Source organism: Cyclospora cayetanensis, unplaced genomic scaffold (assembly GCF_002999335.1).
Source record: "Cyclospora cayetanensis isolate NF1_C8 unplaced genomic scaffold, CcayRef3 CcayRef3_contig_35, whole genome shotgun sequence".
NCBI lineage: Eukaryota > Apicomplexa > Conoidasida > Eucoccidiorida > Eimeriidae > Cyclospora > Cyclospora cayetanensis.
In genome coordinates, this window is record NW_020312314.1 from 1 (window position 1) to 132171 (window position 132171).

A 132171-nucleotide genomic window follows, 5' to 3' on the forward strand; every position below is an offset into this window, starting at 1 on the left:
TTATTGTGCTTGGGCTCTACAATTCTTCCGAGCTTGCCGAGCTGACCCCGGCATAAACCAATGCGTCAGGGCCCATATGAAGGCTTGAACTGTGGTAATCCGTGCAGGCAGACGAATTTCTATTCATGAATAGAGCCGGCAGTGAAGGCTGTCCGTTGATTAGTGTGCCGCAAGGAGCACTCGTTTCTCCTCGTCTGCGGGTACGAAGCGAGGTACAACTCCAACGGGCTCATGAAATCTTCGAGCACTTGCCCAGGCGTACGGCCATCACATCTTTCTAATCGGCATACCCTCACCGACGCATTCATAATCATTTTATCGGCTGACAAATCATGCCTCTGTAGCAGGTGTGTAGTGATTGCGGTGACGTAAGCTTGCTGTTTTGCAATCCTGGCTCAGCAGGTCGTGTTCTACCGTCGACTTGTGTAGCGAGGGAGTTTCTTTTTTCCATTATGTTGTCAAATGAGATGCTAGCTCTATTTTGAATCACCAAATAACTTGATAGAAACCATGCAGTTTGTGTCCGGTAAGCTAATCTCCCACTGCATCCACATCTAGCGGATGAGCGGGGTATAGCCGCATGGAGCCATGCAGTACTACCCACTGTACCACTTCATGTAAGCTTCGCGTAGGAACCGCCTAAGTCCAGATTCAGTACAAAGTCAAACGAGAGCTAGTCAGTGTTTCCCAGAAGAACTGTCACCATCCGTTGCATATGACCCCCACCGTTACCGACATAAGGAAAGCAGGGCAGTAAGAATTCGCAAAACTTCATTGTCTATGCACCCCAAATATTCCCAGCTAGCTGCACATACCATCTAGCCCACATGCACACAACATGCCGTCGTGTTGAAGAGCACCGTTAGGTCGGTGCAGGGGAGTAAGATATACGAACGGACAGACTAAGTATTGAAGGCTCTTTCAATTTCTGATTAATACAACCAATGCAGTAAAAATTGTCCAGCTGTGGGTCCGTCCACTGCCCTAAGAGTGATTAGAGGTTGCACCAACGCTGACCCCAGCTTCTCGCCTCGCAGGCTCTGAAGAACGCAAGCAGGGGAAGGCGGGAGTTCTTTTGAGAAGCACCCAGAAGCTTTCCAGTGCGTTATGAATGAGTCCGGTGTTAAATGTTGCCTTTAGAGGCCTCAGATGAAACGTTTCAGTGCCTCCGTAGCAGACGAAGTTTGGAGCTCTGAAGGCTATGAAGTGACACTATTTTACTTTCAGGCTTGCCCCTGTGGGGCGTGCAGACAGCTCTTTATTGTCTTGGAAGCTCGGTGGCCTTAAGAGGCATCTGCATGAGGAATCCAATCAATGGGGTGTTAAATGCTGGAAGGACTGGTGCAGGGTGCCCACCTGGAGAACATACGCTGGAGTTCCTGCATTCTCCGCAGTCTCCGTCGTGATTTGCCTAACAGAAGACGCTACGCGCTGGATTTCGAGCCATAGCATTGCCTATTGCCCGTAACTGGTGCGCTCCAAGCGCCTACAGGTGGAGGCATGGCCGTTTGGTGGTGGTTTCTGGAGGGGCTGCTGCTGGTGCTGCCGCTGCTGCTGCTGCCTCTTAACGCCAGTCTCCCCGCTCGAGCGGTTGTAATGCTTTTTAAAAGGATAATAGAGCGCGTGGAGAGAAATGGGACAGCAAGAGGCAGGAGAGGGGCGTGCAAGAGGCAAGACACAGTGAGCAGAAGCACAACCGCGCAGTCGAGCCCGCCGGATGTGCGCGTCCCATTCTTCCGTTCCCTGGAGCTGCAACTCGTGCTGTTTTTGCGATTCGTCTCGCTCTATTTCTAAAGTTGAGGCAGACGAATCGGTGTGTGCGAGCGTAGAGAGAGGGACTCGGCCGTGCTGGCGCAACTGAGCTACTGGCGCAGGCACTGGGAGAACAGCCGTCACTGCCGCCGCCCTTTGCTAGGGGTGCCTTGTTTCTTCCCTCTTCAGCGCACCGCAACGGGCAGCCAGTCACCTGCACAATTTCCAGCCGGTCTTTTTCTTTTTGCGGGAGCGATGCGGAGCAGCGGCGGCACTGGCACCGACTACAAGAGCAGCAGCCGCCAGCTCTTAGTAGAGCAGAACCGGGGGAAGCGATAGAGCACGATCTCTGTTGCACCTGCTACTGCTGAAGCAGCTGTGCCAGGAAGCCTGTCAACGGTATCCGTCCGACTCGCTAAACGCAAGGCGCTGCTGTGTACCGTGAGGAACCCCCCCCCTCACACATCTCCTTAGGGTGGGGCGTCCAAAAGTCGCGTGAAACGGCTCGAAAGTATTGGCAGAACCTGAATGCGCGAGAAAATCGCCGTCTTTAGCAGCGACAGGGGCAGCAACACCAGCGAACGCACCGAAAGGCGCACGCAGACGACCCTGAATCCCCCCTTGCTGTCCTCATACGCGTTGTGCATGCAGATTCGAAATACTTCAGCAGCTCTTTCCGTAGCACCTCTACTTGGCAGTTGATTCGTCTTTGGTCCCTGTGAGGGGCGTGGGATTGTTGCAGGAGAAGCCTCCGTGCGTGGCGGGAGAAGACATGCCCCTTGGAGTGCCTGGCGAATTCTACCCTTGAGAAGGCAGTCACAGCAAGAAGAAGAAGGATAGCAGCACGAATATGAGCGACTGCAGCAGGCCAAGTCACTGTTCTACGCATCATCTGAAGCTGCAAAGCAGCAACAGGAGCTGCGCCTGGTGCTTCAGCGCGGATCTCATCTCTTGATAGAAATGGCGGCGATGAAGAACACACATACACTAGAGGATGAGCTGCGACTCCTTACCGAAGGGCTGGATCGGCAGAGGCAGCAGCACCACCCGCAGCTGGAAGATCAGCTGCAGCCGAACAGTCAGCTTCACCCCTCCCTGCACGAAGACAAGCTGCAGGAAGCAGAGGAGCTGCATCATGAAGAGCAACGCCCCCAACGGGATGTGCATCAGCAACACCAGGAGCAGCAAGAGCAGCAAGGGGATGGCTTGGGGGCACTAGGAGAGCTCGAACGGCGGCTTCGTTCACTTGGCCTTTTCGCTGGACAGCAGCTGCGGGCGATCCAGCAGCAACACCAACACCAACAACATCAACACCAACAACACCAACAACATCAACACCAACAACACCAACAACACCAACACCAACAACACCAACAACATCAACACCAACAACATCAACACCAACGACAACACCAACAACAACAACATCAACACCAACACCAACAACATCAACATCAACACCAACAACATCAACATCAACAACAACAACAGCAGCAGCTGCAGCAAGAGGACGGCAACCCAGTTTCTGGCGCCTTGATGCCGCATAGAGCTGAGGAGACACTGGAAGTCTATGGCACGGCCAGGATTCCCCAGCAACCTCAGCATCAAGAAGACGCGAGGCTCATGCTGCCCAACCAAAACACCTTCCGACAGAAGCCAGAGCTCCAGCAGGAGCAGCAGCGCCAGCAACAGCACTGGACAAGAGAGGAGCGTGTGCTGCAGCACTACTTGCAGCAGCAGCAGCAATCCCAGGACGAGGAGCAGGAAAGTGTACAGGAGCAGTATCTGCAGCAGCAGCAGCAGTACCTACGGCAGCAACAGCAGCGCGTTCCTCCTTCAGCACTTAGGGAGTCACTGGCGGCTGGAGGACAGGGGAACTTCTTGCAGCCACACAATCGGAAGCCAGAGCGATTCATGCAACAGCAGCGGCAGTCGCAGCACGTGGTGCAAAACGGAGTGGCTATGGAGGGCTGCGCTCTGAACCCGGATGCTGCCGAGTTTGTGCCTTCCTGTTTGTTGCAACGGCAGCTGCAGCAGAACCGTGGCAGCAATGCAGGAGCGAAGGGAGCAGATGCAGCGGCAGAGGCAGCAGCGGCAGTGGCAGCCAAGAGCAGCTTCGAGCCACACCGCCGTTCTTCCATGGACGCTGCGTGGGAAGAGTTTGTTTTGCTGAACGAGGAGTGCAACGGCATTAGGAACGGAGTTGGCAACAGCAGCTCCCAATATGCAGCCTGTGGATGCGGCACCCTATTCAAAGTGCAGTGGCATGACAACGCCTGTACAGTCTTCAGGTTGGCGATCAGTATGTAGTTGCTGCTCTTGCTGCTTTGTCTCATGCGGTCCCTTCCTGCCAAATTTCTCTTCTCGAACCCCCCCTCTGCAACTATGCAGCAGGAGCTGCTATGGTGGCTGCCGATTTTCTGATTTGGCATGCTAGAAGAAAGTACAGCTGACGTGGATGCCTTAAAGCCACGCATGTGCTATCGTTCCATGGCTTTCGCCTTGCTCTTTTTTTGTCCCTTCCAGTTTTGTTGCGCATGCATGCCGCCGTGGCCGCCCAAAGTTCTGATGCACCGTCTTTGAAGCTGTGTTGCCTCTGCTGCTGTTGAACATGCCGAGTACTTCATATATATATACGTCTAAACACTAGATATATACATATATATATGTGTATACCTGGTGGGGCGTGTATTGCGCAACACAATACACTATTTGAACATGTTTTGGTATCTGCATAAATCTACAGACCAGGCATACGTAGATATTGATATCAAGCTTATATGTACCGAAGCCTTTGCCTCTGTTTTGCTTGTTGCTGCTGCAGTGCTTCCATCGGAGTCTCGCTGGGTGGCTGTGGCTGTCAAGGGCGGAGAGGCTCCTTCCGCGCCGAATATACTTTTTGTAGCTGCATGCAATGAAATTGGAGAAGCACCTACAGTGGCCGCAGACAGGGCAGCGGCTTCTAGCGGCACAGCTACCGTAGCAAGCCTTGGGGAAGGTAACTCTAGTGGTAGCATAACAACCAGCATTTCAGATCTCAGCGATGGCTCTGCAGTGGCAGCAGTGGCCACAGCCACGACAACAGCGAATGCTGCTGCACCTGCAACTACTGCCACTGCGGCGAAAGCTGCATCCATGAGAGACGCGCCGGTGAATGCAGCCGCAAAAAAGGCGAGCCAAAAGCAGCAGCAGCAGCACCAATCCGAAGAGCAGCGGCAATCCGAAGAGCAGATGCAAAAGCGTCTAGAAGACACCGCTTTCAGCGGCAGCGGAAGCAGCAAGGTGCATCCTCACGGCTGCCGCTTAATTGCGGTCGAAGGAGTTGACGCTAAGGGCGGCACGTTTTGCAAAGCAACCTACTTTTTTCACGTTGGTGAGTTTCCTACACCAGGTGATGCTGCTGCTGCCAGCCGTGCCCTTGCCCTTTTCCGCGCTTCAAGAGGTCACTCGGCCTTCTTTTCAGCCTTGCACTATGAGGTGCATGAGCACGTGAGCGCTCGTGCTGCGTCTTTGCTGGCTCTTGCAGAGAAGGGGCTGTGGGAAAGGAGGCAGGTGCGATGGACAAGTCCTTCGGAGGCACAGCGAGACGAGGAGGAGCAGCAGCAGGCTGTGCTGAGCGAAGCGTGGACTTATCAGCCATCATCTGACGTGTTGTACGGCTTCAGCAGTGTCTCTTTGAGGAACCGAAGTAAGCTTTGGCAGCAGTAGCGGCAGTTTTGTGCGCCTTCTGCTCTCACTGCCGCAGAACAGGTTCGTCATGTGATGCGAGTTATGGGATGTTTGATTGCACACAGACTCCACGCGGGTAGAGAATCGCCTAATGCAGATACACCTGCGGTCCGCCACTGCAGAGCTCCTCTACGTGTTCTCCACAGCAGAGGTGACTGACAGCACGCAGCAGAAGGAGCAGCAGCCAGCACAGCCGCCCATCCGAATCAATACTGCCATCGCTGCAGCAGCGGATAGAAATGTGCTCTATCTTTTTGGTGGCCAAGCCTGTGAAGACTCGAGTGCTCTTTTCGATCTCTGGATGTTTTCGACATCCGACAAAAAGTGGAGGGCGATGCAACCGTCCAGCCTCTGCGGCGACAGGCCACACGGCGACACGTAAGCCCTATTTAACGCATGCCTCCCATGCGCTTGCACCCTTTACTTAGTGCCTTTTTGTCTACCGTCGCATTGAGCGCCCCGAGCTTATGGCTCTGGCGGTGTATCCCTATGTGCGCATGAAGGCCGTTGTCGTGGTCTTCTATTCGAAATCCTTTCCGTCTTTCTTGCGGCCATTATGCGTGGCTTCCTCCGCGTCTGCGCCTTGTTCTGCCGCTTCTCCTGCCGGATCGTTGATTAGCCTGCCTCACGCAGACGCGAGAAAGACGGCGATAACGGCACACCCTGCTAACTCGAAGCTGTAGCTGCCGTCTGTGCTTTTCTGCTCGGCGTGTTTTCGCAGCGGCTCCCTCTTCTCAGTCGGGAATGCCGTGCTCCTCCATTGCCCGCCACCTGCCGCAAGTCTCGATAAAAGTAGTCAGAGCACAACACAAACACAGAGAGAGAGGCACCCAGAACCCATCGTGCTCTCATGCAGCGAGACTCGCACAGAGGATTTTCGTGCAGCAAGGCATTACATGCGGAAACGCGCACTTTCAGGCCTAGCCTCTCATCTGAAGGACGCTGCCACTGCCCTACTGTGTGACGCATGCCTTCAGGCCTGGCTTACCTCTCGTTGTGGAAGCTTCAGTGGTCTCGGATTGCCCTCCCAGGGGCTCTTTCTGCTGCAGCAAACACAGCAGCAGGTCCTGCTGCTGTGTTTGCTGCATGCAACCAAGATTACCTCTTCCTCCTTTGCGGGGAGCAGCAGCTTCAGGAGGCGCACCAGCAGCAAGGGGCACACACTACTGACGAGGTCCACGCAGCCGCAGCAGCCGCTGCAGGAGACGCTGCTACGGCTGCTGAAGAGAGACACGAAAAGGCCTCAAGGAATGCAAACGGCAACACGCAGAAGCCCGGGAGATGCCCTAAGGCATCTCCCGCAGCAGGACGTGTCTTCCGTCTGCCGCTTGCATCCCTGAAGCAGCAGTCTCTTGCACTGCGTGCAGCTTCGGCTGCTGTCCAGACCCCAGCCAGCGCAGCAGCAGCAGCCTCACCACCCCCACTAGCACCTCCAGCACCAGCAGTTACCCTTGGAACTGAAGAAGAGGCAAGGGGCTCAGGAGAGGAGTCCGCCATCCAACCGCAACACCAGCAGCAGCAGCAAGAACAGCAGCAGCAGGTGCTCTGGCAAATACTGCAGCAGCAAGCACGAAAAGCGCCGGGCCCTCAAATGGCCATCGCCGCCGCTGAAGAACACGCTGCTGCCGATCAGCAGAAGATGCAGCAGCAGCGGCTGCTGTTTCTGCTGCTGCAGCGGGATCTCGAGGACGCCAAGAGAGAAAAGGCGCTGTTGCGGCAGCAGTTGCAGCACCGAGATGAGGTTCTGTCGGTGCTCTCTATGAAGGTATGTGCGTCTGAGGAGCCAATCAGTGTCTTGTGCAATCCCTATTTGCCGTCTTGCGGTGACTTATTTGCCGCCTTCTTTTGAATGAGTGCCGTTGTGCACATTCCCGCATAATAAGGGCTTTGCCATCGGTATGAGCTGGCATCCCCCGAAGATTCTTTGCTCTGCCTTTCTCCGAGGTCTCAGTGGCCTTTTTGGAGTGTCTTTGCTGTGGATGCACCGCCTCAGGCAACGGCTGTGCTGCAGCAGCTGCGAGAGGAACGCCGTGCTCGCGAGTTGCAGCAGCAGCAGCATGAGCAGGAGCAGCAACTGTTGCTGCAGCAGTTGCGCGCGAGAGACACTTTGCTGCAGCAACAAAAGGAAAAAGTCGAGGCCTTTGCTGCCACCGTAAGAACTGCTGGAACTGCGTCTCAGGGGCAGCAGGTCTGGGGATAGAGAGCTGTGGCTGGGGGGCTAACAAATAGTAATGACGCTGTAGCGGGGGTGTTGTCGATATGCGCTGCCGCTAATGCTTCAGGCACAGCAAGTGCGGCAGTGTTTACCGCTGCTACTGAGGCAGAAGGAAGGCCAAGCGGCTCAGCCTTCCTGCAACGATGGCGATGAGAGAGGCAAAGTGCGCAGCCATGATCGGCCACTCCAGCAACTTCTGCAATACCAGCAGTGGCAGCAGCAAGAGGAGCAACACCCACAGCCTATGGATCTGTTGCAACAGCTCGCCAGTGACCTGCTTCATCAGCAGTGGCAGCAGCAAGAGCAGCAGAACAATCAGCCTATGGACCTGTTGCAACAGCACTCCACTGACTCCGTTCGCCAGCAACAACAGCAGCAAAGGCTGCAGCAGCAAGAGCAGCAGCAACAACAGCTGCAGCAGCAACAGCTGCAGCTCCAAAGGCTGCAGCAGAAGGAGCAACAGCAGCAGCTGCAACAACAACAGCTGCAGCAACAGCAGATGCAACAGCAGCAGATGCAACAGCAGCAGCTGCAGCAACAACAGCTACAGTTACAGCAACAAAGGCAGCAGCAACAACAGCATTTACAGCAACAAAGGCTCCAGCAGCAGCAGCAGCAGCAGTTGCAGCAGCAAAGATTGCAGCAGCAGGAGCACCAGCAACAGCGGTTGCAGCAGCAGCAACTACTTCAGCAACTGCAGCAGCTAGCGGGTCAAACGCCATCGCAGCAGACGAGAACACCACCTGCCTGGCCGCAGTTTTCTCCGGCCGTGGCTAGTACGCCTCCGCGTCAGCGACGCAGGCCTACAGCGCACGCAGCAGTTCGTACCGTTGTTACTGCTCACCAGCAGCAGCACGAACAACAACTACAGCAGCAACAAAATCGACGCCAACGAAATCCTCTAGTGTAGACAGCCGTGCCACCATAGTAACTGTGGAACCGGCCGAAGCAGTTCTTGTCTGCAGCGTGGCCGCTGCCAGCAGAGCATGGCAGTGGCAGATGCCGCCTTCAAGAAAGAAGCACGGCCGAACTCAAGTGAGGTGCCGCGGACGTGAGAGCACAGCCAGTTCTCGTCCTCAGGGCAGCACAGCAGCAACGGGAGGGCGGTGATGAGCCATGGCTCTCGGGTGTCAAAAAAAAGTTTTAGTAGTGGCTAGTGTGTTTGGTGCTAGCGCACGGCTGCTGCATTCGAGTAGAGAGGTGAGGAGGGAATAGGCCTGCTGCCTTTCGTGTATCGTTTCGAGGTTGAAAGCCACAGCAGCAGCAGCTGGAAGAGCTTGCTGCTAAATTCCGTTTGAAAAAGCCCCTTCGGGCCGGCCTAGGGAAAAGCTCTCGCCATCGCGGCAGAGACGCCCATCTAGATAGGAGACGCGCTCGCCTCCTCGTGTACAGCGTGTTTCATTTGTTAGGTGCAGCCGTGGTAGAAAGTTAGTTAGGTCTAGCACCAGCGAGCCTGGATTAGTGCAGCAACAGCAGTAGAGGCCCCCATGGTCGCAAGCAGGCGACTGGCGAGTCGGCGCTGCATAACAGATCCCCCACTTCTGCTCTCATATTGTAACTGGGAGCTCTCCTGCGGCTGCTGGCAGCCCTTATTGGTGCCTTGGTGACCCTCGCACGAAAAGCAGCACCACCGGCAGCTGCTCCACGGCACACATGCTCCGTGTTGCGCTATGTAAACAAGCGTCTCCGGGTCGAAGTATGCATGCTAGCTAGGACACGGGCCCGAGCGGCGACTCCCTTGCAGCAACAACAGCAGCTGAACCTTTCAATGCAGCCAATTCTTGCTGCAGGTGTGCGGGGGAGGAGTGTGCGGCGTACGATAGATATACAGCCCAAACGAAATCCAGAAGGGAATCCCATGCTGGGCGCAATGCCAGCGGAACAAAACTGTCAAGACAGCGGCAGGCGCACACGCATGGACTCGCACCGGCTGTTTTCAGAAAAGCCGTTACTGCCCCTTTGGCCCGGCTTACGGGGAATAAGAGGAGGGAACGGCGGGAAAGAAACAGGGTCGGTGCGTGGAGAGAGGCTGCCCGTTCGTCTGCTCGCCGCTCAGTGCGGTCGAAAACTTACCGGAAATTTATGAGATCCGAAAGCGGCCACACCACGAGGCTTGCGACGTAAATCCCCTTGAAGTGCAGAGAGACGGCCGACGTCCCTTCGGATATGGCAGCAGACAAACTCTGCGGAGGAGGAGTCCGCACCCAACACCTCTGCTGCTGCTGCTGCTCTGTGACTTGCTGCTGAACGACTTTTGGTCCAGGCTCAGACTCAGCCTCCTTCCCCGCACAGCGCCCCTCGCTAACTGCGGGGAGAGCTGCCAGCGGCTGCGGCTGTGGCTGCTGCTGTGGTCGGTGTGCTCCTAGCGAGTCATCTTCTTCGCCCTCCTGCTGAGGCTCCAGGAGCCGCGCGAAGGCGAATCTGAGAATGGGCGTCAAAAAGAGGAAAGAGAAGGAGCTAAACGGCATCGCCACGATCTGCACTGCCAGTACCTGATAGAGACTCATGAGCCACAGCATCCTGCTGCTGTTGCGCTGCTGTTGCACCGTTGCTGTGGCTGCTGCTGCCGCAACCTTAACAGCAGCACCAACATTGCGTTGTGCTAACGCAGCGCCCGATCGGCCGGCACCGGCCGGGTTGCTGCTGCTGCTCCTCTTCAGCGATGGCTTGTTATGGGCCAGCATCGCCTCGAGCTTGTGATACATTGGCGTCAGCAGAAGGGCTGCGGCATGCACGCACATAAACATACGAATTCACACCAGCGTGAAACCCAAAGCGTAAACTGGAGCCTTGCAACCTCTGGCTGGCACGCTTGAGGCGCACTCGAAAGGCCCCTATAGAGGCGCAGACGCCGAATCAAGAAATAGTAAGGACGGGCAGATGTCCACCATGCAAAATTATAAGGTGTCCATATATATGTCGTGGTATACATTCATACTAACATACATATATATATATATATATAAACAACATATGTATGCAATATCCATACATATACATATATATATATATATGTATGTCAGTATGAATGTATACCAAGACATATATATAGCCAATGAGTTTTTTTAGAAGACAGGCACTGAAAGATGCGGAGAAGAGTGCAAAGAGGGGAGGTGTCGTCTGACGCGACCTGATCTCTTCTTTTATTTGCTTGGCAGCATACCATTGACAAAAACGCCTTCACAGCCGACAGCTAGCGTGCGGCCCCCATCGAGTTGCATCAAGGTGCTGCGAAGCCTTGGAGGCACTTGTTCTGCGGCGCAGGCCTCTTGTTGCTGCGTCTGTTGCTGCGCATGCGCTTGCGTGTGCTGCAGGTGCTGAGCCATCACGTCGCTAGCGGAAAAGAGCAGCAGAGCGGCCACCGTGTTGAGCAGGACGTCCCTTTTCAGCCTGCTGCTGCTGGGAATTGGCGCCCATAGAGCTACAGACACCCCGAGGGGCAGTCGCACTATGCGTTCCTTCCGACGCTCCTTTTGGAGCACCTTCTGTCTCTGGCGACCACGGCATTTCACGAAGGACTGAATGGCGCGTGTGAGCCAACTGCCGCTCTCCGCTGCGGGGTGCCCCGTCGGGCCAGACGAAGCTGCTGCTGAGGAAGACGAGGAACGAGCTGGCGCCGTGGGTAGACGCGTAGATCCTCGTGCACGTGACGCTGAAGCTCCCGTAGGGCCTGCTGCAGACGCCGCTCGGGGGCCCTTGGGTGTTCTCGCACTGGAAGCCGCAGGGGAGGCGAGAGACGTTCCGAAAGCGGCCGCTTTCGCTGAGCCGAGAGACCGGCTGGGGACGGCTTGAGGCAGCAGCTGCAGCACTTGCTGCTGCTGCTGTGAGAGCCTCGGAAGCTCCCGGTGGAACCTTCTGCACAAGCCGAGGGGCGGAAAATCGCGCCGCAGAGGTCCCCGTCCTCTAGCGGCAGTCAAGGCAGCTCTTGCCACGGCTGCTGCTGTGGCTGCTGCTGTGGCTGGACTGCCAGCCGCCAGTGAGCGTTGGACGGCAGAGGCGTTTGCTGGCGCAGCTGCAGCGAGGGTGGCTGCAGCCCTTCCTGCGACGTTTCCCTCGGTGAGAGGCCGCAAGCGGCTCCGCATTTGCTACCGCAGTGCCTCTAGAGAAGGCGCATGGGTTGGCAGCTGCTGCTGGAGATGCGGGCACACGCGCAAGCGTTGTTATGGAGAATGCACAGGGTCTAGCCGCGGACGGCCGCTGTTGCGGGGTTTCTTTGGGGGAGCATCTCCTAAAGCCCAAAGGCTGCTGCAGATGCTTGTTGTAAAGGCCGTGTCACTGCGGCTAGGCAGTATCTGCTCTTCGAGAGTCGGCGGGATCCGAGGAGGCAACAGCGGCGGCAGCGCCGGCAGTCGGAGAGTCTCTGCTGGCCACCACAGGGGCTTTGCGAGGGTTGCGAGTGCTTCGTGATACGTTGTAGCCTGCGCAGTGGCTGCTGGCGAGCCGAGGGGTGATGCCGTCGAGTGCGGAGTCGCTGCCTGCTGCTGCTAACGCTCCCTGGGCTGCTGCTGCTGCAGCCGCTGCTGCAGCCGCTGCTGCGTTGGCGACGGTGCTGTCGGTTCGCGGAAGAGGAAGGCAATTGCCAGAGGTTTCATCGGCACGAGTGGCAGCGCCACCACAGGAGCGCTAGTGGAGGGAGGCCAGGGAGTTGAGAGGCTGGAGGGGGGAGGGCAATGTACCTTGGCGGCCCCGCCCGCGCCGGGTTTGTGCTTGTCAACAAGAGAAATATTGGTGAAAAGAGATGAATTCCACAGTTTTCAGTGCAGCCTGCCACCCACCTTTGTGTGCGGCCTTCTGCCTTGTGCGCGCTGCCGCCGCAGCCAGAGAGGGCCCTCTCTGGCTGCGGCGGCAGCGCGCACAAGGCAGAAGGCCGCACACAAAGGCGGTTGCGCCTTGTTGTGTTGCGAATTGCGGCGTTTGCGCATGCGTATGCGTGTAGGCACAAGGCGCGAGATGGTCGCATATAGGCAGCTGTGGGCGTTGCATCGAGATCCGGCCGGGGACGGCGGCGGGGGGTGAAGAGCTCCCGATGCTCGCCACTGCGGAGAGTGCCTGGATGCCCTCAAGGCTTTTTCGGGTAGAGGCCTGGCGATAATGCCCAGAAGTTGTGGCTGCACTCTCTGAGTGTGGCAGCGAGGTTCCGGCTGCTTGGGGTGAGCAGCGCAAGCCACACCACCCCAGGCGGCAGCTGCTCCTGCGGTCGAAGTGTGACTGCAGAGGCCCCCCCTGAACCGGCGACTGCTTCGAAAGCAGCGCCAGCAGCAGCATACTACGCTCTGTGGCGATTCCACACAGTGCGGAAAATGCGTGCAACATGGCCGCTGTCGCTTTCGCGGTTTCTGTTGAGAAGCGCAGCCCCTTGGACGCCGCAGCTAAGGAGCGGCGCTCACGCAGAAAAGGCTCAGCAGGTTCCCCCCTTGGGCTTCGCCTTCCTCCCGCGAACGCAGCAGCAGCAGCAGCACCTCAAGGCGGAGGCTTTGCGACTGCTGCGGCAGCATCTGCAGGGGAGGCTGCTGCCTCACCCCCCCTCGGCGCTCCAGGCTTTCTTCTCCCGGACCGCTGAACGGGAGGACGGATTGCGCTTTGCGATTGCAACTGCAGCCGAACTGGCACCCGTGGCTGCTTCGCCAGTCAGCAGCGTCGAGGCTGTCAGCCCTTTCGCAGGCGTAGGGGCAGCGGCAGCGACGGCGGAGGCCATACGCTTGGCTTATAGAAAGAGCGACTGGTGCGCACTCACCGCTGTCACAGAGAAGCTCCTTCGCGAGGCGCAGCAGCAGCAACACGAGGGGCAGCCGCATCTTGTGGAGGACAAAGCGAGACTGCTAACCCCCGCACTGCTGCTGCTTTCTCTGCTACAACCACCGCAACGAGATGGCCGTGTTCAACGTCTGCTGGCGGCAGTCAAGGAGATCGTGCAGCAACAACCCCATACACGACACCCTCTACCATTATCGCCTGGAGAAGCCGCGACGCTCCTTGCGGCGCTTGGCAACTTACGTGCGCTCTTCTTGTTGCTTCCCCCTGGCCTCTTGCTGCAGTCTTCGTGACCTCGCCTCTCGCTCTTCTTGAGGGTGTTGCTACTAATACGGATGATGCTAGAGGCTATCCTTGCTGCGGCGTAGCTTGCACATATACACACACACACACACTGAGAGACACAGACATGCACCGACACACAGATACAGACACACAGATACAGACACACAGACACAGACACACAGATACAGATACATACGTACATACATATGCATACATCCATATACACACTGTGAGTCTGACTGGCTGGAGTCGCTCCCATCTATGATTCTAGCAGAGATTGGTTCGGTGGCGAAGTGTCGTATGGTATCCCTTATCGCCCGCCATATCACACACAGACAAACAGATACGCAGATACAGACTTGCATGAATGCTCACACACTCAAAGGCATACACGCGCTTTGAGTGCCAGTGGTGTGCAAGATATTTTCCGAATATTTGTGTGTACACCGCATTCTAAACGACCGCTGATCGCCGCTGCGCTTCTTCTCCGTGCTTTCAAAGACTCTCAAAAAAAACTCACCTCCTGGGAATAAATGACTCATCCTAATTTTCCCCCCTCGCCCCCCCTCCCCGCTGCTATAGATCGGATGTCTGTTTGCGTCATCTGTTCTTGTATACCCCACACCCGAATCTTCCAGTGCAGCTGCCGCCGTTTTGCCCCGCACTTTCCACACGCGTGCTCCCCATCCACAATGTGACCTTTGTTCTTTTCATTCCGTCACGCACGCATCCAGTTTCTGGACCTTAATGCGTCTCCCCACCTGCGCCTGGGTGCTGTCATGTGGGCTGCAGGCATACCGGCTGTCTCCGCTGGCCTCTTCCCGTTTCTCGCGGATAGCCCCTTTGATGGCGAGGCCTCTGCAGCACTGGCGTGCATCCTTGTGGCTACAGCAAGGTTCGCCTGCTTCTGTAAAACATTGTGCCTCTCTCGCACGATGAGCGAGCGCCTCTTCTGCCGCTTGCCTACTTTGGCGTACCCTCGCTTCCGTTGCTTCCTTTCTCCACGTCCTCATAGCTCCTGGCTGAGACGATAGCCGCATCTGCGCCTCCTCACCATCGCTGCTGCTCCTCTGCTGCATGTGCACGCGCTGTTACAGCCAGCAGGGAGAGAAACGGCAAATCTAAGAGCGGCGCTGGCGCCTTGAAAGTGAAGGCCTTCTCGCCCTTCTGCGCTGATTGTGCTGTGGTGACGGTGCAGAGAGCAACGGCTGCTTCAAGATGGTGGAAAAGCACCTGCAGAGACATCCCAAACTTGGGTGGATGCAGCTTTTCCCCTGCTGCGTCGCCTGCTCAAAGGGCGTGGCCTCTCCCCAGAAGTAATCGCAGCGCATTTTATTCCTGCTCCTCCCTTTGCTGGTGTAATCCCCTATAAACGGAAAGCTTGAGCACGGCCTCTGTTGCGTTGTGCAAGCGCTTCTTCTACCGCCAACCCTTCTTACGTCGGGCATCCCACCACCTGCCCTGTTGCGATATACGCGTTTCTGCCCCCCTCTCTCTTGCTGCATCACTACCCCAACACAAGCCTTGCAGCCACTGATGACGAACAAAATGAAACGGGCTCCAACACGCTGCCTTTTATAATTTAGTGTCTCATGCATTTTTGATGTGCCTTCTGCATGGCCCCCCGTCAACATAGCACCCAGCGCGCTCGCTGTGCTCTGCTTGCTGCCTTGTGTACTTGTGCGCCTGCCCATCTGCCTACATGGCGTGTATCTTCGCTTCTGTGCCGATACAACTAGGCAGAAGCTTTGATACGCCGCAGTATCGCTAGCTGCATCTGCGAATTGCTGTCTCCTTGTGGGTTGGCTCGCTTGCACGCCAAATTCGGCGGCCACACCTCCGTTCCGAGGGTCGGAAGTCTTGTCCTACCGCTCGACTGCTGCGTCCTTGGTGGTGTCTGTACTGCAGCAAGCGTGCTCCGTGTTACAGGCGGCGGCATACCATGCGTTTTTCCCCCAGCGCCTCGCGCTGCTGCTGCCACATACCTTCCCGGCAGCGCCCTGGTCACTTGCAAGCAAAGCAACAACAATTCCGCCAGGAATAGCAGCAGGGGCCAGCAGAGGGCCATGTTCTCCTGCTCCCCTCTACATCGAGGCGCTGTCTGCATGCGCGGAGGCTTCGGATACGCCGGAAGCCTTGGGACTGGCCGCTACTGTTACAGAGGCCATCAACCGCATCACTGTAGCACTTCAGAGCAGCAGGAACGGCGAGGAGGTGCTCTCAGTAGAAGCCATCCTTCGGCTGACCGAGGCTTTGGTGCTGCGTGACTTCTCCTTTACCTCTCAATTGACGACCCTCGCAGCCCACCCGCAAAGCGCGCATGAAGAACAAGTTCAGCAGACGCAGCAGCTCTGGCAGGCGTACAAGAAGGACTTGGACGAACTCCTGGAATTGTTGCTGGACTCCTTCCTGCGGCAGCGGCAGCAGTGGGGGCCCTATACAGTGCAGGAGCTGCTGCTCTTCTTGCTAGGAATTCTGCGTCTCTTTGGGCTAGGCAACCTAGAGCGACTATCCCTTACTGCCATGCTGAGCAGCAGCACACACCAGCAGCCGCAATGGCAGCACTTATCGGAGTGCGAAACGGTGGAATTACTTACTGGAAAGGCGCACTCAAGGCTTAGTGAGTAGCCAGGAGAGCCGCTGGGACTGCTCAGTTGCGCCTGCCGCTGCTGGTACAACTGCGCTGCCGTGCGGTCTTTATGGTTTGCGGTGTCTTCAGGGGAGTTGTGGCTGAACCTTGCGAAAGCCAGCAGCATTAACAGCACAACGGATGCCGCGCTCTTACTGCGCGCTCTCTCCCTGCTGTGCAGCAGCGGCACGACCTTAAACCTGGCATCCTGTGATGTTACTCCCTGTGGTGCACTCGCAGCGGCTGCAGCAGCTGCCGCTCCGCCAACCTCTTTTGGGGAGGATCTCGAGCGATGGGGGCAGCAGCTGCTGCTTCAATGGCAGCTTGTGGAGGCGGCAGACTTTGTACCGCGTCCTGCAGCTGCGTTGCAGCAGCAGCAGCTCGCCGAGGTGGATGTACACCTGAAGCAGCAAAAGCAGCGTGCAGCACAGCTTCAGGCAAAGACAGCAGCTCAGATTCTCCAGCCGAGTACAGGCTCTACGAATCTGGTTCCTGGCACGGACGCAGCACCTGCCGTACCAAACCCATCCGCAGTGAAATCAACATCCAGGACTGCAACACCTCTGGTGCAGCCTGCGGCAGAAGCAGGCCCTAGCGTCCCTCTGCTGCTCAAAGCTGCAACAGAATCGATCTTTCACTCCTCAGCAACCGTCTCTCCGCCCGCTGCCCTGCTGCTGCTGAGGAGTTTTGTCGCACTGAATAGGTAATTTTTCGGATGCTGCTCGACTGCCCTAACTTCCAGGCTTGGTCTCGCAGAGCCGCGCAGTCACAAGAAACGCAGCACAATGGGGGCGTCGCGGGCAGCAACATGGGCTGGGGGTTCTGCTTCGTGACAAACTGCTACCTGCATGTGTGTGCAAGCCCTGTGCTTCTTATCAGCCTACAGCAGCACCAGCATAGCTCTCTTTCCACGCAGCAGCAGGTGCAGCAGCAGCAGCTGCATGCGGAGGTGTGGGAACTTCTGCTCGGATGCAGCTGTGGAGACTTCCTGGCTCCCTCGGAGGCAGGAGCAGCAGGCTTAGCGGCAATGGCATTTCGCTCTGCTGCCCTCCTCCAACTGTATAGAAGCTTACAGAGGCAGTACCTCGCTCTGATGCAACATCGGCAGAAGCAGCTGAGCCGGGAGCAACCGCGTCAGTTAGAGCGCGACCAGCAGCCCGAACGAGACTCACAGCAGCACGGCAGCCAGCGGCAACACGAAGAGACGCAGTCTCGATTGCGGCAGCTGCGCCAGTCTTTGCGCTTCGTTCAACAGCAGCAACTGCGCCTCTTGGATATGCTGTGTCGACATGACCGCCAACATACGCATGCACGGGAAACCGCTGCAGGACTTATTCCGCTAGCCGCTGTGAGTTCCTGGATCGGCCGCAACCCATACAGCCTGTCGCAGCTTCCAGAAACGCGTATGACTCTACACCCTGCGTGAATGCGTGCCTATCTGCGGACCTGTGTCTGCGGCATTCGCTCTGTATCGGTCTCACCCGTTTTCGTCCTGCTGGGGGTGTAGTTTCTGTGAACTGGGATTTTGTTCCTTTATGGGCGTGCCGCCGCGCTCACAGCTACCTGGGGACTCTTGCTCTGCTCTCTTTGCTGCCGCCAGGCGTCTCTCCTGCGTCCAGCGCACCTCAAGCTGGTCACGCCATCCCTTCTAGAAGACCTGCATGCCTACCTTCAGCAGCCTGAGCGGCAGCAGGATGCAGCCGCAGCAGTTGTCTCGTTATTGACGCTGAAATGCCTCCTCCCACCTGGCGCGTTCCCGGAGGAACTACTGCTCCAGCTGTTGCAAGTTGCAAAGGCCACTGTAGAGGCACTGCAGCCGCGTGCACTCGCCGTGTGCTTGTACAGCTTGCAGCCGCAGGAGCGACACAGCCAACAAGTATCCCTCTTGCAACAAGACCTGAGAGGGTGTTTACTGCATCGTGCGACCTTGCTGCTGCCATTTTTTCCTCCAGAAGAGCTCCTTCTGCTTGTCGCTGCGCTTGTTGGTATCTCCCAGAACCCGCTCTTGCAGCGAGCGTTCGGGTGTATGTACACGGCGATTCCGTTTTATACGCCGCAGCAGCTGGCCACAGTGAGCACCCTAGGTTGCAGCTCTGTATACCATACTCCCTGGGCCTTTGTGTTGCTGCTGTCTCTGCTGCTGCCAAAACTGATACGGCGAAGGTTGCTCGTGCACCTGTTTACTTTGCCGCTGATGCCGGTGCTATGCTGCTCTGCAACTGTGCCGTCTCAGGCCTTTGTACTGTATGCCGAAAGTGGCATGAGTGACGCGCCTTTGCGCCTTCGACTCCTGCTGCAGCTCCTCGTTTGCGTGGATCTGCTCCCCCTGAGGGTAAGCCTTTAGAGGTGCTGGGCTCGAGGCGAGGCCACACGGCTGCAACTTGTCTACGGCGAGGTGTGAGTTAGAGTTGTGCTAGGCAGTGGGCCAGTACCGGGTGTGCTCTAGGGGCAAAGCTGATGGACTGTGATGTCAATGGCGCGTGGCTTGCGGTTTCGGCTATGACGGGTCTAGGCTTTTTGTGGGTTTTCTGTGTGTGAGTGCGTGTGTATATCTTGTGTGTGTTCATTTCTTCGTGTAGCCGCTGTGCGGACTCGCAAAAGCCCTTGCAGCCAACCCCGATATTTGTCTTGGGGCCCCCTTGGCTTTGCCACCTGACGGCGAAGTGGCGGGTGAACAGGAGCTCGCAGATAGGGGGGGAAAAGCAGCGGCTTCGTCCCTCAAAGCGTCCGAAGACACGGCGGCAGCTCCACACGAGGCAGCGGAGAACTGCGATTGGCTGCTGCAAAAGCAGTGGGCCGAACGGCTCGTGGCCTCTCTTTTTGCTCGATCTGTCAATCTACTTACTGTCTCAGAGTGGGAAGAGGGCCCTGCAGCAGCAGCAGCAGCCACGTCTGCTGCAGAGCTCCTCTGCTGCGCCTCCTCATTGCCAGTTACCATCGCGCATCAGCAGCGCCTGAGCCAAGTTCTTTTGGAGCATGTCAAGGAGCGGCAAGTTCGGCAGTCACGACAGCAAAAACGGCAAAACGTGGTATCACGAACTGCACAGAAAATGCAGTGCCCGCGTCGCGTCCGTCTGCTACAGCTGCTGGAGCCGCCGGCGCTGCTGCAGCTTCTCGTGCTTCAGCTGGAGCGGCAGCAGCACAGCCACTGCATGCAGCAATTGGACTTGGCCCTAATCAGAGCTGCATGCAAGGCACTGAGACCCCATCTTCAGGAGCTGGGAAGTATGTTTATTTTTACTTCCACCCGGGTGTCTTATTCCCTCTGGTTGGCGCGGCATCTTCGTTTTTTCTCTGCCTCCTCTAGCTTCACTGCTTGGTTGCGCATGTTGTCTGCCCGGCTGCCTGCAGCGTCTGCTGCACGCTGCCACACCGCTGCTTGGCGCTATAGGTAGTGCATCGATACTTCGCTGCTGCCTTCGATGTTTCTGACGCTGTTGCTCGTCATCGGCGCATTTCAGTGGCTCTCTAATGCCGGTGCCCTTCCTTACCCCCACAGGCAAAGATCTGCTAGAACTGGTTGCTGCGCTGCACAAGGCCCAGCTGTCAGGCCCCCCGAAGGAGAAGAGTGCAACAGGCAAGAATTTAAACCCTTAGGCTGCTCTGGGGGCGCCTGCAGCTTCTCCAGAAACAGCAAGTGACAAAACTTCAATTTTGATGTTTTAGGCAGCTGTTCACCTTGAGGTTGATTCTGTCAGTGCTCTGCTTTTTCCTCTACTGACTGTTGCTTCTGTAGATGTGCCAGCGCGTGCTGCTACTACTGCTTTTGGTTCCTCTCGTGCAGAATACAGCGGCTCCAAAAGCAAATTCATACCCAGCCGGTTTTTCTGGAAGATTGGGAGTCTTTTGAAGAAGGATATCGGGTCCTACAGTATTCCAATGCATGTGTTGGCTCAGCATGCCCTTGCCCTCGTAGGTCTTCGGCTATCTGTTTCCAGTTGCATGTCCTCCCCATGGGTGTACGACTCTGCTGCACTATTTTTCTTTTCTTCGTCGCTCGGCTGGCTGTCCTTGTTGGAGCCTCCCCTCGGCATGGCAGACTCTTTGCGCTCTTTTTAAGGTCCGCATGGTGGCGTTGGCTGCCTCTCGAGATGAGCGCTTCGAAATTCGCTTTTAAGCGTACTGCCTTTCCTTTCCTGGCGCAGCACTATCTGGGGGTTTGGTCTCGCCTGAGCTCGAAGGCCCAAGCGGCCATTTTAGGCCGCCTAGAGGAGCACGACCGAATGAGACTCCCCTTGCCCTCAGCAACGGAGAGGAAGGTACTACTTCGGGAGCCCCTGAAGCAACGGCTGGTGTGCCTAGTGGCTGAATTGCTGCAGCTGGCTGCAGAGACTCACCTGGAACTATGCAACTACATCTGCGGGCGTGTTTCTTTGGCTGCATTGTAGGTCGCACCGGAGCCACAACTGCGCGTAAAGAACCTCGCCCTGCTCAAGCCGATGGAAAAGACACCTGGGGCCCCTTTGTTGCTTCTGGTGCTGCGGACACTGTTAGGGTGTTATTATTACTGTAATGGTGTTGTTAATAGTGAACTTGAGGTTGCTCTGGCAGGTGGGCCCCCTCTTGCTGTTTTCCGGGATGCACAGCATGGAGGAGTTTGTAACTTTCGCACTGTGTGCGCTTTGATGCGGAAACTCTCAGGTGCCTGCTGAAGAAGAGACACTGAAAGCTTCCGCCACATCGCGCCCCACAAAAACAGCTATAGAACTTTTTAAGGAGGTAGTCAGTCGGTCGTAACGCGGCGGAAGCATCAGCTGCACCAGACTTGTCCACATGAATGCAAGTCGCATTCGCAGCAGCGAACTCGCCCGTTTATGACTTGCCGCACGGGCACAGTATTGGGGGCATGTGCATTCAGTTCCAATAGCAACATACTTTCGCGGCCGGTGCTCAAGAGTTTCCCTGGTGTAACTGCTCGAGGGGCCCCTGGCCGTTTGGCGTTGGGCAAAGGAACAACAGCTTCTGCATGCCACATGCCTTAGAGGCAGCGTGCGGTGTGGTCGAGCGGGAAGCAAGTCACAAGCGCTTCCATCGTATCAGGCTCTAGATGCACCACAAGGAACCGGTGCCATCGTTGGGCTGACTGTGTAGTGAAAGGTACCCTATCTGCTACTTGGTTGCTATAGCAGGTGGCCCTGGCTTTTGCCTTCTGTTTGAGTAAGCTGCGAATCTACAAGGTCTTTAATTGCCTGCCTCTGGCAGTTGTACAGTTCCCTTGTTTCAGTGGTAAACGCATTGAACCACGAAGGGGTTGCATCCACCAAAGCATTTCTAAAGTCAGAAGGAGCGAATTATAGACAGGCATCAGCCTCTAGGTATACTTGAGTGGGTGTGGTAAGCCTCTTGTTTTTCCTCTAAGTAGATCCTCCTAGCTCCAAAACCACATAGCGAAGCGCAGATACTAGCTAGGAAGTGCCTATTGTGAAGGGGGTCCGTCCCGACTTACCTTGCCTTCCCACTTTACCAAGTTTCGGCATGCGGGCGGACACCTCGCTGAGAAGCGCGTTGCCGCACCCTCCACTAGTCGCCTTCCTATTTTGCAATGCATCTCACGCACGTTGAGTCCATCCTCACAATAGGAAACTATCCCTATGCTTCAACAGATAGATAGCACAAGCAGCCTAACTCTCCGGGCAATTCTCAGCTAGATCTATATCCTACAGCACGAACTCTTGGTTACGTGTTTCCATGCAGGTTTGCGTGCCGAACCAGACATATTTCAGGGCCAGACACCTCATCACTCTCTATAGGCAGCATAGATTTTGTCGCGCGCGCCTGGCGTGATAAAGAAGTTAGCTCTGACAACTCTCTTTGGTGAGCTTAGCTACACCTCAATATTTTAAAATACACTAGGTACATTTAACCTAGATATTTAAAATGAGCTAATTGGTTTGTCTGTCGTATAATTTATTTGATGTAGATCTTGACAGCTTGATACATGTAGTCGCAATGCTGTGGCATGTGCGCTGGCTGCGATTGCAAGTTAGTGTTGATGGACAGAGCATTTAGGGAATGCAGCCAGGAGCACATTGGCTGTTTGTTTCCCCTCATGGCGAAAGCTCTGAGAAGTGTGGGTAGGCTGGGGGACCCATCTTTATGAGATACACGCTTCGCGCTCTTCCATCTGTTGGAGAACAAGCTGTGTCGGCACTGACTCTGATAGGCTTCTTGCACGCGCACCCAGTTGCTCACAACATCAAATAAATAGGCACGGAGCGTTCATGCCGCTAGTATGGATCTAACACCACTCTGCAGGCAACTCGCAGATATACTTACAGCTAAACCAACTGGCCACCTCTGAATTACCTTCGAATTTAACAAGCAGGGTAATGGGTATCTAGGAGTTAGCCTGCCTCATAAGAATGTACGTAGGCCAACTAGGCTGGACGCAAGCTGCTGTTTCAGGATAAGGAGAAGGCAAACGCTTGAAATAATTTTCAAGCGACGCACAATTCATTATAACGTATATACAGAGTCTGGAGACGAATTTGCCTCTCTTTAGCAGAGTGTAGCTAAGCGCGGAGGCTACTTCGCATATGCGGTGGAGACTAAAAGGAATTTGACCTAAAAGATAAATAATTATCGCCAAGCCCTTGGTGGGAGGGTACTCTCATAGTGTGCAGGGGGACTGGAATTAGAGTATGACAGACGGAAGCCAGTAACTTTGTAGAGGCTCGATATCGCTGGATGAAAGAAAGAAGCAGTACCTATTTCCATGGCTGCCCCTCCCGTTCAGACACCATGTCTGATACAGCAATGTACTCTGGACGTCTGTCTTCGTGGTTGGTCTGTGGTCTCTGCTCTGTCCACTTTGCTTTTATGGCTCCTCAAGGGTCACCTCGTTGGACTGCCGCCTACGCTGATCCGAATAGGGTATTTGCTGCGTTTGACCTAAAGCAGTACTCCTGTCTACCCATTTGAACCCCAATTCTTTAAGTCAAAAGACAACAGCGGTGAAACGTCACCGGTTCCATCATCACTATGTTAAGCTGCGCATGAGCATGATGCTCATGATACCCTCACATAGGGCCCCCAGCTTGTGTCTGCCGCTTCTTGTACTTTTGTTTCACACCAACCAGGAAATTCGTTCTCTGTATTCTTGTTCTTTATTTTTTTTACGCTGAGCCCCTTTGTAAACGCGGCGCTAATAGACACATGACCTCGCACGACACCGCGTAAGTCCCTGAAGGACGCCTCCCCTGTTGCCTCTCGGCCTCGCCACTCTGAGTGTTACCGTCTTGAACTTCGTTTTCAGGCAGCGCCATCCTATAAAACTACTCATCCCGTACCGCTGCGGTGCATCAACGCCTCAGGGATCCCCGCCTCTGAGGTCTTCCCAGGGCAGTTGAATGTGCTGCTGAGACGGGCAGCAGCAGCCGATGCTGTTGCCTCTCGCCCTCGCCTTTCGTACCGTCCTATTTGATCGGGAGCAATGACGTCGGAAGAGTCTGCTTCTTCGTGCTGCTGTAGCTGCACGTGTGGCGCGTCCTCGTGTAGGCGGGCATCCTCTAGAGCTCCCATGGACACTAGCGTAAGGCAGCGCATTATTGCTGCTTGCAGCACCACGAAGAAGATTCCTTTGCTGACCGAGGCTGTAGAATCGGCGGTAAAGAAGTGCAGCAGCTGTTCATGCTGGACCCGTGCGGCCGTTCCGCCGGAGCAGCGCACATTTTACTGCTGCCTCTGCATGCAAACGCGACAGCGTCGCGACTGCACTTTCTGGGCGTCCCCGTGGAATAATAGCTACCGGACATTTGCGGCCTTCAGTGACCCCGCGAATGCGTCTGCTGCCGCTGCTGCAGAGTACGCAGACAGCGCCGGCAGGGGTATTGGCGGCAGCAACACTACAGCAGAAGCGGCTTTGGCGAAGTTCGCACAAGCCGAAGCTCTCATGCTGAAGTCCATATTTCGTGGAAAGCTGCTGAGAATACTGCGGGCCGCCCTTCCGATTATTTTGGTCTGTAGCACAGTCTACTCGGTAAGTTCAGCCGTCTTTTTGTTGCTTGGCGTGTTGCGAATGCTTCGTAGGAGGTCCATTGAAGCCCACAGCGCACTCACCGCGCGTTGTAGGCGCTACTGATGCACCGCTGCTAGTCCAGTGGCCTTTCTTGGTGTTTGCTGCAGTGTTCATCGCTGACAGGTCCTCTGCCGCAAGTCCTCTTCCTTATTGGCGCCTTCTTCAGTTGTATCCCACTCGCCAACATGCTTGCTGCAATCGTCCGCGTCCGCGAAGGCAAGTCCTGAAGAAGGGCAGTCATGCGTTGCGAGCTTCCTGCGTTTTAGGGGTTGTGTCATGTGCATAGGCTGTATTGGCACTTTTAGAGTTTTCGTTTGCAGAGCAGCTGACGATCATTGGCGACTTTGGTGTCCAGCTGAGCTGTCGAAGGCTGCTGGGCTCTAGCAAGCGCTTTTTGCCCATGAGCCAGGTTAGAGACGTCTTGATTTGCGAGGTGCGCGCGCATGTGTGCCTAGTTTGGGCATGAGGGTTAGAGGGATTTCCTTTTCTTCCCATTCACCGTGCCGTCATCGGCAGTGGCTGGTTGGGCACTAGCAGGATAGGGAGAGGCTTGGAGGCGGCAGAGCCTGGATGGGTGTTATCGGGTGCTTCTGAGGCCATCACTACTGCCTACTTTGTTGCTGCAGTGTTGCGTCTACAGGAAGTAAATGTGTATCGCGTAGCGTACCATGTGGCGCTCATTGTCGGCGATGAACAGGAAATCATTGTGCCTTTCCAGGTGAAGCAGGCATCCATCTCTCGTATTCTAACGCCTCTAGTGTCCACTCATTCACTACGACGCCCGCCTAAGGAGCCGTTGGTCTGTAGCCTAATCATGTAGCGGCTGCGGCCGTCGGTTACGGCTCCTGTGCGCTGCATGTGCTCACCAGGGACCGTTTATTCTTTTCCAACTTCCCTATTCGCGCTGTGGGGTGCTAGATACATACTCTTGGGCGTATGTCCAAATGCTGCGTGAGGTTCAGGACTTTGATCTGCGGCTGGAGGATTGCTTGGCAGCGTATGAGGCACTGCACTGTTTGTTGAAGCCATGCGTTCGCGGCAAACACTTTAAGGGAGAATGCGAAGTACAAACGCCTGCATCTGCCTTCCCAGGGGCCTCTGAAACTGCCTAGAGGCTTGCGGGGAACGGGGACGTGCTGCGCACTCACCCACTATCTTGCCATTCACTTCATGTCAACACATGTGCGAAGCTCCAGCAGCGCGTTTACACTTGTTGCAGGGTTCATAGCTTCGGGGGAAAGGGATTCTTGGCGCGAAAGGAGCAGCAGGCAGGTTGCAGACGTTGGGCGATTGCGCAGCAACTGCTGTACGGTGAAAATGCCACTCTGTAGATAGCCCCTCAAATGCTTCTTCACACTTGTCTGTCTGAGCCCTCGAACGGAAAAACTGACGTTTTAAAAGGCGCTTGCACGCCAAGGGATAGCTCTCGAAGCGACAGCTCAAATAGGCTTTTTTCAGTTTTACCAGCAGGTTGGTATACGTGTACAGTTGTCAGGCGGAGGCCGTGGGAAGGCCTGCCTGCCTCTCAGCTGAGTTGTGCTGTTGTTTGCATCGGCGCAACATCTGCTGGCAACGTTTTTCTCTACCTTTCAATCCTGCAATCCCGTTAGAGAGTTTGTGTACTATTGGGCTGAGTACTGCTTTTACAAAAGGTAAGCGGGCTCGTTTCCGTATTTGAGGCATCGCCCGCTGGCCGGATGAAACAAGCTGCGCCTTTTAGACATCCTCTCAGCGCATGCAGCAATGAAGGGTTTTTGTTAAGCACAGGGGTGTCTTTGTGCAACGGAATAGAGCAGTGGGGAGGTGGGAAGCGAGCGAGTCGTAGCTCTCGATTGCCGCACCGTCGGAACAGCCGCATCACAGTGGCTAAACAAGGCAACACTCCAGTTCGAGTGCACTTGCTGGCTTCCCTGGAACAAACAACCTCAAGAATAGGGGAGGAACGGCTTGCCCCCCAGGACTAGGTATCTCTACCGAGGTTACAACTTCATAGCTGTAGACTCTATAACGCAGCATGCGTAGTCTACATCCAGCGAAAGTAAGGAAGACGAGCACATTAGTAAGCACGAGCACTTAACACGCAAACGCGTAGAGTAGCGAATTCCGAGCCTGTGTAGTGGTGTTACAGACGCGCACCCCTTATCGTCTGGAAAAGCGACATGTACTGGCTGCAGCAGCAGCCCAACTTAAGCCATCGCGGAGTGCCAATAACTGGCTAAAGCGCATTTCAGGCGATCGCTGTGTGCTTGCGTCCCGAGAGAGACACCCACCCCCCTCCTTCCCTGCGGCAGTGCCCCGTTCCCCACACCGTTCGCGGTTTCAGCATTACACGATTAGACCACCAGCAGGCAGCACATTTTATGCGCCTAGTGCATGTCAGCATGCGACCTTCCATGGTCTTTTTGGCGTATGTGGTTAGTCCTATGTGGCTGAGACCCTTCGTCTGTCGAAACGAAGACGCTTAATCTAATGGCGCGAATTATCCGTGTAAGGCGAGGGGAGCGCTTTCTACTTCCTCCCTCTGTCATCAATGCACTGAGCCGATCGACAAAGGTAGAGTCAGAACTGTTTTATCAGATTTAGGAGGGGTGCACATCACTCTCCAACAATTCTCAGGAACAGGCCTGCTCGTCTCCGCTGGCCTATATTCGTTTCGCTCGCGCTCTCACGCGTACTCGCGTTCGCTGCGTGTATCTGTCTTGCCCTACTAAGAAGCGGTCGAACCATCCCCAGCATGCTGGGCCGTTTCGTCTTCCGCTTCTTCAGGAGAATCTTCAGCCGCTTCCAAGTCCTGAGCGACTTCCACGGCGTACGGGTTTGGCGAGAAAGGATCTGTGTGCGCACCAAGAATGACAGACAGAGACACGTGCGTGCATGAAGAAAAACGCGCGCTAAATGCCAGAAGGAGCACTGCCCTCCCGCTGTTTCAGAGACAAGCATCTAGCTCGAATGCCGCTTAAATCGAGAAGCTGCATGCGCGAGCGGCCACGACACATCAGCCATTGCCATTGCGAACAGGACAGCGCAGCGCATAGCACGCATGCGCACAACACGCCACAGCGCGTGAACGCAGGCATTCTAACAAGACGGCGAGACACAAGAAGAGCAACTACAGAGCCCGAAGGAAACAGCCATCCCGCAAAGGCCTCACCAGTTGGCTCATATGCTGGCGACGTGGGCGAGTATTCCTGCGCAGCTTCCTCATACGAAGGCGACATGACTCCCTGAACCGGTGAAGTTGGCGAGTATGCGACTGGGGACGTTGGCGAATAACGCGGAGATTGCACGGAATACGCTGCACACAGACAGCAAAGCCACGGAGACTGCGACAGGCGACCTAAGTCGGTGCGGAGCAACGCGTAATGAAAAGTTGAGTCTACGAGAAGAGAGCTACCAAGCCATTGCCCCCCACCGATAAAGGCGCCATGCATGTCGTATACAGAAAACATATATATATATATATATATGTACTACTGCTCTGTGCTGTCTCAAGAAGGTGTGCTGCAAACAGCGGTAAAGCAGTCAGCCTATCGAGCAAGACGAGAGCCAACAAGCGAGACAGGAAAGCTAGCACGAGCAAGACGGCCAGCCGGTTCCCCCCCCCTCCGGCAAGGGCAGCGCGTGAAGGCGTTTGGGGTTTTGGCTTACCAGGTGACGCCACGTTTCCGTAGCCTTCCGACTGGGGAGAGTATACGGGAGAGGTTGGGGAGTATCGTGGAGAGGTTGGGGAGTATCGTGGGGAGGTTGGGGAGTAAGCGGGCGAGGCAGGAGATGCCGGATCTGCAACTGGCGAAGTTGGCGAGTAGGAGGGCGAAGTTGGCGAGTAGGCGGGCGAAGTTGGCGAGTAGGAGGGGGAGGCGACATTCTGGTTGGGGGAGAAGGGCGCTAGAGGAGCACCTGCGATGGGGGAGGACGGATTCATGCCTAAGGCCGAGTAGACGGGGGAAGTTGGGGAGTACGAGGCGAGGGAGGACGGCGAGTAGGCGGGGGAGAAGGTGGGCGAGGTTGGAGAATAGGACGCGCTGTAGGACGGGGAGGCGACGTTGATAGCCGCCGCTGCGCCATCGGCATCCCTGGTAGTGGCATTCGCTTGGTAGTAAGGGCTTTGCAGGGGAGACGACGGCGAATACGACGGGGAGAAGGTAGCGTCGGCAATCGGCGAAGCGGGCGAAAAGTAACCCTGTCCGACGCCAACTGGAGAGAGGGGGCTTTGTGCTTCTCGGGGGGAGAAGCACGACAGCGGAGACATGGGGGAAGTCGGGGAGCGCGGTGTTTGCTGGGGGGGCGAAAACTTGCCGCCTAAGGCTTGCGTGTCGATTGCTCGCTGGTCGGAGCCAGTCGTAGGAGACGTGGGCGACAGCGGATTCGAAGGCGACTGCGCGAAGGACGAGTAAACGGTCGAAAACGGCATGGGGGAAAAGACGGAAGACACCATGTGCGGCGAAGGCGTGCCTGACCCGTCAGGAGAAAAGCCGTCAGCTCCTCCTGGCGATACAAGGCCTTCCAGCGTCAGATCTTGTTGCGCATCTGCCGCACGATGCGCGTCTTTCAGTTTCTCTTCGTCGATTAAAAGATCCACGTCTCCCGTCCCGAGAGGACATAGCTGGCCGACCATGATGTTTTCAGTCACGCCCCTTAGGTGATCCGTCTCCGCGAACACTGCAGCCTCCATGAGAATTTCCACCGTTTCCTCGAAGGAGCACTTCTTCAGCGGACCCTTCTCTACCCTGTTGATCCCGTGGCGCGTAATGCTCATCAAATAGCCCTTCTGCGTCATCGTGTCGCACAAAACAGCGAGGTGTCTGTAATTCACGTAACTCCCGTCGAAGGAAATGACCGCACGCAGTTCCCGCAAGAGGGCGCGCCGGACCGCCTCGATCCCTAAAACATCGAATATTTCCGTAATGTCGTTGCTCGTCGTTCGAGTTGAATCCACACGCGGGCACGTCAACACCTCCTCAAGGTTGCAGCCGTCGGTATCCAACACCCAGTTATTCACGCGCTCGAACTTCCCCTGTGAAATAGGCATACACAAAGCGCAACGGGCAGCATGCACAAGATCACATCGCGTTCAAAAAAGACGATGGGAAAGAACTAGGAATAGAAGAAAGAGCAACTGTCGAGGTGACGCGAGTAGCATACCTACTTTTAGTGCAACACCAAGCAAATAGTGGGAAGGGGGGCTGCACTCATGAGAAAGATATGGATACACTCTCCAAGCGAGACACCGCACACCGCAAACCCGATTCACACAGCATGGCATAAAAGATGTGTGTGTGCACGACGGCGGTGTTCCTTACCGTTGTTGGATTATACAACGTCCGAGCCTCCTCCCTCATGTACACCTTGGTGATCCGGCTGACGCCTCGAAGGGTAATTCCGACAAGACAATGAAGCATGAGCTTCTGAAGAAACCTATTCTCAATTTCTGAAGCTTGGTCATCGGCTCCATTCTCCTGCTCTACGCCATGTTTCTTGATCCGGATCCTCAGCACAAGCTCGTCCGAGTTGTCGTCGGTCCAAATGCAATCAAGTTCGTCATTATCAAACTCCCTATAAATCGTTTCGCCGATTTCCTTCATTGTTAGCTTCTTGTCGATCATCACCTTCGAGTCCAGCTGCACTCGCAGGAGCCACCGCCCAAGGCTCTCCGGCAGCTCCTCGTCATCAGGAAACTCGTAGTAGTCGGACACCCACTGCTTGTCCTGAGGAACTATTGTCTTCGTTGGATCCGGATCATAAATTACTTGCGCCATTGTGCACACTCTCTCCAAGGTGGTGTGTTCAAGTCGTGTCTGCAAAAGTGCAAAACCAGATGTACATACATGCATCATGCACACACATCCATAATACACCCACACAGTTTATATTTCCTAAGCGGAATCTGCCGCAGCTGCTGTTCCTCTCGTGGCTGGCCCCTCGAAACCCCACCAGCAAACTTGCACCGCCCTTCGTAAAGCAACGATGCCTAAAAGGCGATATATTCACGCATGTAACAGGAACATTAAATGAATAGTCGACGCACACAAACCCCCATACACAAAAAATAGCGCAGGCCCGCTGCACTGTACCTGCACATCCTTCGCCCTTTCCTGATCGTAGGCTCCTTCATCGAGCAGGTACACCGTGAGACTTGGCGTCTTGACCGTCTTCGCGACGTTGATGAGTTCCTTGAGCCTAGGAACACCAAGAGTGACATTTTTCGATCCTACACCCGCAAAGTGAAACGTGTTTAAGGTCATTTGAGTCGCCGGCTCCCCGATGGACTGCGCCGCTATCGCTCCTACGCATTCTCCTGCATGCGCTAGGGACCGGTGAAACTGCCGTTCTACTTCTCCCAGTAACCACTGAAGCGCACACAAAAGACACGCGGCCAGACAGCATGAGTCAGAAGAACTCGGGCGTCAATCTCTTACACACGCAGGAAGGCTACAGCTGAGGGGGGCAGCGGGGGGAAGCAAAGACCGCAAAATGCTCTTTAAAGGCGAATCGATTGCGTCTGAAAAGGAAGAGCTTTCGCATTCAGCCAATAAGCAAGCCTACGCCGACTTTCCTAGAAGGCGGTTCAAGACGCAAACCAATCGCGCTATGCTCAGAAAGACGAAGTGATAAACATGCGAAGTGACCGCCTGCCTCTCGAATCAGATTTGACCGCAGACGCAAGCCCAAGACTTACGTGGACTGCCTTGGTGCCAAGTTGCTCCCTCTCCATCAGCCTCCTCGAATTGAGGACTGTCCTGAGATGCGCCTTCATGAAAATGGTTGCGTTTTCCTGCACCTCCGCCGAGATCGTGTCTGCTTTGCAGGTCTGCTTGACGACCACCAGCTTCTCGTTCAACAATTCTTGCACGCTTGTTGCAATGCTGACGGGGTCCTGATTCTTTATCTGCTCGGCAGATGCAGGGAACTGCGCCTTGGCAAACTCGACGAGGCGGGTGATGTTGATGGGAATGTGCTGCTTTACCTCCCCATCGGGGAAGATAGACTTGCACAGCCTTAGCTTATCCTCTTTTATCGCTTCAAACTCATCCTCTAGAATTTGTTGCGCCGCAAAGTCGACAAACAGTCGAGTCCTGAGCTCTTCGTCTAAGATCCAGCCCTTCCCATAGCTTTCCTGATCGAAATCGTGTCGATAGACCCTGCGCATCTTTTCTGAATCCATCTGCATAAGCTCGATCACCTGGTCCTCCACATACTCCCCGCTCATGCCGTCCTCTCCATAGAGGAATTGCAAAACCTCTTGTGCACTGTTGCGCACTGTTCGGTCATAGCTGACCTTCACATCTTCCATGGCTTTCATGAGCCGGCGCTGGATGTACCTTGAGAAAACACATGGGAGTAAGCAAAGCACAGCGTAAAACAGTGCTTGAAAAAATTCTGACATCCCTAGACAACGAACCCCATCCACGAATCGATATGCAGCATACAACCTAGGCGCCAGCTTGAGAAAAAACAAGCAACAAGTAGGCATAGGGGGAGGAACGAAAACACCAATGAAGACCTGCAACTGTTTACGATCTTCTACAGGACAAAGCGCTGTCCCCCCCTATCCCGCACCTCCCGCCTCCCCACCCACCCACCTCTTTCCCCCATGAAAAAGAATCACATTGAAGCCCGCTGCTTCGCACTGCTTCAGGCTATGTTCTTACCCAGTTTCCGAAGTCTTGCAAGCTGTATCGATGATACCTTCCCTCCCTCCCATGGCGTGGAAGAATAATTCCTGAGGCAGCAGCCCCGTGAGGTAGCTGTGTTCAACAAACCCTCTGCTTTCTGGAGAGTAGTCGAATTTGCTGAAATGTGGCAAAGACCGATTGTTGAACCCAAAGGGAATCCGTTTCCCTTCAACGTTCTGCTGGCCCACGCAGGCCATAATCTGAGAAATGTTAATTGTGCTCCCTTTAGAGCCAGCCAACACCTGGAAAACGCACAGCGGCAAGCGGCAAGCAGCAGGCACAAACAACAAAGCAGCATCCCCATGAGCCTCTGCACCCGCATCAGGGAGAGCAGCCGCCTGCCTCTCCGCATCCGCTGACGTAACTGCCACTCTCGAGAGCAAGCCAAGCGTTCACTGGGTGGGTGTGATATCATACAGTAGGCACAGGCACGCAAGAAATAGTCCTCAGGGAGAGCGAAGAGAAGCAAATAAGAATAAACGGAAACTTGTGTGCTGCACGTACCATGGCCATGATGTTGTTCGACTCATCAAGCTGCTCCGATGCGATTTTCCCCGATTTTTCTCTTGCCGCGTTCAGTTCCTTGTTGACCCGCGCTTCGAAACTTTCCCTTAAACTCTTTCCTGGCTGCGCCTCGAGTCTTCCCTGATGCGCTAAACGCGTCAGATGTGCCACTTCGTCCTTTGCTTCCTTGAGGATTTCCTGCACTTTCTTGCAGGTTTCTTCGGATGTGATGATGTCACTGCAGCCTACAGTAAATCCCTGATGTAGCAGCCAAAAGTTGACAAGTTTCTGCAGCGCTCCTAGAAAATCCTTGGTGCGTTCGGGGCCTGCTTCATTCCAGAGAAGATGAATTAGAGAGCCGCTGGAGGAACCGACGGTTTTCTTGCAGATCTTTCCCGCCAAAAGCTCGCCCTGCCGGATAATCACCCTTTCGTCTCGCTCCGAGACAAACAAGTTTTCTTTCTTTCTATCAACGAGCCCGCCGACATCGCGCATCATGTTGATGCGCATGCGGGTGTTGGCGCCCCCCCCGGAACTCGTGTTGAAACAGAGAAGAAGGGAAAACAGCTGTTTTCCTGTCCATAAAGGCTCAGGACAGAGAATCGCCGGGGGCGGCACGACTCCGTCCCAGTAAGGAATTTGCAGCAACAAATCAAATACCATGGGCCGCGTCAGAAACGTGTCTCGTCGCGTGAACTTGCTGACCGCAAGAAGAGAATCCTGAGAGGAAAGATACACGCAGAAAATGCATGAAAGAAAATGCATATGGCCGAATCCGACGCAGAAACCAAGGCCTCTTTTGGCCCTCACATCAAAGCAGTGCGGTTATCCTCCACCGCTGACTGCACACTCTACGCAACACGCGCCTGAACGACTTGCAGTAATATTCCGCCTCCTGCTGCTGCTGCTGCCACCGCTACCCCTGCTAAGAATTTTAAATGTTCACAGAGAGAGGACGCCGCTGGTGTCCCCGTGACATGCCTTGCAAGAACCTCTCATCCGTCAGCGAAATAGGAAGAAAGAGATAGAGGAAAAAAAGAAACGAGCTTACTTGCACAATTCCCATGACGGGCTTGTTCCCTTGTGGAGAGACGATCTGCTTAGGCACGAGCATGAGGTGTTTAATCTCCGCCCGCGTTTCTTCGCTCTGCGCGAGATGGAGATTCATTTCATCCCCGTCAAAGTCTGCGTTGTAGGGCGAAGTGACGGACAGATTTAGACGGAAAGTCGAGTATGGGAGCACCCGAACCCTGTGGCCCATGATGGACATTTTGTGCAGCGAAGGCTGCCGATTGAACAGCACATAGTCTCCGTCTTGCATGTGTCGCTCCACCCTGTAGCCAACCTCTAATGCCACTTCCCCGCCCTTCTTCGCGTGACGCAGGTCGAACCTGCACGACAACGACAGCGCAGTTCGAACGACACCCCCACTGCTGCTTCAACACGCGCATGCGGGAGCCGCCGCTGCGTCAGCGCCTCGGCCGATTAACCGTCGGCGGGCTGCTCAGGCCCCCTGCTGCTAAGGGGAGTCTTCGGCAGCAGTGCAGCATCCGGCAAGCGCAAGAAATAGCGCGCGAACGAGTGGCAACGCCCTTGCCCGCAGCGCTTTTTGTCCCTCACAAAGAGACGTGCGAGGCTGCCCGCCACGCGACATGCAAGCCGCCTATTTCTCCGTTCTGTTATTTGCTCATAAGCGAGCATCCGACGCGGCGCAGTCTCAAAAAAACAACATCTGGGGGTGTGCAATCGCCAGTCACTGAAATTGTACCCGATTGTGTAAGTGCACGCACCTCGTCCCGTCCTCCCGAATCACATACTTCGCCCCTGGCCATTCAAGTGGCCCTCTTTTCACGAGCTCCTTCATCTTGCTCAAGTTCAAGTGCGTGACACACTCTGGATACGTGAGGGTCATGGCGATGCTCTTCGGGACGCCAACTACATCGATTGGCAGGTTAGGATCACCTGCGAAACGCACACAGATATATATACGTAAACATACACACATACGTACACAAATATACACATACATACACAGACAGCGTCACAGCGCGCGTCTCTGGCCATCTGAGCTTTGAACGAAGCTTCAAGCCCAGAAGCCGCCGAAACACGCCTGTGCCGAAAGTGCACGAAGCCTACACACCTGTGATGACGGTTCTTGCGGAAAAGTCCACTCTCTTCCCCATCAGGTTACCCCGGAGCCGCCCCTCCTTCCCCTTGAGACGAGAACGCAGCGCCTGCAGGAAAGCCGCACACACACCCACACCCACGCCTCTCCAATCCCTCAAGCCGTGCATTCTTGAGAATGAAGATTCAGCTTCAGCGGACTCTTGCCTCGCCGAGAAAAGAGGCCCTGGTCATCAGAGGCAACACCTCTAGCGGCGGGAGGGGGAGGGGGAAACTTAGCGCTGTCAGTACAGGGGGAGGTGTCTGTGTGCACAACTTGGTAGCAGGACACCTCGCGCACCTTGATGGGTTTCTTAGATCGCGTTGTCGCGACGGGAACTCCTGGAATATCATTGTCAAAGAACGTCGTGACGTGATACTGGAGTAAGAGGTTCATCTCCTGCAGGACTGCGGAAGGGACCGAGTCGCCCTGCCTTTTAAGGGAAGCATTGGTTTTGACAATGTCAACGAGCTTGAGGGTCAAATCGTCTTCGCTCCTCGTGTTTCCGTTCTGCACGCTTGGCCTCACGGCAGGGGGCGGAATGGGGAGAGTGCTAAGGATGAAGGAAGCGGGATGTGCCCTCTCTGGATCGAACCCCAGCAGCCGAATATCCTGCTCCGGCACTCTCTTGATGATGGCGAGCGCCTCCTCCGGTACGAGGACTCTCCTTAGGTCCTCAGGCGCCTCTTCATCGCCATCGACTCCCCCCTTCTGCTCGGGGAAAGCCACCATCAGGTTTGGCCCCTCCTTGAAGTACCGCGGCTGTACGCAGCCGCAGCCTCCCCCCACGCCTGCCGTGTCCTCCCCTCCCTCGTCATCCATCTCGCACCGCTTTTTGCCAGCGCACAAATCTACCAGCCGTCGTAGCCTCTTGGCAGGAGCTCGCACTGCTGCCGCAGCCTGGAGCCGAGGATCGTTGCGGGAAACAAGGAGGCGCCCGCAAGAGCAACACACGCAACGGAGAACGCGCAGAACAGCGCCAATAAAGCCATAATGATACACCGGTTTAACGAGATTGAGGTGACCAAAGTGACCCGGGCAATTTTTGACGTCCATCAAGCAAGTTTGGCACTTGAGGCGATAATCCAAAGTTCCCAGGCGCAAGTCGTTGAGGCCATTGGCTTTGGGAAGGCCTTGTTCGTAGAGCTCCGTGCTTGTGATTTCGCAGACTGACATCCGCTGGATTTGCTCGGCACTCAGTACGCCGAACTGAATTGCACCTACCCGCTTGTACGGGCAGGGAGAGTAGGGCGTAGCGAGGGAGAGGGTCGTCATCGTGACGCCGTTCCTCCTTCCGCTGCTGCTGCTGCTGGTGCGCTGCGCGCGTCTCCACCTGGCTGGCCCTGACGGACCCCTCGGCGTTCAGACACCGAGGGGTCCGAGACAACGGGAAGCAAACGATGGGGTATTTATGGGGTTCCCCTCGGCAGCGATTCGAGGCCTCTCTGTTTCTCTCCGCAGGAGGCCCTACGGAACAACACAGGGAGCCTACCAAACGATCTTCAAACAGAAACAAACCTTCGGGCTCAAGCAAGCAGGAATGCGGGGGTGCAGGCAGCACGGAAAACTAGAGATTCTGGCGAACGGCGTATTTTGTACAGCTCGCAGCGCGCGCAGTGGCGCTGCGAGCTGCGGAAGGTGAGGCCTCCGTCTCTGTTGGTTCCCCCTGATAGCAAAAGAAAATACCGTTTCCCTTAGAAAAAAGGGGTTGGAAAAGGGGGCAACAGCAAAGCAGCCTGCGGCCGCTTTCGGGAGACCAAGGCAGCGGAAGACATAGGACTAATTACACACCAGGCGACCTCTTGAGGGCATGGGGGAGTGCAGAGAGCAAATATGCAGGCGGAACAGAATCACTATGCACCTCTTTGAACCCTAAACCCCACAAAGGGCTCTCCCTTTCACGGGCTGATCTCCTCGGTGCATGCACCAGCAGTACTTGCTTGCAGCCCCTCGCTTCCTTGAGCCTTCGCTCTCTCTTGTTCATGCCCCCTCTTCACGAATTTTCCCTTCTGCACCTTAAAAACTGCCTGAGTAGTTCTTTTGGAGGCCCATTCAACATCTCTCTTTTCTTTCTCTCCGCTGCAGCAACGACGCTGCCTCTGTCACCCTCCCTAGCCGATCTGCATCATCGGCGGCAGCGGCCTTTTGGTTCAACTCCTGTATTTTCCCTTGTATTACCTCTGTTTCGCCGAAATTCGGCGAAGGGAACTTCTGCATCTCAGGCTTTGTGAGGTAGACCCTAAGGTTTGTCCGCCTCTCACCTCCACACCGAACAGTCGGGAAATCCTCAAGACCCTACACTCTTTCAAAGATGCCGTCTGTCATTGGAAAAGCCGGCCCCCCCGCGGATCTCCGCCGTTTTATGGAGAAGCGTCTCGACGGTAAGCTGATTTAATCCATGAAAGCCCCTGCTGCATTGCTGGCGCCGTTGCTAGGGGGTAGATCGGTGTTATGCTTTTGCTTTGCCTTCTGTTGGGCAAGAATCACGTCGATCCTCTCAGCCCGCTGTACCGTAGACTGAGTGCAAGATTTCTTCCTCACCCGGTGTATCGCCAGCTGCCTGCCGCGCATCCTTTGCCGCCTGCTTGCTTCCTCGGGGCGCAGAAGCTGCCCGAGCGGGGAAATAAGGAGCTGTTTTGTTTGCTGTCTGTTTGCGGTGGCTGCAGTACACCTGAGTGGTGGCCGCCGCGTTGTTGGTGTTATGCGGGGCTATGATACGTTCATGAATGTCGTTCTAGACAACGCCCTGGAGCTGAGGGGCCGTCCCGGATCCAAGCAAGTCGAGAGGAATGAACTCGGGATGGTTGTTATTAGGGGGAATTCTATTTTAGACTGGGAGTGCCTGGACAAGGTCCGCCCATGAGCAAGCCTTTAAGTGTACAAAAGGCGTCTCGCGGAGACAGTGAAAGTTTGATTCCCAGTGGATAAACCGCACTTAAACCCTTGTCATTTTCGCTTAAGACGTGAGAGGCTCTTCTCAGCACGTGCGCTGAACGGAGGAAGCAACGAAAGAAGCCTTAGGGGAAGGAAGCCCTCCTAGGGCTTTGAAAGATCCATTACAGGGGTGCGGAGGGGGAACTATTTCACGGCCCTTTGAAAGGGGTTTCCAGTGATGGGTGCCCTTTTGTTCCCTCCCAGAAAGAGGCGGTGTGTATGGAAGGGGGAAAACTCGGGGGGTTCAATTTTGTTGTTGCTTCAGTCTTGGAATGTGCTGGTTACTGAACATCTTACGACGTTGAATGATTCGCGCGGCAGAGCACCGAGCAGGCAGCGGGGGTAGCAACATGGAGGAGGGAGGCAGAGGGCACTTAGTTTCTTTTTTGTCGTAGAAACAGTTAGACGGTCTCGAGAGATTTGTTTGCTTCGTTCTGCTGCTGCTAAGTGTCTCTCGTACCACCCTCTCCTTTGTGTTCTTGTATGGATTCTTCCTCGGTCCCTCGGCTGTTGCTATTTGCCTCTTCATGTGAGTAACAGTAGAAGCAACCAGAGACAGGCAAATCAGGGAGGGGGGAAGGGAGAAAATTGTCTGCGCTCCCGCGGGGCACAGGTTCTGTCAATGGCGACGGGCAGCACCAAGAGCTTGTCCAAAGCTCAGAACACTCGCAGCTAAAGATCGGCCTGTGAAATGGCAAACACGCCGGCGGGAGGGAGGGGAGGGCACTCGAGCGGGTTATTATGTCCCTCTGACTGCTATGAAAACGCCCTCGATGTTGCCGTTTTCGAGTTGACAAACATGTTAGAAGTGCCTCCAGAGCTAGCCAGCTGGCTGTAACCCGCGGAGCTCAGCCATGACACGTTTATTACGCTAGTTATATTTAGCTATGAACTATTGAGGCACACTCTAACTGGCTCGCCTTGATACAGAGGATGCAATTTTGTCTCCATGTAGGGTATAGGGAATGCGCAAGTAGCTGCGAATGCTCTGAGTGCGAGAGGTGCAGCTTCGCGCACCGTAGCTCTGTCTCCCCCTCACGTCGAAAGCCCTAAGAGGAGTGGGCAGGGCAAGGCAAGCGCTATTTGGGAAGCATTTAATAATTCACGTCAAGTTTGTAGTGAGTCTAGAGTTAAATGCCTCAGGCCCCTTCAACAATTGCCCGGGTTGGATCAAGTTGTTTAGCCATCTGACCACTTATTTTCGTTGGCAACCGTGCTAAAAACAACCCTCTAGCAATACAAGTTGATGGCGAGACAATCCCTGTTTGGGGACGGACAGACCGGTCTGCAAGTTGATGGGAAAGCAGTAGCTCCACAGCTGGCCTGGCACACAAGCATGACTGGTCAGTCGATAAACTAGTTGTAGATCCATCGATGACGCTATTTCGACCAGAAAAGTGTGATGGCCCTAAAGATGGTCAAGTCATCGAAAGTCCGATCAGCCGGTGGAAAACGTTGCTAGCTTTGTGAACCCCATATGCAGAGAAACTGGTGCTCCTTGCAAAGTATTGATTGGTGGGAGAAGCACTTTGAGGGCGGCGCTACTCACGTGAACAAAGGGCGCTCACGTGGAAGCGTTACTACAGTTCAAGCCTTTATAATAAGCACTGACGCATTCATTTATTCCTAGCTCAGTTCAACAGCAAACGTTGGGGAGAATTGAGGCAGCTGATTAGGGGTCTCTATCAGTTGATTGGTGTATGAAGGAATATAAAGCTTATTTCCCCCAAAGCAACGATGGTAACTGCATTTATGGCGGCTTGTTACAGGTCAGCCCGAAGTGTTACATCAGGTGTACGTACGGGGGACAGCAACTCAGCGAATAAACAACCAGCCGGTGGGGTCACCGCACATGATTGACTACTTGAAATTTCAGGAACGGGGAAGCACAAATCCTGCGACCTGCATGAAAACTAAAAGCCAGCTCGGGATCCAGAGCCTATAGGTGCTGAGGCTACGTTAACTGGCCCTGCCCAGCAGTTCAAGGTGAGGGAGGATGCGCTCCTCAGCAGTTCCATACCACCCCGGGACGAAGCATCCGCTTCTCTTGTGGGCATTTGGATCATATGAACCAAAGAGGCAAGCGTATTCAAAGAATGAAAGAACTTAAGTACATTGGAAATAGCTCAGTGAAAGCAAGCTGCTGGGTGAGCACTGGATACACATCACTGCCAGGCAGGCTGTCCTGCAGCGAAGGGGCTACAAAGGATAAGAGCCCAAATTGAAGACCCATTTAGGGTCCATTCTGCACTGTTGCAAGCTCGTATCAATGCTCAAGGATTGCTAGCATTACTTGGCTTTCAATGTGAAACGGATTTTTGATCTGCGGAGACGGCGCGGAGGTGCAGTCTGCTGTTCCTCAGTCAGGGCAGGGAGTAAGACATGCGTGGGGTGAGGGGTGGCAGAGCACAAGGATTGGCAAGGCCACCGCAATTAAAACTGCTTCAAAGAGTAATCGTGCCTAAATTATAATATTTAATAACTTCTATGGTGGAGCCGTGCACCACGACGTCATCCAAGATATGCATGGGTGAGCCAACGCACGACATAAATGTGGCCAGTGCAATGCACTGTAGACATTAAGGAAGCACTATAAAAATGAAGCACGCGGTCTCCAACAGCGCTCATGTCACCCATGGTAATACTGGTAGGCTTAGTACTTTTAACAGGTGGGGCAGAGTTGTCATGAAGCGGCTCAGCCGAGTAGTAAGAGAGGACGTAGGTAGGGTAGACTGCAATAGGATTAGGCTCTTCATGTCCTGCTCTGCGGATGCCGTCGTTCATACTGCGTCGAATGCACCGGATCCCATCTGAACTCCGAAGTTAAGCGGCGCAAGGCCCGGTTAGTACTGCGGTGGGGGACTCCGCGGGAATCCCTTTGGGTGATGACGGCCTTTTTGCTCAGAGACTACACCAAACTCTAACAGTACCTCCCACCAAGCCCAACGCTCCATTTCACGTTGATAAATGGAGGCGAAGAACATTACGACTCGGAAAATATCGAGGAAGAGTTGGGGGAAGTGCTAAGCACTGATGAGCTACTAGCAGGCTGGCCAACTGCTGGTTTTCAAACGCACCGTGTAAGCTAATTCCTGGGTCAGCACCAAGCTGGGCTCCGCGTTACTGGAAACCGCCCACATGATGAAGAGCACAGCAAACGGCAGATGCATTGATTGTTGAGGCAAGGCAAAAAGCAGGAATCGACCATCGCTTTTGGGCATAGCCTGGTGTTGGTGCCAAAAAAGAAAGGGAGGTGGCAAACGTGCGTGTAGTGTGCCTGAGAAGGTGGGGTGGATGGCTATCTACGGTAACGCCTCAGTCTTCATGCGTAAAGATTAAGCACAGCTACAGCACCTACGGCGTGCGCTTCAGCTGTTGCGGGGCAAGCATTGGTACACGAAGGCACGCAAGTATTCCTTTTTTGTCAGAACAATTGTATTTCTCAAATTCCGTCGTTCGGCTGCAGGAATCGAGCCAGATCAGGCAAAATTAGAAGCAGTTAAGGCGCGGCCTTTACCTGAGTTTCCACAAGGACGTTTCAAAGTTTTCGGACTTGCATCTTGTTACCGAAACTTCATTCCTAAAATTGATCTACACGCCGCTGCTTTGACTGATCTATGTGTGGATACGCAGTTTAAAGCCTAAATTCAGGAGGCTCAGGCCCCAGCAAGGACGCCTAACAGGCCCTTATAAGTCTCTGCAGTCTTCGCATTGTCCAACTATGAGCTTCATTAATTTCTTACTCACTAATGCTAGTGTTGTAGTACGAAATGTTTTTGTGCCCCCACAGGCTATGAGATCTCTAGCAACGGATTATTGCTGGTTATTCTCATCGATTTTCCAAAAACGAAGCAGCGCTATCCGGCTCGGGTAAACAAAATGCCATGCGGTGTGCTGGGGTGCCAAAAAAGCCGGCACCATTTGCATGCGAGTCATTTTACTGCCTAGGCTAAACAACACAAAGAGTTTTGAGGACTTTGATAGCCCAAGAGTTGTCCGTTGTCACGGACACCTCCTGCAATATAGCTTTCTATCAGAGTATATTGACGGCATCACAACGAGGTCACCAGTATACTGCCCTGACGTCCTGGCAATTCAGTTATGTGCATTGCGACCAATCTAGTTTTGTTTCACGATTTCTATTGAATTTGTGTGAGTCTTATGCAATCAATATCCATGCCTGAGAGACGCACTGCACTATAAAAAAGCGGCCACCAGGTGTGTGTGTGTGTGTGTGTGTGTGGAGCCTGAAGAATTATTCCTGGAGGATCGGCAGGCTTTACGGGGTGCGCCAAGAGGTAACACGACTAAGAAATGCTCGGGCAGGTGGCCAGGACCATTAGCGATTCTCTCACTAATCAATGCTCTATCTTAGGATACCCATTTTTTCAAGAGTTGAAGGTGTCACATAGCTTCCTCTTTAAGCTTCAAAACTCTTTGAATCATAAGCAGACTTTTTCTGCTCAAGCTAGTGAGACGCTTGAGGCGGATGATTAACGGGAGCTGTGAAAGTGCTGGGCTCTAAGACAATAAAAGAGAGCTAAAGACTTATGGACGGGAGTTTCAAAATAAATGAGGTAGCGAATGCCAGCCTGAGTGGTTAATGGAGGAGCATTGCCGGCCACGTGCCTGCTGAAGAATTTGTGACTCGTTTTTACAAGCAACGGTGGTGCCCAAGGACAATATTCCTCGTGCTTGCTGATAATCGTCCTCCCTCTTGGTCGCGTGCTGTGCCTCAAATAGCGGCCTTAATTTATGTGTACTGCTGAAAACATCCCCGATCATTGTTGTTCTGGCACCTTTTGCCTACGATTTATGCACAGGCACTTTTATGTACGCCCTGTATGTTCCCCCTGTGCGTATTTAGGGGCTTTGAAGCCTGCTATGATGCGTGTACTAGCTATATTTGGATGCAGAGCCTATTTCATGAAGTGAGGAATCAGGGCCCAACTAGTGGGTTGTTTGATTCCCTTTACACAATTTACATGTGTTCTGTTGTCTTGTAGCAGGAGGCTCCTACATTGTGGGATCCGAAGGCAGCGAGCCATCGCGGTATAAAGGTTTTGGTAGTTTGGACCCTTGATTTTTCTTTGGCTACTTTGCCTTTTGTTCTTCCTTTGAATTTTACTTAAGCGGTTGAAGCACACATTGTTTCTCTCTTTGGAATTGTTTTCGCGTCTCTGCCTGCCAGGGGAATGGCGCTAGTCCCCGAACTCTTCCGCTGTCCCGCACCCAGATAGCCTTGACCTAGGGGAACAAAACACGAAGATATGCGTACTGAAATGGGAAGGAAGATGTAGGGGGATATGCTATACTTTAACACTTTCTGAGACACCAGTTATATATTTATCTGAGAACTAGTAACGAGTTTGACAAATGGGTTTGTATGTTCGCATGTATCTTATTAGTTGCAGAGTGCTGCCAGCTCGACATATAAGACGCAGCGCTGTGTGTGTGCGCACTAGATGCTATCTGCAACTAGGTGTGATTGCTCGGAGTCCTTAGAAGGTGCAGCTACGTGCACCCTAGCGGTCCCTCTCCCACCCTGTGAGAAACCCTGAGGGGTGAGGTTTGAGCAAGGCGGTAGTTTCTTGGGAACATATTCGATAACGGTTTAATGAGTGTGAGTTGCGTCTGGAGTTACATGTCTCTTTACAGGGACCTTGCATGAAGCGTGATTCTGTACACCGGTGCGATGGTTTGAACGGGGATAAGCAAGTTCGTCCGCATGGCCAATCAGCCAGGCAAACTGCCGAAGCATATTTTGATTATAGATTTACTGCTTTCAGGCAGTGTGTGAGCCACAATGCAAACCAGAGAATGGGCAGCAGTTCGCTTAGTTTGTATGCAGGTTGCTTGGAGCTCTGGGTTTATGTGGGGGGAGAGTAGCATCTCACATAGATGTTCTGTCGAGCTAATCGTTCTCCAATCAATATAAGCAGCAAGACAGTCGATTTTTCTTTTATTTTATCCCTGCCAGCAAAGAAGAAAACAAGCAAAGTACGGACCATCACAACGGCCTGTCTTTAAAGGCCCGTCTCCCCGTTTTTAAAAACAAGAATAGCGTAAATCGCATACTAGTTTGAAAGCCTTCTGATATCCTCAAAATAATTTTGAAAGAAGAATAGCGCTCTGAGCAACACCCCAGCATAATGCGATCATGGCCGACTGGGCAACCTAGGCGGAACTCGCGTGGGCATCAACCAATTCTGCAGGTCCCTAGCAAACAAAGCATTACAAGAATCGGAAATAGAGCATTTATTCATATAAGCCAACAAAAACGAGCGTGAAAAGCAAGACATTCAGCGTGCTAGGGCCTTTACTTCACTTCAGGGCACTGGGTCAGCAGCGGCAGACCGCAGCCGACTGTTCTAGCATTTCAGCGTTTTCTTACTCTCTTTCCACATATTTGGCGTCTTGTTTTTGTTTCAGCATTAAGTAATTTTTGAATACTCTCCTTATCAGGGAGCAGCCCCAGAAGGTGTTCTGTCGCCTTGGTCAAAGTGGAATGCGAGGCAAGCGGGTCTCGGTGTACGCTGGCCGTTTCTGTGGTTTCTTGCAACGTGCAGGCCCTCCCTCCGCCCCCTTATCTCCCCCTCATTCCAAATAAAAGAGTGTAGCGCACTTATTACTATCTTTCCCACCCGTAGAGGATCGGAAAAGCATGGCCTGTGCTCGTTCTTCCGTAGCGCCTCATGCCCCTCGCGCCCCCCCTGGTTCTGGCTGGCTACGACGCAAACATTGACTTTCTTTACCACAGAGTTGGCAATCGTCCCCAAAGCTCCCGCGTAAATGATCGACCCCGAGAGGAGCATGGGGTGTCCCCCCATGCTTCCCTACGCGCCGCATGACGGACTGCTCCCTTCCCATGTGCAGCCTCCAAAGGCTGGTGACCTCCCTCTTGCTGTTTGCGATCCCAGTGGCAACAGAGGGCCTCTGCCAGAAGGCGATGCGAATGATGCGAGCGAGGGTAAGCTGGTTTCATGTCTCAGCGCATGCCAGGCAGGGACTGCCCTGTTGCGACACTGCCCAAGCAAGGCCATGTCGGTTTGCCCGTCGCGTCTGCTCTTCGCGCGAAGCCTCACACCCGACGCGGCCTGGCGCCCCCTACCCCATTGGCAGCAGTTTCGTGCGCAGTGTGATCTTGCAGAAGACGCCTCTGAAGAAGGTAGCTGGGTTTGCTTTTGGTCAGCAGACGCCTCCCCAAAGAACCGGCGAGGCTTTGTCGGCCCTCAAAGGTTTCGCTCCTACTTGGGCATCACCAAGCTCGCATGCGGATCGTCGCTGGCTGCGTTTATTGCCAGTAAGGCCGAGTTGGCAAGATTTGTGCACACAGCAGCAGCGCCACCGGTGGTTGCAGTCTCCTGCGTGCCGAAAGAAAGAGACGGGAGCAGCGCAAGAAACGCCCGAAAAGCAGCAGCAGACACAGTGGCTGGCGCTGGCTGGCGGCCCCTCGCGCAAGACTCTGCACCTACCGGTGTCTGTTTGCATGCTACAGATGACGGCCGCCTTTATTGCTGGGACTGGGGAGAGAGTGGAAACATGCATGCTTGCAGTCCCCAGCTTTTGGAGGGCAGGCACCTCGAGGAAATGCATGTCGTCGACGTAGCTTGCGGAGGAGGCCACATCGTTTGTATTACAGGTAAGTAGCAGTGGGAATTTAGGGTTGTGGCGTTGCAGCAGCGCTGCAATGTGTGGGGAGGTGTGCGCAAGGCTCTGCGCGCTTCACCGCGTTGCAGTCTTGGGGGAGGGGCAGCCTTGAGGCGCTAGTTTCTCTCTCTGTATCCTCTTCCCTCCGTCTTCTTCTCTCTCTCGAGCACTGCACACGAGGCTCTCCAGGCGCAGTAGAGGGGGCCTCCCTTCTTCGAGGGGGCGGGCTGAAGCAAGCAGCTCCGACAGTCCTGTGCGTCGACAGCAGCTCTGGCCATGCTCCCCGGGGGCACTACGCCGCTGTGTGTACAGCTGAGCGTAGAGTCTTTACGTATGGAAGAGGCGATCTGGGGCAGCGTGGCAGCGGAAAGCTGCTTGATGCGCAGCAGCAGCAGGACAGGTGTGTGTTGATGCAGAAGTCTGGGGGGTTTTTGTGGCGTGCTTCGCTTCCAGGGCGTCTTCCTGGGAGCCACTGCAAAGGATTCGCGTGTGTTCAAACTGTGAAGCGAGGTGCGACATGCTCGCAGTTGTGCTTCTGGGGTGTCTGCAGAGGTCCTGACGAAGTGCTCTTTCCACGACCTGCTCGGCAGGTGGCTTGCGGAGAGCAGTTTTCGCTAGTTCTCACGGGTGCGTGAAGTTGGCGCGTCTTTTGGCCTAAGAGCTGTCTCGAAACGCGTCCGAAGAGAGAGTAGCAAAGCGAGAAGCCGCAGCCAACAGTGGCAGTGGAGGTGGTGGTGTTCATCAAGGGCATGTGACACACGTCCTGCTTGTGCGTGTGTGTGTGGCGGGCAGACGATGGCCAAGTGTATTCCTTTGGAGATGGAAGCCACGGGGTGCTGGGTATCGACTCCATCGCAAGTAGGGCTGCTCTGTATATAGGACTGCTAGATGTAGGACTGCTCTATATAAGACTCATATGCATATAGGTCGCCTGTATGCATTTTTGGGGGGAGGGAGAGGGGGTTGTAGGACTGCTAGATGTAGGACTGCTCTATATAAGACTCATATGCATATAGGTCGCCTGTATGCATTTTTGGGGGGAGGGAGAGGGGGTTGTAGGACTGCTAGATGTAGGACTGCTCTACATAAGACTCATATGTATATAGGTCACCTGTATGGATTTTTTTTTGGGGTGGGGGTGTTCGTTGCCATATCCAGCTTGCGATTCTGCCAGCGCAAGAGCTGCACTTGGAGACCACAATAGGCAGCAGTCCTCTAGGGATGTGCTTTCTTTGATTATTCGTCCGTGCAGCGCGCTGGACCCCCGCCAAAGTGAAGTTTCACGACAGAAGGGTGGCTTTGATTGCGGCTGGCACAAATCACGCCATCGCAGTAACAGGTCTGTCAGCGTCAGGTCGTGTTAATGGCGATTTTTGAGGGGAGCTTTCTCTCACCATTGCGGAGCGAGTCAAAGAAGCCACACTGCTAATTACCGGCAAAACGTTCAGAGCGTTAGAGACACGACGCTGCATGTTTGCGCATGACAGGGGGGTCGCAGGAAAGCCGCAAAGACAGCAGACGCGACTTGCATGGACGCGTTGGTTTTTTGTCTTCCTGCTTGCTGATTGTTTAGCGAACATTTTTAGTATTTTTGCGTCGTGTGCCCCTGCGAGAGGCCTGGTCACCCTCGCTCTCTGTCTCTTTCTCTCGCTCTCTGTTCTTCACGCCTTGCCTTCGCCGCCTGCTGCGCTCTGCATGCGTGCAGATCTAGGGAGTACGTACACCTGGGGAAAGAACAACCTTGGCCAACTCGGGCTTGGACACAACGATGATCGCTGGACGCCGCAAGTGGTGCGTAGCCTGCAGTGGGTTTGCTGCTAACACTCGCAGAGAGGCTTTGGGGCGGAGGGTAAATAGTGCTTCTGTAGGCTTTGGACGCGTATTTTTCACGGGAGAGAGGAGGACAGGGGAGGAGAAGGGAAGGAAGGCCTTTTCTGCGAGCCGTTCTTCTTGCTGCCGCTGGTTGAAAAAGCCTCTTGTGGCCATTCCTTCTCCAAGAGTTGGGTAGCTAAGGCTGGAGTGGTATCCTTACGCTCGCCACACGTGTGTATGTGTATAGGTGTATACGTGTGTATATGTGTACGAGTGTATATGTGTATAGGTGTGTATACGTGTGTATATGTGTACGAGTGTGTATGTGTATAGGTGTGTGTACGTGTGTATATGTGTATAGGTGTGTATATGTGTATGTGTATAGGTGTGTATATGTGTATAGGTGTATACGTGTGTATATGTATATGTGTATGCGTGTGTTTGTGTATGTGGGTGGAGTGCGTTGGTGGAGAGCTGCCGTTTGACGCGGGAGATATTTGTGACGATGATGACCTCTTCAGGTGTCGGAGCTGTGCGGGCAGCGAGTTGCGTTTATTGCGGCATCGGACGCCTCGTTGGCGACAACAGCGGGAGGAAGCGTCTACTTGTGGGGTGCTGGGGAAAGCGCTTTGCCAGTGCCTCTAGAAAGGACGGATGTAACGCATTTTGCTCTTGGCGACGCTCTCTTCGGCTTGACAGCCGGGGGGGCGCTTTGGGTACGGCCCTTAGGAGCTCTCGAGGAGACGCGGAGCAAGGGGTATACGCTTCCTTCTGCATGCGTCCAGCAGATTTCGGCGGCTGGAAGTCTCGTCATGGGTGTTGCGCCAGGCGACTCTTACTTGGAGGAAAAGCAGCAAAGGCAGTGGCGGCAGGAACAAACGGACGAAACAGAGGACTCTTTCGCCCCCTCCGCGCATGCCTCCTATGCACAAGAGTGTCGAGACACCCCGACGCAAGAGGCTGTGGGCTCCAGAAAAAAGAGAGTCTCCTTTTCGGAGGTTGTCGAGAGTTACATGAACCAGGTGCGCTGACAGCACAAGAGGCTTTGGACGCCGCTCCCTTTCTTCACCCCTTTTTTCGAATCCCTCACCACCCAGCCCCCCTGCCCAAACCGCTCCCTCCCCGCCAAACTAAGCCGACGCACTCTTATTTAAAGGCCCCCTCTCTCCCCGTCTTCCTGCTGCGCGGAAAGCTCCCCGCAAACGGCAGTCTGCCGTTGCATGGAGCGGCTCTTCTTTCCTCTGCGGCTGGTATCCCCTGAGCCGACAGTGGCGAGCTGCGCGTCTGCCTCTGCTGCGTGAATAGCTGCCTCATCATCCTCCTCATGAGGATCATCCCTTGGTAGAAACGACGACGTCTGTGTGTTTTTAACGACTGCCTTTGTGTCCAGGCGGGAGGGTCTAGAGGCCATCGACGCGTCGCAGCAGACAGTGCCACCTCACAACCCCCCAAAAGCAGAACCCTTTCCCTCCCACCTTCCCGCAAGGCGCGTCCTTCACCTGCCTCGGCAGCTACTGCCGCCACTGGCGGCAGAGCTCGCTCGCTAAGCTCCGCAGATCCCAGAAGCCGCCTCTCGGGGCATGTGCAACCCTGCTTAAGGAAGAAGGCAGCAATCACAACAACCCCACCTCCGCAAGCCGCTGGCGGGGCGGCAGCAGGAGAGCGCACCAGAGGCACTGCCGCAGCCTCTGGAGGCGTCGCGCGAGCTTCCGCCTCCGCAGCTCGTGCGGAAGAGGCCAAGACCTCTTCGAACGAGGCAGCCACCGATACTGCGGAGCTGCGCACGCTTTCCCGCGCCACTACCTCTACTACGACCACGAGCGTCAGCACAGCCGATCTGAGAGAGTTCGAGGCGGGAAGAGTGCCTCGACGCTCGTCGCAAGGCGACATTGTTGCGCCGCCCTCTCAAGGCATCAGCTTCCTTGCCGAGGCTGAGACAAACAGCCCTCAAAACTGTACACAAAGCCACCGCTCGACACCTGAGTTCGGATTTACAGCCTCAGGCATGCCTGTGGGGGGAAGCCCCTCGAATGCGCGGTTCGTAGAGAGCCCGCATTATTCAGAGAGCTGTTGGCAGCAACAGCAGCACCAACAGCACCAACAGAGTGCCCAGCAGCAGCAGCCACCGCAGCAGAGTCTCCCGCACGGCGCCGTGGAGCAGTCTCTCAGAGCAGATTTCTGTGATCCGCAGAAGCAGCCACTCGTGCAGACGATGCAACCCCTCCAACAGCCCATGATGCAGCCCCCTCAGGCAGTACCCCCGCAAATGCAGCACCTGCAACAACACCTGCAACAGCACCAGCAGCAGCAGGAGCATCAGCAGCAGCAGGAGCAACAACAGCAGCTCGTCGCGCCTCTGCCGTACTATCCTCCCCCGCATCCTGGAGCCCTTCCCGCTTCGTATCCAGCCGAGTCAGGCCCTCCCGATCTTTCGGCGCATCGATCGCCTTCCACCTTAGGATCGCAAGGCACTTCTCCCTTCCTCGCTGCACCTCCTGTCTATCCGCAAGTTGCCGCTGGGGGAGCGTGGGATTCCGACTACGAATCTCGACGGCGCATGCGCTTAGGTGCGCCTGCTGTAGACGTGTCGGGAGCGCCCCTCGGAGCTTCCTCGCGCTGCGATTTAGCCGCTTTGGCCTTGGGGTTGGAAATGCAGAGGGAAGCGTCTCGCGTCAGTCTGGCGAGCACAGCAAGCAGCAGCGCGTACGAGGCTCAACTGCACTCCCTCCGGCTCAAGGAACTGCCCCTCGTCCTTTCTAGCAGGGAGGCAGCGGCAGTTGGCAGCGAGCTGGTGGTGTTTCAGAAGGAGAACACCGATCTCAGGAAGGCTCTCTACATGTCTGTCTACGCTTTGCAGAGTTGCTTCGTTTGCCCAGAGGGGGCGGAGGAAGGATTTGGCGAGGGATTGGGGGGGCGGGGGGAAGACAGTTCTGTTTGCCAGTCCACGAAAATGGGAGGAACTCGATCCAGCGCACCCTCTTCAGTTGAATAGATTGCATCAAATCTATACATCCATGTTGCGCAAACCCGCGTCTTTCTCTTCCTGTCTGCTGAAAGAAAGCCTTTCTTCCAGAGATTCAAACGCGCTCTTCCTTGCTGGCTGGCTCACCTTGCTTTTGGCCAGACGCTTCAGACGTTCACCTCTTCGCAGCAGACCGCGCACACTGCGCAGGCATGCAGAAAAATGCCTCCCTGCAAGAAATACGCATGTGCAAAGGCCTCTGCCTGTGAATGCCTCTTGCTGCAGCGCTCGCCAGGATGCATCAGATCTCGAATCCGACAAAAACAGCCTTCTTCGCGAGTTGCGTAGCCTTCGCACCGACTTAACGCAAACGAAGGCAGCCGTGGTGAGGAGTGCAACGGGGGCGTCTTTCGTGCACCCTGGCCTCCATCGCATTCCATAAAATGCGTTTTCTTGCTTTCTAGGGAACTGCATGCAACTAGTTCTGTTCACACATGCCTCCTCTCCAGCAAGGCGGCCGAAAGCGGCTTGAGTGCTTGTCACGAGGGCCCACACACACCCCCATCCTACACAGTGCTCTTACGCCTTGAAGAAGACTTGTCTGCTCGATTCAAAGGTTCCCTTTGATGCTTCGGCGGGGTGGCTAATTAGGAAACCAACATACAGTATCTCGTGAACGGCCTTCATCGTTCTGAACAATGCTCTGTACATACATATGTACACATTCACAAATACACCCATACTCCCTCTGGCGGCACACCCAGCTGTATGCGTCGGCGTTCCGGTGAGCACATTGTTCCCATCCTGAGTTTCTCTGTGTTGTTTCTCTGTGTTCTGTGGTATTAGTCCGAGAAAGAGGAAGCCCTGGAAAGCCTGGAGGTTCAGCTGACTCGGCAAAAGAAGCACATCGATAGGCTGAAGACAGAACTCGAGGACGAAGCTGCACAAAACCACAAGGATCTAAAGCAGATGCTCGAGGTCGGCCTGTTGTAGCAGTTTCCCTGCATGCTTGTTCACCTCTCTGGGAAGCCTGTCGATCCTGCCTTTCTGTCCTCTCCCGGTGCTCGTTGAAAGGGGCTTCTTTCTGAGGGTTCCTCCATGCGTTTTCCCTCCGCTTTACGGCACTTGCCCTTATCCGTCTTCCTGTCTCGCTTTTCGTGTGCATTGCCGTTTTCTTCTGCATGTCATGCTTATAGGCGGGTGGGTTAGTATATCTTTGCACACGCATCTATGCATGCACTTACTTGTGTATGTCTGCATGTGTGTGTTTGGGCCCTACCCGTACCCCGCGGCAACCTTCTTCAGAAGCTGAACACTGCAGAGTCTCAGAGGCAACAAATGCAACAACAGCTGCAGGAAGCCCACGCCTACATCCACCGGTGAGGAAGAAAGGATAAAGACGGAGTGCTCCTCTATGCTCTGAACAGGAAAGATTGAACGGTCGATGCGCCTCCTCTCCCCTCCTCAAAGGGGCCGGACAGGAACTCTCTATACATTTATTCACACATATATATATATATATATCTACATATATATATATCAATGTGGTTTATCTGTATGTTCAAGTTCCCGTGTGTTTGTGTACTGCTCTTGACCCGTGTGGCGCTCTTGCGAATGCAGGCTGGAAGCAGAGAGGCAGAATTCGGTAAGATGCCAGCAGAATCCAAGGGCCGTGCCTTCATCGCATGCCCTTGAGTTTGGCTGTTGTGGGTGCTGGCTGTGATTTTCACGACACCGCATATATCCACTTCCCCGTGATGGGAGCACGCGCGAGCGGCGTGTTTTGCATCAAAAGGTTTTTTCCCCTTCCTTCTTTGTGTCGGCCTGAAGATATCCTAGATTCTTTGCGTTCTCGAGGCGGTGTTTTGTTTGACGCGGAAAGATCACGCAACGCGCGCTTTCGTGCCGATGGCTAGCCGTGCTGTGGAGGAGTGTATGTACATCTCCGCCTGCAAGTGCCAAGGAGACATCGCTACTCAGACAGCTCAGAGACAGCCGCTGGGTGGGGTCGTGATTATCCGCAGGGCGCTCTGAGCGCTGAAGTCGAAAAGTTGAAAAAGGCACTGTCCAAGGAAGCGTCCGAAAAGGTGCGTTCGGAGATGCCGTGATGCAGGGTGTAACCGCTTTTGGGGAGGGAGTTGAGGAGTCTTATCCTGCGACGTGCGAGGTCCTAGCTCACCACATGCCGAGCAGAGCAACTCCTGCTGAGGGAGAGAAAACAGCGAAAGGGAGGCAGTGTAGAGGCCGCTGCGTGTGTGCATCGGCGCCGGAGAGAAGCGGTTCAAAGGCGAACAAGATGGCACAAAGCTATTTGTGAAGATGCCAAAGGGGGGTGGCCAGGGAGAAGGCGACCATCTCTCCTGGGGCTTCCCGTTCCTTCGTGCCGTGTACCGCTCTGGGATGACTTTATTAGGGGCCTTTCGAGTAATTATGTCACCGAAGAACTTCTGCTTCGGCTCTCATGCTCATGATCTCTTGCCTCCTACGGCTCTTTGTACGGGTGTTCGCTCTTTTGTTTGCTTTGCGTGCCTGTTGCCTTCTTAGGACGAGCTGTTGAGGCAGGCGGACTCGGCGATTGCGGACTGGCAAGCGTCCTATACGACACTGCAGGCGGAGGCAGAAGAAGCCGCAGCGAAGTTGAAAAGGACGGAGGAAGAAGCTGCCGTTACAAAGCTAGAGTAGGCTTTCTAAAAGCTCTCTGTGAAGGCGTTTCTTTTCCCGTTTTCGTGGAAACAGCTGTGCTGCTGCGCTTCGCCAGTGGCGCTGTATCCAGTCCCGATTTTGCTGCTCGTCTTGCCGGTTATCCCTGTAACATTTCTCTGGTATTTCGCAGTGCTGTAGTTCGGGCTGCCTGCCGGCAGCTGTACAGCGGGGGCGGCAACACTGGAAAACGAAAGGGCTTAGCCATGCTGCAAAAAGGAGTTTTTTTCTCGTGCATGGGGGGTGTCACACTTGGGTCCTCAGGTTTGAGCAGCGGCAACGCGTCCTTGAAGACGAGAAGAGGACGCTTCTGCAGAAGCTCGACGACTCTGAAGAAGAAAGGCTAGCAGCACAAGCCGGTCCGGAGGGTTGCTTGCTTAACTGTCCCCTTTAGAGGCTTTTCTTTGCTTGGTCAAGACGCCTCGCACTGAGGCGCAAGCCCTCAGAACGCGGCGTGGGGTAGCAAGACACGCGTCAGGCACCTCAACTGCTTGCCTCTCTGCCTTGAGGCAGCCGCGCTGTCGAGCGCGAGTAGGCCAAAGTCTCAGGCACAGATCGTGCCACACCCAGCAACCTTCCTTTGCTGCTGCTGTCTGCGGCAATGGGCTGTTCGCGCAGAGCGCCAGGCCGTCAAGGCTTTGAAGGAGCAGAACGAGAATTTTCGGAAGAACTGCGAAGAGCAATCCGGCGAGCTGGCCACGCTCAAACGCGCGGAGCAGAGGCTGAGGAGAGACCTCGACGAGTAAAGCCTACAAGCTGCTGTGTACCCTCTGTGTGGGCTATTTGCCCACAGCGTTCGCTGTAGCAAGAAGAAGCCCGTGCCTCACATGCCGTTTCAGTCAAGAAAAAGCGTGGGGGTGGTCGGGTGCAATCTCCGCAGGCTGAAGGATGAGCGTGCAAACGCCCAAGTCTACATTGCCAAGCTGCAGGGTGAAGTTGAAAAGTACGCAGTAAACGATTCTCGGGATGCATGCATGCCTTGCGGAAAGAGGCCTCCACCTAATTCGGCGCCACTTTGTGCAGGGCTTGAACTGTGGGTAGATGTGGTGGCACACTCCCCGAGTAAATACGACACTCAGAAAACAAGGATGTCTGACGCGGCTAAAGAGAGGAAAAGCTAGATTTTATATGGGCTTATCGCCTGTACTTTCCGCAGACTTTCGAAGGAAATTACCGCAAGGCAGGAAACCATCGAAGAGCTTCAACACAAACTCCTGGAGTAAGGCCTTTGCTTGTCGCTCTCTTCGCAACTCTTCCTCTCTCTATCAGCTCCTTTCTTTCTCGCTCTTCCCCCCTCTCTCGCTTCGCTCTTTGATTTTATATCTACAAAGCCTATGGCTGCCTGCCTTTCGGATGCAAGAACGATGGGTGGAAAGCCCCTTATCATTAGTGGTAGCCAGTGACTGCTTCCCTGGAGAAACCTCGCGCGCGAATAGGGGAGCTGCTCCGCTCACGTATGCTGCCGCCACGCGGTATTCCGAAGTATCTAGCTGCTGTGTTCTGCCGAGCTTTTCGCGCAGTCGTGAAGAGGAAACGAGCCGTTTGTGTGTAGCCCAAGAGCAGTAAGCAGCAGCCTCACGTAGCACCTAATTTTAACATGACAAGTTTACGAATTGATTGTGCCAATTGGAATAGGAGAAATTCACATCGGCTTTGCAGAGTATGGCAGCGGAACAAAGGGAGCGATAATTCTACATGCAGTGCTTATTCGTGTGTTTTTGCTCAGGAGTGTGATAGAAGTACACACGTTAAAAGAAGCAGAAGGCGAGCTACAGCTCGAAATCGACAGGTAAGCCGACTGCAATATGTATAAAGAACAGAGCTATATATTCACACAATTGCTTTCAATATTTTAGAGCCACTATTGGCACGTGCTTCTCAGATACTGTGCTTGAAGCCCAACGCGTGTGCAAAATTATGTACCGAGGAGGAATTCTGCCACCACATATCTGTGGTGCGTCTTGCTCAATGTATTCTGCAGTCTCAAGCGGGCACTCAAGTTGAAGGATGAAACAATCAAACGACACGAAGAACAGGTATCCGTCAACAGAAGACTTCTGCTTGCATGATTTCTCTCTAGATGCCGAGAGTCAAGCAAATTAAAACACGTGAACGGGAAAGCGCTGGCTTCGAATTTTCGAACAGATTGTGTCCACAAACAGCAAATCAATGAGCACCTGGCTCGTCAGCCTGGTCGTCTTGAGCCTCGTTTGATAGATGCAGGCGTAGAATACGGCACATACGCAGCTCTTCTGAGTGCCGGTCTACTCTCCACATGACTCACCAGATTTTCTGCACCTCCCTCAAATGTCGCCTCTGCACATTGACGCTCCTGTAAAATGACAAAGAAATTGCTCTTTTGCTCTGCAGATTTCCGAAGAAAAAAACAGAGCAAATACTTCAGCAGTTTTGCAAGGGCAGCTCGAAGATATGACGCAGGAACTGTCGATTTCGCGAGAAAACGAGTCGAGGGTGAGGAGGGGCTAGAACGAATAAGAAAACTGTTGCCTGCTTCGTATACTCTGGTGTTGTTTCTGAATTCAATGCGTTTAAGAATCCACGGCGTGCATGGCCAGCATGGAAGGGAGAGCAGACATCCCTGTTATGTGCAGAACGCCTTCCTCCTTAGCCTATAGGCTAGTAGATAAAAGGCACCCGTATTCTTTTTCGAGCCGCCTTTCCCGCAGGCATCTGTCTCCCGCGATAGGCTTTATCAACAAAGCGCATAATAAGAAACGCTGTGCTGTTTGTTCGTGGCTACTCATGATACTTGCACAAACTTGGACGTGGCGTGCAGACGACGGCGCATTTGCGGGAGGCGCAACAATCGATATCACTGCTTCAAGAAAAAGCTGAAGAGGCAACGGAGACGATGAACTGGATGCAAAAGAAATTTGATGAATTGCAAAACAGTTCAAAGGCCGAAATCACACGGCTGGAACAGCAGGTATGCTCCACCGATGGCCTGTGTTTCCCTTGGGAAGCTTGCTTTCAACGAGTATACCTCTCATTTTCGGTGTCTGCTTCACTGTTTCTTCTTGTGCTACAGAATGAGCAATTGAGTGCACTTTCCGAATCCCTTAAAAGCACAAACAAAGGTAATCGCCGTGGAGTGCTCAGGATTAAGAGTCTGCTATCGGAGTGAAGGTCCCTAGCAAGAGCGTTTCTTTTGCTTCCTCCATCACGCATTGCACCCGGCCGAAGGCGGTTCAGCATGAATAAAAGCATGTAAGCTGCATTTCGAGTCATGCATGCACTTTGAATTCCGCCTTTTCTGCAGCTCTAGAAACAAAGTTACGGGAATTCGAGGAAGCAGTCTATGGCGAGCGACAACAAAAGACCCAAATCCGCCTGGCACTATGTGAAATGGCTGGACACGTAAGTGCTAGATCGCTCAATCTGCCTTCAAATATTCAGTGAAAGCGCACTCTTGTGCTTGCTGCTTCGTGCTGCTTGTGTCCTCCGCCTGCTGCCTCGCAGTTCACTTGTTTTCTCCATTTTCACCTCCTGATCTTGCTCCCGCCGCCTCTGCCTTCTTCCACTCACTTGCTCTGCTCTTTCTGCTGCTGTGCGCTATGCTCTTTAGCTGGTTGCCTGCAGTGGTGTCTTCTCTCGCCGCGGCTTCCTGTCTTTGGCCATTCCTTCCGCGATGGATTTTAACGCTGCAAAACTCGAAATCGGAGGGCACAACGAGGAGGCAGCGGAAGAAGCGTGGACACAGGTTTGCCTTGCCGTACAGCCCTTGGCCGATCTAAGACTGGCGCAGGTCTGCGAGGAAGTTCTTGAGAAAAATGCCACGGATGCGGCTGCTATCGAAGAGAAGCTTTCAGAAGCCCAGGAGGAGCTGAAAGAGAAGACGCATGAGCTTACCGCCGTAAACGCGTAAGAACAGCACGCAGGAAATCTGAGACCTAGAACTCCCATTTGGTATATTCGCACTTGCATTGCAAAAGCCGTAGCTCATTATCTTTTGAATCGGTACAGCCTAGGTCGCCATGAGGGGGCGGAGTCCTGTATTCGTTTGTTGGGTTGGCGAGGAATAACGCTGAAGTGGCACTTTTGCATTTTGCCCTTTTGCTTCCTTCCCGAAATCGAGGGGGAAAAGCGAAAAATTCGCTTTAGGCAAATACCGGCAACGCAGGTGTTCAAGAAAGACTGTCTCTACTCGACTGCTCGAAGTTGTTAGTATCGGCATCTCGGCAGTTTTGCTTTGACGTCCTGACTCTTATATTTTGCATCCTCTTTGAATATGCAGCTCCCTGGCAAAAGCAAAAGAAGTGCAGTTGCAAATCGAGGCACTGGAAAAAGAGTTTGGCGAAAAAGTGGAAATGATGAGGAAAATGGAAAAGGTGAATCACTTGTTTTTCATTTCACCACGACAGACAATGGATTTTCCTCGTAGTATATCACCACTAATTTTCATGAATGATTTTGCACAGAAATGAAGCGTTGTATGATTTTGCACAGAAATGAAGCGTTGTATGATTTTGCACAGAAATGAAGCGTTGTATGATTTTGCGCACACTAAGCAGCTGGAATGCCCAACAAGAAAATTCTTGCTTATTCTGTATTCCTGTCATCCTTCGCTTATCTTCAGGAAAAGGCTGTCATTGGCTCCAAGACCCGCGACAAGATTGAAAGTCTCGAGACACAGCTTTCGATAGCCAAGATGGTCAGTCTTCTGTTTACTCTTTCTTTTATCCATCAGGGAGTCACGGGACAGATGTGTTTCGATTTTTGCCTCTACATGGTTTTGCACTGTCTCTTTAGGAAAATTGTTCTGAATGCGCGATTTTGCCTCGTTTCTCTGTCGTCATCTTTCTCTATTGTGCATCTTTAGTCTCTTTTTTGTTAAGCATATTGGATGAAAATACGTTTCTATATTTCCTTCGGTCTTGGTTGTCGATGTCTCACTCCACAGACGGTCGCAGAGAACAAGGCCGAAATTACACATTTGCGGGACAGGAATTCGGAGTTGTTGCTGGAGCTGAGTCGCCAGGAAGAACGCGCCAACGAACTTCTGGCTCAGAATGATCGCCTTACGCTGTTAAAACAAGGGAGTACGCATATCCCCTCTGCCCGTGTAAGACAGGTGAAGACACGGACGACAACGTCAGGACAGTGCCAGACCAGCCTAAGCCCCCGTAATGCCGCCGGTTCAAGCCGGTGCAGCTCAACTGCACCGATTTCCCTGGCGCAGAAAACAGGAAATGGAGCTGCGGCATCCCCTCCTGCGCTTACGAAGCTTGACTACTCCAACGAGGGAGCTTCACGAGCCCCCACAACCCCAAGGAGACTTGCTCTGACACCTAGAGGACTCGAGCGAGCTTCTTTGAGGTAAATGCAGTATCAAAATATGTGCGCATCGTGGAACAATCATGAAAGTTTCCACTCTAAGAATGTGCATCAATATCAGCGGCGCACGAAGTGCCAGCGACGCCTTCACGTCTTGTGGCAGCGTTCACGGGTGCTCACAGAGTGCCCTTTTGATAGCACGTCTTTATCTCCAAGTTTAAATCCGCCTTTCTCTGCCGATAGGCCTATGGCTCCACTAGGTGCCGTTTTAAAGTGCCTTTTATCGGAACGTTTGATTCAACTAGTTTTCGGATTTTCGCCTGCTCACCGGGTGTACGATGCTTTGTCGATTTCACGAGACGCCTTGAGGCATACAGTATATTGACAGAAAACAGTCATATGAACAATTAAGATAGCCAAATAAATATTCCAAAGTTCAGTGTTGTTTGCGACTCGGGTGACCAGGCGAGCCGCGTGCAGCTTCACCTGTCCCAGATATAGTCTGCCCTATGCATAAGCGATAAGGCCACGATGATGAGGCAAAAAGGATTGAAACTTCTGATCGTCATCCTTCCTCCCTTTCCGTTGCAAATACACAAACTGCGGGATGAAGAAAAAGGGACCTGCCTATACACCGTACATCCAGACGCATCTTCCTAATCGCTGGCGGCGGCTGCCGCTGCCAATCCAGTGCCGTCAAAACCCGCGCCCGACAGTAGGTGTGCATGAACAAGCGCAGCAACGACGACTCCCTTAGCCCTCGGCATGAAAAGGGCTCAGAGCAACACCCACATATAGACAAAGACGAACGCTGTCAGTCCCCAGGGAGGCAGGAAAAGTATCCCGTCCCCCCATCTGATCATGCATTGTTATGTGGTACGGGTGCTAGGCTGCTTTGCTTCCCGGAGAATCAAGGGGAGGCCAAAGATGGTCCCATCGAGCCGACAGTCGTCCAGATCGAACACGCAAACGCTGATAGCTAGGCCTTGGGGAAGTCAGAGAGAAAGCAGACAGAGCGAAGAGACACCGGCACTCAGGGCACAGGCCTCTACATATGGTCTGTAACGGCATCAAAAGGCTCCCTGCTTGCTGAGCTCCTCTTTAGCGATCCAAACGGCATCTACCCCTGGTGTGTAGAGCCTCCTTCTCAGCCCCCTCTGTGTTGCGTCTGCAAACCCCTTAAAGGGCCTCTCCGGTGCCATGTACCTGCCCCCGCAGCGGCAGAGAGATACGCGAATGCATATCCGCGGCGCTGGATATGACTTCTGCTGCATCTGGATACAAGACCAAACCGAAATGAGACCCTCTGAAGACAGTGGGGGAGGGGAGGGGAGAAGGATCGAAGGATGAAAATCCTCATCCCCATACAGGCAACCACAGCTGCAGCCACCGCCCTCTACAGAGGCATCCGCCTCCGTAGGACGGCAAGGAGCCAGACAATGAGAGAGAGTGAGTCACTCCACGACGCCTACTGGATAGATGCCAGCCTCTTAGACGTTTCCGTCGCTCTCCCTTTCCTGGTTCATCAGAGGCCCCTTCAAGTCTTGGCCACGCCATGCGTCTCCTGCTTGTACTCCATCGCTTCTCCCCTTTTCCGAATTGCGTACTGCCGCTGCTGCACCTCTGCCTAGAGAAGACATCGCGTGATCGGAAAAGCAACAAAGAAACCGAGAAAGACATCCACCCCATTAGCCAAGGAGCGAGTTGAGTGCGGATGTCTCATCCCAGTTGTGGTTCTTGAGGGCCGTCTGCATCGCACAGTGACGCAGGAAAAGAGGCCTCATGGATCGGCTGAAAATCGAACCGACGGACCAATACAACGGAGGGAGAGCAGTGCCGCGCGAACCATGTCGCAGCTTCTATCAAGTTTGCACGCCAAGAACCTGACATCCGCTCTAAAGCCTGTACACACTAGCTGTACGGCGTAACTCATAAGCAAGCAAACAAACACACAAACAGACAAACAAGCAAGCAAACAAACAGACAAACAAACAAGCAAACAAGCAGGCAAGCAAACAAGCAAACCAGCAAACAAACAGACAAAAAAGCAAGCAAACCAGCAAACAAACAGACAAACAAACAAGCAAGCAAACCAGCAAACAAACAGACAAACAAGCAAGCAAACCAGCAAACAAACAGACAAACAAGCAAACAAGCAGGCAAGCAAGCAAGCAAACAAGCAAGCAAACGAACGAGCACGCCACCCGCCAAACAGCCCTCTTGCTATCGCCCTGCCTGCAGTTAGTGTGTATGGACAGTGGCTGTGCACTCACCCTGGCGGTTTCGGAGTCGAAACCCATGTCTGTCAGTTTTTTAACCTAAGGCGAACGGCACAGCACATGCAGGGAACGCAACGCTACAAGCACCCTGTCATGTGATGCGTCGAAATCTTCCTGAAGCGGCTCTGGGAGTGCCACAAGCCCCCCAGGTAACGTGAATCAGCGCGCACAGCAGAAAAGCCTCCCGCCTCCCACCCCCTCACTCCCCCCAATACGACGGAAGCAGACGCATCCCGCACGAACGAAGAGCCCTGAGAGCTCTCGAGCACGCCACGCACTTTGTCTTCTTGCGACTCGCTGGACTGCATCGCGAACGTTTCGGTCCAATGCCTGGAAGATAAAGCACAGAGAGAAAATGCACAGAAGCCCCCGTCGCTCAGCAGCAACCTGCATCGGCGAGCTCCAACTCGAACTGCACATCCGACATGCAATTTTTTTTTACGTCCGCAAAATGCGGCCGTCGATAGCTAGTGGCCACGAAAGCAGTGTCGAGAGTACTTGGCAGTCTTATGAAAGAGGTCGGGGTTCTCGATAAGCATCTTTGCGACTTCTGCATCCTGAGGATCCTGCAGGAAAGCCAAACTACAGGCGAAAGAGAACAACAACCTTCACCTGGAGGGGCATTCAACCCGTGCTGATCTCGGCTAGCCGCGGGGGGGTGCTGTTACTTGACAGGCCTCTGTTTTGGCACTCTAACGCATTCGACTGCAATACAGGCAAGCGCCTTGCTCACGGTAACACTGCCCATGGCATAAAACCTCGCAACAGCACACACTAGAACGCGTGTGCTGCAACTTGAATCTGCTCTCCCTCCTCTATGCCCCTCCCGCAGCAGCGACGCCATCTAATAAGCACAGAGCCCTTCTCTGTGGGGGGGGGGGGGGGAGCACGTCATAAACGCACCGCAGGCACCGGATCTGCGAGCATTGCCTGAATTGAGAGCAATGCGGTTCTTATAGAGAGGGCTGGTGACCATTCATGCTTTAAGATATCGAGGCAAATAGCGCCTGCGCAGCACCCAAAAAGCGAAACCCAGAGAGAAACGTGGGGTGCCTGGGTAGGCAGGGAATGAAAAGATCTGCTCGTTCACTCTCTGTTGGACGGAGATTAGTAATGCGTCAAGTTGCACACTCCACCGGGCTGCTGCTGCTGTCATTTTGCCCACTGCCGTCGTGCCCAGCACGAAGCGACCAGACTTGCATAGGAGTAGCTGTCAACGGTGGCGCACCCGTTTGCGAGGAGACATTTGGATGCCAGACTTTTGTTAAAAAGCTAATCTGAATTACACACAGCGGAGAAGAGACGCACATGCAGGCCGGTTATGGGTAGAGGGCACTGCACTGCTTGTCGGGAGTGTCTGAAGCGCCATGCGCAGAAAGCAGAACCCCACACAGACACTACCGACAGAGCGTCGTCGTCGTGAAAATACAAATCGCGAGGCGCGAAAGAAGAGAGCGAAAACCCAGGGGAACCCGTTTTGTAAGTTTGGAGGGAGCTTTCAGAGGACCTTTGGGGGGTTATACGGATAATCTCCCGGAATGACAATATCCAAGTAAAAGACGCCGCCCTCGTAAGGTGTGTCCAGCTGTGAGCAACAAAGGCACCGTCAGAAAAAATGCGATATGAACTGGCAGCGAGGGATGAGCACAGAAGGTATACGCATACGCAGGAAGGCGGAAGTAGGTAGCATGATGGGAAGTACAAACAGTTCCGCCAGGGATGCGCATCTACACCCAATTCTGAATGGCTTCATGAAACGATGGAGGGCAAGAAGACAGCACATTCGTGACCTTGCGACCACTGCTGGTAAATTACATGCAAAAGGCTAATTGTGGAGAAGGCGAATCAGTGTATCTACGCGGAAGATATCCATACGCACGCAAGCAGACTGGAATCTCTGCAGGTACGTTATGTGTGCCTCTATACAGACGCTATCGCATGTCATTCGTTAAAGTTGTCGATGAATATACACACATACATATATATATGTACATATGGGCATACGTAGCAGCATGCATGCGCTCTGGCAAAACGATTCATCGTGTGCTTACTGGACCCTTGATCCATCCCCTCCAGTGCGAGATATCGCCATTCCACTTCTCAGCGAATACCTCTTGTTCGTCCTCGTTAGCCTTCCCGTCCCGCTCCTGTTGTAGCCCAAGCAGTTCCTATGCCACAAACCAAAATATTTGCTCCTCCAACAAAGCTATGGGGTGGGTGGCTTTCGAGAGGCCTACGGCACGAGATGCCTTGAAAGCCCCTGCTGACTATGCATGGCTCTAACTCTTCATATCTTTTGCTCCTCCTCTTTCCTGTGCCGCGTCTGCCCTCCTCTGATTCCCTCGCTTTCCACCTATTTGCCTGGGGCTGGACTGCGGCAGGCTACTCTGCTCGCTGAATGACTGGACGGTCCAAGGGGACGAACACGAAAGCTGCTGATTGATACCCGCGCGAGCAGCATCAATCTGCACTCTTATGAGGGGCATGAAATGCAGCACAGCAGCACGCCTCATTACCTTTTCCAGCCTCGCGTGTTCCCGAGGCCTCGCCATCGTTCTTCTGCAGGCAAATTAAGGGCTTGGAGAGCGGGGGTGGGGTCTCCGCGCGCGCAGACGGCGGAGGCTGTCAGACTTGTTTGGAGCAAACCGGCAAACCACCAGACACAGCAAAGAAGAGGGATCACGGCAAGGAAGCACGCAACCAACGCGTCGGAGGGTCTATGTTACGTAGTGGCGCAGTCTTCATGGAGAGACAAGCGAGTTAAACAAAAAAGAACAAGAGAAAATGGGTGTTTCGCATTTTTGAATCGCGTTTGCTCCATGACACGAACAACCCAAGAACGGCTGCTGCGCGGCTCGCGGGGGCTCGCCCTCGGCGTCTGCCCCGCGAGCCCAACATTAATTTGCTCAAGGATTTATTTGCTTCATTTAATTCATGCACAGGACTTGACTGAAAGCAGGGAGTCAAATATTTATAAGCTTGGACCAACCGATATATTTGCGTACCCGTTTCCCTCCTCGCCTACGAGCAAGCGGGAAACCGCGGACTTCAATGGCACAGGAGAGCCGTTGCGTCGCCTTGAAACTCTTCGCACAACTTTCCGAAAGCTTAGAGTTCGCACCAGTCAAAGATAAAATACCGCGGCGAAACACATTACACTCCGGTGCAACTGTGCAAGACACTTGCAGCACTTAATACATAGCGACCTAGGAAGCTACAACTGAAACGACACCCCCGCGTCATCGTTGCACTAGCTTACACGGCTGCAGCTGAACAGGGCTTGGTGAGCAGAGCGAACTCTACCTTTTCTGCCGCCAACATTTGTTGCACCACAAGCGTCTTCCTTACACATGCGGCTGTGCGCCAGGGCGGATGCCTCAGGCTGTAGGGGGAAGCATTCGCATTAGGGTAATAATATTCAGCAAACAATATTCAGCGAGCAACAGATTGGGTAGCTCTCTCTGCTTTCGCGAATATTCCTGTGGCGAGCTACACAAACACACTTCCACTACACGAGTTATATTCAAATGGACACTAATGAAGATTTCACTATTTGGTTTGTCTGTTCGTATATCTTGTTTATTACAGAGTACAGGTACTTGATGTAACAAGTTTCAACTGTGTGTGCCTGTGCGCTGGAAACCGTAGCTGTAAATGCTCTGGAGTCTCTGGGGGGTACAGCTACGCTGAACTTGATTGTCCCTCTCGCCTCATGCCGAGGACTCTCAGGGGCGCGGGCAAAGGGGATGCTGCACTGTTTTTAAAATGCTCATGATAACTTTTATGTATCGACTCTGCAGTGCATTTTCTGCTTACTGAGTCCTGCAGATAGGCTTTCTACTACACATACTCCTCCATGGGTTAGGAAACAGAATATTACGCAGAGTCATACACCGTGCCCCCATGAAAGCTACAGACCCTTCACTGGACGACACTGTGTCTTCTCTTTCCTGATACCCTAAAGGTCCAATGTTCAGAGTTTTAAAAAGGTACATTTCAGTACTACATACCAGCATGCAAATTTCATTATTTACGAAGTAAGTCACAAGTACCATATCCACACTAAATTTAAAAATAGATAGTGTCTCTTCCTAGGAGTTCTCTGTTGTTCTTGCGGGCTCCGTAGAGAAGTGCTGAAGGGGGGGAAAAGCCAGGTGGGATGCGCGCAGTTTTGTCGTCCGTGCACCCATTGCTGTTGCACATAGCAGCCTAGCGTACCGGCGCATAGCCTTAATTCATGTATCATGGAGCCAACTATGTTCGAATAGGATGTACACATAGCAGCACCACCAGAACAAAGCTTAACAGTTGCATAAATTAGTTCGAGTTTACTCGCGCAATTTCATGGAAGTTGATGAGAGCTGCAGCGGGGTAAGCCACATTTCGGCATTATCAAGTGCACTAGCTATAAACAGCTTTTCCCATCCTATGCTTACTATGCACCCGCTAGTTCCAGTATGCACATGACCTACCTTTCAAACAGGATATGCAATGAGGTGTTGCCTCGTTCAAAAGAATGACTGCCCTTGTCACTTTCCTTCGCTGTCAGTGCACAGCAACTGACACGTTGTTACAGATCTTTAAAGGCTAAACCCGCGTGCCTTGTACCGACCTGGAACGATGCACCACAAGGAGAGAGACAGCGCTCCCTTGCCTCCTGCTTGCTCCAACCTAATTCTTTCCTGATCAGTAGGAGATTCCTGGTTCACTCTTGTTAAGGTGGGCCGAGGCCTTCTAGGCACCACAGCTAGCTCATGCGCTTTTATGGCGTGCGCTGCAAGTGTGGACCTAATTGCATTTAGTTCGAAAAACCTGGTTCTTCCTGTTCGCTGCATCCCCAAAACGCGATATCTTTTGTAGCTGAAGGCGTAATGCAGACACCTGGGTAGCAAGAAGTGGGTCACTACTGCAAGCACTAAGGGAAGCCGACTTTTCATTTTGCCCCAACCAGCCTACTCTGCCACCGTAGCGCTCCGTCTAAGGTCTTTGTAAGGAACCGCTTAAATGCAGACTCAGAACAAACCCAATACAGGGTTGTCGTAAATCTTTCAGTAAAACTCTCACGTTTCGCTTCACGGACATGCCTTAAAAAGTTTCTGGCATGAAGGGAGAGGGAGATCTAGCGTGTGCGTGGCTGCACTGCATAAGTGTTCCGAGGATTCCAGCTACTTGCATATAGCATCTAGCGCAGAGGCACACAACATTGATCCTTACGCTAGCAAACTGCAATGAATGAGATATGCGAACAGTCAAACTACGTAGTCAATTTATCATTTCTTTATTACACATAACCAATATGGTGGCCGTTTAGCTGCAACTTAGCCCAATAGGGCCAGTGTCCTTCCGTAAATGCTCCTGTGTGCTTGTGGGCAATTAAGGCATCCCCTTAGCCTCATCCCACTACCTTTTCTTTGTGTTTATGAGTCGCATGTCTCAGAAATTTTGCTGTTTTGCTAGACTCCTGAGCAGGAGCTTCCGAGCTGAGGGGAAGAAGCGGCAGTATATCGGCTATACACTGTCTCCGTGGCGATATTACCCTCACGTAAGAACTTTCTACCAATCTAGCAATTTGTAACAAACAATTTGTGAAGGATTCACGACTCGGCGCTTTTGTTTGTATATACTGTTAAGCGCACAGTAATGTTTGTTCGATACAAAAAGGCACAGCGGTATGTGCGTGTGAGCTCGATGCTACGTGCAATAGCTGTAAACTCTCGGTGTTCAAGAAGGGTAGCTATGTGCACCGTAGTGTATCATGTGAGGAATTTCAAGTGGCGCGGGTCAGAGAAAGAGCGCTTCAGAACTTTTCATTGGATTTGGATTAACTCCGCGGGGGTTCGATTCCTCCGTACGAAGAATTTAGATGGAGCGTTAGTTACCTCATGGTTGACTGCAGCTGGTCTCCGCTCATCCATGTACTGCAAGTACAAAAGTCTGCCATATTTTCCCACAACAGCTCACCGGTTTCAAGCAAGTTCTCTCGGCAATTCAATCACTTGGGAATTAATGGCATCATGCTAAGAGAAAAAATCCCTCTGACGACGGAAGCACACGGTGCGAAAACCCCTGCTGCGGCGGCTGAGACAAAGACTGCAAGCCTATGTCAATATGTTTCCAGAGCTCGGAGAGAGGCATACGCGCCGGTCAATAAAAAGGTAATGCATGCGTCGATGATTTACACCCACCAGCATAAAATGGTCGTAAGAATGGGTGAAAACTCGAAGATTTAATCAGCTAGTTAGAGACTTACTTCAATCTATATCCCCCTATATGAAGAAAAACTAGTGTTTCGTGCGCCCTGTTGTTCGGAAAGAGAATAACTCCAATGGTGGCTCTATACGAAGACGAAGAAGGCCACCTGCAGGAATAGCTACAATCGACAGCTTCGTACGAACCCTGCCTAATCGGTTTATACCTCGACCCGCTCTGCGGCAAGCTTTGGGAGAATCGAGACACCTGAGGTAGGAAAACCGATGGAGCGGTATATCGAGAAATGCAAAGCTTGAATTCGCAAAAACCTTAGTTCAGACAAACAGCTGCTTTATCAATGGTTGTTTTCATGTCTCCCCTCAGTGTCACGTCAGGCCGTTGCAGGGAAGGCAGCGACTCAGCTATTAACCACTGATTGAGCCGTGGATCTTGCGCAAATGATGGACTCCCTGAGGCTTCAGGAGAATAGATGTGCAACGCCAGCACCTTTGCATGGAAAGAGGCAGCCATATCGGCATTCAGAGCCTATGGATGATAAGGATGTGCCAACCGGCCCTCAGTTGCAGTGTAAGATGAACGAGAAAAGAAAGCCACAGAGGACTGGCACCCCTAAGAGAATCCAGGCAGCTTCACAGTAATGCATCTGCTCCTACTATGGGAAACAGGGTCATTTGATACAAAACCGCAAGCGTAGGCAAAGAGCCAAATATCTTGAACAACGTGCCTGGGCAAAGGGGAAAAAGCTGCTGGGCAAGCAAAGAAGGCGCATTAGAGAAGCGGAATGCTCCCACGCACGATGCCCTGTAGTGAAGTGAGCGACAAAGGATTGAGCAGTTGAAGACCCACGAAGGGTCGATTCTGCGCTGATGCAATTTCGCAAGAATGACCAAGAATTGCTAGCGTTACTCGACCCTGGATGTCACATGAATCTGTTATCTCAGTAGAAGTCCCAGAAGTGCTCGCTACCTGTTCACTAGTTAGAGCGGGGACTATGACTCAAGATTGCTGATGGGCAGCAAAGCACAAGGATCTGCAGCTATGATGTACCACTCAGATGCCGATTCAAATCAATATTGGAGCCTCTAAACATGCCCTGTGACTCCGACAGTGGACCCGTGCACCGAGGCGTAGTCCTAGGCATCCATAGATGACCCAAAGTAGGGCCCGCATGTTGCCACACCTGCGCGCTGTGAAGCTTAGTGATCTAAAGCGCTGGGAAAAACAACTGCTGGTCTTCTTAGCAAGGCTCAATTCATTTTTGATGATCGGGATAGAGTCGGTAGCTTCACAAGGTGAGGTGAAGTGTTCATGCGGACGGCGGTGTAGCGCAGGGAGAGAATGCAGTTTTGAGCATGTATCCCTGTCTTCCTGACTATGTGGCTGCTTTTATTTGACTAAATCGGACTGAAGTTGTTGCCGAGGAACAGTGATATCGGGCAAATATCAAGGAAGAATTCATGGATCTGGTAATAATGGCGAGCTGCCAGCAGGCAGTCCACCTGCTGGTCTTCCAGCGCATCGCATTATGCTAATCCCCCAATCAGTCGCAAGCTGCGTTCTGCGGTATCAAAAACCTCCACAGCATGGACAGGAGACTGATGGCAGGCGAATGAATTGTTGGAAGAAGGCAATTTACAATAGCTGACAGACACTGTTGAGCATTACCCGATTTCGGTGCGCAAAAAGGACAGAATGTCGCTTGTGAGCGTTAACCATCAGCCCCAAAACAAAATCACCGTAAATGAGAACTTTCCGCTATCGCGGACTCGCGAGTTGCTTGATAGACTACAAGGGTCAATCGTCTACTGGGCATTCGTTTCACATACGTCTTCTTACAGATTCTCATCTAAACAGAAGGCAGGCACAAAAAACGTTCTGCAGGCAGACTCGGGTGTACCCCTGGTCCTCTTGATACCTCAGCTGAGCTGAACTGGCTAGGTAGTTGGGATTTCAATGCGCCTAACAGGGAGAGGTGGATGGCTGTCTGCATGGACACATCTTTTTCTTCACCTGAATGTTCACAAGCTTCTACGGAGTGCGCTTCAGCTGTTTTTAAAGTCAAGCAGTGGTGTATGCAGGCATCTAACTTTTGGGTTTGGCTTAAAGCAACTGACTTTTCGGGATTCTGTATTTTGGCTACGGAAATTAAGCCAAATCAGCCTAAAACCGGAGCAATATAGACGTGGTCCTTAGCTTTGCGAACCCGCAATGGCTTCGCGAAGTTCTATGAGCTTGCATCTTATTACCAGATCGCTGACCTTTGCACTCATTTACTTGAAAGCGCACAGTACGCGACCTGGACAGACGAGGCTGGTCTGGCAAGGTTCACACAGTTTAGCGCTTCAAGAAAAGGCTACCAGCCCATCGCAGCAGTTGTGCTGGTTTGGGCCCTCTTTAATTGTTGACGTGTGTATGCATCTTTGTTCCCTCCACATTTCCTTTAGAAACAACACTTCTCAACAAAAAAACGCATATGTTGCCTGTGGAGTAGTCCCCTCGGGTTTTTCTTTACGGGCTAATTCCCACATCTTTTTTTCTCTTTTGCCCTGTTTTCGTGTTTTTGCCCGTTTTGGGAGTGGCGAAAAGACGTAATTCTTCTCTCTTACGCCTATTTCTTCTGGATGGGCAGGTTCGGGCCACGAGGGCTTATGTTTTAATCTAGCAAGGGATGATGTAGCCGGCGAGGCCACGTTTAGGCGCTTTCTCTTACACTAGCTATTATCATATTGAAGGAGTGGTAAAGAGCTGGCTGCTTAGTTGTCTGGTTGTAGATCTTGCTTTTTGCACAGTACTGCTAGCTGCATTAACGAGAGGGCCATGTCGTGTAGCTGAGCGCTACAGGCGATGTGCATTCAGCTGTGAGTGTTTCATGCTTGCAGGCTGAAACTACGCTTACCATAGCCATCGCTCAACCTTCATGTCGGGGGCTTTGAGGGGTGGAGTGACGGGAAGATGTAAGTTCTCTTTAGAATCACTCAGTGTCCTTCAAATCAGTTTGCATTGTGTCCGGAATAGAATGTCTGCATGCGAAGTCCATATATGGAGCGTTAGAGCGTAGACACGACACTTCTTGTTAACGTAGTGAGCTACCTCTCTTCGATAAACAAGATGTACGAAACACCGAAACCAATAGCCTACCCTTTACTCATTCTTCGATAAATATAAGTGGTGTAGTAGAAAGAATGAACTTATCATCCCCTCCGTAATTCAAGCACACTATCTCGTGCTCCGTAGCTGACTTTCGAGAACAGATGGGTGCTATCGCCCCTCTCGCCACTTCATAAACATGCAAAAACACAACAAAAGCAGGGTGAAAGATAAGACAGATGTGCGCATCAATTGGTGAAGGAAAATCGGAGGGGACTAGGCTACAGGTAGCACTTGTTTTTTTTCAGCTGAGAAGCTGTTGCTTTGAGAGTGAATGATTACACCAGACCTATTTGGTGCTTCTTGATTGGGCATGCTTTTTGAAATGAGCTAACTCCAATTTTCGCCAATCGAGAATGCAAAGTGCCACATCAAAAACTCACATATTCAGTAGCTCTCAGAAATGTTCTACTACACTGGTTAGATGCAAATAAGCATGGCTGTTGGGCCACGAAAATGCACTGCGGCTCACACACAACGTGGCCAAACACACATCGTTTATTGCTACTACCGCTATGCTGAATTCGACAGTAAAATCTTTACACCCGATAAAGAAACACCGAAATAGATATCTGTGTTATCATCCCCTTTGGAAACAAACACTTTTAACGAAAAAAGTGCAAGTGTTGCTGAACTTGGCAGCGGAAGTATGCCATAGAATACCAATGCACTTCTTACTCAAAAACAGAGAGAGCAACAGAAGGTCTTATGCCTTGTTTTTCATATTGCTAAATAAGAACACCACACATTGCTCTTGTTAAGGAAAGTACAAAGGATTTATACATTCTGTTACTTGTTGCCGTGCTAGTGCATGCACTTGATCGGCTGTCAGCCCCATCGTTCGTTCCTGCGAATTCTATTTTCCGTCCCCTTTCTTCTGCTGCATTCCAAAAGAAAAGATATTGGACGACTTCATTGTAGTTGCCGTTCGAGGTGATTCGCGGTGTGAAGAGAGGGGCTTCTCGCGAGATCCTCGCCTATGTCGTTCACCGCCGTCTGTGTGCTGTACTGTCCGCCAGCGTTTGCGTGAACCCGTCTCTTTCTCTGCTCTCGAGGCAAAAATCTGTCGCTCCTCTCGTTTATCCTCGGACAATGGCGGCATTTCACAGAGAAGTGGCGAAGTACTTCGCCAAATACGCCGCCTCGACTCCAGGCAGCACCAGCACGAGCCTCATGGCATTTACTCCGGCAGCACCGGCTCCTTCTCGCTTTAGGACCGCCTTGGGAGAAGTTTTCTCTCCCATTTGGTTTAGATTCTTCAGAGGACCGCTCGACAGGTGGAACCAGGCCGCCATCGGCAAGTACTTACGAGAACAAGGTGCGGGCAGTTTAGGTTGTAGAACGAATAAATGCAGAAGTTGCTGGTGCCTTTAGTTGGACTGAGAGTATTTGCCAGTAGAAGCAATGAAAAAGCGCATGCACACTATAGGGGGTTCGGGAAGAATCAATCAAGGGAGCTGACCGCGTCCGCGCATGTTTCTCGAGTGCTGCTGGCCTATTCAGATCGTGGGCTCTGTTTGCGCGCCAGCTCGCGAGTTGCAAAGCATGCGTAAAGCTTAGTATAACGATGTTATGTGCATGTCTCAATTTCGTGTTCATTGTTTCCCATTCTTCGACCCCTGCCACGCTCGCTTTCATCCAAGTTCGCACTCTTTCGTCCGCAAACAATTTATGCAGCTTGCTCACCCCTCTCTCCAGCCAAAACGGCTCGTAATGTCTACGTGATGTCAGTTTCGCCTAAGTAGTGCCAATTCTCGCTGGGCGGAAACCTCCTTCAACTTTTCCGTGTTCAGGGCTCATGTACGACGACTTGTACTCTGACAAGGAACCCGTGATTGAGAGGGCTTTGGAGCTCTTACCCGAAGATATTGCCACTGCAAGGTACAGGAGAATCATGCGAGCCACTCATCTGAACCATATCCGGCTGTACCTCCCACCGCACGGTAAGATGCAACAACACACACGGGAGAGGAGCAGGCGGCGGGGGACAGCAGCGGAGGGGCTGCACACGGCTGACGTGTTTGCAGCGAACAACTCAAGAAAGTCTCGTTTCTCAGGAAGCAAAACTTGCATGTGTGCATCTGTGCGTACTTAACAACCAAGGGAATGGCGCTCACCCCCGTCAGTGCCAGTGTCTCCTCATTCAAACATGCGTTTTTTCGCAGAACAGAACTATGATCCCTTCATTCCCTACTTAGCGCCGTATGTCGAGGAAGCCAAGTTTCAGCTGCAGGAAGAAGAAGAGCTCCTTGGTTACCATATGTGGGATAGACGGCTCTACTCCGGTGGGTTAAGGAGGAGCCTTCACTTAATGCCTTGGATACTGCGGGCAGGTGCAGGATAGTGTTCGATGTGGAAAGAGGCTGCGTGCGTGCCGCGCGTCTCGCATGCGCCTGTGCCGTAGCATCTTATAGTCGGTGCGTTGCATCTTTTACCTGCTGTGACTGTTCACTGTGTGTCTTTTGCTCAGGCGGCTGCACTGGCTTCGGCGACTTTGAGCCAGGGATGCACTTTTTGGTGTCGTTTCCAAACATGTACGGCGGGGGCAGCGGGCCTCACAACAAGGCACACCTTTCTTCTCTAGCGAGAAGCACGAGCAAGACAAAGTGACGAGGATCTACCACGAAATACAGAACGGGAAGAAGAGAGCCGAAAGCCTGCGCGGGGTGACGATTCAGTTAGAGCTCAACACACAAAGCGGATGCAGAGCCGATTGTTTTTGTAGCTCCCTGCACCCGCAGCGTGGCCGCCCCAAAGGAGCCACCCAGTGGCCTCTTTTGCCTCAATACTCCTATTAAAAGCGGCTTTATGCGTTTCCCCAATAGATCAACCACTTAAAGGTTTAATGGCGTGCCTGCCTTCTTTCCACGCATGCGATTCTTCGCCGCCGGCCACTGCAATGAGATTCCCTCCTGCAGCTAGCATTTTTTCCAAAGGTCGTTCTTCTCCCCGCTTTGAGGAGAGACGAAGAAGACAGAGTGGGCCCGCAAGCAAACGCCTCTTGTTCAAACAGCACGGCTACATTACCTATCACCCACAGACATAAATAAAGATATATATATATATATATATATATAGACGCCACGCACGTCGAACTAAGTCATAACCGCAGAGACTAATTCTAGAGCCTCGCAGCCGACCTGGGCCCACACAGACACTGAGAAAAAGACGGCCAGGCCCAGCCGGCCCGAGCTGCGTCAGGAGGATGCAAGTCCGAGGTTTTTGCACACGGGGCAGTACTCTGGTGTGTATTCACTCAGCAGCTAATACCCTGTCTACACGATCCAACACCAACGCGTTCTTAAGACACGCACAAAGAGAACTGTGACTGCCGCACACAATGCAATGCAACAATTCAGTGCCCGCTGTCCACTTCGTAATGCGTTTTTCGCTTCCTCCGTAATCGCGTTGCCGTTGCATGAGCGTGAGCGGCCTCGTGCCTCCTCTGTATGTTTAGTTTAGTCGCCGTGTATATATATACCGCGTGACAAATGAGGTGTGACGACAGTCAAGACATAAGGTGCTCGGGTGTATCTACACTGCAGCTTCTTCGAGCTCCGCGAGTGCAGCTTTGGCTCTCGCTGTTCTGGACCGTTCTGGGGCCTCGCCTTTTCTCCTTTGCTTTCTTTCCTCCGTTGCCTCATGTTTTGACTTTTCCTGCATTGTTGATTCATGCGCATCGCCGGCGCTGGTGCTCCGGCTGCTGCTGATAGGGTGCACCCGTTTCGCTTTCAAATGCGAGCTGCCCTGCTTGGGACTACACCCAAACTCTGCAGCTGCTAAGCCGTCTTCAGCGCTATTCCCTTGAGCGTATCCTTCTGCTTTGGAAACTTTGCGAACTAATACCCGTCTCGGGATCTTTTGCGCACTTGCGACATCCGTTTCTTCTGCCTCACCCTCCCCACCTTTTCGTCCACGCCCCCCTCGAGCACCCCGTCCTCTTGGCGTGGCTTGAATTGCAGCTCCTGCCTCCTCCTGGGCATGCCTGTATGCCCCTGTTTCGCGACTCCCCTCCTTTGCCGCTTCTCTGCCTCCAGCTTGGTTCTTCCTGTCGCCTCGCCACCCCCCAGAGCCCATTTCAGCCGCTCCATTCTCCTCGCTGGCAGCAACAACGGGGGCCTCTGCGTCCGCATTCACCTCCTTGGCAGCGCTCGTGGCTCCTTTGCCGCCACTTGCCTCTGCTCCTGTCTTGTCGTCTCCGCTACTGTCATCGCCCCACTCCTCGCCGTCAGTTTCTGCATTCGAGTCAGACTCCGTCTCCGAATGCCTGCTCCGCAGCCGCCTTCGCGCCGCTTCCCCATACACTGCAAGTGGTTCCCAGTCGCCGTCGCTCTCTTCGCTGCTCGACGCAAATGGATCCGTAGTGTACAGCAAGGCGCATGCACTGCCACCGCCCTTGTCCTTCTTTGCGCTGCAACTCTTGCGGCTGCCTTGAGATGCCCGCTCCTTCGTTGCATCAGGCTTCTCCTGAACCTTCTCCTTGCAAGGGGCCTTCAGCGTGCGGCAGTCCTCCTCCTTCTGCCGCTTCCGTTCCAAAGCAACTTCCAACAGCAAGTGGTATCTGAGCAGCACCCAACCAGCCACCGCGAATGCGACGCCGCATAGAGTTACGAATCACAAACGAGAAACGTGAACACGGATACATATACATATATGTATATACATACATAGCTACAAGCAGGCGCCCTACAGAGAAAATAAATGCATGCGACTACTCCCTACCTCGCCCTCCTAGTGGCCTGGCAGGGACCCACACTACGCTTATGCACCCCCTTCAAGCTTTCCTTTCCCCCTATGCCAGCGCCCGAGCAACAAGAAGCGTGACGCAAGAAGGCTGCTTGATTCACAGGAAAAGTGGTGCAAGCGAAGTGCACATATTCAGCTCCGCAATTTTAGGAAGGAGCTCAGAAATGCTCGCGTGTCATCAGACCCTCTCGCAGCTTGTGTTCTGCAAGGACTTGTCAGTTTCACGCCTCGTGTCATGCAGAAACGCGTGTAGCCGACACCGGTGACAGCACAGTGCACACACGTATACAGAGCAAAAAGGCTGATGCACAGCCTACCAGCAGCGCCTCACCTCGTTGCTCTTGAGTAACGGAGGGGCTGTGACCTTCTGCCAAAGTGCAGATCACTGATGTCTATCGCTTCCGAGTCACTACTGGATGTGTCATCGTCATCTTTGATGACAATTATCTCCTTTTCCTTCGAGTCCGCTGAACATCCCGCCTGCTCTGGCGTTTCTGCTGTATCATCTGCAGATGTGAAGGGGCTTCGCTGAGGGCTGGCCGCCATGGTTGCGAGCGACGACGCAAATGCGAGGGAATCAAAGTGGGAGGCAGAGGCCAGGCGAAACGCTTAGTGACGCTTCCAAGTAAAGTCAGGGTGAGCCAACCCCGCGCGTGCAGCTGCAGGTGCGCGCAGCTCCCGACCGAGGCTCTGCAAGTTGCTGTCGTGGTACCGAGGGAGGCGCCTGGAGGAGAGCAGTAGCAGTCAGTTTTTTTTCTAGCCCTGGCTTTTCACCACCTGCTTAAAGGGGATGAGTAAAAGGAGAGAAAAAGGCAATCCAAGAGAGCCCTTGCCTCCAGATCCTGTGTGGCGACGCCGTTTCTCGACCAACAATCAAACCTGCGCTGTGCGCCTTGGTGGGCTAAATGCACACATGACGAAACTCATTTTGTCTTCGACAACCCAAATTATGTGCAGGCATCGGAGCACAATCCAGAGGTAAATATACATAACAAGAGAAGGATGAAGGGGCGGGGCGAGCAGTGGACAGGCAGGGGAGGACGGCTGGCCCGAATAAAAATGAGGGCAAGAGACTGCAGCTAGCCTTGTCTGATGGTCATTACCAAGCGCGTTGTCGTTTTACTTATCGAGTTGCGCGAAGGGCGGTGTGTCTCTGGGGTTTTGAAGGGAGAGGAGGGCGGCGCCACTTTAGGTACCAGAGCAGAGGAGGGTATCCTTACAGTAGCTGGCTGGGGGTCGTCAGCTGGAAATTGAGATGAATAAAATCGTATGTGACCCCAATATATTTAAAAGGACGGTAATACTTATTTTTTTGTTGGATCAGAAGGAACACACGTCGTTAGTTTGAGGTGTACATGCACCTCGCGGGGCCCTCCGCCTAAATAGCATTTCCTCTGTCTAAACTTAATTGTGAGAACATGTTCATCGATTCACTATTTTAGTGCTTTTCCTGTCATTTATGTGTAATAATGCGCAGAAATGAGCGACTAGAGGAAAAAACAACTATATTCGCGGCGCTGCTGCGAGATCTTCCCGAGGCAGCCGAGCCGAACACTTCACAGCTGAGCGAAGTTTCGCCCGCGGAAAAATGGGAAATTGTTTAGACTAAAATCTTTCAACCAAATGGTAACAAGTGTGGGTTACCAAAAACCGCGCACTGTCTCCTTCTATGAACCCACATCCTTTTGTGGTGGCACAAAACCGCGATACCCAGCATCCGAATCCGCTAGAGCATTGCACAGAGAGCCGTCACAATGCGCTTCTTAGTAATTTCCCTCCTCTCTCGTCTTTTCAGGAGCCACTAATGAATAGTACTAAGAATGGGGAGCTGCGCGTGAGGTTAAAGGCTGTCTGTCTGTCCAATTTGGATTTTAGCGAATGGGCTACTCTAGAGCACGAAGATTTCAATGGAGACGCACTTCACTCCAAAGTCGATGGATGCTCAATAAGTTGAGATACTTAACTTATCGTGTATCCTTCAGGGAAAGCCACTCTCGCTTTCCCCCGTGTGCGCCCATGAGAGGGACTGCAAAGAGTGCGCGTAGCTGCACTCTTTAAGCATTACAAGAATTCGCAGCTAGTTTCACCTAGTATCTTGTGCACAGGCACGCACCTTTGTACCGTCTTGTGCCGAGGTAACAGAACTCTGAAGTAAAGAAAATACCAGCAGCTAAACCAAGTAGTCAATTCTCCACTAATACACAGATAGAGATAAGCAGTTTAGTGGCAAGTATTTAATGTGTAGCCTAGCCACTACATCATGCCTCCACCCCCGGGATTCTAAAGAGTCTACGCCCTCGCATTGCATACCTGTCCGTCAAGAGCAGCGACACGCAGGGCTGCGATAGTGTTCCCACGCTGTCGCTACTTCACAGGCAGGCAGAAGCACGGAAAAAAAGGCAAAAGCCAAGCAAACGGTCTGCATCAACCGCTGGAGGAAAGTCGCAAGGAGAAGAGAAGCTATCATTAAACGAGGGACCAAGCAGCACTACCGCGGTGGAGCGATGGCCCGCTTTTCTCTACAGCACGGGAACACCTGAGCCTTCTGCTACGAGAGAGACTGAGGTAAACGTGTAACGCGAATCGAGTTGTGAGCTATACACCAGCTCAATACTGCCTCCGCTCCTCGCAGAACAATATCTGCATGCCACATTCAGCCGCTGCACGCAGTATAATGGACTGCAAGTCTTCACAAGTCACATACATAAGAATTCGAGACAGCATACCCGCAAGTGTGTTCACATGCATAGGAGTGTCTAGAACCCCTGGAGAACAGTAATCAGGGATTTTTTTTCGAGCAGTATCCGTGGACGAAGGTATCAATTTAACACAGAGCTTGGTCTGGGAAAGGAGAATGATCAAGGAAGGCGAAGAATATCGTTCATGGCAATCAGCGTAGCTTGTAAAACAAAGCCAAACATTTTTCTGCAGGCAGTGAAGTCCGCAGTCACTCCTCCGTCAGGCACTGCGGCTACCATTCCATTTTCAAGTTCATCAGGGGCTCTCGTGCGCTAGATATTCGGTGCTCAATAGTCTCAGATCCCGGCATTCACCTGGCTCACTGTGGGCATCTGCCTCCACATGGGTCACTTACCTGAATGTAAAAGTCCGCGAATAGATCAGGAGGCTTTGAAGCTTCTTTTGCCTCCAAATTTTAGACTGATCGGCAAAGAAAGGGTAGTGATACGTCAGACGATGGTGAATGACACTGAGGAGCTCGTCCCTGAGTGGTCCTCATGGATTGGTATTCTTGTCAACGGCGACGCTGATGCTACCTTGTACCTTGACCTCTGACGGTCTAACAATAAAGTTTGAGGTCTGATAAATCCACATACTTTCAGGAGCCTAGAGGATTTGGCAAAAGACCTGGCCATGTTGGGAGGACCCAATTTCAATTTGAAACGGCATCTGAGTGCCAGATCACAGTTGCAAATCCTTGTGCTTGGCCGCCTGTCAACAATCCTGGGTCATAGTCTCTGCACTAACTAGTGAACAGGTAGCAAGCACTTTTGCGACTTCTCCTCAGATAACAGATTCACGTGACATCCAGGGTCACGTAAAGCTAGCAATTCTTGGTCATTACTGCAAAATTGCATCTGCGTGGAATTGACCCTTCTTGGGTTTTCAACTGCTCAATCCTTTGTAGCTCACTTCACTACAGGGCAGCCTACGTGAAGGCATTCGTTCTCCCTGATGCGCCTTCTTTGCTTGCCCAGCAGCTTTTTCCCATTTGCCTGGTCAAGCTGTCTGACTCATTGGCTTTTGCATACACTTGCGGTTCTGTATTAAAAGACCGTATCTTTTAAGTAGAAGCAGATGCGTTATTGGGGGCTGCCTCCGAGTTCTCTGTGACAGTCCTTTCTTGTTTACCTGTAGACAAAAAATGGCAGTTACACTCCTTTTCCGTGGAAACTTAAGGTGTTCACCATTTGTGATAGTTTGATCTGTTGGTCATCTGATCATAAATTTGCTACCCATTCTCTGACCAGTTGATGTGACACTTCTGGTAGGCCTGCAGCAACCACTGACAAAGCAGCTATTCGTTCGAATTGTGACTTCTGCAAACCAAAGCGTTGCATTCCTCGATATACCGATCAATCGATAGGTACACTTGCTTCAGCTGTCTTGATTTCGAAGCATTCGAAGCTTAATGCTGAGCGAATCTCGGCATAACCTGACAGCTGGCGAGCGTGAAGACTGGAAGTGCAGTGTTCCCCCTAAGCAGGAAAGCTCCTCTTCGTGTATAAAGCCATCAATAAATGTGCTCATCCCTCCAATCAGTCTGACACACAGAGCACTCGTTCCTCCTCATCTGTGGGAAACGAATTGAAGTGTAACTCCAACCGGGTGATTAACAACATTCGAGTTCTCGCCCACCCGTACAACCACCATAGGTTTTGGCTCGGCATAGCCTCATCGACAAATCCATGCCCATCTTATCGACTGATACTCATGCCTCTGTACCAGGTGTGGAACGAATGCATTCACGCCAGCTTGCAGCCCGCCCCCTCCCGCCCCAGCAGGGGTTGCGGCACTGTCTGTTTGCCCTGACAGAGGCTTATTTACCAGATTACTGCCAACTGAAATACGAAGATGGCTGTATAATCAAAACAAAAGGGCTGTTGTAGGGTTACCTAATATTCCACTGCATCCCGGTTGAGGGAACAACTGTATCTAATTATGGGGTGCTACTGATGGTAGCACCCAGTCCGAGATTTACCTACGGGAGACCCTCTATTTCGGACCGAATACAAAACAACACAAAGTTATTGAGTGTTTCTCTAAAAAGAATCTCGCTTTCACCTGCCCTGGCCCCTGAGAGCTCTTAACTTGAGGCAAGAAAGAAACCTAGGCTGCCTTTAGCTGCGCCATCTCAGCATTCCTAGCATTTACAGCTAGACATATACTGGCTCTAGCACACAGGCACACACAGTATTGTGTCTTCTTGTGCTGACGTAGCATTAGTCTCACACATGTAAGATACGCGAATATACAATCAAAAGTGATCAGCTCTTTACGAATTCCTCGATGATAAAGCTGGTGTTGTTGACTGCGCCTTAATAAAGCTTAGCTTATTATTGAGAAGCTGTGAGGCATATTTTATTCGCATATTATATGGTACTGCCAGCGCTACAATGCCAGATTGGTGTCGCCAGCCCCCGCTCCGCAGTTTCCTTCTACCGGTTTCATTTTGTATGACCACACAGGATTCTCCCGACATCCAGATCCAGATAAAGAACTGGCTTTTTGAGCTATGTAGCTTTCCAGGGGACACTATGTTCAGGATATATTAGTGCTATGGCTGTCCCTCACTTCACATTAGCGGAATCAAGCCCTCTACTAAAAACAGCATTCGCAAAGCAACAAAGCTTTTACCAATTTACGCAGATAAAAGGTCATTTTCTTGTTGGAGACGTAGAGGCCTTGTGCTTCGGTGTGAACCGTCTCTGCAGGGTACTCGCTACTGCAAAAAACACCGGCGAGTTTCTTACGAGCTGCCTAGAATCAGAGAGGTTGGCAGGTTTGCTGGACCTTAAAGGCCATTATTAGCAGTCTAGATGCGCTTTAGACCTGTGCCGTTTTTCCATTTTTTTTACCCTCAGCCAGTCTAGCGCCGTTGCTCTGTTCATTTAGGGACTGGACGCTTTAAGGGAGTTGAACTCATCTGCTGCGGCCCTTTTTGTGTTGGGCATTGAAGAGTGCTGCCGTATACGTTGACCGCAACGAGGAAACCGAAACAGCCCAGTTCAACCCGACTGACAGATAAGGAACCCTGAGATATTTACAAGCTTGAGAAATAGATTGGAAGGAAGAACGGGTGCAAAGAAATAGATAAAAAGGGGGCAGAACCGTTTTGCTGATGGCTGCACTGGAGCCATCAGCAAGATCTTGAACAGAGCCATAACTGATCAAAAGACAAAGACCGATAACCGGAGAGAAGATAAAGCACAATGGCAGGAGAAACTAGTGATGAATTGGCTTCTACGGGAGATGGGAGAATCGTAGGCCCATGCTCACTCAAACAGGGGGATGCAACGCCCGCAAGTCAATATGAACTTGAGCGATGGAATGCAGAGCTGGCATTTTCCGAGGCTATGCTGTGGATTAAGAACCGCGTGGTTGGTGGGTGTAGCTAGCGTCACAAGAACTCGGAGGGTGTCAGTCCAGACCAAAATCTAGAATGCAACGGCAAGAAGTAAATGGCTTCGAATTAAGCCTTCCAGCTTCCAGTGCCCTACTGGCGTTCACAGATCTCAACTATTGGCTATTCTAGACCAAGCGTGGTAAAAGGCATTACTGCGATTCTGCATGGGAGAGCTGGTGGCTGCCTTCCTGATCACTAGGTCTGCGTCTCGTGCGCATTCGGCAATACTGCTATTTGGAGAGCCCAGTTAATCGAGGCTTCAGGTGACGACTCGCCTAAAATTGAGGCCAGCGTAGGCAGAAAGTCATAATCGCGAGCTTCCAGCTAGACTTTCATGCTTCATAAGACCGAAACCTCATGGCGGCCCATGCAGAGTGTACCACAGCATACCAAGCCCATGCACGTGTTCAGGAAAAGCAGAAACTTTAAACGCGCCTCCTATTCATTCGGCAAGGGCAAGAGCAGCTCGCGCTCCTGGTGCCCTTAAAATTGTACCCGCGTTCAAAGGACACCCGATGCTTCAACCTATCTATCCGTTTTTCTCGGAATTCTATACCACGAAGCTCCCGAGTTTCAGCAAGCAAGACTTCGTGAGCTCGTTGAAGCAGGCAAGACCACACACACGCACCTACACCTACACATCCCTTTGAAACTCTGCGCATTGAGTGCATACTGCCGCGTATTTCCTTGAGAAAGAGGCGATCTTGCTCCCGCGAGCTTCGAAAGTCAGCCGTCAAGTCAGTTGCCGCACGTGCCCACTGAGGAGACGCTGTTGCTCAGCCATCCAGGATCCTGCAGCGGCCTTCCTCGTCGACGGCATTCTCAATCCACAAACCTTCTGCATCCGAAGCTCTTAGGCCCAAGGAAGGAAGTCTTCGCGCAAGCGACAGCTGCAGCACCCGCATACCCTACAAAGGCGTGTGGAGGCTTCCTTTCACGCTCCACAGTGCTTGACAAGCGTGTCGTGCAGCTCTTCTTCTCGCTCTCCGACATCTTGGCGAGCGTTTGTTTCGGCTTTTCGCGCATGTCGTCTGTCTGCCGCCTCCCGAAGATCTTGCTCCATGTACGCCCTGGCATCAGGTCTAACGATTCTTCTGGGGTGTCTCCACAGGTCTCCCCAGGCCGCATGCCTCGCAGCCTTGTAGCCGGCAGCGTGAGGCATGTGTTTGCTCACAGCAACGCGCTCAAATCTATGGGGAGGCGCGCAAACATCTAACAGCACGTGCTCCCTCCCTTTCAGCGGCGGTGCAACGAGTCGCGGCCAGAAAAAGGACAGCTCTGCGGGGGAAGCTCCCGCCGTTTCGGCTGCCGCGAGAGTGCGGTACCGACTTCTAGGCCCCTGCCCCTTTCTAACGGCGAGGAAACTAAACTTTTCCTCCTCTACAGCCTTTGCGCGGGAGCCTTTGCAGTACAAATGATGCGGCAGACGACGCACGCGCTGACCAAAGTGGCACCAGTCCCGGCCTGTAAGCGCAAGGGGGCATACCGACTCGTGGGAACAAGGAGCAACAAAGTGGAAGCTGCCCTTAGACAGCTCGGCAATAAAGAGTTCCCGCACGCTCCCCAAGACGCGAAAGCCACTCACCGTACCCCTCTCCACCAACAACAACAAGCCCCCTGGACGCAAGCGGTTCCACAGAGTGCGAATCATGGCGTGGCGACTCGGCTGCCCCTCCACAGAACGCAAAAGGCCATGCGGATACATCACCAAGTCAAAGCGATCGTCTTCAGGCTCCCCATCTGACCCCAACCTCCGCCGCAGCCCCTCGTCGTACAAAGCCAACTGCCACTGCACAGTCGGCACGAGATCTGCAGTCAAATACCGACCCACACTCGCCAAGTGAGCCGACGGCTCCACAGCCATCAACAGCTCAAGACTGCTTTCGCCGGAATGACTGAAGGAGGAGCCCAAGGATGCTGCTGAGGCGGTCGAAACCGTCGCGCCGATAGCGTCGACATCCCCGAAGGCTTTCCCCTGCTTTCGGGGAGCCGCTGCGTCCTCCTTGTGCAGCTGCTGCAGCAGCTGCTGCTGCTGCTGCTGTCCGTACACCGCGTCAACTGCTAGGAGCCCCGCAGCAAACCCAGCATGCATTTCAAGGACGCGCTTGGGGAAAAAGTCGGAGCAGCGGCCCTTCACTTCTACGAGAATTCGGAGCAGCGAGGCATACACGCCAGCAAAGCGGTGAGCCGTCCAGGCTGCAGCCGTCAGAGGCGAATGGCCTAGTGTAAGGTGTCTGTACAGCGGATGACGCGCGTCTTCCGCTGCAGCAAGGGCCTCTTGCGCCTCGAGCCCTTCCGCAGGCAACGCAGAAAGCAAGGCATCCGTAGCCTCCGGCAGAGATCGCAACAGATGCGCATCTCGGGATTTCAACAAGAGAGTGCTTGCGGTGGGCTCTTGACGGCGCGACTGCGTAACAGCGGCCGCATCGGCGGCTGCCCCAGGGAACTCCTCGGCGTGCTCTTCTTGGTGCTGCTTTTCTAGAAATGCCTCCCTGGCAGCAGCGTCGGCAAGCACCTGCTGAGCCTCCGGCAGGAGCTGGGAAGGGAGCACCCTAGGCAGCTCTACGGATGTTCGGGCAGTAGTCTTGTCCGCAATGAGCCTCCCCGTCTTCTCCAAGTCTCTTTTCCTTCCTACGTGCTTCAGCAGCAAATGCAACTTCTGCAGCACTGGGGCGGGCAGCTCCACAGTCTTGAGCGTGCATAGAGACACCGAGTCGAGGGCAGCAACAGACTCCGCATCCGGACGGGGGGATTCCAACATGCGATCAAACAGAAATCCGCGGTGCGGGGGGTCCTCACGTGATCTGCTCGTGCTGCTGCTGCTGCTCGTGCTGCTGCTGCTAGCGCTATTCCTTTCGCTGCAAGGAGTGGCACAAGACGCACAGGAGCCAGACATGCGCCTGCGACAGCTTCTGGTGGCCTCATCGGCCTCCCCGTTAATGGCGGCGTCAGTCGAGCTAGCACTAGTCTTAGACGCGAATTCCCTTGCGGGGTGCCGTAGGCAAGGCGGCTTCACAGAGGCGGCGATCCTCATGAAGGGCACAGAGCTCCTCATGCGGCGCAGGGGGGTGAACTCTGAGAGAGAATGGCATTCTAGACTGCCAGGAAGCGGGATGCCCGAGAGCAGCCGGATCTTCCCCAATAATGGAGGCACCGAAAAAGGTGATACGGGTGACGCCTGAGCTCTCACGGAGGAACCCTCCGTCACGGTTTGAGGAAGCAGAAGAGGTGTTGGAGGGAGCCGTGGTGGTATACAATTGAAAGAGGAGTAATCCCTGCGGCCTTTCTTTGCGCCGCTGTTTTGGCTTGACCAACTGGGGCCCACATGAATGACTCGGGAACTGAAAGGACGCAGGGAACAAGGGCACGAGACACCCGAATGACAGAGGAGGCGCTCGCCTCGCATTGACAAGTTTTCTCCGTGCTTCCTCTTGCTGCGCCGGAAAATAATAGAAGCAACAAGACTTCCGACATTCAGGGGTCTGTTCGGCCGCGTTACGATGAAAAATGACTCATTCGTGACGCCTTGTACGCTCTCGCTGACAGTGATGGGTTAAGTTCAGCTGTCCAGACACCTCGAGTTGAACGATGCTCATGATGGTCGTGGCTCGTCATAACTGTTATTCTCCCGATTTCGTACAGAATTGTCAGTCACTCGCCGCCGCTGCTTCCCTTCTCATGCTCCCAAGCTTTTTGTGAAGGCAAAATCAAAGAAGAAATGAACGAGAACTTAAGCTGCGATTTTTATGAACACGGAAAGGCCGCAGCACATTGAATTGAGGGGCCAGCGAACGACTTTGTGGGGAAGATGTGCGCTGATGTATGCGCCTTTCCTTCGCGTCACTCAGAGTAGAGCAGAGCTTCCAATGAGATCTGATAATGGAAAGCGTTTTCCCGGATACAAGTGCAGAGCAACACTTCGAGTGTTGGCACAACTCGCCGCCGACAGTCTTCAGGGGGTAAAGGCGGGGGGCCCCCCCAGGACCTTGCCTCCCATTCCTAATGAATCGCGCTGCAGCCCCAAGCACGAAATGCCAAGTGCTTGAAGAAAAACTTTCCATGCGTCACTTGCAAGCAGAGCCTGTTTGTGGAAAGCAGCCAGTGGGCAGAGGGGAAATTAAGGATACAGGCCGGGCGTGCTCGCCGCGCCGACTGCGTGCTTGGGAGTGTTTTAAGCCATATTCGCATCAATATAGGGTGTTTGAGGTTCAAATTAGCCATTTCTCGTTATGGAGTAGAGGATCAAGCATTCGAAAGAGTGATAAGCTCTAGGGCCAAGGGTGAGTGCAAACAATGGCAACTCCGTCTGTGCCGTCAGCTTCGAATGCATCAGAGGGAACTTCCTTCTTCAGCGCAACTGAGGTGCTTTTGGCGGAGGTGACGGGGGTGACGGATAGTCTTAGCCGTATCCAGCGAAATTGTTTTTATCGGTGCTGTTGCCGCATAGCAGACACCGGGGAGACGAAGACGAAAGCTCACAGCGAGCCAAATCTTCAAATTTGGGAGAAATCCTGCAGCGATCGCTGCGTCAGCAAGCACCTTCAAACTCACAAGCTGGTCGGAGAGGAGCTCGCCAAGGTATATCAGGAAAGCGTTGCCCCCCCCAAGCCGGAGTCTCCTGAGGCGACTTACACGCCCCTCTCATTCGCGTATATGTGAGGCGTATATGGACTTATCGCTGAAGCATGCGTGAAGCAACACGCCTTATTCTATCGAGCAGTTCTCGTTTTCCCATGCGTGCAAGCGGAGCATATAGGATCGGCATATGGCGCATCACCGAGCTTTTCCCCTGAGGACGCTCACGCCAATGGGCACCCTCAAGGGAAAAGCTGTGGAGGGAACTCTGTGGCGTTTGCTGAACGCCTCTACAGCCGTTCCTCTAGGGGCGTTTAGCGCAAGGAGGGTTGAAGGGCCCCCATGCGCATGCGGGGCCTCCCCGCAGCCTCCTGCCGCCTTGAGCCTGCCTTCACACCCCTCACGCCGCATGCCACCTGCACCGTACCTACGCTGCTTGCACGCTGCGGCAGGCTGCACGCGCATGCGCGCGGGGGAGGCAGCAGCTGTTTCCTGCGGCTCCTCAGACTGGCAAAAGGCTTCCAGGCGAGGCTTCCTGGAGGCCAAGCCGCGCTGTTCGCAGCTGCCTCGCGTGCGCCGCGTTTACTCCATGAACCCCACGGAGCTGCTGGAGAGCATGCAGACTTGTGCCTCTCGTCGCTTGTTCATGCGTTCGGTGTGGGAAGCGATGATGTATCGCTGCTGCGTGTTGCGTGGGGCCTTCTCCGCGCAGCAGCAGGTGCAGATCGTGCGCATCTTTGCGTCTGTACACCGCAGAGAATGGGATTTTCTGAATTATATCCTCGAAGGCCTCCGCATGCAGCTGCACCAGCTTCGGCTTGCAGACGCAGTGCTGCTGATGGCGGCGCTGCAGCGGCTCCGCCTAAAGGACGAGCTGCTGTTGAGGGCGTTGACGCCTCTCTGCCTCAAACGTCTGTCAGCAACAACACCCCCTCCTCTCCTGGCTCTACTCGCGCACACCGCTGTCAAGGGAAGAATCCCCTGTCTGCGCCAGGTGCTGCAAAAAGTGTTTGTCTCTATGGCTGCCCGCGTGAAGCAGAAGCAGGAGACGCAGACCCTTTCCCTGCTGCTCTCCGCTTACACGCGCTACGCATGCAACGTGGCGGGGGTCCCTCCGCTCTCGGAGGGGCCCCCTCCAGAGGAGGGGCCCCCCGAGGAAGACGTCGACTTTTGGGGGCTTCACGGGAAGGGGGAGGAGTCGGCAGTAGTAGTGCCCTTTAGGCCTTTTATTGAGTTGCTGCTAGAGGCGTCGGGGAGCAGCAAAGTGGTGCGACAGATGCATGCCACAGACTGCATGCATCTCTGCATCGCAGCAGTGAATTTGAATAGAGCTGAATCCGCGGCTGCAGCTGCAGCAGCAACTGCGGATGCTGCTGCCGCGCCGCCGGTGTCGTTGCCAGCGACTCCGGAAGCATTCGTGCAGTCTGTGTTGCGGCGAGTCTTGGATGTAATGCATGAGTTCTCGCCGTGGGAGCTGTCACAGCTCCTGCCCGCACTGCTGCACCTCCCGGGGGCCCCTACTAAGCACTTGCAGCAAAGTGCAATAAACCCTTTGCTTCAGCGAGCACTTTACCGGATACTGGAGGAGATAGGCGCAAGGGCTGAGCGCTTCACCGCCGAAACAGCGGCGGAAGCTCTGAGACACATGCATCTCCTTAGAGAGGTATCTCTGTGGGAACGCCTTGGGGGCGAAAGAGGGAGAAAAGTAACGACGCCGTAGCAGAACCATGTTTAAGGCTTCGTCCGCTTCTTCAGAGAGCAGAGGGAGGGCGTTGCTACAGCGAGTGGGGAGGGATACGCTGTCTAGACACGTGGCGTTCGAACGCTCGAACTTGCCTCGCCCCTGCTTACTCGTCCTTCGTGTGCGTCTTTGTCTTCATTGCCTCTGCCGCAGCCCGCTTACGTGACGGAAGCTGCCCTGCTGGTCCGTATGGAGAAGGCGCTCTCGAGTCTGCACGCGTCGTTTGCGGCGTCTCGACACCTCCCACTGCTGCAGCAAGTAGCCCAGCGGGTTGCGCTGCCCTCCTCGCTGTCTGTACAGCTCTTCTACCCGTCCATAGTTCCTGCCATTAGCAGCTGCAGTATCAGCGACAACAACAGCTGGAGTGGCGCAAGCGCAGAAACGTTTCGCGAGCAACAGGAGTGGGCACAGCCCAGGATCGCCACTGCTGCTGCTGCGCTTGCAGAGGCAGGCAAGCAGCAGCAGCAAGAGCAGCAGCAGCAGCAAGAGCAGCGGCAGCAGCAGAGGGCCGAGGCGCAGCAGCCGGAGGGCAGAGGGAATCTTTGGGAGGCTTCGCAAACGGGAGCAACTTTCGCAACAGCGCCCGTGGATGACATTGCAGCGGAGAAGAGCACAAGAACGCTCTTTCGCCTTCCCGCTGCCTCTGCTGTTGCAGTTCCCTTTGTAGCTTCTTTGCGCGCCAAGGAAATGCCTACGCAGGTTAGCGTCAAAGCCTCTGGCGTCTAGGGGCCCCTCCAAGGGGCCCCAATCCGGCAGCAGACTGAGTGCCATCGGGAAAAGCGAAGGGAAAGGGTCTGTGGCGGAACCGTGGCTGTGCATTTGTTTGTTTGCATGCTGGTGTGTGTGTGTGCATGTGCATGTGCGCAGACGGCAAGCGAGGTGAGCTGCCTGCTGTCTCTCCTCCAGGTGCGAGATGCACGGTGGGCCTTTACGTTGCAGCGACTAGCGGCGCAATTCGCGAGGAGTTGCAGTCCGTCCTCAGCTGTGTGGTTAGCTCGACTGACAGCGGCTCTCGCGGCACTGGGGATGCCGAAGGAGACAGACGCGTTGTCTCTTTTCCCCCTCCTCGCCTCTCGAACGCAGTGGCCTACCGTAAGGGTGCACGGAGCTTCTGCACCGCCCGCTTGATTGCGACTCCCTTTCCTGTCTACCGTAGCAATGCATTTGACCCTTTGCCTGTGCTGCCTTTTCGGCCTCCCCCGCTGTCTCGACAGCGCGCGCACACATTATGGGGTAATGCAGAGTTTGCGCACCTGCCCCGCCTCCTGGCGAGGCCTCCTTTGTGGTGCCGTCCTTTCCCAGCTGCGTGGGAGTGTTTGTTTGTGTGAATTCGTGAATGTGAATGTGTTTGTGAATGTGTTTGTGAATGTAAATGTGTGAATGTAAATGTGTGAATGTGTGGAATGTGTGAATATATGAATGTGAATGTGTGAAATGTGTGAATATATGAATGTGAATGTGTGTGAATGTGAATATATGAATGTGAATGTGTGAAATGTGTGAATATATGAATGTGAATGTGTGTGAATGTAAATGTGTGAATGTGTGAAATGTGTGAATATATGAATGTGAATGTGTGAAATGTGTGAATATATGAATGTGAATGTGTGTGAAATGTGTGAATATATGAATGTGAATGTGTGAAATGTGTGAATATATGAATGTAAATGTGTGAATGTGAATGTGTGAATGTGTGTGTGAATGTGAATGTGTGAATGTGAATGTATGAGTGTGAATGTATGAATGTGAATGTATGAATGTGAATGTATGAATGTGAATGTGTGAATGTGAATGTGTTTGTGAATGTGTTTGTGAGTGTGAATGTGAATGTGTGAATGTAAATGTATGAATGTGAATGTGTGAATGTGAATGTGTGACTGCCGTGTTTTGCAGCCTGAGGGGCCTCTTGCGTTGCTGCAGGCTGCCGCCCTATTCGATTTGACGGCCAGACCTCGCACCCTCGTTCCCGATGACATAAGCGCGGCTGCAGCGGCTCTGTATGAAAACGTAGGCCTCTGCAAACGCTCTATGTGTCGTAGAATTTGTTGTCACACTTGCAGGGAGGGAAAAGGGGGGGGTTCAGCGAGAGGGAGGTGGGCGAGAGGAGGAAGAGAAGCGCGCTGGTGGCTTTTGGGGAACGGCATGCACGATCTCCCAGGCGTAGTCTACGCCAGTTTGAATCTCTTTCGTTTCCACTCGTGTGTGCCTCTGTTGCTTGCTGTTGGTGCCGCTGCTGCTGTCGCACACGAAAATCGCTTCCTTGGGCCCCCTCATCTTGTCTCGCTGGTTCTTGCTGGCTTGCTGCTCCCTCCTCGCCCTTCGCGTAGCACGCTGGTCGCTTCTAGAGACGCATACTGCCCTCGATCCGTCTTCGCGAGGTTCGATGCGTGCAGAATGCTTGCCTGCTCGCCTCCCCATGCGCCTGCCTGTTTTTGCGGTGCAGCGTGACGCGCTGAAGAGGCCTTCTCTCGCCCCCGTTCTTGGATTTCTTGCGGCTTCCCCCTTGCTCACCTCCCTCCCCGATCCGTTGGGGAGCTTTCTTCTCTCGTTGGGGTCGTTGTCGCCGCTCCCGCTGGCTCGAGGGGGGGGAGCCTTTGCCAGGCAGTCTTCTTTGGACATCTTGGATCGGATCAAGCGCCAAGGAGGCGCAGCCAAGGGCGACGTATCGGATAGGGGGGATACGGAGAGAGGCGTGCCAGTCCAAAGGAGGATTCAGCAGTATTTGGAGCAGTGGAAGGCGCTCTCTGTGCAGCCCAGTGTGTGTGTAGGCAGCTGGGCTTTTGCAGACCTTGCCATCGACTTGCAGTCCCTCGCATCTCACATGCAGCAGTGCGAAGCAGAAGGAGGGCACCTTCAGGAGAGGGCAGAGAGTAGTGCCGCTTCCCCCCCGCCTTCCCCTGCAGCGCAAGAGGAGCCAGCGCAAGAGGAGCCAGACGCAACCGACACCCTAGAGGATGGGGGAAGGAGGCAATTCTTCACTGCCTGCAGTCAGGGGGGCCCGGATACCTCCCGCGTGCTACAGGCTGCCAACATGCGCCAAGCACGAGCAGAAGCGGCGCACTCTCCTTCCCTGCCTAGCCCCTCCTGTTACACGTGGCGCACAGATGACGGCCTACCCTCGGCAAGTCCGAATATCAACGCCGCGTCACATTTGCTTGTGTGCGTTCTATTAGAGTGCTTTGACTTCGTGGCGGCACCTCCCAACAGCCAACGCCTCGGCGTGCATCGGAAGCGAGAGGCCCTCCTTTGCAGTCTAACGAAGGCAAGGCTCAACGCTCTTAGGCGGTGGGGGTGGGCAGTGATCTGCATCAGGGAGGCTGACTGGAGGGCTGCAGAGGCAATGGACAGCCAGAGGCGCATCAAAGGGGGGGAGGGGCCTCGGGCAGATATAGCGGCAGGGGGAGCCAGCGTGCTGCAGGCGGAGGAGCACAGGCGCCACTTGATTCTCAGGCACATAGCCGATTTGGCAAAAACAACGACGGGCTAGAGAAAGGGGTCATTCGAGCACTCTTCTCACCGCCGTGCCCGCGCAACACACTGCCCATTGGCCCCCCTCCCTCCCTCTTTGAGTGTCTACTGTACACTTGAGCACTTCGCGCGTGCTCTTGTGTGTGCCAGTCTGTGCGTGCTGAGCGGTATACACGTATCACTTAAGGGTTTTTTCGCTGTTTTCGCGCCTCTTCAGGACTTTGTGGGCGCAACCGGCACTGACGCGTCTCATTCTAAAAAGTTGCCAGCCAGAGAGGCACTCTAGAGCGTTGCTTTGTTACACACCCGAGAGCGAGCTAGGAGGGTGAATGGATGGATGAAACCCGCAGAGCAGAAGGTATTTCAAGGGAGGGGAGAAAGCATTTATGGCGAAGTTGCACAGAGACACGCAGAGTTACGAGCGGGGGAGCGCCGAGATCTCCCGCTGTCATGTCTAGAAGGCATCTGGATGTCCGCAGCAGCTCTTCCTGCGTCCTTCTATGATTTAAAGGGTTCGAAAACGCAGGATCAGTGGAAAAGAGGACCTTTTCCTGAGTGTGTGTCTCTTTATTACGCCTCGGGGGTAGAGGCGGGGCGGTGGGTGTGGGGTGGCTGCGTCGGTTGGTTTTTGAACGCGGCGAAAGCGGCGTGTCTCTGCGTGCAGCCGCGTTTGAAACGAGTTTCCACTGAAGAAGATGCACTTTGCGCAATTTTACGAGGAAATTTGAAGTGCGTTTCCGCAGTGTGGGGCAGGCTGCGCCGTGGGAAGGGGCGGCGGGAGCTCGTGATCGTGGGAGAGGGGGGGCGGCATCATCAAGGGGTTGCCGTTTGTGTCGTGAAGGAGACAGCGACTTCTCGGGTGGAAACGGGTGTGGCAGGCCGGTAGACGTGTGTATGTTTGGATAGCTTTGCTTTTCCCTCCGCATTCTTCATAGCATTTAGTCTGTCTGTCGCTCGCCGCTAGGAAAAGGGCGAGTGAGCGGTGGGGGTTACTCGTCTTGGGCGTGCACTCCGGGGGTTTTCTGGAGAGGGTCTTAGCCAGTTGCTTTAAGTCCCTTCTCTATTTTTTTGCCGGTTCGTATTCTACTCTCCAACGCCGCCAAGGGAAACTTCTCCCGCCCCCTTCTTCCGCTCTCTTCCCTCCCAAGGCTTCGATACGGCTCGCCTCCATGAGGTGTCTCTAGCCAGACGCTTCCTCGGCCACATCTGCGTGATTCTTGGGTACCTCTGCGCGCTTCTCTGGAGGCTCTCCGCCGCGCGTTTGGCTGCCTGAGCCGCTGCAGCCTGCATTCAAGGGAACTGCCTGCCCTCACCAGGGGCGTCGGCGAAGATGGTGGCTGCAGCGCCCAGCAGCGAAACGCAGCGTCTGAAGCACGCGCTGGCGGCTGGGGGGGGCGGAGGCGGCTACGGCTCTATTCCGCTCGCGAAGGACCTAGAGAAGGGGACGTGCGGAGGTGCAGGAACGGCGGCGATCTCGACGTGGCAGTCCATCGCCGAGACAGCGCAACTCGCAAGTCTTTTCGCCGTCTGGTATGTGCTGAATGTGCTGTACAACATCGACAACAAGAGGGCGCTCTCGCTCCTGCCGCTGCCGTGGATGGTCTCGACGTACCAGCTGCTCTTCGGCTGGATCTTCTTCGTGTCGGCGTGGCTGTTTGGCTTGCGCCCTATACCGCGGTGCTACTCGAAAGCCCTCTTTCTGAGAGCGGTTGTTCCTCAAGGCGCCTGTCACTTCCTCGTCCACTTTGGAGCGGTGGTATCCATGTCAATCGGGGCAGTCTCCTTCACGCACATCGTAAAAGCTGGCGAGCCCGTCTTAACCGCGCTGCTCTCTGCAGCGTTCCTGCATCAGTACTTCTCGTGGCAGACGTACACGGCACTCGTCCCCGTAGTCGCCGGTGTGGCTCTCGCCTCCCTCACGGAGCTTTCCTTCACGTGGGCTTCCTTCGCGTGCGCCATGATCAGCAATCTGGGAAGCAGCAGCCGCGCCATCTTCGCCAAAAAGGTCATGGCAGACCGCGCTGCCGTCGGAGAAAACCTCACAAGTCCAAATATGTACGCCCTCCTCACCATTGTAGCGACGCTCATCTCGCTGCCGCTAGCCCTCCTGTTCGAAGGGGGGGTTGTTGTCTCCGTGTGGCAGCAGGCAACCAGAGCGGAAACTGGGGTCACTTCAGCGGCGATCCTGCTCAAAATGAGCGAAAGCGCGCTTTGGTACTACACCTACAATGAAGTGGCGTATCTCTGCCTCGAACGCGTGAATCAAGTCACACACGCCGTCGCAAACACCCTCAAGAGGGTCGTCATCATTGTCGCCTCCGTCTTCGTGTTCAGCACCCCAGTAACCCTCCTCGGTGCAGCAGGCAGCGCAGTCGCTATCCTCGGCACGCTTTTATACTCCCTCAGCAAATCAAAATACGGATAGAGAGCGCGAAGTCGCCAGTCGGCTGAGCCTCTAACCGGCTAAGCGGCAAGGGCGCAAAAGCAAGGCCGTTTGCACCGCCCCCCGCCACATCAACACGTGCACACCCCCCATGCATGCATGCATGCACACACAGGGAGCGCCAAGCGTTCTAGAGCGCCTTCAAATAAGCCCATGGAAAGCAGAATGGCAAGAGCCATTTGACTGACAGGAGTGTCGCAAGGACGTCAGTCCTTCAACTGTTGTAACGCATGCATGCCACGCTCACCTCCTGTAGGGGTGTCACTCACGACCCCTCACTCTTCCCTTCCCCCTTGAGGGGTAGAAAGGGGGGTCATGAAGCGCGTGGCTGCGGGCTGCACTCCCAGCGTGCCGCACACTGTTTGTGTTTTCACAAGTATAGAGTCAGAAAGCCCTCTCTCTTTCAGCAAAGCCACATCCAGCTACGCGAGCACAGACTGCAAAGGCGCAGCACCAGCAGGCTCTGGCGCTGCGCATTGGAGAACCCTAGTTTGCAGACTTTGTGCACAGAGGAACTTGATCAAAACGCACAGCTGCGCAGCGGAGATAGTACACAAAGCTGCAGCTCTCTTGGGCTGCACTGCACGCACTGCAGAGTAGAGAAGGCCAAGCCTACAAACGACCCCGTCGGAGCTGCAGCGAACGCTTTACCGGGAAGGGGGAGGAGGTTCTCTTGTGGAGAAAAGATGCGGGGGAAGAAGGGCTAGGTGAACTTGCTAGTGATGGCGCTGTGCGAGGCGTACGAACGCAGAAAGCCCCTCACCACGCCTGCCGCGCAACGCTGGCTGCCCGTACTGTCATCGCAACACACCCCTTCCCAGCTAGAGCGAGAGCCCATATGAGCGCACTTCTAGTTGCTTTCCTGTTCTGAGCGCTACCCCTACAGTTGGTGCCGCCGCTGCTGCTCTTTCCGTTACATTGCGTGAACCCCTGCATGCGCTTGCAAGGAAGGGCACAAGGTGCTCGCCGCAGGGCAGGAAGCTCTGTATGTATGGCATGCATGCGCGCTTGCACGAGCACCCGAATTCTGAGGGGCCCCTCTGGGGAGGAACACTGCCTCTTATGGTCACCATGTATTCACCAATCGGCGGCCGTGTGGGGGTTGCGTTGTCAAAAGACTCGGGCTAAGCGAGACAGATGTATATATATGTATATATATGTATATGCATGTATGTTCGACGCTGCCGCCAAGAAGTGTGATCGCCGTTCTTGAGGCTTTTATTTTCGCTCTGCGCGCGCCCCTCCCTGCCTTGTTGCATGTTTTCTCGATTTGTCACCCTCTAAGGGCGAGAGAAAAGGGGCACTTTTTCGAGCACGGTTTGCTTCCTCGACAAGTCTGGAGAAGCTGTTAACTCTTTCGCGGGGGCATAGGGCCCTTTGGAGGCTGCGGCCGGACGGCGCAGAGGGCTGCCCCCTTCCAGGCGTGTAGAAGGCTAGACAAGGCGTTACACCGTGTGTTCAAAGTTACGTTTCTGCAGCTAAGAAGGGGCTTCTGCCTTCCTACACGGATACACTGCACAATGTCTCGAATTTGCAGAGGATGGAGCTGCAAACAGGACCAGAAGGCAAAGAGGCGGCGGGGAACCCCGGTGATACCATGACTGTGCTGGCCCCTCCGCCGCTGTCGCAGGAAGCAGAATCGCACAAACTCATCACGAGCTAACAAGCACGGCTGGTTCCAACGCAGTACAAATAACAATCAGAAGACGAATATCGGCCGCCGCACAAAAACACTCGCGAGCAGCGCATGCAGCCCGTTCTCGTTGCTGGGACTGCCACGGGGAGGGGGCCCTCTGGGAAACACCTGCTGCGCCTCAGGCGCTTTAAAGGTTGCGGGTACTTTGTTGATTTCTTCTGTGAGGATAGAAGGGGGCTTTTTTCATGCAGCTTTCTGCCGGCGCTGGATTTCCGCCTCCTCGCATGCCTTTCACGGTCGCTTCCACAGAAGGGGTAGTGTACTTACAGGGCCCCGAAGGCATAGAAAGAGCGCATGCGGAGAGGGAGCAATAAGGAGGAGGGGGGGAGGGAGTTGTAAATAGCTTTCTTCCGCATTCTGAGCGTAATTGGGCTCCTGTGCTCGGTGCCCCCTCCTCCTGCTTCGCACCTCGTGCTGCACGGCGCTCGCGTTGCCTTCGGACTGCGCTTCTTGGCTTGGGGTCCATCCGCCTTTTCCTCGCCCCCTGCTGCATAATTCTTTGTCGCCGATCCTCTCTGCATGCGCCGCCGCTCATCGAAAGGGCCTGCGCCTTTTGTCTGCCGGCCGCCAATCGCACCGCTGCTCCCTGTGTCTCTTGGCTCCTAGCCCGCTGTACGTACACCGCCTTTCTTTGCGCAAAATGGCTTCCGAACTCACGGGAGGGGGGACCTCCTCTTTCAAAATCCCCAACAAGAACTACCCGCTGAACGCAACAGCGAAGCAAATGGAAGTCAAGAACAAAATGCCAGCTCCCGTGCAAATTACCGCAGAGCAGCTGCTGCGGGAGGCTGTGGACAGGCAGCTAGACGATGCGCTTGCGCACAAGCCTCAGCAAAGAATCGTTGACGAGGAAGAGCTGAACGAGTACAGGCTCAACAAGAGAAAGGAATTTGAAGACACCCTTCGAAGGCAGAGGCATCATATTGGCACCTGGATCAAATATGCGGAATGGGAAGCTGCCCAAAAAGAATTTCGACGGTAAGAATCTAAATTTCTATTTATCTGTTGATGTATACGTGGGCCTTATTCTATAAACCGCAGGTCCTAATTACCGGTGGCAACAGCTCCCCGTTAACGGCTAAGCTCTATCTTTCCCCCACCAGCCGCCTTTTTCGAGCTGTAGCGCATCCCAGACTCTGCTTCGCGCGCATGCATATATGTATATTTGTTTGTACGTGCCATTTTCAATGATTGAAGAAGCCTATTATGCTCCGTGTGCATACTTTATTGCATCCTTGCATGCTTCCTTGCGTCTTTGCGTCTGCCATGGCCGGGTTCCCTCAGCGCGCGCAGCGTGTTTGAGCGCGCACTCCTGGTGGACTATCAGAATGTCAGCCTTTGGCTGAAATACATCGAGATGGAGGCGAAGAATAAATTCGTGATGAGCTGCAGGAACCTGTATGAGCGGGCTTGCCAGCTCTTGCCGCGAGTTGAGCAGTTTTGGTTTAAATACGCGCATATGGAGGAGCTGCTCGGCAACTATGCCGGTATGTACGAGTGTAGGAGGGGGCGCTGCAGGAGTGTGACGGCGGCTTTGTGCTGCTTACTGCAGAGCAGATGCGATCAGATGTGCATATCGCCCTTCTTACATGTCTCTTTTGAGTAGGCAGACTAAGATGCACGGAAGGGGACCTTCTTTAGAGAGGCATGCATGCATGCATGCACCGATGTTTTACAGTAGGCAGCATGCTGGGGGGAAGGTGATAGGAGGCTGGCGCCGCGGCAGACAAAGAAGTTTCAAGAGGAAAACATCCAATCTTTGACACCTCGAGGCAACGGAGATATATGTTTATATATAGATATATATAGATAGAGATATGCATATCTATATATGTATGTAGGAAGATATAGAGAGGTATCAGAGATATATAGGGAGATACAGAGAGAGTTTCGCAAAGGAGAAGACGTGGCAGGTGTTGTGGCATGTGTGAGGTGCAGGTGCCCGTGCGGTGTATGAACGCTGGATGGAGTGGAATCCTTCCGACAAGGGATGGCTTGTGTATATTCATTTTGAGGAGCGGTGCAAAGAGCTCGAGAGGGCAAGACGCGTGTTTGAACGGTAGGTGCTTGTGAAAAAACTGCTTTGTGAATGGCATCGAGCGCATTGATTCTGGCCTTTGGAGCGATGGAAGTGTGTATATATATATGTATGCATTTGTGTGTGTGCACCATTTCTGAGGCTTTGAAGCCAAAAACGGTGCTGCTGCTGCTGCTGCTGCCTCGTCCCTGCTCAAAGTTTGCGGCTTGTGATTTGGAGTGCGTTTGGCGCAGGTATCTGAGCAACCGACCAGCACAGGAGTCTTTCTTGCGCTTTTGCAAGTTCGAGGAAAGGCACAAGAATGTGCCTAGAGCCCGTGCTGGGTTTGAGAAGGCAGTAAGGCAGAGTGGAGCCACGAGGAGAAATGGGGGGGGGTGGCGAAGGGGGTGTGTGTGTCGTCGGTTGGTCTTTGTTGAGGGGCAGGACGAGAGGGGGTGGGAGAGGAGGGGGAGGGGTGGCGGTGCTGTACGGGTGTATTGAGCATTAGCGCTTCAATGCCTCTCCTCCTTAGGTTGTTTGAGACCTCTTACAAACGTGCAAGCAGAAGGATATTCTGTCTTTTTACCTGCCTACCTGCCTGTTTACCTACCTGCCTGCCTGTGCAGCGTTTGGCAAGCGTTTTAACACGGAGGGTTGCGGGGGGTCACTAGCTGCTTGCTACAGCTGATGGTCGCTTGCGCTATTGGGGTGTCTATGTGCCCATGTGCAGATCGAGTTGCTGCCTGAAGACATGCTCGACGAGCACTTTTACATGAAGTTTGCGGCGTTTGAGGAGCGCCATCACGAGCAGGCCAGGTAGGACTGGTCTTTTTTCGAATCCTCCCGGATGCTTTTCCCCCTCTCTACAGAGAGGGGGAAAAGCATCCGGGGAAACGCGGAGAGGCTGCCTGCGGCGTAGGCAAGCGTTGGAGCTGTCGAGAAAGCGCATGTTCTCATCCTACGCACGTCAGGGGGAAGGGGAGAAGGCGTCTGATGCCTCGTGTGTTTGTCGTTTGCTGGTGGCTGTCTTGGCGGGGGAAGCCGCTCGCAAAGCGGCTCGTCAAGGGCTGACGTGGAAGCCGATGCTCTGAGTGACGTAAAAAGGCTTGAGGCAGACATGGCTAGCTGTCGAGCGACTCTGCGTTTTGCGATTCTCTCGCAGGGCTAAGGCAATCTATGAAGCGGCCTTGCAACGCGTTCCAAGGGGCAAGGCGGAGGAGCTGTACAACAAATACGTGGCTTTTCAGAAGCAGTTCGGAGACAGGTGCTGTAGGAGAGGGGTCTTGGGGGAAGAGGGGCGAGAGTGGTGGTGGTGGTGGGCTTGGGGAAGTGGTGGTTGCGAGTCGTGTATACACCTATGAAGGCACACGCACCTCCTCCATCCTTCTTCTTCACTGGAGCATCCCCGCTTTGCGCTGTGGCGTTTGCAATCCAGAGAGGGTCTGGAGGAAACAGTTCTGTCCAAGCGCCGCTTTGTATACGAGGAGGCGCTTCACAAGAACAAATGCAATTATGACGGCTGGATTGACTACATTCGCTTGGAGGAATCCACAGGCAACATCGAACGCACGCGAAATGTATACGAAAGGGCGGTCGCCAATACCCCCCCCATTTTAGAAAAGAGATACTGGACGCGGTAAGAGAGCTGCTACACCCCACCTCCCCATTAGGCAGCAGCTAGCTCCCTTTTTAAAGGCTCCGTCTCTTTTTTTCGAAAATCCTTGTCTTGCGGTCCCCGAACATGGCCATGTACATGTACATATTCGTATGCATGCGTATATGCCTATACACATATGCGTGTATTTATATACATGTGTGTATTCATATGCATATGAATATGCATATGAATACACGTATATATATATATACATATCTCCAGACCTATTCATATGCACCTGTACATATCTGTGCATGTACCTACGCGCCGGGGCTTTGGTGCAAGAATAGCTGTATCTGCGTAGCGATAGGCAGACAGTCCGGTCGATCAGTGCCGAGTGGCAGTAAAAAAGTGTGCATTAATTTCAAAATTATTCTACCTTATTTGCTTGCACGGCCTCCGCAGCCGGCAACTTGGCGTGCAGCGCGTTTTTTACTGCAAAGGAGTCAGTGGTTTCGCTTCTTCTCCTCCTCAGGTATATATACATCTGGATATCGTATGCGCTGTTTGAGGAGTTGGTGGCGAAGGATGTGGATCGGTGCCGTGCAGTTTACGAAAAGGCGCTTGAGGCAGTTCCGCACAAACTTTTTTCCTTTGCAAAGCTGTGGACGCTGTTTGTCGCCTTTGAGGTGCGTGGAGGGGCGATGCGCACTCCGGTGTCTAGACACCCGGCGTGCGGGGGGAAAACAGACGGCCAGGAAGGGGTTAATGGGGTTATAGTGTTACTTAGCTGCGAGTTGCGCGCGAAGGGTTAATTGGGGCTTGCCTCTGCCGTCCTCTCTGCGCATGCATCGCTTCGGGTGTGCCTCACTTGTGCAAGAAACGGCAGACACCCCAGTTCCTGTGCTGCGAGAAAACGCAGATTCGCCAACTGAACCTGGAGAGGGCACGGAAGATATTTGGAATGGCGATTGCGAAATGTGGAAAGGAAAAAATCTTTCAAGCGTATTCGCAACTCGAGCTGCGCCTGGGCAACATCGATCGATGCCGACAGATCCACGCGAAGTTCATTGAAACGTATCCCTTGAACCCAAGAGTGCGACCAATGTTTGTTTCGTGAAAATGTTGCTGCTTCGGCTTTTTGCACAGCGACTGTTTCCGCCGGCGTCCATTTGTGGTTGTCGGTGGGGTGTACTACGCACTGCTTCGTTGATGTGGGGTCGGCGCAATTCTTTCGAGCGGCGTGCTGTGTGCTGCTGCATCGAGGCTTTCCCAGAGTTTCTACACTGAACTCCTCACCTTGCGGACTCCTACTTTTGTGTGTGTGCGGGAGTGACGTTCAGGCGTGGATCAACATGATCGAACTCGAAATACTTGCAGAAGAAACGGAGCGCGCAAGAGCCCTCTGCGAGTTAGCCGTTTCCATGGAACAAATGGAGATGCCAGAACTGGTGAATGCAGACACGCAGCTGTGTTCGCGCCGTGTACGATTGCGCGCTTCCTTTCTGCCTCTACTTTAGTCATGCTGATTCGCTGATGAAAATACACGCATCGAGTCTTCTTCTGCAGGTGCTTCGGGCATGCACACACCTACACCTACATTCTACACACACGCATACACCGACATACACCTGCACCTACACACACACACGCATACACACCTACACACACCGTGCTGTGTTTGATATCCGGGCGTTCGTACTGCATGGCGTCTTGGCAATCTGGGCGTGCTTGATTTTGGTGCATTTTGCAGATATGGAAGACGTATATCGACATGGAAGTAAATTGGGGAGCCTTTGATCGTGCCCGCGCGCTGTACGAGCGGCTGCTGGATAAGACGCAACACGTGAATGCCTTTAAGGGATACGCCACCTTTGAATGGAAGAAAGCCGAACAAAAGGACAGATCTAGACAGGTGAGACGCAACAGCAACTTGCTGCTATGAAGGTTTTGGGGGGAGGGAAGGGGAGGCTGTGGAGGCAACGCGAATACGCAGGCCCTTCAACACACCAACGGCTATACATATTCTGTTTTAGACACATACAGAACAAGGGAGCTGCACGGTTGCAAAGTGGTGTCTGGGGTGCTGGCAGAGGGGGCGTGCATACAAAGGAGTGAATCTCTCTCGGTATTTGTTTCCAGATATATATATATATATATATATATATATACATGCATCCTCTTCCGTGTGCTTACTTGGCTCTTGGGTATGTGCGTGGAAATCATGCATGCGTAGATGGGCTCCTCCACGCACTCATGTGCAATGCCGGAGGGCCATATGTTTTTTCTAGATATGAATGCACGTACAGAGGCACATTCTTGACCTTTAAAGTGCTTTGAAATCCGTCCATGGTATCGTCGAGTGAGAGTTATCTAGGACGCTCTATGTGTGTTTCGCATGCAGAATACCGCTGTGTGTGGGTGCATCTCTGTAGATTTGTATAATTTCTAGATAATGAGGCGCTCCTGGCGCGCATCAGCGTTTATGGATTGGATTTGAGCCTTTTTTCATCTTTCCTCCCTCTCCTTTATTTTACGCCTCGTTTTGCATGTTAGGTGCTGAACCGCGGGCTGGACGTTTGCAAGACGAACGGGTGGGATGAAGAACGAGCTGCTCTTCTAGAAGTGAGGCGAGCTTGGCTGCCTGCCCGTGTGTATTTATGTTGTTCGTCTCCTTTTGCGAGTGCAGGCTCCCTCTCCCTTCTCCCTCTTGCCTCCCCGAATGTGCATAGGAGGTTTGGTCATTCTTGAAGTCTCGTTTTAGGGTCTGGCTCAACTTTGATCTACGTATGCATGTGTGCAGCACTGGCTGGCTCTGGAGAGAGAGGGGGGTGATGCGCAGGCAATTCAGCGGGTGTTCCGACTGCTGCCGAAAAAAATCAAAAAGCGGAAAACTCAAAAGAACGTGAATGGAGTTGAGGAGGTCACGGAGACTCTCACATATGTGTTTCCCGATGACGAAGGATCTGCAGCAGTACGTGATTTATGCCAAGTTGGTGGGAGGGTTCGTGGGTGTCCTCTAGCGTGTCTGCACATCCCTTGATGCGCCTGCTCCGCGTTCTGTTTCGGCTCTCTGTTGCGTGGTTGGGTGGGTGGGTAGGTGGGTGAGTCTCTGCTTGCTCCGCAGCATCGCATGGCGATGGTAATGTACGTGTGCGTGGACGGCATGGCATTCGCGCGTTCGGGCTGGGGATGTCTGCGATGTGGGGGCTGCAGAATCTGAAGATCCTGCAGGCGGCAAAAATGTGGAAGAAGCGGCAACTGGAGGCGCAAGGCTAGTTGAGGCCCTTTTTTCCTTTTTTAGTTCATGGAGTCCTCTACTGAGCTTGAGCTTTGCTGCTTTGGCCTTTCCTACTTTCGTGTGCACGGTAGGAGCGTGCAAGCAGTGCTCGTGGGCTGGCCATGTAGACGACACTGGTTTTGAACTCCAGGAGGCGTAGAGAGTGGGGAACGGATAGGAGTTGTGTGTAGGGAGGTGTTGTAGGGGGCGAGGGAGGGAGATCGAGCATGAGCGCACGGGGTTCCTGGCTCTCCATCTGTAGCGTTCGCACCGACTGAGTCCTCTGCCCCTGCATCTTCGGGATTCTTTGGTACACCACAGCTGCTCGCTCGATTGGGAGTAAAGGCGTATTATGCAGTGCCCTGTGGCTATTTTGTATCATTTCGACCAGGCTAGGGGCGTAGTCTGGATACCTGCCTAGCTGCATGTGCCGAAATACTTGCGTAGCGAGGAACCGTTGTTGTAATCACGGCAGCAAGGGCTCTTATCCGGGCTATGTGCACCCTGCACCTAAGCCAGATCTTGTTGAGTTTGCGACCCTCTAAACGGTCACTTAGAATGCAGCTGCGTCTGCGCGAGGGCGTCCACGGTCTCTAGCGCAGCCTGAGCCGACGGAGTTAAAGGGGCAAGTGTCGAACCGAGTTGCGGGAGCGCCGAGATCGGCGTACGCGTTGGCGGTTCTCAGTTAGGGGAGTGTAGTTGTGGTTCCTTGCGCCGCTTAGGCTTAGGGCTGCATCGGTTTTAGTAGGCCAAGCTACCCATGTATACTTCGTGCTACTTGCTTCATGCCCATTGACATGTATTTTCATTCTGGCTGGCTCGTCTGGCGGGGAGTGTTGGGATATTGTTAATCCCGCTGCATAGGCCTATGATTGGGATGCACATGTAGTGCACCTCTTGGATTTGCGCAGGAAGACAGTTCGTTTCCCCCAACGCCAGTACTGTCTAATGGTACATTCTTAAATATCCTCCCCGTTAACTCTGTTTACCCCGCTGAGCGCCCTAAACTCCCGGGGCTCCTGTATATATGGAGCGCGAGAGAAACTTTTCTGGGGCGCATAGATGTTGCTGTGAACCCTGTACAAGCACTTCTACGATTCATGAGCACTGCGTTGCACGTTTGGGCAACTGGCGCACACGTTCACAGCGGTGATTTCTGTAGAATTGAGCAGGCTCTACTCTTCAACAGATACCTTATGTGCGAAGAGCCATATCAAATAGTCAATTATTGACGAAGTGTAACTGCTGTAGTACGAAGTGCCTACTGCCAGCATCGCGCTTCCAGCGTAGCCGGTAGTGCGGTACGACTGTAATGACGGTTTTTGATGCAACTGTCACCGCAGTTAAGCTCGTGTAATTAATACGCACGATGGGAATTTTGTGTACTTACACAGAAGTTTCTAGGTGAAGCACAGGCGGTAAGCAACTTCGATACACAACTCAGAGCGGCAAACGCTGATGATTTTTAAGCACTAGCGAAGCCTGTTCTGTGCCGGGCTTGACAGCAAATATGCCTGATAAGTGCATTTGGTTTTAGGCGTTCGAAAGAGACGCCCAGCTGGCAGAAAGATGGAGGTCTCTCTACCCTGTTATCGGGGTGTCAGTCCAGCAGGACGAGCCGGTCGGGTGTAAGTGCAAAACGCCTCAAAAATAAGTTGTTGGCTATGTTTATGCGCGAAGCATCAGAAACATCTCTAAGAAACACCAATGGCAACAACTAAGGGTGGCTCTTTCCTTGGCTTTCTCAAGTGAAGGCATACCGGCATTTTTTCATCGGGAGCGGCCGCGGCGCCGTGCGATGGCGCCCGTGCGCATGCACGTTTTACGCGTGTTGGAGGTTTCGTGCATCGTGCAAATGCTTCCGCGGCTCGTTTCTTTATCATATAGACGAACCCGATCCTCTGCGTTCATGAGAAGTGCCCAAACTGAGCTGCCCGTGCACCCGAATCCCAGCAGCCGATCGATCAGGAATGCCTGCTTCTTTCTGCCCTTCTTGCACCGTTTATCTGCGTTTCCTTCTCTGTTAATGCCATAGCTCTGGCGGGGATACCCTTAGACTGCCCCTTAACCCATGGTTGCCGCGCTTACCACTGCGTGAAGTTCCCTGCGCAATGATCTGCCATCTTCAAAGCAACTGGCACCGATCCGGAGGGATCTCCAAGCAATAACGACTCCTTTCTTCAGGCACCTTTCTTTATTTACCATTTTCTGAGGATATAGGATGAGCAGGCTCGCTACTCCCCGGTAGCCGCTGCGCCCATCGGCTAGCTCCCCGCGTATGGCCTAAAGGCTCTTTAAGCGCGACTTTTACATTGTTTCGAGAATCGGGGCCACTTGCGGATTAAAGATAGCCAAGACACGACTCTGCGTGCCCTGGGGGGCCCCCTCAACAGCCGCACCCCCGCTTTTGCTCTACCCGTTGCGTGGCGCTCGCCTCGACGCAGGTGCCAGAGCGAAAAAAGGCAGCAACTTCTGCTCGCGCTGTGTGTGTAACGGAGGAGAAAGCGAAGAAAACAGGGGCCTTTTAGAAAGAAGGACTTACAGGGCAGGCCGACCCCTTCCTTGCTCTCAACGCAACCTGCGAACGTCGGCATCGGTGTAAAACAACCGAGCCAGCGGGGTATCGTGCAGTAGGTAGGAGTGTTGCTGCTGTCTGCAGCAACCATTACTGTCTGCTGAAACTCTTGCAGCCTTGCGCCGGAGCTGCTGGCGGCTCCTGCGAGCCGCAGGCGTTGCCGCTGCCTTCGTTGATCCTTCGAGAGAGGCTTGCCTTGCAGGGGAAACTGCGTTCTACCTGCCAGAAAACAGGTTGTGCTGCTCTATACGCAGCCAGATGGCCTTAGAGAAGTGGTGAATGGATTTTGCAGCTAGATCTTTAGTGCAGTGGCAAATAGCTTCCCACTGATAGACTATTTTCGTCATTTTGTTTCCCTACGCTGCTCCTAGGGAGAGAGCATGCGGCCCCTGCTGAGACAGCAGGCTAAGCCTTCCAGCAGCGAGCACCGCCTTCTCCCCCCATTTCTGCCAGGAGCGGCAGCGTGAAAGACAGCAGCGCTCGCAGACGCGGCGACAGCAGCTATGCAGCCGCTAAGCGAAACGGAGAAGCAAGGCGACGGGTCGTTTTTGTTGCCCAATGATGTATTGAATCCACGCGTTCACTGGGGAGCATCGACGCCATCTACTTCTTTCGCGAGCGAGCCTTCCCCCACCAATGCAGCTGCCTTGATCCTGGCGCCTTCTACAGGGATGGGCGGGGGGGGGGGCCCCTTGGGGGGTCACCTGGAGACTTCGAGCGATTCGCGAGGCACCTTAGAGGCGCATGCGCGCTCCCGCACGGCATCTCCAGAAGCATGCCTCAACGCTGTAAGCCGCGAGTGCCTCTCCACCAAAGCCTCGCTCTGCTGGTGATACCTTTTTGCCGTTTTTTTGCCGCTGCCCCCCGTTTCGCACAGACAGACAGCACTTTGTGTGCTCGGCTTTGTAGAGCACCCTGATACGTACATATATACACGAATATACATATATATACATATGTAGCAAGTCGCATGCAGTCTTCTGCCGCTAAATGCTTGCTTGCTTGCTTGCTAGTCTTGCTTGCTTGCTTGCTTGTCTTGCTTGCTGCTTTTGTAGGACGGATGCATGCACACGCCATCCGCTGACGTGCTGCCCCTCTGTTTAGGCTCTAGTTTGTCTTTTCTTCCCTCGCCTCCGCTGCCTTCCTCCTCTTGCGACGGGGGCTGCCGCCCCCTGGGGCCCCCCTGCCTGGAGGGGGAAACCCCCCTTTCTGAAGAGGGGGCCCCCCTCCCCGTAGGGCAGGGGGCCCCCCTCACCCGGGAAGCCGAGTTGGACGGGGCAGGAGGGGGGGCCCTTCCGGGGGAGGGCCCCCTCGAAGGGGGCCCCCCCCTGCTGAGCTCGAGCGAAGACTGGGTGTCGGTGCCTCCTGACGGATACGCCGCGACGGCAGCAGCCGTCGCGGCGGCAGGAGAGAGCGAAGTCGTGTGGTGCAACACACTTTTCCAGCAAAGAGATATCTGCCGCTTGGCGTTAGAAGCCTTGGGTGCCTTAAGACCACAATGGCGGTGTGGGGTTTCCGAGGGTGTTGAGGGTTTGCGGTATTACCGCCACATCCATCTAATTGCGGCTGCGACTTCCTTTGCGTCGCTGGCTCCCTACGTGGAAGCTCTAGAGCCGCTTTTTCTTGCGGGAGGCTCTACCATCAGCAGCTGCACTGCGCTGAAGGGCGCTGTCGAGGAGGTGCTTCGCCGCTGCTGCCTTCCCGAGCGGCGCGCAGATTTGCAGGAGGCTGCCGCCTTCTGCGACGGCGAGGGAGCAGCTGTGCGGGGGGGAGCGGCAGACGCAGGAGGCGCTCTGACGAGGGGCCAAAGCCTCATCGATGAGATCTGCTCGCAGCTCGATGAGCTGTATGCGCAGTCAATGCGGCAGTGCCACGCCCTCTCCCCCGATCCTCCTGTTTCTCACTTGGTGCTCGATGAGCCGCACCCCGCGTCCAAGCGCGACTGCGGAGCCGCTGCAGAGGGCTCTGCCAGAAGCAGCGGCGGCAGAAAAGGCATGCACCTATTCAAGCTCCGACCCTTAAATCTGCATGCACAGACGCGGCATCGATGTCGAGCCGAGATGGCACCTGAAGCCGCGCGCATTCTCGCCGCAGACTCCGCAGACACGAGCACCTACCCACTGGGAACGCGCAGCAGCAGCTGCAGCAGCAGCTGCAGCAACAACAACAGCAACAACAGCAGCAGCAACAGCAGCAGCAACAACAGCAGCAGCAGCAGCAGCAGACACGTGTCGCGCGATCCGCCAGCCGGAGGGCGCTGTGCTTCTGTGCTGACGTCTGCTGCCGTTGAAACGCATGCAGAGGCATCGGCGTCGGCGGCAGACTGGCGCTGCTGCACGGGAGAGGAAGACACAGAAAGTGCTTGCTTCATCAAGAGCTGCCTGTCAGCCGCTGCATCCTCCCCCTCTGCGGCTGCTGCAGAGGAGTCAGCAGCTGCAGCTTTGTCAAAGACTCCAGAGTCTTGGCTTTCCTTTGCAGACGTAGATCACGGCTCAGCGGGTGGAAACGACTTTCTCGGGTGGAACGTTGGCAGCAGCAGCTGCTCAGCTGCCGCGCTGCTGCTGCAAGACATGCCGCAGGTTGTGTCTCGAGGCAACGGAAGCACTCAGGAGTCGCCTCCCTCCTCCTCAGAGACGCTGTTCAGAGCGCCTATCCAGATGCCCCCTTCGCCAGCCTCCCCAGTGGCGCCATCTTCTTGCGTGCAGAATCGCCTCCCCCAGCAGCCTCAGTGGCTCGCTCAATTACCCGCAAACACGCAGGCTGCGGCTGCATGCTACGCGCAATTCGCGGGGGGAGGAGGTGCCTCTCCCTGCGCGCAGACCTCCTCCCCCCAGCGCCTGTCGCCTCCCTTTTCAGGAGTGCCTCAAGGCTTCGTCCTCTCGCACCATCAGCAAGAGCAGCAACAAGACAAGCACCAGAAACAGCAGCAACAAGACCAGCACCAGAAACAGCAGCAACAAGACAAGCAACAACAACAACAGCCTTCACGGCAACGGGCGCAGCGTGCAGGCAGCACCCCGAAGTCTCGCCGTCCGACGGCAGCAGCGATTCCGAGTAAAAGGAGCCTTAGTGCGTCGCCTTCTTCTTCGTCGTCTGCTGAATCCGCGCCGTCCGCTGTCGGCGGCTCTGTCGCGTCGCATGCATCTCCTCCGAGGATCGCGGCGAAGTGGTGGGAAGTGCCGCAGCCCAGAGAAATCCCCCCCTTGACGGCAGAAGACGTCGAGCAGTTGATTCAACAGCAGCACCTGCCTCACTGCCCCTCAGTGGTTTATGACAAGGCTCGCTTCTGCTTTTACGCATTGTGGAGACTACGCGACGGCGTGCTGCAGCGGCGAAGGTGCTCCATTCACGTACTCGGTGCAAGGGAGGCGCATCGACAAGCCGTCCAAACCCTCATGCTGGTGTGTGTGGCGTCTCTCGTGCAGCTGAGCCGGCCCCTAAAAAGGCGGAAGGGGTGTTTTGTTGGCGAGCTGGCGCCTCGCGCATTTGCATGCGCACGTGTCTCGGCGCAGTGCTCGCCCTTTGAAGGGCTCCTCTCGTGGTTCACTTTGCGCTGCCGTGTTTGCGGCTTCTCTGCAGATTGGGCAGCGTCCTCCAGGAGTCGTGTATGACAGTCGCAGTCGGAAATGGAGTGTGTGTGTGACGCGGCACAATGGGCGTCATCGAGCCTCCTTTTCGGTGAAGAAATTCGGCTTCGAAGGGGCTCACCATAAGGCTCTGGACTGGTAGGTGTGGAGCGGACAGCTGGCACCCTTCCTTGCGTCGCTCCTCGCGCGTCTCGTTTTCGTGCGAAAGGCGTCGCGTGCTCCCGCCTGCTGTCTGCGCTGCCTGTGGCGAGGCGCTCCTGTGCAGATGTGCGCCTTCTCCCCCCTTCTTGTTCCCCTCCTTTCCTTTTCCCCCTTCTGCAGCAGGAGGTGGCGAAGCGGCGCTGGCCTTTCCGAAGACGCGCGCAACACGGGCGCAGCAAGGCACGCACAGAAAAAAAGCGATCGACGTCTTCCGCACTCCGCCTTTCCCCGCATGCGCTGTGTGTGATTCGAATCCACAGGTACGAGGCCAAACGTGTAGAGCTAGGCTTGAACGAGGCACCCGCACATACGGAAGCCGACATGGAGTTCGCGCTGTCTCTCTCCGCGGAGGAGCTTCTAGCGCTGGCTCAACAGGCACCAGACGCAGTCCCTCCGGCAGGCACACACGAAGGCGCTCTGCTGTCAGCTGCCGCAGTAAGCTTTTCCCAGCATTCATCGAAAAAACGAAGCCTTCAGCAGCAGTCGCAACAGTCGCAGCAGCGGCAGCAGTCGCAGCAGCAGCAGTCGCAGCACTCGCAGCAGTCGCAGTCGCAGCAGCAGTCGCAGCAGCAGCAGCAGCAGCACCTGCTACCCTTCCACACCTACACGCCCTCCGCTGTGGCGTCATCCTACGAGCCAGAGGGGCAAGTGGAGCTGCCGCCAATCTCTCTCGCGTCTGCAGGAGAGGACACGCCACAGCAGCAGCTCCTGCTGCAGCAGCAGCAACAACAACCCCCCCCTCAGCCGCAGGTGCTGTCAGTGCCGCTGCCGCAAGCCGTCCCCGCAGCCACAACTTCCCCCAACAGTCCGCTGTGCAGAGCTGCCAAGCGCTTGAAAGGAGCCCACACAGGCGCAGACAACCGTTGGAAACGCAGCAGCGATCAAAAACGCAAGCAGCTACCAGCAGCACCCACCGAGATGCAGCAGACCCCCCTCGAGAGGCCAACTACGCACTCCCTGGGAACAGAAAGCAAAGCGAAGCAGCTGCCAGAAATACAGCCGTCGCAGCAAGGCTTGAGCTTCCCCCTGTACGACCTGGCTTTGGATCGAACTGCCAAAGAATCGCTGCCGCTGCCTGCGCCGCAAGGCGGAAAGGGCGATACACACGTCTTGCACCTGCTGTAACACGTCAACTCTAAACTATAGAGCAAAACGTAGTAGCCTTGCGATCTCGGCTTTGTAGTAGAGCCTTCCTTCACCTCGACTTTCCCGCGCGCGCTTGTTGCCATGGGTAAGGCACCCCACACTTACACAGAGAAAAAGGCCTTGCCCGTCTGCTTAACAGGCTGCGGCGCAGAGGCAAGGAGGTTTCGCCGGATGGAATGGCAACGCTCCTCTTTATGTCGTTCCCTCTCATATAAGGCATTCGTTTTTTTCGCGTGCGGGGTAGAGGCGACGCAGCAGTGGAGAGGGAGAGGACCTTGGCTTGCGGGGAAAAAAGCCTGCACAGGGAGACACCTCCGCTTCAGCAGATTCCCAAGAATAGGGGCTGCATGCAGAGCGGGGTGCTCTTGTCGCGCTTGTAGTGTTGCGTCGCTTAATGCACCCTCCCACCCTGCGTGTTAGCAGATTCCCAAGAATAGGGGCTGCATGCAGAGCGTGGTGCTCTTGTCGCACTTGTAGTGTTGCATCGCTTAGTGCACCCTCCCACCCTGCGTGTTAGCAGATTCCCAAGAATAGGGGCTGCATGCAGAGCGTGGTGCTCTTGTCGCGCTTGTAGTGTTGCGTCGCTTAATGCACCCTCCCACCCTGCGTGTTAGCAGATTCCCAAGAATAGGGGCTGCATGCAGAGCGTGGTGCTCTTGTCGCACTTGTAGTGTTGCGTCGCTTAATGCACCCTCCCACCCTGCGGCTTAGCAGATTCCCAAGAATAGGGGCTGCATGCAGAGCGGGGTGCTCTTGTCGCATTTGTAGTGTTGCGTCGCTTAATGCACCCTCCCACCCTGCGTGTTAGCAGATTCCCAAGAATAGGGGCTGCATGCAGAGCGGGGTGCTCTTGTCGCACTTGTAGTGTTGCGTCGCTTAGTGCACCTTCTACGTGTGAACGAAGGCGGTTAGGCTGCCAAAACTCGAGGCTGCGCGAGGCTAGACTCAGAGGTTGCTGCGGATGATGTGCTCTGTGCGGGCTTTGTACTGCGCCTTCCTCATCAGCGCTGCATCTTTGCCTAAAACGCAACCTAAGACCCCTAACGGGGGAGTTAGGTTGCGATTTAGGCAAAGATGCAGCGCTGATTCTCACAGCGGCACCGCGTATGTAACACCGTCTCGGCAGCAGAATGCTCCCTGAGGGGATATAGGCTAGCCGTAGTGGTGGCTTTTTCACACTAAGTAAAGGCATAAAAATCATTTGTTCAGAGTCGCAAAAAAGGCTACGGCGGTGCGCAGGAGGCCACTCTAAGGGGCTCCCAATCAAGAGGCAGAGGGGTGCCAGCCAAAGGCGCAAAAGATAGCCAGCTCACACACACGCACACCTCCAAAAAAGCGCATGCGCATCAACGCATGCAGCAGAGAAGAAGAGAAGCACCGTCCAATATTCTAAAGGACCGCAGAGCCCTTCGGTGCCGAATTTTCACACAGGCATCTATCCGTGAGGGATAGACGTGCTGTGATTTTTAGCGCGCATGCATCTGGGGGAGAGGGCGCAAAGGAAAAGGTCACAGTTTCGGCTGCAAATAATTATCCTTCCTCTCGGAATCAGCATGTCTCTACTCCGTGGTTCTATGCCCTTCCTTCTGCTACGACTCCGCTTCATTCTGGCTGCTTGTGTCTTCTTCCTCTTCCTTCTCGCTGCCCTCCTCCTTCTCTTCTTTGTCGCTGCTCTCCTGCTTCTTTTCTTTCTCGCTGCTCTCCTCCTTCTCTTCTTTCTCGCTGCTCTCCTGCTTCTCTTCTTTCTCGCTGCTCTCCTCCTTCTCTTCTTTCTCGCTGCTCTCCTCCTTCTCTTCTTTCTCGCTCCTCTCCTGCTTCTCTTCTTTGTCGCTGCTCTCCTGCTTCTTTTCTTTGTCGCTGCTCTCCTCCTTCTCTTCTTTCTCGCTGCTCTCCTCCTTCTCTTCTTTCTCGCTCCTCTCCTGCTTCTCTTCTTTCTCGCTGCTCTCCTCCTTCTGTTCTTTCTCGCTGCTCTCCTCCCTCTCTTTTTTGTCACTGCTCTCTTCTTTCCCTTCTTCCCGGCTGCCCTCTTCCTTCTGGCTGCGGCTGTCTCCTCCTTTTTCTTCAGCTCCTTCCTTATTGTGTTCCCCGATTTCCTGTGAGGGGAGTGCCGATTTCTCGTCTTTCTTTGCGTCTGGCTCTTTGCTTCCTAGGCCCTCAACGAACTTACGGGGTTCTTCTTCGCCAGGCGCTGCCGCTGGCGCTGAGCCTTCGGCTTTCCCCTCTTCTTCCGCTCGACGCGCAGCGGCAGCACTGCTTGTAGCTGCAGCCGACGCTGCGTGAGCCTCGACGCCAGCTCCCGTTCGCTCTGCAGCATTTTGTTGCTCTGCTCCTGCCGCAGACGAATCTCCCGATGCGGCCTGTGTCGCTGGCACCGTGCCTCCTTGCGCGGCAGTCTCCTTTCCACTTTCTCGTTTCTCGAGATCTGCTGTGGATGCAGGCTGCGTGTTGCGTGTGGAACTGCCGTCAGCTGCCTTTTTGCTCGCTGATTCTGGCTCGTTTTGAGAGGCCACTTCCGTGAGTTGCTCGGCTGCCTCCTGTGCATCTCGAAGGTACAGTCGCGCACCTCCGAGAAGTGGCATGGATACATCGTCGACAGGCAGCAAGACAGCACTGAACGCGCCTTCTTCGACATCGGCCTTACGGCCAGAAGAAGAAGTCTTCTGCGCAGCTGCCTCCTTCTTCTTCCTCAGGAGGAGGCTTTGAAGTTCTCTCCTTGAAAGGCGCCTCAGGCTGGAAGGCATGTTGAGACTTTCCCCCGTGTGCGTCTCCGCATGCGTCTCCGCATGCGGAGACGCATGCGCATGGCGCTCCTCAGTTTTGGCTTCGCTGGGGGCGGTGGTGTTGCGACTCCGCAGCTGGCTGCAGCTCTTGACGCAGCTCGTTTGCACGAGCGTTTCTCGTGGATGCCTCAGCGCGTGTGGAATTTCGCAGGAGCCCCCGTTGGCGCTAGGGAGGAACCGACGCCATGTTTCAATGGAAGGCGTTGACTCCGAAGTGCAGCGCTTGCAGTCTTCGGGGTTTTTTGGCGTGTAGGCGAATTTGCAGCGTTTCGGCAGCGCCAGCTTCGTTCGCAAGTGACACTTGAATACTTCGGGGTCGTTCGGATACTTGCTCCTCGTGAGCCACAAGTAGAAGTTTCCAGCATCCTCCATTTCTTCTCGCTTGCCTAGCAGCACCGGCAGTGCAAACCATTGAGGTCGCGCCTTCTTGGATTTTTCTCCCGGAGTGCCCGTCGCTGCGATCGAAGGCTCTATGAGTGAAGCCAGATGCAGATGAGCAGCCTGCGATCCGCTGTAGTGACGCGATCGAGACACAGCGCACGACGCAATGGCTCCAAAAGACGTTGCCATCCGCGCACACGTGCCAAGCTCTTCTGCGTCCGTCAGTACCTCCGCTTCCGGCGTCAGTTCGGGGAGCGCTTTCGCGAGGTGAGCGGCGGGAGGCAGAACGCTAGACAGTGCAGACACCTTGAAAGGCGGCCTAGTGCCAGGAGGGCTGCTGCTGGTGCTTGCGAACGTGTCGTCCACAATGCCGACTCCTCGAGGAGCTGTGATTTCCATGTGGTCAGCCTCCGCCGTCGGAAGAAAGAAGAACCACGCCCGAGTGGCTCTCCCGAAGATGGGGTTCTCAATGTACACCGAGCAGTCTTCGCAGGCATCAGTGTTGCAGCTGCGAGTCGTCACGAGCGGCTCCGTGTCGGCTCGGCAGGGGATCTGAAAGCTCTCTGGAAAGTGCTGCTCCCCGATCCACCGAGGGATGCCGTTGGCTACTTGCACGATCGACGTTATGCGGCCAAAGCCTCCGCACGGAAAGGGGCAGGCACCCCAAGGAAAGACGTCTGGGATCGTGCGCGTGTTCGACTCCTCCACGCGACACCCCAGCACCGCAGGGCAGTGCTCCTTGAATTTGTCGTCGCAAGGAGAAATGCTGACAACTGCCTGCATCTTTTCGCTCCAACCCACGCCGAGCTCTGGATCCCATGGATGCATTTCCGCACACGCTTGGCCCCATCCGCGCTTGTGCACCAGCACCTTTCGGATACGAATCTTGAACGCATCCTCGTTTGTTGCTCCGCAACTCTTCGTGCAGTCCGCCATCGTTTCCCACTCACTCAGCTGACAATTCAAGCTGCACTCCTCCACCTGACACCGCCTCTTCATGAGGGCCCCTCCACATGCCTCTTCGCTCTCCCCAGAAAACAAGGTGCGCGTCCACACCTCGAAACCCCCTCCGCACGTCGTGCTGCACGGAGTTTCCTGACGCCACTCACCCCAAATGCAGTCGCGCTTGCTGATGAGCTTCCGGTTCTCCCAGTGTTTCGTTATCGCATGGCCGCCGGTAAATCGAAATGTAGAAAACCACCAATTCGAGGGATTCTCAATAGACAGCGCTTCAGAGGGTGTCCGCACAGCGAGCCGAAACGAGTGCCGACCCAGGGGCAAACTTCTTCCACTCTGCGAACTCGAAAGCGTAACGAATGTGCTCAAACTGCCTGGCCTATTCCTCATGTACGCACTGCGGGTTGAGCATTTTAAAGGCGGCATGCTGGAATCCAAGGAGTGGCACAGGGGGCCGTCCTCCCTCGCCGTGTACTGCGGCGGAAGGGCAACCACTATGAAGGCGATCTGCCGACTCTCCATGGTCTGGAGTGGAAAGTTGTACACAACGGTTACGAAGGATTCGCTGTCAAGCTCATTATTCTCCTCAATAACCTGAAATTCCCTTACAGCCTTCGAGAAAGCCGTCCCACCCGGCATCGTCACGAAGTCCACTGGCCCCGATGTCGCATGCGAACTTGAATCCTCGGCACTAAGATCTGCGGACCCTTTGTGCGACTTTTCAGCAGGAGTGCTTGCAGAATTTTCCAATGCTGCTGTTTTAGAGGTAGCGCCGTTTTCTTGAGCCTCCACGGATGAAATCTGCAGGGCAGACATCGCAAACGTATCGCCGTGCATCGAAATGCCGGAGCCAGGCACGCCGTCATTGACCCCGTCGGTAATCCATGTATTGCCAGGAGCCCTGTCCTCATGGTAGGCTGAAACTGGGTCTAGCTTTATGTTTATCCATTGGTTTCCTGCGTCTTCGTGTCGTGTGATCCTATCGAGCTTCTCGAGAACGTCAGCATACGCCTCTGGTGAGTGGTGCCAATTGTTTTTGCCGGCACTTTCAGTGCCTTCCTCCATCGAAAGTCCCTCTTCAGATTTCAGCAAGCCAAGACTTTGCGCAAGATCGTGTTTTGGTTGCTCTCTAGCAACCCTTGCATCGGAGGTACTGGAATCTGCATCGAACTGGTGGTGCCGCAAGCCTTGCTCTCTACTGGCTGCCTGCAAGAATTCCCCCTGGCAGAAAGAAGCGGAAAATAAAAAGGTGCAGCAAAGATAGCTGAGGGAAAAAAGCAAGAGGCGTAGTCTTACGCCATCTCCCCCGCGCAGCAGGGCCGTCGGCGGTGCCTTCAGCTTTGCATTTTGAATGTGGACTGCGCGGGCCGGGTCACCCGTGCATCCGCTTCCGTCGACAAAGTCCATTCTGGAACGTGATCTGCACGCAAAACTCTGAAGAGAGGCCGCAAGGAGGGGTGCGTCCAGCAGTCGCCGCGGGAGAGGCGAAGCGCAGCCTTGGTTCATGGTGCTCTCCATCGAGTCATTGCGGCTGCTAAATGTCTGCGCGTTCACCTCCCCATCTAGGCCGCCCCTACAGCACTCTCAAAGAATATCTTGAATTATCGCAGCCAAAAGGCGACAGGTAAGGCAGTGGAAACAATCGGTCATCAGACTCGAGCGCACGCGTCCTGGCTGGTGCGGAGGCGCACAAAGCGGATACCCTGCAGCAAAAATGAGCAAACGAGCTCGAAAGAGACAAGAATCAACCCTTTTTAATGATGGCAGGCCGTCTTAGAGCGAAAAGTTGGAGCTGCTAGGCTTGAAGGGCGCCCCTGTGAATCTCTCCTTCCTCGCGCGCGGCCTGCGAACGGAAGAACCCGTGGACCAGTGTACAAGGGCAGCGCAGATTTGGTCATGGACGCCCAGACGAAAAACTGCCGAATTTATGATATTTTATTAGTGAACATGCGGTGTGCCGGTACATATTTCTTTACTGCTGCCAATTTTTTGATCGTTTCCGTGATTTATCCTCCTCTTCCTTAACAAATGTCGGGATCACAGCTGCGTGGAACGGGGCCCTCTGCCCTACCGCAGGCGACAGGCGATCTGCTGCATGCAGCAGCCAAGGGGCCTGTGAGACCTCTGGATAATCCTTTATTTTTCTACCCTCTGATAGCAGCGTCGCTCTGGCGGCAGGGATGCGTAGGCGGCTTAAAGCCACGCAATTTCCGCGACTTGCCGCAGACTTGCCGACCTAAGAGTCCCCTGCCTCCAGCGGTTTCTTCCCCCCAAGCCTCCTCGCCTTCCATGTGGTCGAAACAGGAGCGAAAGGGGGCCTCTTAAGGCTTCCGAGACGCAGAGCTGCAGCTCGGAGTTGCCGTCTTCCCACCGCATGCCTCTCTCGCTGCCCCTTGGCGCCTCCCCCTCTCCCTTCTCGCCGTCGTCTCCCCCTCTTCCCCCTTTCCGTCCCGCCGCTCGCCAGCTCAAAGTCGTCCGCTCGCTCCCTCGAAGGCTTCCTCTCCGGCGCCTCACAAGCGTCAGCAAACGGCGCAAAAGCAAAAGCCGTCTCTCTGAGTTCTCCGCAACTGCAGAGGGAAGAAGGTGCCCAGCCGCCGACAAGCGCACACAACTTCCTGCCTGCCCTTCCCGCCACTAGGGTAAAGCTGGAATATCTGCAAGTCCACATTTTACAGCGACGACAACAACTCCCGTCCCCATGACGCCCTTGCTGTCGAACTTGGCGGCTCCGCCTCCCCACGTATCTCCTGCCTGGTTCAGGGAGGAGAGGAGATCGGCGCGTCGCGCCGCCTGTCTGAAACTCTTCTTCGCGTTCATCGCATCCTTCGTCATCGTCGCACTGATCTTGGGGCTGCAATGTCTCCTTAAATCCTTCTTTCTGAGCGCAGTTCTCGGGCTTGCACTGCTCCTTTTCACGCTCTACTGCCTCACCCTGGCGCTTGTGTTCCCAGGCAGCAACGCCATTTTCCAGTGGCACACGCAGCAGCAGCTGGGATCGGAGGCGGCGAGCGAGCTGCTCAGCCGCCTTCGCTCGCTCGAGCTGTATCTGCTCTACCTTCTCTCCTTGCCCTTTCCAGGCATTTCGGAGAAGCAAAAAAAAGACGTCATTCTCTCAGCCTCGAAATCCTGCCTCGCACGCTATCTTGCAACTCCCATCGTCTGCACCCGCCGCGGCGTCTTGCCGCTGCTCAGCTTTCCAGGGGCCGCTCGCGAAAGCGTCGCTTTCGCTGTAAGCGATGCTGCTGCCTCCAGAGCAAGCCTCTCCGAGTGCTACCTCTTCCTTGCCTCGCACCTCTTGTCGCTCCAAGAGCTGCATCTCAAAGCCGACGCGCTGCTGCGGCTCCAGCAGCAGCGCCAGCAGCAGGATGCCGCAGCAGGGGCAGGAGACGCAGCAGCCTCCAGCGGCACGCCTGGCTGGATCGAGCAGCAAAAAGCTCGAACCGCCCTGTCATGGCTGCAGGAGGCTCTTGCCTTCTCAGTCGCGTCTCTCCTGTCTCACCTTGCTGCGATCTCCCTGACGCAGGCGAAGTCACCCTCCCTCCCCCTGCCAGAGGGGGGAGCTGGAGGGGGTGATGCTGCTGCTGCGCTTGCCGCGGCTGGCGTCTCCGCAGCAGCCTCTGGAGTCGAAGAAGCTCTCCTTCTGGTCGACATTCTCGGAGGGCAGTCTCCTCCATCCGCAGAAGACGCCTCCTGCCTCCTGGAAGCTCCCAGCAAGGCGTCAGCGCCTCGTTCTCGGGGAGGCGCAAGCGCTGCTCTTTCTCCCCCCCCCCTGGCCGCTCTGCGGCTAGCCACGCCTGCCGACATTCTGTCTTGCGCCGCCGCTTTGAACCACTTGCAGGCTGTCGCGCTGCTGCTGCTGCCCTTCCAGAGCACTCAGCAGCAGACAGGAGGCTCTTCGCAGCAGCAGCAGCTGCTGCTGCAGAAAAAGCCCTTTGTTGCGCGCGTGCTGCTGCTGCTCTTCCGCTTTCTAGCCGCTCAACCTTTGGTCTCGCCTCCTCTGCTGCAGCAGCAAGCTGCACGCGGAGGCGCGTTCGGAACTGCCACCGAAGGCGTAGAAGTGTGGCTGCCTGTGCTGCAGCAGCGCAGGCGAGCATGCCTTGCTGCTGCCTTCTGCAAGGCATGGGTAGCGGCGAAGCGCCGACTCGCGCACTTGCTCGACAGCTGCAGCTGTCGAAGCAGAGGCTTCGCCTCGCAACACACTCACGCGACTCTGCTGCGAAGACACCTCGCCGATGAAGCAGCAGCTCCCCAACCGGCAGCAGCGCCAGCACCCCGTGCTGGTGCTTCTGACGCTGCCTCTAGGGATGCTGCTGATGCTGTCGCTCGCGCTGCTGTATCTCCAGCGCCGCAAAGCAGCAAATTCACGGCTGCTGCTGCACGCTTGCGCCGATTGCTGCCGCCGGCGCTGCGCCTGCTTTGGCCTCCTCCGTCCAAAGTGGTGTACATACAGTGCTTGTTCGTTCCCGCTCCAGGCAGTCACTGGCTGCTGCCAAGCAGCTGCTGCTGCCCTCCTGCTGTCGCAGCCGCTGCTGCGGAGGCGGCGCCTTACGACTTTTGCTACCCCCCGAGCCGCTGCTGCTGCTCCCGCCAGTCGGGAGCTGTGGCGCCTGCAGCAAGCCATCTTGCATCTCCTGAATTTCCGCCGTTCAAGCAACAAAAACAGCAACAAGAGGGCAGTCGCGCGTGTGGCGTAACGCGGTGCATGGCGATGCGGGGAGCGCTGGAGGCGGGATCGTTGGACAGTCTCGTGGAGGAGACGCCTCTTGCGTCTGCTGCACTTTTTCTCTTTCTGTTTCTTGCCAAGCAGCTCCTTGCTGCCGTCGCTGGAGCGTATCTGCAGCAGCAGCCTGGCAGCAGCAGGGGCTCTTCGCTGCGCCTCCTGCACCAACAGAATCTGCAGCAGCACCGCTTGACAGCCTTTGCTGCACTTGCAAAGGCCGCTACTGCCCTCCTAGCAGCAGCCAGGAGCGCATGCAGCAGCCCATTTAAACGCCTCCTCGGATCGATCAGTCCCTTGCACGAGCACCAGCAGCACCATCGAGGCGCAGACAGAACGGCAGCAGAGACGGAAGGGCTCCTCGCAGACGCAGAAAATTCAGACGAGGGGAGTTGTCGTCTCCCCCTGCGGTTCACGTGTGGCTGCAGCACTAACCAGCATCCTCGCATCAGCAGCGCAGCCGCTGCAGCGGCTGCACATGTACCGATAGGAGGCGATATTGTCATTGCATTCAATCCTAACGCAGGATCTATTGAAATGGCTCTTGCTGGCGGAAGTCCAGAGATGGAAAGCTATTTAAAAAAGTGAGCAGCTGCATTCTTTGAAGGGATTTTTTCACGCGCCTCTCTCCTTCTTCTGCGCAGTCTGCCGTCGTGTAGGCGTCATCCACGAACGGCCGGGCAGCACTGCGTGTGTGTGTGGGTTTGTGTATGTACGTGTATATATATGTGTATGTATATACATGTGTATATACATGCGTGTCTATATGTGTATATGTGAATGTGTATATGTGAATGTGTGTACGTACATGTCTATATGTGTATATGTGTATGTGTATATATGTGTATATGTCTATATGTGTATGTGTATATATGTGTACATATGTGTATGTGTATATATGTGTATGTGTATATATGTGTATGTGTATATATGTGTATGTGTATATATGTGTATGTGTATATGTGTATATGTGTATATATGTGTATGCGTATATGTGTGTATGTGTATATATGTGTATGTGTATATATGTGTATATATGTGTATGTGTATATGTGTGTATGTGTATGTACATGTGTATATATGTGTATGTACATGTGTATATATGTGTATATGTGTATGTACATGTGTATATATGTGTATATGTGTATGTGTATATGTGTATGTACATGTGCATATATGTGTATATGTGTATGTACATGTGTATATATGTGTATGTACATGTGTATATATGTGTATATGTGTATGTACATGTGTGACGCCTCGAACTTCCTAACACGTCTCATGACTTAAACACAATATTCACCGATGCCGCAGAGGGCGATGCATGCAGCCTTGTGCAAATGCAGCTGCAGTGCAGCCACCGAGTATTTTTCACCTCGCACTTATCAAAGATATCTTTCTCTGTATTCTGCTCCTATTTTATTTGTATATGAGTATATGTACGTTTGTCGGTATGCATGTGTTCGTAGATGTCTATAGGTGTATGTGTGTATATGAATATACGTGTATACGAGTATATGTGTACATGAATTCCTGTGTACATGAATGTGTGTGTGTATGCAAATACATGAAAACATGTTTACATGAATATATATGTATATATGTATGTCAGTCTCAGTCAGTCTGCCCACGCGGCTGTGCATGCAACTCTGTCGATCTCTGTGTGTGTGTGTGCATGCATGCGTGTTGTGTTTTAGGGGCTTTAGTGTGCTGATTTCGAACTACCGGGGATGCTCGTCCTCTGCTGGCAGCATCTCTTTACCCAGCGTCCTCAACGACGCTGTTTCAATTTATAAGTTCGCTGCTGGACTTATAGGTATGGCGAGTGGCGGCAGCTGCTGCTGCTTTTCCTTGCTGATGCGCTGATTCTTTGAAGGCTCTGAGACGGACAGGCAGAAGCACGAGCTGTCTAGCCTGCTGCCATGAGCACGAGCAAAGCACTTTGAAGGTTCTGCAGTGTGCAAATTGTGTGTATGCAGGTTGCGTGTATGAAGAATGCATGTGCATTGTGTGTATGCAGATTGTGTGTATGCAGAATGCATGTACAATGTGTGTATGCAGATTGTGTGTATGCAGATTGTGTATGGAGAATGCATGTACATTGCGTGTATGCAGATTGTGTGTATGTAGATTGTGTATGGAGAATGCATGTACATTGCGTGTATGCGGATTGTGTATGCAGAATGCATGTGCATTGTGTGTACGCAGATTGTGTGTATGCAGATTGTGTGTATGCAGATTGTGTGTATGCAGATTGTGTGTATGCAGATTGTGTGTATGCAGATTGTGTGTATGCAGATTGTGTATGGAGAATGCATGTACATTGCGTGTATGCAGATTGTGTGTATGTAGATTGTGTATGGAGAATGCATGTACATTGTGTGTATGCAGAATGCATGTACATTGCGTGTATGCAGATTGTGTGTATGCAGATTGTGTGTATGCAGATTGTGTGTGTGCAGAATGCATGTACATTGTGTGTATGCAGATAGTGTGTATGCATTCTTCTGTGTGTATGCATTCTTCTAGGTGCTCGTCGTACAGCGCTTCATGGTCGCTCTATTGGTGGACTCCCTGCGACTTACGCTGCCTGTGTGGCTTCAATTTTGCAGCAGCGACAGCAGCGCGTTGCTGCTGCTGCTGCTGCTGCTGCTATCGCTTTGCCGAGCTGCGCAGTGGCGACGCGGGAGGTCAGCGCCTCCAGCAGCAGCACGACTTGCAGCACAGCCGATCCCAGCAGTGAGGGGTCGATGAGTCGCGCTGATGCGGCGCTTGCGCCTGTAGAATTTTTATGCGTTGACAGGAGCTTTTCCTCCCTTGACAAGGCAGCAGAGACGCTTTTCGGGTGGGAGGCTTCATTGGCAGTTCGTGTAACAGCGCGCGTTAGTGCCTTAGCGTCTGACTCTTGGAGCAGCACGTCCGACAGCTTTTGCAGCAGCTGCGGCATGCTGACACAAGCAAGGAACGAAGTGCACTGCAGTGTCTGCAGAGAGCTGCTACTGACGCTCAAAGAAGAAGGCAGCAGCAGCAGCAGCAGCAGCAGCAGCAGCGCTGGGCATTGTGGCAAAGTAGCAGCAACTGCAACTGCAACTGCAGCAGCAACTGCAAGTGCTGCAGCTGCAGCTGCTGCAGAATGCATGCAACGGGCGTGTTCAGCCTCGGCTTTTGACGCTGTTCGCTGCAGAAAAGTGATTATTGCATCACCGCATGATGAGATTATCGGGGAGTGCGCTTCTTTGAAGAACGCCATGGGTCGGCGTTGGGGAGCTTGGCTCTTCTCTCTGTCTCTCAGCTGTTCGCTGCATCAGCGATATCCGTTTTATTTGCTTCGGAGCGCAAGGAGCAGACGAAGTCTTCCGGACGGCTGCAGCAGCGACGTTGCAGTCGCCACGCGATCGCCACACTTGGCGAGAAAACTCCTTGTAAGCTGTATGCGTCTTTCAAGGCGGAGCAGCCACTTCCTGGCTTGCCTTCATGCGCAGCCTTTTCCGTGTAAATACTTAACCTCCCGCCTGCATTAAAAATTACGCTGCGCGTGTTTGCGAGAAGTTCAGAGCTGCCGTCCCTTTGAGATTTCCACATGTGTTCTCGCTTACCACCCCCCCCTCCCGCCTCACACACACATACACACACACACACACACACGTACACATATATATATATATATATGTATATATGCACATATATATATATACACCTACACGCACACCTACACACACACACACTCACACACGTCTCTTGAGGCTGCTCTTCTGCCCCCCCACTGCCCTTTGCGCGGCTGTCTCAGCGAGAGCTCTGTGGGGAGATGCTGCCGCGCAACTGCAGCCAACAGGCACCGTCTCCTTCTCCCGCTGCAGCAGACAAAAACAGCGGGGAGGGAGTGGCTGGTGCCCAGCTGATTGAAGGGGCTGAAGCGGTGAGGGAAGTACCTGCCTTTTCCTCGCATGAAGCCTCTTTTTCTGAGTTTTCACGCCTTTCTCACCCGCCCTTCGCCGCATACCCTTCGTCATTCTCACTTGATACTTCCTGCTCCTGCTTTCTTTCGCTCTGTCGATCTGTCTATCACTTCCAAGTTTCTCTTGTTTCTCTGCGCAAGACCTATGCTCGCATGATTTACCCCCAGCCTAACCTCCTTCTTCGCGTGCGCCTCTCTGTGCCTCGTCTTGCAATCTGCAGAAACTTTTTGCGTGCATTATTACCGCGTGGGCGTTCTTTAAAGAATACTTTTCCTTGGCAGAAGACGATAGCGCCATGTCGCCGCAGCCCGCTGTCGCCGCAGCACAGTACCCCCTTCTCCACGCGGTAAGTGCTGCTGTTTCTTTGCTGCTTTTTTCTTTCCTTTATTTACTTCGGCTGCTTTGACTTTTGTCTTTGCTGCTGCTGGCTTTTGCTGCTTTTACTTTTGTCTTTGCTGCTGTTGGTTTTTGCTGCTTTTACTTTTGTCTTTGCTGCTGCTGGCTTTTGCTGCTTTTACTTTTGTCTTTGCTGCTGCTGGTTTTTGCTGCTTTTACTTTTGTCTTTGCTGCTGCTGGTTTCTGCTGCTTTTACTTTTGTCTTTGCTGCTTTGTCTTATGTTTTCTGGTTCCGATTTTGCTGCCGTTTTCTTTACCGATTGCCGCTTTTACTTTGCGTTTTTGCTGCTGTGCTTTTACGTTTGCGGGTGCCCGTGCTGCTGCTTCTCTGCTGTTGCTTCTCTGCTGTCGCTGCAGCGAGCAGCGCGAGGGGGTATCTGCAGACGCACGGCTGACGATGCTGTGTGTGTGTGTTGCTGTGTGTGTGTGTGCATGCGTGTCTTTGCCATGCGATTCTCCAGCTTTCTGAGGAAGCGGCAGCGGCGAAGGAGGAAAAGGAGTTCTTTCATGCGCCTTCGGTGCATCCTGCGCAGCGGCTGCCACTCCCGCAACGGCTAGCCGCTGTATTTCGAAGAGCTGCACGGAGAGTTTGTCGGCTGTCGACCTCGCGCGAGCCTCTGCGAGAGACAGAAGTCTTCGCTTTGTCTGCGCGAGGCTGCGAGACGGATGCTACAGCCCTGCCTCCTCGCAGCAGCAGTGACTGCGGCAGCAATGCGAGCCATGCCGCCCCCATCCCCGGAGTCTTCTGCGAGCAACAGCAGCAGCAGCAGCCCTTTGTTTCGTGGGTGCGGAAGCAGGCTGCTGCTGCTGGTCTCATTTGCCGTCGAAGCAGCGACGGCGTGCATGCCAGCGGCGGGAGGGCAGCCTTCACAGCGGCGGCAGTGAGGCAGCAGCTGCTGCAGTGGCTGCAATCCTTCGAGCAGCACGTGCTTGCGGCAGCAGGCAGTCTTGGGGGAGGGCTTAATGCAGGCGGTTTCTCTCTGGGAGTTGCGCTGCAGCAGGCAATGGCGACTGCCTCCAGCAGCGAGCAGCATGCTGTTGCAGCAGAATGTCTGAAAGACTTCTGCTGCAACCTCGCCCTTTGGGGATGCGTGCCAACTCCCGATATTCTTGCAGCTGCTGCTTCTTTGAAAGAGGAGGGGGCAGTGGGAGCTGCGCTGTCTACGGCTGCTGCTGCAGCCGGCCTGGAGCAGCGGAAGCAGCACGAGCAGCGGAAGCAGCACGAGCAGCAGAAGCAGCACGAGCAGCACGAGCAGCAGAAGCAGCACGAGCAGCTGTTGCGACTCGCTGTGTGGCAGCCGCTTTTGCCGTATCTGCGGAGTGAAACGCTGAGAGACTTGCTGCTGGTGTCTTCCTTGAAAGCGAAGCTGTTGGACTGGAAGATCAGGCAACAGCAGCCGCTTGAGCGCAGAAGTGAAAAGGAGCAGCAGCAAAGACAGCGCATGCTGCAGCTGTGTGCGGCAGTCGTAGATCAAGCGGAAAAAGCCTTGCAGCATCTGCATGCAACGGAGGGGCTTTTTCCAGCGGCAGCTGCTGCGGAGCAGCTCCTTTCTCTCACCGAAGAGCAGCAGCAGCTGCTGCTGCTGTGTGCTCGTGAGGAAGGCACAGAAAAGGCAGCTCTAGCCAGCTGCCGAGCTAGCAGCAGCGCATGCAGAGGCGGCAAGAGAAGACGGCGCTTGCGTCAGGAACCCTCCCTCCTGGCGACCTTTCTGATGGAATTCGGTGATACCACGCGAGAGACGCTGCTGCAGCTGCAGCTGCAGCAGAAAGAACCTCTGGCATTGCATCTTCGCTGTTGGATGCGGTGCGTTGCTTAGGAAGGTTGGCACGTGCGGTGTGCGAGACGTCCACGATGCGTGAGAGAAGCGCAAACGAAGCCATTTTTTTCTTTCTTTCTCTTTCTTTCTTTCTCTCTTTCTCTCTTTCTCCACCTCTGCTTCGGTGTGAGAGCCGTCCACGATGCGTGAGAGAAGCGCAAACGAAGCCATTTTTTTCTTTTTTTCTTTCTTTCCACCGCTGCTGCTGTGTGCTGCAGACTCCTTAGCTGCCTCGCGTCTTTGGTCACGCTGCACCGAGTTACTGCAGCGACGGCAGCAGCAGCTTCCAGGGTTGATGCCCTTTTGGAGCATCAAGCCGGCAGCGCGGCTCAGGTAATTCTCCTTGCCAACGTAGCAACAACAGCGCGCCAAAGCGAGTATGCAGAGCGAAACGCAAGCGCAAAAAGCAAGAGGCGCATGCGTGTGCTTGTGGCGTCTTGTCTTGTGCTTCTAACTGGCAAAGGGAGGACCTCTAGGATGCCACCACGAGCAGCAGCAGCAGCACCACTACCGCCATCACATTCCCGCCTCGCAGGAGCTCTACGGCGTTCGTGAAGGGGTGGAAGTTTCTCTAGGAGACTCTGGTATTAGCCTTCCAACGGTGCAACAGGATGCAGAAGGCATGCGCATCTGCCAGAGATTCGTTTTGCTGCGTCTCATGCAGCACTTCACCGCCCTCAAGGATTTTGCGCGCGTCATTGCGGGGTGAGATAGGATGTCTGGGAGTGGGTGCAGTGTGTGGCGTTTCGGAACGTCTTGCATGCAGCAAGCGAGCCGTCTGTGAAGTAGAAGCTTGTCTAAGGCGCTCTCTGGGCGGTTTGTGTTTTAGGATGTACTTCTCGTTCGAAGCACCGACTGCAGAGTCATCCGGTGCATCAACGTCTCGCGAGAAGAAGCTCGGCCTTGCTTTCAATTCTCCGTCTTGGCGCGACTTGGCAGAGTAAGAGACGCAAGTGGTGCAGACTTCCCTGTTGCTCTCAGCGAAGGCGTGATGGCGCTGTAGAACCGTCTGTGTCTTGTCACCTTGCATGTGTCTCTTCGGGCTCGCAGAGACCATCTATCTCCAGGAATCTAATTTATTTAATTCTATTTTGTTTTGTGTGTGTCTGTGTATGTGTCTGTGTATGTGTCTGTGTATGTGTCTGTGTGTATGTGTCTGTATGTATGTGTCTGTGTGTGTGTATGTGTATGTGTGCGTCTCTATGTGTCTGTATGTGTGTGTCGGTGTGTGTATGTGTATATGTCTGTATGCATGTGTCCGTATGTTTGTATGTGTCTGTATGTGTCTGTATGTATGTGTCTGTATGTGTGTGTGTATGTGTCTGTATGTATGTGTCTGTATGTGTGTGTGTATGTGTCTGTATGTATGTGTCTGTATGTGTGTGTGTATGTGTCTGTATGTATGTGTCTGTGTGCTGCAGCCTGCAGTCCGGCAGTCTGCTGCCGGTGCGTGTTGGGCACAATGCGAATTTGGAACCGGAGGAGCTTGAGCTTTTTGACTTGTTTATTGCGATTTCTGATTCTCAATCTTGCGCTTAGGCTTTGAGCGCGTGTTGGAGGAGGCAGCGTGCACAACGTGAGGCGTATGGCCTTCTTTTAAGGGCGGGGAGAAGGAAGGGAGGGGGTTGTTTGTGTAGCTTGTAGAATTGCTGCGTTTTTGCTGCGCAGCTCTTAAGACTCCCCCTTTTAGTGTATTTCCGTCTCTGTCACGTGCTTGCGTTTCGTGTCTGCTTTCGTTGAGACTGGCGTATGCGGGGGTGAAAAGATGGGAGCGCCTCGTGGCGTGGAGGGCTAGGAGTGTGAGTCGTGCGAGCGGCGTGCTGGATAAGTCGAGACACACACATGGGCAGACATGAAGAGAGAGCGAGACAGAGAGAGACATAGGGAGAGATACAGAGACAGACAGACATATGCACATAGATACAAACAGGTAGAAAAAGAGACAGATACAGATAGAGATACAGATAGAGAGGGTAGAAGTGCATGCATATGGGGATACCTGCAGCAGCAATGGCCAGTTGGTTCAAGGCTCCCAGCAAAAACGCACGAGCAGAGCGGTTTAGAGTCGGAGAGATGGGTAGCAGACGCTGGAGCTGGCGAGCAAACGCATGCCAAGCGGCAAAAAAGAGCAGAAGAAGTATTGCGTGGGGAGGGAGGGGCCGTTCTGCTGCATGAAGATGCGTGTGTTCTTCACGAGGAGGCCCTTCTTCCTTCAGTAGAAGTGTCGTGTGGCAGCCACCAGAGGCAGCGCGTTCGCCTCGGCTGCGCATGCACTGCGATAAGTGCTGCTGCAGCAGTCCTTTTCGCAGGAGGCGGCAACCTGCGCGCAAAGCCTTCCTTTTGCGTGGCGCTACCGTTTGTCATAGAGCTCTGCGGCGTGGCTAAACGCAAGCGAGAGCTATTTATGGGGTGGAAGGGTGCTCCTAAAGGCTGGGGAGGCATCTTAGGGGCTGCGCCACTTCGTATCGGCATTCCCCTCTATCAGCAGCACCGAATGCAGCAGCCGTAGGGGAGGCGAAAGAGGAGCGCGGCGCGCGAAGGGTTTTTTTCGCGCGGCTTGCGTGAGCGGCTGCATCGCTACGGGAGCTCTTCTCGCCAAGCCTTAGTTGGCGGCATCCGCCCCACGAGAAGCTTCAGGCGCCCTCCTGCTGGCTCTTCGGATTTGGACTAAAAGAAAAAACGCTCCAACGAGTCTGTTCGCGCTCTGTCGGGAAAGTCATAGTGCTATTTCGAGCCGGAGCTGCTTGGTGCACATGGCTGCAGATGCAGCTTCAGTAGCTCGTTCTGTCATGCTGCTCTAGTGTGGCCAACCCCCCCAGCGCATTCGTGAGGCTGCCGGTGGGAAGCCACAAGCGCCTTGCAGAGAATCTAACAAAGAGGTGCTGTGTGCTGCCGCCGCAGCTCATGGAGGGTTCTTGCAGTCGTAAGATTGGCAGCAGCAGCAGCGCCGGAGAGGCTGCATGGTCACTCTGCTGCTGCGTGTGGGTTGTGCCGAAGGCGCGCCGCAGGCGAGCAGCTCCGGCAGGTGTCAGTGGGCTGCCTGCGCTGCGGCACCGCTGGAAAAGCCTCTGCAGACGCGCATGTTTTGATGACGAAGCGGAGCAGCCGCTAGAGCCCCCGAAGAGGGGCGGCGGGGAAAGAACGCTCCTCGAGAGAAGCGGTTCCGCAACTTTTTCTGCCCGGTGCTGCATTTTTGCGCAACTGCCTGGCTGTGCAGCTGCGGCTGCAAGGATAGGTCCTCGCTGGCGAGCCAGCAAGAGCCCTAGTGCGCTCTGCAAAGCGAAGATTGTGGGGCGGCAGAGAAGCGTGCTGGTGCCTGGAGGGAAGGAGGCGGAGGAGACGCGGCTTGCAGCGCTGCATGCAAGAGCGTTCCTCTCCCTCCCTCCCCGTCTGCCCCTCCTAAGTGTGAAGCGGTATTCTTTCTGCCGCATGCAACTCGAGAGCCCATCGAAGGGCGCCAAACACGCACAGCCCCAATCCCCAGTCGCCGTTAGCGAGGTAGCCATACACCGCGGGAAAGCCTGCGCCAGCGGCTGCAGCCGCGAGCTCGAGCCAGCTCAAGTGGATCGGCTCTTTCTTGATCAGCTGATAGAGAACTCCCGAGCTGCGTGGCTCCGCGGCTTGCATGCTCGCAGGGGGGGAGGAGGAACGCATCGTGAGCGCCTCTCCCCCCCTTGACCGTCCACCCCGCAGCTTCGCTGCAGCGGCTGCTGTCGCTGGAAGTGCGCAAGGAGCGACGGCGTCGGCAAACTTCGACGTCATCGGACTCGACGTTTGGTCGAAGTCATCGCCGCTGCTAATGAGGGAAGCCATGGTGGCAGTTTCAGCGGCAGTCGAAGTCACGGAGGGGCAGCGGGCTGGCGGGCTGTTCGGAGACACGGCGTTCCTCCCTGGAGGAGTTGGCGTCGGCGCGGCTGTATCTACACCCGCCTTTGCGGCGGAAGCAGCAGCATCTGCAGCAGCATCTGCAGCAGCAACACGATTATTATTATCCGCGGCGGGCTGTTTCTGCGCTTTGCCTTCGCCCTTCTGCACAGCCTGTGCAAGACCACACAGCCAGTTGAAAGCGAGCAACAGCGGCAGCCATCTGCTGCCGCTGTGCTTCTTGCTGCTGCTGAGCGACGTCAGCGCCAGAGACACTGCTGCCGCCGCAGCGACGTGGGCGAGCACCATGAGCTTGTTGGTAGTGCAGCAGATTTTGTACACTCCGACGGCAGCAACCGCGTGCAGCAGCAGCAGCAGCAAGACTCTGTTGCTGCTGAAATGCGGCAAGTAGCTGCTGCAGTAGAGCCTCATGAAGAGGACGGCGTAAGACGCATACATGCCAATAGCCACCTTGGCATTTGCTACCTGCTGGGCATCCTGGAGGTACAAGGCGCCTTGCAGCGCCAGGTAGATACCAACTAGCATTTGTGCGATCTGCAGCTGCGTAATCACCGGTCGTGACTTCTGCAACACCTTGTGCAAGGTTCCCTTAACTATAGGACTGCTGCTTGCCGCTGCGCCTCCTCTAGGCACCGATACGCAGCAAGCAAGTCCAAAGTACAGATACATGAGCGCATGCACGCCAAGATTCATGGTCGCGAAGCCGTGGGCGAAGTCGGCGTTGATCTTTTGGGCGTGCCAGCAGTAGAGCGTGACTGTGAGGTGGTGATAGAGGTGCAGAAACGAGAGCGGCTTCTTCTTCAGCACGAGCAGGAACGTATCCCCGAACTCTACGGCTTTGGTGAGCGTGAAGAGCGCGATCACAGCCCTCACCGGAGGCGAGAAGAGTCTTTCGGGATTGATGCTCGTGAGGAGCATGGAAGGCTGCTGGATCAGGACGGTCAGAAATCCCAAGAGCGACAGCAAAGAGAGACTGGCGTTCCAAAGAAGTGCGACGTATCGCAGCGAATAGGCAGGGCGATCCCTCATGTAGCGTTGCAACGCATAGACGGCGGGGAGGTACAGCACGGAAGCCGCGATAATTGGCCACCTATAGGCTACTGCGAGCTTCACACCCACCCCTGGCGACCATGCCTCCTCCGGAAATATCCAGGAGAGGAAGCGGCAGAAGGGTCGATACGCAACGACAACGCAGGCGACTGCGGCGACAGTGACGGCTGCTGCAGGGCCTGCAGCCTTCAAGGGAGGCTTTGTGGAGCCCACGTGCATCCTGAAATGCAGAGAGCAGAACTGCGGAGAGAGTAGTATACACCAGAAACGGGCAGCTGGGAGCTGCCGAGCACGAGAAAGAGCAATACTCCAGAAACGGGCAGCTGAGAGCTGTCGAGCAACAAGAAAGAGCAATACTCCAGAAACGGGCAGCTGAGAGCTGTCGAGCAACAAGCGGCAGAGCGGCAGACCCAGCGGAACCCCTTGGTGCTTCCTGATAGGGGGAGCGTGAGAAATGTTAAAACTGGATGCGGAACGGAAAGCGTGGGTGCAACAGCTGTCGCTATGACCCTTTGTGCAGATTTCAGAGAACTCCAACAACAAAAAACGGGGGAGGCCGCTGAAACTGCAGTACAAACTTGCTGCAGCGGCGCAGAGTTGCTGCAACCCAAGCAACTCGCAGAAGGCGGTGCGGCGCAGTGTACTTGAACGAAAGCTACTAGGCCGATATCTGCTTCAGAAGATTCTCCCCCATACGCGAACGAGACAACAAAACGAAGACCAACTATGAGCTACAGAGTTGCAGCTGCAGGTATACATGGAGTGGGCCAGGCGAAGGCGTGGTGCAGGGGGCTGTGCAGGAAATCGCAGATGTGGGAGAGGAGCAGAAAGATGACGGAAAAGAGAAATTACGCTTCCTCACATGAAAACATGAAAGGAGAACAAAGCGAGGAATTTTGGTGCAATTGGTAGCCCTCTACGCGTAGCCGCAGCGAGGGAGCAAGGGAAGGCAAGAGAGTGGCAACACCTACACAATAGCTGTGCTGGGAAGCAGGCACTTGAAATAGCCCACATTAATTGAAGAAATTGTTTTTTCACACAATCTTTATGTGAAAATTCTTACATATATAAGCCCATATTGGTGACATCCTTCGTGTCTTGCTACTCTGGCCGATGCCCCGGCAGATACTCGTGCCGCCGTCTCTTCATTCTTCGTTCTTCCTTTTAAAAACCGAAACAATCCCACGCACCGGCGCCTTCTGACAAAGGCATTGTAACTATGTCGTGAAGGGTGCTGAAATGAAAATTTGCGCAATTTCCCACGAAGTTCAGTGTATGCACTGTTCCTTGTACACTTGTCGGTGTACCGCAACTTGGGGAGAAAAACAGAGTAATGGGTGCGGAAACCTTCGAATTAGCCTCTGTTACTTCTGCATTTATTTGTTTCCCACTAGTATTTACACCGCTAAAACATTCAGAAACCTGCCAAAGAAGCAGCCGCCTCCCCGAACCGTGCAGATCTCAGGAAGCTTCCAGGCTTCGCAGGTTACAGCGCAGACTGAATCTCAAAATAAAGGCCTCCAACCGTGTAAACTGCACTCAAAAGAGTCGAGCGGCAAATCGATAATCTCGCAGACATAGATGCCTGTTCCCAGTGCCTGTTGAATGCCTCGTGCTCTTCAGTGTGCCATTCGCGAGACACCTAACCAGAGTAGTCCTGACATCCGAATTTTAACTGCTGCAGTGACGTTTGGTTTAAGTCTGACAAGAAAACATGCTAAGATGCCCTTTTCACGCCGCCTTTTTGTAGGCCTTCGCCGCCCCTGCTGCCGCTTTTGCTCCTGCAAACTTATCGTTGCCTAGCTCTTGTACGTAGCCTTACGGGCACCAGAAATCGTCATAGGAATAGGCTCCTCAGCGATGATACAAGAATACGCTTTTTATCATTTTCACTCCAATCCAAGGGACCCTTCACCGAGTTTCACACAATGTTAGTCAGCCAGGCTACAGGTGGCGGTAGTCTCACGCCAGTCAATGCAAATAGCTGCATTATCACTAATCCAGCTCTGTCCACGATGTAGCTCATCTGCTCATACGGCTAACAGCCAGTGTACTACATGTTTGAATTGTCTGCACTCGACATGCATCTGCACCCAGATTTGGCACCCCATAATAGCTACAACACTGTACTAAATGAAATGCACGCTACTCTTTTGGTGGCAGAGCAATTCAAAGTACCGCAACAGGACATTGCATACTGAGCAAGCATATATTCCTGCTGTTGCTGCCGCAGTAACAGTGTCAGTTTACCTCCTGAGGTAATTGAAGGTTCGGTAGGATCCATGGCTTTTACCACCCGAACCCAACAGCTCATCTCATTTCGTAACCTTTTTCCACAGATGGCACTATCAGACTCGCATTTGCACGGAGTCGGTGCTTAAATCGCTCTTCGGACCGCTGCTCCTATCGTTGTAAGTCCGCACGAAGCCTGATTGCTCGCTCTCCAAGCTGGTCGTTGCAAGCTTCTGCGTCGAACAAATGAAACTCCTACTGACACATGTTGGTCTAGTCTGCTGCCGTACTCCTGGAAGCCCTCCGCCGATCCAGGAGAGGCTTGTGCTAACTAGCAACCCTCGTCACAGACGCACATTGCACTCGACCATCTGAAGTAACTCCTTCAGGGAATAAATCTGCCTTTGAAGCTGGCTTTTAAAGTTCCCCCCCGACTTTTACATCAATAGAAGCACTGCGTGTGACTGTGTTCCTGCTATCTTCCAATCAGTGTATTTTGCAGTGCACAGCGTGTGGCTTGACAATGGGAATACATGTGTAGTGGCTTCAATTTAATCGAGCGTTTGTCAAGAAGAGCCCTATACACCTTCCGAACTAGATAGATTGACTGAACTGGGAACTCAACATTAAAAATGTCATAAGGACTGCCCAAATGTAAAAGTGCAGACATTCGTTGCTGGTATTGCGCCTGCCTCGTCGCGACAGTAAGGTTCTGCTCAGCTGCAGAAATCTACAGCGGATATTGGTGCAGTGCACTTTGGGGCAAGCTCGGTACGAACCAGTGGTGGGTAAGCGAAGCAAACGATGGAAGATGGCTCTTTCCACCAATAAATAAGGGGATGTTTGGTGCTGAGAGAGGCGTGCGGTGTTCTCTGCAGCGCATTGAGGAGGGAAAACTTTGAGGAAATACGTGCGCTCAAGGCAGCTGCCTCCAGAGGATTTCCCGTTGTTCTCACTGTTAGCTCTGGAGTTGATTATCATTCCTTGCTGGTTCGGCCTTACAGACCTCATGCGACATACCTGTGTCGCTCCATCTTTCGCTGAGAACGCCATGCATTGTTGCCTAAGGCGGAAT

General features: G+C 54.0%; 19 protein-coding genes, 1 non-coding gene and 1 pseudogene across 20 annotated transcripts; 14 read left to right on the plus strand and 7 right to left on the minus strand.

Moving 5' to 3' along the window:
• Nucleotides 1-2712: 2712 nt before the first annotated feature.
• LOC113146511 lies at nucleotides 2713-8366 on the plus strand (the record flags this gene model as incomplete). The annotated part of the gene is made up of 5 exons (XM_026334037.1): nucleotides 2713-3075; nucleotides 3256-4054; nucleotides 4499-4923; nucleotides 4993-5328; nucleotides 8310-8366. Coding segments are annotated over exons 1-5 (1980 nt in total), but the record flags the coding sequence as incomplete, so codon positions are not given.
• A 1039-nt stretch (nucleotides 8367-9405) lies between these two features.
• On the minus strand, nucleotides 9406-11778 carry LOC34624287. The gene is made up of 4 exons (XM_026334038.1): nucleotides 11580-11778; nucleotides 10860-11456; nucleotides 9770-10418; nucleotides 9406-9583 (listed from the first exon to the last, which is right to left on the minus strand). The coding sequence occupies exons 1-4, from the start codon at nucleotides 11776-11778 to the stop codon at nucleotides 9406-9408; spliced, it is 1623 nt and encodes a 540-aa protein (XP_026189823.1).
• A 1229-nt stretch (nucleotides 11779-13007) lies between these two features.
• Nucleotides 13008-20478, plus strand: LOC34621190. Its single transcript, XM_026334039.1, has 13 exons — nucleotides 13008-13233; nucleotides 13295-13694; nucleotides 14571-14627; nucleotides 14931-15048; nucleotides 15641-16352; nucleotides 16452-17064; nucleotides 17337-17709; nucleotides 17962-18432; nucleotides 18941-19117; nucleotides 19265-19586; nucleotides 19861-19938; nucleotides 20032-20273; nucleotides 20401-20478. Exons 1-13 carry the CDS (start codon nucleotides 13008-13010, stop codon nucleotides 20476-20478), a joined length of 3867 nt encoding a protein of 1288 aa, XP_026189824.1.
• A 3402-nt stretch (nucleotides 20479-23880) lies between these two features.
• Nucleotides 23881-25490, plus strand: LOC34621192. Its single transcript, XM_026334040.1, has 5 exons — nucleotides 23881-24339; nucleotides 24486-24594; nucleotides 24699-24811; nucleotides 25019-25096; nucleotides 25341-25490. Exons 1-5 carry the CDS (start codon nucleotides 23881-23883, stop codon nucleotides 25488-25490), a joined length of 909 nt encoding a protein of 302 aa, XP_026189825.1.
• Nucleotides 25491-27085: 1595 nt separating this feature from the next.
• Nucleotides 27086-35994, minus strand: LOC34621193 (DNA-directed RNA polymerase II subunit rpb1). Its single transcript, XM_026334042.1, has 12 exons — nucleotides 35020-35994; nucleotides 34696-34789; nucleotides 34346-34517; nucleotides 33607-33946; nucleotides 32556-33275; nucleotides 32028-32293; nucleotides 31055-31697; nucleotides 30450-30725; nucleotides 29679-30173; nucleotides 28027-29392; nucleotides 27530-27673; nucleotides 27086-27210 (listed from the first exon to the last, which is right to left on the minus strand). The coding sequence occupies exons 1-12, from the start codon at nucleotides 35992-35994 to the stop codon at nucleotides 27086-27088; spliced, it is 5616 nt and encodes a 1871-aa protein (XP_026189827.1).
• Nucleotides 35995-37030: 1036 nt separating this feature from the next.
• Nucleotides 37031-37582, plus strand: LOC34621194 (small nuclear ribonucleoprotein G). Its single transcript, XM_022734418.1, has 2 exons — nucleotides 37031-37100; nucleotides 37386-37582. Exons 1-2 carry the CDS (start codon nucleotides 37031-37033, stop codon nucleotides 37580-37582), a joined length of 267 nt encoding a protein of 88 aa, XP_022589030.1.
• Nucleotides 37583-40425: 2843 nt separating this feature from the next.
• On the plus strand, nucleotides 40426-40547 carry LOC113146519. Its single transcript, XR_003297351.1, has one exon. It is a non-coding gene; the product is annotated as a 5S ribosomal RNA (ribosomal RNA).
• Nucleotides 40548-44445: 3898 nt separating this feature from the next.
• On the plus strand, nucleotides 44446-58118 carry LOC34621195. Its single transcript, XM_026334043.1, has 30 exons — nucleotides 44446-44956; nucleotides 45152-45295; nucleotides 45616-45694; nucleotides 45851-45930; nucleotides 46096-46161; nucleotides 46556-46642; nucleotides 47009-47094; nucleotides 47637-48137; nucleotides 48506-49181; nucleotides 49307-49369; nucleotides 49575-49953; nucleotides 50363-50462; nucleotides 50924-51055; nucleotides 51383-51456; nucleotides 51698-51722; nucleotides 52102-52164; nucleotides 52622-52755; nucleotides 53042-53136; nucleotides 53396-53519; nucleotides 53658-53720; nucleotides 53934-53996; nucleotides 54298-54339; nucleotides 54504-54566; nucleotides 54759-54813; nucleotides 55148-55249; nucleotides 55575-55724; nucleotides 55827-55875; nucleotides 56461-56659; nucleotides 57033-57126; nucleotides 57699-58118. The coding sequence occupies exons 1-30, from the start codon at nucleotides 44446-44448 to the stop codon at nucleotides 58116-58118; spliced, it is 4719 nt and encodes a 1572-aa protein (XP_026189828.1).
• A 1642-nt stretch (nucleotides 58119-59760) lies between these two features.
• Nucleotides 59761-62903, minus strand: LOC34622289 (ubiquitin-conjugating enzyme E2 27). The gene is made up of 9 exons (XM_026334070.1): nucleotides 62868-62903; nucleotides 62403-62519; nucleotides 61859-61936; nucleotides 61580-61628; nucleotides 61255-61358; nucleotides 60850-60917; nucleotides 60630-60681; nucleotides 60346-60390; nucleotides 59761-59820 (listed from the first exon to the last, which is right to left on the minus strand). Exons 1-9 carry the CDS (start codon nucleotides 62901-62903, stop codon nucleotides 59761-59763), a joined length of 609 nt encoding a protein of 202 aa, XP_026189855.1.
• Nucleotides 62904-67708: 4805 nt separating this feature from the next.
• Nucleotides 67709-68411, plus strand: LOC113146512 (annotated as a pseudogene).
• Nucleotides 68412-70800: 2389 nt separating this feature from the next.
• Nucleotides 70801-73013, plus strand: LOC34622288. The gene is made up of 6 exons (XM_022735457.2): nucleotides 70801-71026; nucleotides 71502-71651; nucleotides 71874-71993; nucleotides 72179-72298; nucleotides 72534-72694; nucleotides 72885-73013. Exons 1-6 carry the CDS (start codon nucleotides 70801-70803, stop codon nucleotides 73011-73013), a joined length of 906 nt encoding a protein of 301 aa, XP_022588728.2.
• A 229-nt stretch (nucleotides 73014-73242) lies between these two features.
• On the minus strand, nucleotides 73243-75000 carry LOC34622287. Its single transcript, XM_022735456.2, has 2 exons — nucleotides 74786-75000; nucleotides 73243-74269 (listed from the first exon to the last, which is right to left on the minus strand). Exons 1-2 carry the CDS (start codon nucleotides 74998-75000, stop codon nucleotides 73243-73245), a joined length of 1242 nt encoding a protein of 413 aa, XP_022588727.1.
• Nucleotides 75001-81533: 6533 nt separating this feature from the next.
• On the minus strand, nucleotides 81534-84073 carry LOC34622286. The gene is made up of 2 exons (XM_026334044.1): nucleotides 83855-84073; nucleotides 81534-83798 (listed from the first exon to the last, which is right to left on the minus strand). The coding sequence occupies exons 1-2, from the start codon at nucleotides 84071-84073 to the stop codon at nucleotides 81534-81536; spliced, it is 2484 nt and encodes an 827-aa protein (XP_026189829.1).
• Nucleotides 84074-85733: 1660 nt separating this feature from the next.
• Nucleotides 85734-87413, plus strand: LOC34622284 (the record flags this gene model as incomplete). The annotated part of the gene is made up of 2 exons (XM_026334069.1): nucleotides 85734-86837; nucleotides 87069-87413. Coding segments are annotated over exons 1-2 (1419 nt in total), but the record flags the coding sequence as incomplete, so codon positions are not given.
• A 1371-nt stretch (nucleotides 87414-88784) lies between these two features.
• On the plus strand, nucleotides 88785-91289 carry LOC113146513. Its single transcript, XM_026334045.1, has 5 exons — nucleotides 88785-88922; nucleotides 89359-90262; nucleotides 90334-90444; nucleotides 90695-90980; nucleotides 91127-91289. Exons 1-5 carry the CDS (start codon nucleotides 88785-88787, stop codon nucleotides 91287-91289), a joined length of 1602 nt encoding a protein of 533 aa, XP_026189830.1.
• Nucleotides 91290-91713: 424 nt separating this feature from the next.
• Nucleotides 91714-92808, plus strand: LOC34622283 (phosphoenolpyruvate/phosphate translocator 3, chloroplastic). Its single transcript, XM_026334046.1, has one exon. The coding sequence runs from the start codon at nucleotides 91714-91716 to the stop codon at nucleotides 92806-92808; it is 1095 nt and encodes a 364-aa protein (XP_026189831.1).
• A 2354-nt stretch (nucleotides 92809-95162) lies between these two features.
• LOC34622282 (crooked neck-like protein 1) lies at nucleotides 95163-101415 on the plus strand. The gene is made up of 14 exons (XM_026334047.1): nucleotides 95163-95500; nucleotides 95807-96009; nucleotides 96461-96581; nucleotides 96794-96896; nucleotides 97270-97355; nucleotides 97702-97803; nucleotides 97975-98175; nucleotides 98672-98825; nucleotides 99059-99232; nucleotides 99480-99587; nucleotides 99890-100051; nucleotides 100693-100761; nucleotides 100940-101110; nucleotides 101353-101415. Exons 1-14 carry the CDS (start codon nucleotides 95163-95165, stop codon nucleotides 101413-101415), a joined length of 2055 nt encoding a protein of 684 aa, XP_026189832.1.
• A 4604-nt stretch (nucleotides 101416-106019) lies between these two features.
• Nucleotides 106020-109345, plus strand: LOC113146514 (AF4/FMR2 family member 4-like). Its single transcript, XM_026334048.1, has 6 exons — nucleotides 106020-106224; nucleotides 106413-107392; nucleotides 107676-107716; nucleotides 108040-108523; nucleotides 108655-108900; nucleotides 109016-109345. The coding sequence occupies exons 1-6, from the start codon at nucleotides 106020-106022 to the stop codon at nucleotides 109343-109345; spliced, it is 2286 nt and encodes a 761-aa protein (XP_026189833.1).
• Nucleotides 109346-110889: 1544 nt separating this feature from the next.
• Nucleotides 110890-114450, minus strand: LOC34621048 (the record flags this gene model as incomplete). The annotated part of the gene is made up of 3 exons (XM_026334050.1): nucleotides 114340-114450; nucleotides 111202-114264; nucleotides 110890-110931 (listed from the first exon to the last, which is right to left on the minus strand). Coding segments are annotated over exons 1-3 (3216 nt in total), but the record flags the coding sequence as incomplete, so codon positions are not given.
• Nucleotides 114451-115741: 1291 nt separating this feature from the next.
• Nucleotides 115742-121256, plus strand: LOC34621050. The gene is made up of 7 exons (XM_026334051.1): nucleotides 115742-116566; nucleotides 116708-117166; nucleotides 117407-117733; nucleotides 117980-118344; nucleotides 119458-119576; nucleotides 120290-121005; nucleotides 121212-121256. The coding sequence occupies exons 1-7, from the start codon at nucleotides 115742-115744 to the stop codon at nucleotides 121254-121256; spliced, it is 2856 nt and encodes a 951-aa protein (XP_026189836.1).
• Nucleotides 121257-127328: 6072 nt separating this feature from the next.
• On the minus strand, nucleotides 127329-129032 carry LOC34624018. The gene has a single exon (XM_026334052.1). It carries the CDS (start codon nucleotides 128841-128843, stop codon nucleotides 127329-127331), a length of 1515 nt encoding a protein of 504 aa, XP_026189837.1. The 5' UTR covers nucleotides 128844-129032.
• Between the last annotated feature and the right edge of the window lie 3139 nt (nucleotides 129033-132171).

Excerpts from the sequence above, each read along its gene's own strand:
- LOC34621190 (XM_026334039.1), top strand. The coding sequence starts at position 13,008 with ATGGCCGCTGTCGCTTTCGCGGTTTCTGTTGAGAAGCGCAGCCCCTTG. Across the intron at positions 19,118-19,264 it reads CGGCGGCAGCTCCACACGAG|CTCCTCTGCTGCGCCTCCTC; the intron begins GCAGCGGAGAAC and ends TCTGCTGCAGAG. Across the intron at positions 20,274-20,400 it reads CTCAGCATGCCCTTGCCCTC|ACTCTTTGCGCTCTTTTTAA; the intron begins GTAGGTCTTCGG and ends TCGGCATGGCAG.
- LOC34622289 (XM_026334070.1), bottom strand. The coding sequence starts at position 62,903 with ATGGCGAGGCCTCGGGAACACGCGAGGCTGGAAAAG. Across the intron at positions 60,918-61,254 it reads TCGCAGATCCGGTGCCTGCG|GATCCTCAGGATGCAGAAGT; the intron begins GTGCGTTTATGA and ends GCTTTCCTGCAG. Across the intron at positions 59,821-60,345 it reads TCGACTCCGAAACCGCCAGG|ACGGCCCTCAAGAACCACAA; the intron begins GTGAGTGCACAG and ends TGTGCGATGCAG.
- LOC34622282 (XM_026334047.1), top strand. The coding sequence starts at position 95,163 with ATGGCTTCCGAACTCACGGGAGGGGGGACCTCCTCTTTCAAAATCCCC. Across the intron at positions 96,582-96,793 it reads GCAAGACGCGTGTTTGAACG|GTATCTGAGCAACCGACCAG; the intron begins GTAGGTGCTTGT and ends CGTTTGGCGCAG. Across the intron at positions 97,356-97,701 it reads CGCCATCACGAGCAGGCCAG|GGCTAAGGCAATCTATGAAG; the intron begins GTAGGACTGGTC and ends ATTCTCTCGCAG.
- LOC34622283 (XM_026334046.1), top strand. The coding sequence starts at position 91,714 with ATGGTGGCTGCAGCGCCCAGCAGCGAAACGCAGCGTCTGAAGCACGCG.
- LOC34621194 (XM_022734418.1), top strand. The coding sequence starts at position 37,031 with ATGCCGTCTGTCATTGGAAAAGCCGGCCCCCCCGCGGATCTCCGCCGT. Across the intron at positions 37,101-37,385 it reads TATGGAGAAGCGTCTCGACG|TACACCTGAGTGGTGGCCGC; the intron begins GTAAGCTGATTT and ends CGGTGGCTGCAG.
- LOC34624018 (XM_026334052.1), bottom strand. The coding sequence starts at position 128,843 with ATGAGGGATCGCCCTGCCTATTCGCTGCGATACGTCGCACTTCTTTGG.
- LOC34621192 (XM_026334040.1), top strand. The coding sequence starts at position 23,881 with ATGGACACTAGCGTAAGGCAGCGCATTATTGCTGCTTGCAGCACCACG. Across the intron at positions 24,595-24,698 it reads AATCGTCCGCGTCCGCGAAG|AGCAGCTGACGATCATTGGC; the intron begins GCAAGTCCTGAA and ends TTTCGTTTGCAG. Across the intron at positions 25,097-25,340 it reads AAATCATTGTGCCTTTCCAG|GACTTTGATCTGCGGCTGGA; the intron begins GTGAAGCAGGCA and ends CGTGAGGTTCAG.
- LOC34621050 (XM_026334051.1), top strand. The coding sequence starts at position 115,742 with ATGACGCCCTTGCTGTCGAACTTGGCGGCTCCGCCTCCCCACGTATCT. Across the intron at positions 118,345-119,457 it reads ATGGAAAGCTATTTAAAAAA|GGGCTTTAGTGTGCTGATTT; the intron begins GTGAGCAGCTGC and ends GTTGTGTTTTAG. Across the intron at positions 119,577-120,289 it reads GTTCGCTGCTGGACTTATAG|GTGCTCGTCGTACAGCGCTT; the intron begins GTATGGCGAGTG and ends GCATTCTTCTAG.
- LOC34622288 (XM_022735457.2), top strand. The coding sequence starts at position 70,801 with ATGGCGGCATTTCACAGAGAAGTGGCGAAGTACTTCGCCAAATACGCC. Across the intron at positions 71,652-71,873 it reads GCTGTACCTCCCACCGCACG|AACAGAACTATGATCCCTTC; the intron begins GTAAGATGCAAC and ends GTTTTTTCGCAG. Across the intron at positions 72,695-72,884 it reads GAAGAAGACAGAGTGGGCCC|GCCCAGCCGGCCCGAGCTGC; the intron begins GCAAGCAAACGC and ends AAAGACGGCCAG.
- LOC34622287 (XM_022735456.2), bottom strand. The coding sequence starts at position 75,000 with ATGGCGGCCAGCCCTCAGCGAAGCCCCTTCACATCTGCAGATGATACA. Across the intron at positions 74,270-74,785 it reads CGTTACTCAAGAGCAACGAG|ATACCACTTGCTGTTGGAAG; the intron begins GTGAGGCGCTGC and ends GGTGCTGCTCAG.
- LOC113146514 (XM_026334048.1), top strand. The coding sequence starts at position 106,020 with ATGCACAGACGCGGCATCGATGTCGAGCCGAGATGGCACCTGAAGCCG. Across the intron at positions 108,524-108,654 it reads AACAACAACCCCCCCCTCAG|CAGCGATCAAAAACGCAAGC; the intron begins CCGCAGGTGCTG and ends TTGGAAACGCAG. Across the intron at positions 108,901-109,015 it reads ACACACGTCTTGCACCTGCT|GCACCCCACACTTACACAGA; the intron begins GTAACACGTCAA and ends GCCATGGGTAAG.
- LOC34621193 (XM_026334042.1), bottom strand. The coding sequence starts at position 35,994 with ATGACGACCCTCTCCCTCGCTACGCCCTACTCTCCCTGCCCGTACAAG. Across the intron at positions 34,518-34,695 it reads CGCAAGAACCGTCATCACAG|GTGATCCTAACCTGCCAATC; the intron begins GTGTGTAGGCTT and ends TGCGTTTCGCAG. Across the intron at positions 33,947-34,345 it reads ATTCGGGAGGACGGGACGAG|GTTCGACCTGCGTCACGCGA; the intron begins GTGCGTGCACTT and ends GTTGTCGTGCAG.
- LOC113146513 (XM_026334045.1), top strand. The coding sequence starts at position 88,785 with ATGTGTGACTGCCGTGTTTTGCAGCCTGAGGGGCCTCTTGCGTTGCTG. Across the intron at positions 88,923-89,358 it reads CAGCGGCTCTGTATGAAAAC|CGTGACGCGCTGAAGAGGCC; the intron begins GTAGGCCTCTGC and ends TTTGCGGTGCAG. Across the intron at positions 90,445-90,694 it reads CTTCTCACCGCCGTGCCCGC|AGCGAGCTAGGAGGGTGAAT; the intron begins GCAACACACTGC and ends TACACACCCGAG.
- LOC34622286 (XM_026334044.1), bottom strand. The coding sequence starts at position 84,073 with ATGTCGGAAGTCTTGTTGCTTCTATTATTTTCCGGCGCAGCAAGAGGA. Across the intron at positions 83,799-83,854 it reads GGATTACTCCTCTTTCAATT|GGTTCCTCCGTGAGAGCTCA; the intron begins GTATACCACCAC and ends ACCGTGACGGAG.
- LOC34624287 (XM_026334038.1), bottom strand. The coding sequence starts at position 11,778 with ATGCGGAGCCGCTTGCGGCCTCTCACCGAGGGAAACGTCGCAGGAAGG. Across the intron at positions 11,457-11,579 it reads AGGACGGGGACCTCTGCGGC|CGAAAGCGGCCGCTTTCGGA; the intron begins GCGATTTTCCGC and ends CTCTCGGCTCAG. Across the intron at positions 10,419-10,859 it reads TGAAGGCGTTTTTGTCAATG|CCCTTCTGCTGACGCCAATG; the intron begins GTATGCTGCCAA and ends TGCATGCCGCAG.
- LOC34621195 (XM_026334043.1), top strand. The coding sequence starts at position 44,446 with ATGATCGACCCCGAGAGGAGCATGGGGTGTCCCCCCATGCTTCCCTAC. Across the intron at positions 53,997-54,297 it reads CTTCAACACAAACTCCTGGA|TCGTGAAGAGGAAACGAGCC; the intron begins GTAAGGCCTTTG and ends CTTTTCGCGCAG. Across the intron at positions 55,250-55,574 it reads CGCGAGAAAACGAGTCGAGG|ACGACGGCGCATTTGCGGGA; the intron begins GTGAGGAGGGGC and ends CGTGGCGTGCAG.